The 113,457-nt window shown below is 46.4% G+C and overlaps 14 protein-coding genes and 1 long non-coding RNA gene across 20 annotated transcripts; 9 read left to right on the top strand and 6 right to left on the bottom strand.

The window, feature by feature from the left end:
- Nucleotides 1-2,013: 2,013 nt before the first annotated feature.
- Nucleotides 2,014-4,806, top strand: LOC100826261 (DNA-3-methyladenine glycosylase). Its single transcript, XM_003574632.4, has 5 exons — nucleotides 2,014-2,616; nucleotides 3,214-3,271; nucleotides 3,370-3,453; nucleotides 3,536-3,677; nucleotides 4,188-4,806. Exons 1-5 carry the CDS (start codon nucleotides 2,124-2,126, stop codon nucleotides 4,461-4,463), a joined length of 1,053 nt encoding a protein of 350 aa, XP_003574680.1. The 5' UTR covers nucleotides 2,014-2,123; the 3' UTR covers nucleotides 4,464-4,806.
- Nucleotides 4,807-5,583: 777 nt separating this feature from the next.
- Nucleotides 5,584-9,755, bottom strand: LOC100826575 (phosphatidylinositol 4-kinase gamma 6). Its single transcript, XM_003574633.4, has 2 exons — nucleotides 9,479-9,755; nucleotides 5,584-8,135 (listed from the first exon to the last, which is right to left on the bottom strand). Exon 2 carries the CDS (start codon nucleotides 7,912-7,914, stop codon nucleotides 5,998-6,000), a length of 1,917 nt encoding a protein of 638 aa, XP_003574681.1. The 5' UTR covers nucleotides 7,915-8,135; nucleotides 9,479-9,755; the 3' UTR covers nucleotides 5,584-5,997.
- A 9,437-nt stretch (nucleotides 9,756-19,192) lies between these two features.
- On the top strand, nucleotides 19,193-25,129 carry LOC100826888 (transcription factor BIM2). 2 transcript variants are annotated; one of them, XM_003574634.4, is made up of 11 exons: nucleotides 19,193-19,435; nucleotides 19,540-19,659; nucleotides 20,462-20,662; nucleotides 21,739-21,933; nucleotides 22,075-22,204; nucleotides 23,045-23,114; nucleotides 23,197-23,331; nucleotides 23,415-23,631; nucleotides 23,748-23,889; nucleotides 24,070-24,202; nucleotides 24,662-25,129. In XM_003574634.4, the coding sequence occupies exons 1-11, from the start codon at nucleotides 19,423-19,425 to the stop codon at nucleotides 24,773-24,775; spliced, it is 1,470 nt and encodes a 489-aa protein (XP_003574682.1). In that variant the 5' UTR covers nucleotides 19,193-19,422; the 3' UTR covers nucleotides 24,776-25,129. The 2 variants fall into 2 exon arrangements, with proteins under 2 accessions (XP_003574682.1, XP_010235247.1); XM_010236945.3 differs by lacking the exon at nucleotides 20,462-20,662 and having other exon boundaries at nucleotides 19,194-19,435.
- Nucleotides 25,130-27,637: 2,508 nt separating this feature from the next.
- Nucleotides 27,638-29,157, top strand: LOC100845505 (dof zinc finger protein MNB1A; the record flags this gene model as incomplete). The annotated part of the gene is made up of 1 exon (XM_014900112.2): nucleotides 27,638-29,157. A coding segment is annotated over one exon (1,026 nt), but the record flags the coding sequence as incomplete, so codon positions are not given.
- A 2,171-nt stretch (nucleotides 29,158-31,328) lies between these two features.
- LOC100827188 (cleavage and polyadenylation specificity factor subunit 6) lies at nucleotides 31,329-35,948 on the bottom strand. The gene is made up of 2 exons (XM_014900137.2): nucleotides 33,986-35,948; nucleotides 31,329-31,805 (listed from the first exon to the last, which is right to left on the bottom strand). The coding sequence occupies exon 1, from the start codon at nucleotides 35,818-35,820 to the stop codon at nucleotides 34,054-34,056; it is 1,767 nt and encodes a 588-aa protein (XP_014755623.1). The 5' UTR covers nucleotides 35,821-35,948; the 3' UTR covers nucleotides 31,329-31,805; nucleotides 33,986-34,053.
- Nucleotides 35,949-39,009: 3,061 nt separating this feature from the next.
- On the top strand, nucleotides 39,010-40,238 carry LOC100827501 (fasciclin-like arabinogalactan protein 1). The gene has a single exon (XM_003574636.4). The coding sequence runs from the start codon at nucleotides 39,227-39,229 to the stop codon at nucleotides 40,031-40,033; it is 807 nt and encodes a 268-aa protein (XP_003574684.1). The 5' UTR covers nucleotides 39,010-39,226; the 3' UTR covers nucleotides 40,034-40,238.
- A 2,516-nt stretch (nucleotides 40,239-42,754) lies between these two features.
- LOC112272029 lies at nucleotides 42,755-44,033 on the bottom strand. The gene is made up of 2 exons (XR_002965705.1): nucleotides 43,856-44,033; nucleotides 42,755-42,937 (listed from the first exon to the last, which is right to left on the bottom strand). It is a non-coding gene; the product is annotated as an uncharacterized LOC112272029 (long non-coding RNA).
- Nucleotides 44,034-54,453: 10,420 nt separating this feature from the next.
- Nucleotides 54,454-57,536, top strand: LOC100827803 (protein NRT1/ PTR FAMILY 8.3). The gene is made up of 5 exons (XM_003574637.4): nucleotides 54,454-54,740; nucleotides 54,923-55,025; nucleotides 55,102-55,319; nucleotides 55,401-55,927; nucleotides 56,439-57,536. The coding sequence occupies exons 1-5, from the start codon at nucleotides 54,687-54,689 to the stop codon at nucleotides 57,265-57,267; spliced, it is 1,731 nt and encodes a 576-aa protein (XP_003574685.1). The 5' UTR covers nucleotides 54,454-54,686; the 3' UTR covers nucleotides 57,268-57,536.
- Nucleotides 57,537-58,347: 811 nt separating this feature from the next.
- LOC100845813 (DNA (cytosine-5)-methyltransferase CMT3) lies at nucleotides 58,348-64,635 on the bottom strand. Its single transcript, XM_010238437.3, has 20 exons — nucleotides 64,105-64,635; nucleotides 63,924-64,020; nucleotides 63,505-63,612; nucleotides 63,302-63,433; nucleotides 63,118-63,223; nucleotides 62,298-62,455; nucleotides 62,140-62,205; nucleotides 61,845-62,060; nucleotides 61,671-61,729; nucleotides 61,526-61,592; nucleotides 61,111-61,440; nucleotides 60,961-61,029; nucleotides 60,803-60,889; nucleotides 60,641-60,728; nucleotides 60,382-60,503; nucleotides 60,109-60,213; nucleotides 59,232-59,275; nucleotides 59,073-59,142; nucleotides 58,863-58,966; nucleotides 58,348-58,775 (listed from the first exon to the last, which is right to left on the bottom strand). Exons 1-20 carry the CDS (start codon nucleotides 64,566-64,568, stop codon nucleotides 58,574-58,576), a joined length of 2,694 nt encoding a protein of 897 aa, XP_010236739.1. The 5' UTR covers nucleotides 64,569-64,635; the 3' UTR covers nucleotides 58,348-58,573.
- A 4,210-nt stretch (nucleotides 64,636-68,845) lies between these two features.
- On the top strand, nucleotides 68,846-76,259 carry LOC100828113. Of its 3 annotated transcripts, none has more exons than XM_003574638.4 (8): nucleotides 68,846-69,104; nucleotides 69,878-71,505; nucleotides 71,860-73,135; nucleotides 73,349-73,686; nucleotides 73,774-73,959; nucleotides 74,383-74,483; nucleotides 75,728-75,819; nucleotides 75,906-76,259. In XM_003574638.4, the coding sequence occupies exons 1-8, from the start codon at nucleotides 68,933-68,935 to the stop codon at nucleotides 75,941-75,943; spliced, it is 3,831 nt and encodes a 1,276-aa protein (XP_003574686.4). In that variant the 5' UTR covers nucleotides 68,846-68,932; the 3' UTR covers nucleotides 75,944-76,259. The 3 variants fall into 3 exon arrangements, with proteins under 3 accessions (XP_003574686.4, XP_024318320.1, XP_024318321.1); XM_024462552.1 differs by having other exon boundaries at nucleotides 69,878-71,439; XM_024462553.1 differs by lacking the exons at nucleotides 73,774-73,959; nucleotides 74,383-74,483; nucleotides 75,728-75,819; nucleotides 75,906-76,259 and having other exon boundaries at nucleotides 73,317-73,455.
- A 4,652-nt stretch (nucleotides 76,260-80,911) lies between these two features.
- On the top strand, nucleotides 80,912-84,440 carry LOC100828413 (serine/threonine-protein kinase D6PK). Of its 2 annotated transcripts, none has more exons than XM_003574639.4 (3): nucleotides 80,912-81,165; nucleotides 81,938-82,983; nucleotides 83,290-84,440. In XM_003574639.4, exons 2-3 carry the CDS (start codon nucleotides 82,058-82,060, stop codon nucleotides 84,161-84,163), a joined length of 1,800 nt encoding a protein of 599 aa, XP_003574687.1. In that variant the 5' UTR covers nucleotides 80,912-81,165; nucleotides 81,938-82,057; the 3' UTR covers nucleotides 84,164-84,440. The 2 variants fall into 2 exon arrangements, with proteins under 2 accessions (XP_003574687.1, XP_010235248.1); XM_010236946.3 differs by lacking the exon at nucleotides 80,912-81,165 and adding an exon at nucleotides 81,319-81,575.
- Nucleotides 84,441-84,496: 56 nt separating this feature from the next.
- On the bottom strand, nucleotides 84,497-90,338 carry LOC100846421 (UPF0481 protein At3g47200). Its single transcript, XM_014900813.2, has 6 exons — nucleotides 90,213-90,338; nucleotides 89,817-89,941; nucleotides 89,390-89,521; nucleotides 88,109-88,214; nucleotides 87,816-87,868; nucleotides 84,497-86,101 (listed from the first exon to the last, which is right to left on the bottom strand). The coding sequence occupies exons 2-6, from the start codon at nucleotides 89,932-89,934 to the stop codon at nucleotides 84,627-84,629; spliced, it is 1,884 nt and encodes a 627-aa protein (XP_014756299.1). The 5' UTR covers nucleotides 89,935-89,941; nucleotides 90,213-90,338; the 3' UTR covers nucleotides 84,497-84,626.
- A 4,737-nt stretch (nucleotides 90,339-95,075) lies between these two features.
- Nucleotides 95,076-98,978, top strand: LOC100820920 (oligopeptide transporter 5). The gene is made up of 4 exons (XM_003572278.4): nucleotides 95,076-95,335; nucleotides 95,541-95,980; nucleotides 96,087-97,028; nucleotides 97,120-98,978. The coding sequence occupies exons 1-4, from the start codon at nucleotides 95,254-95,256 to the stop codon at nucleotides 97,927-97,929; spliced, it is 2,274 nt and encodes a 757-aa protein (XP_003572326.1). The 5' UTR covers nucleotides 95,076-95,253; the 3' UTR covers nucleotides 97,930-98,978.
- A 967-nt stretch (nucleotides 98,979-99,945) lies between these two features.
- Nucleotides 99,946-103,820, bottom strand: LOC100828715 (heterogeneous nuclear ribonucleoprotein A0). Of its 2 annotated transcripts, none has more exons than XM_024462555.1 (6): nucleotides 103,612-103,820; nucleotides 103,470-103,510; nucleotides 102,421-102,584; nucleotides 101,517-101,622; nucleotides 101,220-101,413; nucleotides 99,946-100,982 (listed from the first exon to the last, which is right to left on the bottom strand). In XM_024462555.1, the coding sequence occupies exons 1-6, from the start codon at nucleotides 103,674-103,676 to the stop codon at nucleotides 100,449-100,451; spliced, it is 1,104 nt and encodes a 367-aa protein (XP_024318323.1). In that variant the 5' UTR covers nucleotides 103,677-103,820; the 3' UTR covers nucleotides 99,946-100,448. The 2 variants fall into 2 exon arrangements, with proteins under 2 accessions (XP_024318323.1, XP_003574688.1); XM_003574640.3 differs by having other exon boundaries at nucleotides 101,220-101,389; nucleotides 103,612-103,818.
- Nucleotides 103,821-106,870: 3,050 nt separating this feature from the next.
- Nucleotides 106,871-112,958, top strand: LOC100829019 (C2 and GRAM domain-containing protein At1g03370). Its single transcript, XM_003574641.4, has 9 exons — nucleotides 106,871-107,219; nucleotides 107,465-108,826; nucleotides 109,150-109,332; nucleotides 109,512-109,795; nucleotides 109,880-109,996; nucleotides 110,534-110,790; nucleotides 110,920-111,097; nucleotides 111,207-111,479; nucleotides 112,245-112,958. The coding sequence occupies exons 1-9, from the start codon at nucleotides 106,871-106,873 to the stop codon at nucleotides 112,437-112,439; spliced, it is 3,198 nt and encodes a 1,065-aa protein (XP_003574689.1). The 3' UTR covers nucleotides 112,440-112,958.
- The last annotated feature ends 499 nt before the right edge of the window (nucleotides 112,959-113,457 follow it).

The following is a 113,457-nucleotide window of genomic DNA, read 5'->3' on the forward strand; positions in this document are numbered from 1 at the left end:
GATAAGTGGGATAACATTGGCCATGAAACCGAGCAGATGCAGCTTTGAAGTCCAATGGAAGCAAATCTATCTTACAGTTGATGTTTGAACTATCAGTATTTTTTAGTGCATAAACTATCTAGAGGCTAGTTTTTCATGATCCATTAAACTAGGCAAGTGTTTGTTACGAGGTCCATGAAATTAACCACCTAAAAGCCGGTGGATGACAAAGAAAACCAGGATGAAATTAGCCATACATATGAAAAAGCAAATGTGTGATATGTCCTATGCTTAAACTACCTCCAATTCTTGGTGACTAAAATAACAGGGTACAATCTGTTGGAAGGGTATTGCAGTTACTCAGGATTTCCTAGCCAAGTAGAAGTACCACCGGAAAGGCGATCAATGAAAAAGAAAAGCAAAATAAAGTTAGCCACATGTAATATTTGAACGTCTGGACTGTTCACCAACCGGAGAAGAATACACATGAACTCTCAATATTCCTGGCCTGTTGTTTTTCAGAGACACCAATGTAGCTAGTTGCAAACCAATATAGTTACCCTATCATGGCCTGGGTGAAGCACAAAGATTTTCTCTGAGGACAAAATTAGTGGGTTTTTACGGTACCTCGGTACTCCAAAAGCTTACCTAGGAGTACCAAACATATCCAACCGTTGATATGGAAAGGGTAACTTAGTCATCTTGTAAAAAATAATTTGGTCTTATTCTCCTGTTCTCCTGTGGTCTTGACAGTTCGCGGCCACCAGCCCGATCTCCTCGTCTCCATCGCGCAGGAACGCTGCTCCGGCTATATCTGCCTGCTGGTGCTAGCTCCAGCAGTCCAGCTCGTTGCTGAGCGTGGAGGACCCCTTGCACTCCACCTTCTCCATGCTAGCTTTTGTTTTCAAATTGCTGTGCGCTCAGCCGGTCGTGCGTGGACTTTCGGGCTTGCCAGCGGGCGGTGGCAGCAGTGGCAAGGACGGAGGCGTGGCGTGTCCTCCGTTTATCCCCGTCCGTCATGCTGTTTATCTCGTATGGATTGGATTTGTCACGGTTTATCTTGTGTGCTCAGCCGCTGTTTGCATGCCTGCTCTGCCGTGCGCTACGTGCTCCGCTCCTCCTGCGGCCGCCCAATCGATCGGCACGGTGGACTCGTCCCTCCGCTGGCATGGCCGTCGGGCCGTGGCTTTTCGTTTTTTCAGACAACACCGGCTGGGTTAGGTCAAAGGAAGATGTTTTTTTAGTAAACCCTTAAAATAATGATTAATTGCAAACCAAATTTTGGTTGAGCACGGGAAAGACCAAACTACCCTCGCACAATTACAATTTTGCCCTCCACTCATGGTACTCCGGTTGTTTTAGACTCGGTACTCCGTGGGACTAAAAAAGAAGTACCAAATACTACTAGCCACTAGATCGGGACAAATAAACGGCCCATATTAAATTCGGGGCGCTGTAAAAGAGCTCCAAAATTAACCATATAATCCAAGAGAAAGGGGGGAACATATATATACCACAATGAATATCATGTACTTGAAGTGTTTCCAGTTTTGTATTTTAACTTGTAAAGCAACCATGCAATTACTAGTTCTGAGACACTAAAAAAACACAGTATGCAGGATATCACAGGGAAAACTAATATGAGATTAACAGTTGTAAACTAGTGAAACCTGAGTATATGAACATCTGTCATGTAAAACATAGCTACATTTGGACCATGAAGTTCTTACATCGTTATAATACCAAATGATTCAACGGTGAGTTACTGAAAAGGCTAATAATGACAATGAGGAGCAGAAGAAAACCAGCCATGGAATCCCTGGAGTGGACCAATGCAGCAAGCATGCATCCCCAAGCTCAAACCACCAACACTTCCCACTCACTAAAATATCACGGCCATATATGAGCCATTACATTTTTAATAGGATCCAGATGAAGCTTTCATGCATCTACCATTGAAGCTCATATGCCACCAAACAATCTCAAGAGGACTCAGCACCTCCCCAACCCTTCAACACCTTATAATAGACCCCCAACCACACACACATTGACGACACCAAACATTTCAAACCCCTCTCTTGCCTCCAAAAAAACACTACACTTGACTCTATCCACACCATTGTTCTTGACCAAAACTCTTAACAATGCTGAGCACCACACCACACCATAGCAGGCAGCGCCATGCATTCGAGAAGAGCCTAAGCCACCACACCGCTAGGAAGAAGAACAGCAGCAGCAGCATAGACAGGAAGCTGCAGCTGCAGGCTATGAGCCACGCGAGCAAGTACCTGCAGAGAATGCTCATCAACCCTCCCGGCGTGCAGCGGAGCGCCTCCGGGCTCTCGCTGTCGTCGCTTTCGCTTTCGCAGAACTCGAGCGACTCGTCGCTCAGCAGCTCCAACTCCAGCAGCTGCTGCTGGGAGCCCAAGGTGCCGCTGCTCTACGGCGGCACCTTCAGCCCCTGGGGCGACGTGCTCGTGTCGCTGGACAGGAGGAGGGGATGCGGCGGTGGCGGTGGCGGCGACGATGATGACAAGGTGAGTGGCCGTGATGATGATATGGAAGAGCAGGAAGAGGAGTTTGAGTGCAGTGAGCCCGGGAGCTTGCATAGGTGCAGCTGGATCACCAAGAACAGTGGTGAGGAATGCTCTTGCTTAATCGCTTCCTACTATTCTTACCCTGAAAGTGGTACGGAGTAGTAATATTTTGCCACTGTGGGGTAAACATTTTCATGAATATTTGTTTGAGCTTTAATCGAAGCCAACTTAAGAAGTTCGAAAACATTCTTTTTTCTTATAAGGGGAAAAGTGAATGGTGAAAACTACAATCAGTTAATTAGCTTTGCACCAGGTAATTTAGTACTCCGTACAATAAGTTTGGACAGAAAAAACTGATCAAGAAACAAGAAGTCAGGTCAAGGGGTGGTTAAGTCGACATCACTGGCTGATGAGAACACTTGATTTGACTAAGTTAATTTCTTTCCTGGCTTTGTTGATGTCTTTAACAACAACAAAATATATCCAGTCGACAAGTTCACCAGAAAGGGACTCTTCTCCGCAAAAAAAGAAAGGGACTCTTCTTCCGGTCCCCTCTAGTCTGTTGAACAAACATAAATCAAACCGTTAAAGACAAAAGTACAGGAATATATTCTTTTCGACAAGTTTCAACGAAACAAAGCACAAGAATTTATAGTATTGGAGGACTGATCACTTGCTGAATTAATCCACCGTGCAGATGAGGCGTACGTCCAGTTCCACGACGAGTCCTGGGGCGTCCCAGTGTACAATGACAAGTATATATATATGAACCTTCCATCTTTGTCTCTTATTTCATTCTGTTGAATGATTTCACCTTGGTTTTGTAATAAACACATTCTGTTACGATTTGCAGCCAGCTGTTCGAGCTACTGGCGCTGTCAGGGATGCTGATAGACCAAAACTGGACGGAGATACTCAAGAGGAGGGACATGTACATGTAGGCGCCGGCCTTTGATCTCTCTGAACATTTGCAGTTTTGCAGTGCAGTCGATGAATTTGCCCAAATTAATTTGATTCAGGAAAGCGTTTGCGGATTTCGACCCCAAGGTGGTGGCGAAGATGAACGAGAATGACATCGCCGCCATCAGCGCCAACAAGGAGCTCAAGCTAGCGGAGTGCCGAGTGCGGTGCGTTGTGGAGAACGCCAAGTGCATAAGGAAGGCGAGTGCACTGAGTTTTTTGTTCGACTAGAATGCAAATATTACAAACGATCAAAAATTGAATTGTGAATTAATTTTTTTCCTACTTAGTTTGAAAATAGATAATGTTCTAGGAGACACAATCAAATTTCTCTAGTTTTGATTATCGACATATAAAAGGATTATTGATATAGGTTAAACGAAACGAAAATAATAGAATCAAAATTTTCATGAAAATATTTTGTAACGCTACTACTATTTTATTTTACTAGTATCGATATTATATCCTGCAGACCATATTTATGTCTAAAACACAAACGATATATATTCTAGAATGTCAAAATAAACGATCAATAGTACATCTAACATCTTGCAGATCAGAATTCTCAAAAAAAAATCTTGCATTTTGGGATGGAGGACGTGTACCATATAAACCAAACTGAATTACACCTTGTTGTCTTTCTTTAGCTGGTAATTAAATCTTTAGAATAAAACCGGATGATGCGTGGAATTTGACGGATATATATATCAGGTGGCCAAGGAGTTCGGGTCATTCAGCGAGTACATCTGGGGCCACGTGAACCACCGGCCGATGGTGGGCAAGTACAAGCACCACAAGTACATCCCGCTCCGGACGCCCAAGTCGGAGGCAGTGAGCAAGGACCTCATCCGCCGGGGCTTCCGGCTCGTCGGCCCCGTCATCGTCCACTCCTTCATGCAGGCCTCCGGCATGGCCATCGACCACCTCGTCGGCTGCTTCCGCTTCTCCGAATGCCTCCGCCTCGCCGACGCCGACGCCGCCACGTAGATCCCCTTCGTGCTGCCTCAGATCAACTCCGACGTTTTACTCACAATGTTCAGCAACTTCCTTACTTTTCTCTCCGGGACACGGGAGAGCTGTATAACTCTTTTTTCTTTTCTTTTTTGGGGAGTTAGTTATTGCTTGGGTTGTGGAACATGTGATGTAGGGTATTAGTATTAAGTTATGTTTTTTTCTTTCGCTCCTACTTGGAAAGTGATAGTGTAACTGGTTTGAACCTTTTCAAGCATTAAGTTTTCTTCTAGTAAGTTAAGAATAACTTCTTTGTGTTTGGGCCTGACAAAGGCCATGTATGAGCATGGAGCATGAGAGCTGGTGAAGTACTGTCAAAGGAATTTCGCTGGCTGTTGCACTTACAGAAGTTTTGGCTGTAGTTTTTAGTTTTGCTGGCCAATCTCTTGTTTTGAGGATTGTCACCCTGAAGGGTTGCCAGCCTGGCGTGGTTGTGTTTCTCTCCAGCTTTGTTTTTTCAATTTTGAATATTTATCTAAGAGGCCTCTGTTTTTAGAAAAAAAATGAGCATGGAGGATGGAGCACATAATTCAGACTTCCAGAGGTCCAACAGAATAGCACAGAATAGTTCCAAAAAATGTCTGCCCATATCTGATCTTTAACTGAAGATCCTTCTTCCCCTTTAAAAAAAAAATGAAGATCCCTTCCAGTGGAGTTCTCATTTTGTATGATGTTTCTTGTTTTATAATGTCTCATCCATATAAGATGTTTGTAAACCTTTTATGTTTGCTCGAAGCTGAACTCTCCAGATGAGTTTCAAGGGTGATAATTATTCAATATAAGATCTACCCACAATGTCATTTGCCAGCAACCATACAACTTCATCTTTCTCTTCAGACAAGAAAATGTATGAAACATATCTTTAAGTTTTTGCCAGAACTCTTCCGCGACTTATCCAAGGCAACCACCAGGAAAAAGGGATTATCATTGCCGGGCAAGGTGGGACATGGAATTACATGACAGAAACAATGCAGCCTAACAAAATAGATCCTTCCGGTATCATGCAGCAAAAGGACAAGGAGAAACAACCTAACTTTTGAAAATGTTCTCTGAAGTTCTAAATAAAATCATCATTCATCAGTCAACACGCATCAGGTGGAAGGAATGAAAGAGCAACACTAATCGACAAAATTATATATGTATGTATACAATAACACCTAACTTCTTTCTTATCATGAGTTTTCCGACGATGCTTACAACGGCAATAACCAAGCACTGGCAATGCCGTTACACTCCCCCATAACAGCCCGTACCGTGCTCGATGGCCCTGGGCGTGTCTATACAGAAATGAAAAAACGCACCACCCATGTGTTAGAACTATGCACAGACACAATACAGTATCCTGCTGCAAACACATACACCAGAGATGGTTCTTATTCTCTTATACCTACCAGCGGAGAGCTACTGCAGCTGCTACCAAGGCAGACACAACCTCTGATGCATACAGCGTACCCCTGGTTTTGGACTATATTACCTTACCTTGATAGTTGGTACCTTCTCCCTAGTGCTTTTAGAACTGGCAAGAAGCACCCAGCCTCTGCGTCAGCCACGTGCCGCGGGCTGCAGTTTGCTTCCTGTCACTGAACATGGTTGGCAGCAGTTCCTGGAACTTCTTAAGGAATGCATTCCACTCGTAGGTGCTCAAGTCAGACAGCTTCACAAAATTGGAGCTAGGAGGGAGCATGTTGTTGGTGCTCCTACCTCCAGGCTGATGCTGGGTGGTGTTGCCGATGTAACCATAATTTGTTTTAGTAGTCACCCTGTTCTTTGGAACACCACTGTGGCATTTGCTGTTTCCACTGAAACTAAGCCCCTTCAGCGAGCCTGGCAGCTTTGAGGCAGAAGGAGTCCACTTAGAAACTGGACTGGTGCAGGTGCCCAGGTCATCCTTGCTCATCTCACTTTTGCTGCCCCCCTCCTTGTCCTCATTTCCCTCAACTAATCTTGACAGTGGGTTTCTGGAACTTCCCCTCGGAGGACCAAACTTATTGAAAGGTGATGCTTCAAATGCAGCTGGATCATCCTCGGAGTCAAGATTAAACTGGGCGTCGCCATCTTCTTCTTCAGAGTCAGCTTCTGGAAGGACCAACTCTCTTTCCTCAACCCACTTCCTTGCCTTCATGCACAGAAGTTCGAGCTCACTTGGCTCCTCTTCTTTCCCAGTGAACTGCCTGCTCATCATCTCTCCTATCTCAGACAAGCAAAGGCCAGAAGCCGCAGCTTCCTTGAGAAATGTTGTTGACAGGACCAAAACCCTGAGACTTGCCTCATGGATCATGGACAGCTCCGTGCGAAGCATTTCAGCATCTTTTACAGGGTCTAGGTTGGCAACGTATTGAAGCTCTTCTGCAGAGAAAGGAATAGATGCCTGCGGCCAGTGGATCCACTCAAAGTAAGGGTCCTCTAGGCTTTCTGGCAGACAAAGGCCATGATCAATAGGAATGAGTTCTGTCTGTGCCTCAAATCTGCCAGCGCCGGTATCAAGCTTCCTGACCAGAAGATTTCCCGCGTGCCTGTCTGTGTTGAAGATTCTGATATCAAGTATGCCAATCTTATGAACAGCAGAGACAGGAAAACCTGACGTTCCATGGTCACTGGCATCATAGTCATGAGGGATGAACTGCTGCAATGATGCAATCTTGCTAAGTGCCAGCGATTTGTTTTCACCCGTCTTAGTTTTACAGTCAACACCTTCATTAATATGGAATACATTGTGGGTGATCTTTACCAACATAGTAGGAGGGACATTGGCAAAATGATTGTAGTCAAGGAGGTAAGCAGCGACCTCTCGGAATCCAGTCTCACCAACACGCACTGATCTTTTGAGGCCTGGCTGTCCAAGGGATTTCCCTATGAAACCTTTAGGATTATTTGGAGCAAATGGTTCCTCGTCAGTCGGCTTAACTATTGCAACATGTTCTCCCCAGACGTCCTTGAAATAGTACGCACCACCCATCCCATCAGGAATAGGTACTGGGTCAACTCCATTATTTATTCCCTTTATAATATCCTTGACTAATTGCTTCATCCTTGAAGAAGGGCTAGAGCAACCTAGAATTTCAACGACTTTACTGCGATCACACTGCTGAGCTTCGTTTCCATTAGGTGAGAGGCAAGGTGTCGAGCAGCTTCTATGCATGTGATTCCTGGTGAGAAGCAACGGCGAGTCATTCCGAATGCAGCTGAGATCATTGTCCAAAACTTGATCACCACATGTGAGTGAACTTTCCTCAGTGGGAACATTAAGGGCTATCTGCAGCTTCCTTTTCACAGTGTGTGCATTTTCTCCTCTCTCGAGTTCAATGCCCAGGACAGAACCATTGTCAATCTGGACAAACACACGTTTCCAACTAAGCAATCTCCCTGCAAATCTGTTCTTTGAGGGGAAGTCACTGCTCAAGCTGTGATCCAGGACTGCAACAGCCATGTTTCAAAACAGGACTGAGAAACTTCTGAGGCATAGATTGCCAGAAAGGAACTGCCAGATGTACTGGTAATAAGGTGGAGAGGAAACGATTTTCCAATTTTTAATTGTCAAGGTAATGAACAGTCAACGCCTCAGGTAGCTCATGGCTTTGCCTGCCCAAGGATACAAATTAAGATGCTCTGATGTCTGAAAAGAAATGCTACAAAATTAACTGGTAAATCCTGCAAAAGAGATATAAACCACAAGAGCTCGCATTAGATGCAAGACAGTAAGAAGTTTTAACTATGCTAATCAAGATATAGTGCACCAAAACAAGGTAATACCACAGATAGGTCATAGGAAAGCAACTCTGTTCCCAGCAGAGAAAAAGGCATAATAAATGGATATGTTTTGCGGAAATTTCAGTGTGCACATCATTATAAAAACCAATGTAGAACAAAAATTCCATTCCGGTCAACAAGCAAAACTGCATACGAGAAATATCCTAAAGTGTCTAGGTACCAATTCTTTGCATTCCATTGTCTTCATGAAGCGAGAAATTCAATATTTAGCACATCTGGTCTAATCACTCGAAACAGTAAAGATGCATACACGGGTACCTATATTTGCACCCTTAAGCACAATTTCGATACTAAAATTTTAAAAGGATCACAAATTACAACTTGATATACAATTACAAGAGACAAACCTAATTCACATAAAGTATTAGAATTCAGAACTCTAAAATAACACATGATTCTAGGAATGTAGATTAAATGATTAAGCCAACATGTTTGCATCCTTCGGCACAACTGGAATACAAATATCTCAGAAGGATCTTATGTCCGTAAATCTAATCAGCATACTAGAATTTGGAACTAAAAAATACACGCGATTCAATGTACAATGGATATAGAGATTCATTAGACCTACTTGCAGCTATATTTGCATGGTTAAGCACAACTGTTGTCCCATATTGACATTCAGAAGGATCACATAACGCAACGTGACATACATATTGCATCGAATAATCCTAATTCACGTACTTACTAGAATCTAAAAATCCAAAAAGTGGAGTAACACGTAATCCAATGGATATCAGATTAATTCAGCCTATTTGCAGCTATATTTGCATCCTAACGCACGAGACACGATTGCCATACTAATGTCAGAAGGACGACACGTCGCAACTTGAATTACATGTTGCAACAAATGAAACTGATTCGCGTATTAGAATTCAAAACTCGAAGTCTTAATTTAAAAAAAAACACGAAAAATCGTCAGACGATTCAATGGATGTACATTCATTCGACCTACTTGAAGCCGGCAATTTAATGGGCTCGACAACATATCTATGGGCTATGGTTCCAAAATCCCGATGACAAATACACGTAGGATCTCTAAACTAACAATGTCAATGGAGTGCTCCCGACGAAATCCGTCAAAATTACGCCCCCAAAACATACAGCATTTCGAACCTCGCATCAAATGCTTCATCAGACAACCGGAGAACCCACTCAAATCGTTCCCGCACAAACCGGAGCAGCAGGCAGGCAGCGGCGAAGAGGGGATCGGGCTGACTCACCGGCGGGGCTGGCCGGGGCGGCGAGAAGAGGGGACGGCTTCTTCTTCCGGCAGGGGGCAGGGTGGGGAGATCGAACGGCCCGGACGGACAGACGTCGCCGTCGCCCCTGATCCGACGCTCCGTCGGCGGTGGTGGCGCGACGGGACGCGCTCCTCCTCCTTCCTTTCCCTCCCCAGTTATAGGCTTAACTCGCCCCTCGACCCAAAGGACGGGTTAAACACTAATAACCGCGGCTAGAGGGCCAGGTAAACCATGGCCGCGCCCTCTTTGTAGCTGGACCCCTTTTTCATGGCTCAAAATAGATCGCATGCAGAAAAAAAATTTAAAATTTTTTTTGGGGGGGAGTGCGTAGCTGGAGCTTTTTCCTTCGAAGCAAAGAAATTCACCCCAGGACGTGTGATATTTTGATCGTGCGAGCTATACTTTCGCAGAACTAGATCTTATCTTCCTGGACACGTAGACGGTTAGGCCACTTTTCGATTGCAATGAAGGAAAATGTACAGTGATAGATAGGACAGTCTTCTCTTTATGTCATTTCTATTGTGTGTCATTTATTGCTTTTTTTCTTTTCCTTTTCGAGAGATCTGCCCAACATGCTATCGTGATGAAATCGTATATAGTGTGACTGGCACGACACGTTTCGCATTTGCAGTACACGGCAAAAGCTCCTCGGCTCCTGCACCTCACGTCGTCTCGTGACTCTCGTCGCCCTGCGACAGAGAAAATCAGTCCCGTCTGTGTCAATGCAAAACTCTCACGCGGTGCCATTGTGTCAAGTTGGATCTTTTTTTTTTTAGGGAGTGTCAAGTTGGATCTTTGTGCAAGGTTAGGCCCGATACAGCCCACCACCTGAGTTGAGTTGGGCCAGTCAGATTGGGACGATTGTTCTGCGAGAACCAGAGAAGCAGAGACGGCCAGGGGCAGGCAGTGCGTTGGTTCACATGTCACTTTCTTTTCTGAAAACACACCCATGAATCTAGGCCTGGTAATGGTTTGAAATCCGGACCATACCCGCACCAAACCAGATAAGACAATACATAAAACCAATCCGCATCCACCCCAAACACTAGACCCTTCGATCCAGTCCAGACCAACTCGTACGCGATCTACATCCAACCCACTCCAATCCGAATCAACCAAATGGACTGGGCAAACCATTTCAGACCATTTCGGAACCACGGTACACACACTAGAAGAGCCATCGATAGTTTAGCTCACAATCCACGATGCGCATGCAGACGTGCTGGCTGTTGGATTCGGTACTTCAGCTCTTAAAGTGAAACATTAAAGGTGCAGTACAGCTTAACCCTGCTGCCCAAATGAAACAAATATTATGTAATGTGAAATGACAATTGCAAAAAAAAAAAAATCCTTCCAGGCAAACAATCGCAACTATGAAGTCCCATCAAATGTCTGCTTAATTAACGGTTAGTTACATAGATTGAATTATTACTTCATTAGACATGATTTCTAGGGAGTAACTACACAAGTAACTTTACTAGGGTCCATAGCTTCAGTGCATCTGGTCAGTGAGCAAAAGCCCCATTTTTTTACACCAATTTTGTCACCATCTTCATGGACTCCTTCCATTCAACACTTGTACAATGATTTGTGTGAACACTTCACCACCTGAAACATGGAGTGATCTGCTTATAGAAAGGAAATTATTTGCATAGCAGGGGAGGCCCATGTGATATCTATACAGGGATGAAACATCAGGAATTAGTCTCGACATAATTAAGCTTCAGTTCAATTAATTCTGAACTAACAGTAGCTACACACATATAACTTTTGAGATTTTACATACATAGTTATTCAGATAAGCTTCACTGATAAGCTTCAGATTTTTCATATATTCATACAAGCTTCACATAACTAGAAGATATACATGCAGAGACTATCATGCTCTGGCTGCATGATTGGCATTGCACATTCAGTAATTACAGACAACATCTCATGACATAACAAGAAACTCTAGTATCAACGGTTATGTTTTCCTAACGGAAAAAAAAAACCATTTGCATCAGACCATATTAAGCAGGACAAACTTGCAGTTCTACAACACAACTAAGATACACTCACAGGGCAGATGTGGAAGGTCTCGGTGACTAGGAGGAGGCAGTGGACATGTGCTGTCAATCTGGAATAACATCTTAGCAAAGGACCAACTGCCCTATCAAAATAACCATCTCTCGTGCTGTATATGTGAAATTAATATTAGTATTTAGTAGTTAATTCTCTATACATTCAAGCAATGCATTAGGGAATTCTGCATAAACATAGTGAGCAGAACAGACAATAAAAAATAAATTAGGACATGTGAATAATCACTTGTAAGCAGTACTTGAAGCCAACGGCCAAATTAAGTACATTTACTCAATCAGTACCTTCAAATAAAATAGGTATTCAATTAGTACTGCACCTACTTGAACAACAAAAACGGGAGTAAAACGAAAATTCTGGAAAGCAATCCTCGGATTCATCCAAAAACAGAATCTAACATTGCTTACCGATTTAGTGAAGGGCGGTTCGATTGAGATCGGATGGAGCAAAAGGAAGTTGCCCCGGTGGAATCTTGTGGCAGAGTAGGACCTTGGGGAACAATCGCTAGCAGGGCCAGCCAATGAGAGGATGATCTAGGCAGAGAAATCCCTGGGGGAAGGCAGCGTGAGGGACCGGATCCGCGGAATCCGGCGGCCCTAGGTATGCCGGCGGTGGAGCACCGGATGGGGGAGACGGCGGCGGCGCAACCCTAGGCCCCCAGCAAGGATCTGGGGAAGACGAAGAAGACGCTAGACACGACGCTAGCTGCTCCTTTGCCCACGGGTCGAGCCCAGAGGGAATCCACGGGTTCAGCCCATACAAAACCAAAGCGTTTGAGTCCAAAACCAAACCACTCCAAACCATTTCTACGTTAAAACCGCACCAGACCCATCCATTCGCAAAGTCAATCCATTTCCACCCACCGAAAGACGACCCAGTTGAGAGCCCGAACCATAAAAACCATTTGAATCCAACCCATTACCAGGCCTACATGAATCTCGTCTAAACGGCATGACCGACTTGTTTCACCAGAAATTTCGTCAGTACATCGTCCGTCTTCCTTCCCCGAGGCCCTTATAGACTCTCTACATGGAATTTCCAGGACTTCTGTGGTCGGCGTGCATCGCATATACAACTTGTGCATCCGCCAGGAAAAGAATAGAGCCAGCCTTCTCAATTTTTTAGGCACTTGGCTCGATCGACCGAAGGAAGCGCGTACATATAACCACGTGTAGATCCTTGTGTGTGAGTGGGCGCGTACGTGAGCGTGACAACCACCCGGGGCAGACAACTAAAGCTAGCTAGCCAGTGCTAGCAGTAGCTAGGGCGTCACACAAGTCACACAGCACGTTTTTGTCCGCCAGCTTCCTGCGTGTGTGCTTGCATGTGTGGTCACCTGAAGGAGAAAGAGAGAAGGAGCAGACAACCGCTGGCCCATGCACGTCAAATTTCCCCGGCCAAGATCGATCTCGCCGCGCGTGGGCGGTTGAGCACTGCACGCACCGCACCAAACCCTGTCTACACATCTACTGTACATGGCAAGTAACGTCGTTTTCCTAACCAAGCTCCGGTCGCTCGTGTTAGCTAGCCAGCTGAGACAGACTTAGACAGGAAGCGCATCCGGGCAAAGATCGATCGATCGGGGAAACACACGAGACGAGATAGAGTAAAAGGGGTCAGAAATACTCAGAGCAGAGAGAGTAAAAAGCCAACAGCGTAGCACCAGCACGACCCATGGCAGCATCTAGCTAGGCAGCACATTGGTTTCGTCACGGCAGGCAAGGAACAGTAAGTAGCTGCTGCATAATGCCGACGGCGGTCAGGCTTGTCCGCAGCGGCGTCAGGCAGGAGGATAGAGCGTCACTCCCGGCCGGCCGTTCGGGCCCGGACGTGATCGGGGTAGGGCCGCGGGGGCCGGATCCGAGCACCGCCCACTCGACGACTTGACGTCGCTCTGTCTGTGGTGGCCTTTGCTTCGTTCCCTAGGCACACGTGCTAGATGTCTAGCAATAATAAAGCTCGGTCCCAGCCTAACCCACTCGCAAGTCCCAAGTTCCGGCTGCTCTGATCGTTTTCTTAAATTCGCTTGGGTTGATCCGGATACAAGAAGCCTAGTTAGAACAGCATCGTTAAGCACACAGGTCGCCACTAAAGTTCCTACTCAACAACCACGCTTAAAACCCCGAATTTGTTGTGCTGCCGGTAGCGATGGAGAGGAGAGGAAAACGACAGCGTTCGTCCTGCAAAGGATTAATCCCGAAAGGCCGAAGCCAGCCCACGTGCACCCGTGCGCACCACCACCCCAGAGTCCAGACCGAGGGCACCGTCTCGAGTCCAAACGCCGTGCCGTCCCACTTCCATCTCTCGCCTGACGCCGTCCGTGGCTCCCTCCGCGACAAATGCTGCAAAGCGGCCGATCGGTCGAGGCCCACCGCACGCGGAGAGGACGAGAGCGGGCCGCACGCCGCGGCCTCCAACTCGGGGCAAATGCAATGGCTGCCCGCACGTGAGGGAGCCCAGGGCCCAGGCCACAGGCCCGGTAGGCCGGGACGTTTACTCTCTCTCTCTGGCGCGCATCGCGTCCTCCTGACGCAGACGGTACACGGCAAACGACGCGCCGGCTCGTTCCGAATGTCTTTAAAATTTGTTCATCTTTCTCGCCATTTCTATTCTTTTTTCTTTCGTTGTATTGTACGTACACTCGATGTTGCCTGTTAGTTTAGCACTTTAGACAATCCGAACGCAAGCAAACACAGGATGAACATGAGCGGTGGACACGTCAGAGAGCGCCGGGACAAGCAAAAGAGACGGCAAGAAGCCATTTCCCCTTCCCCCCTTGCCCCACCGGTGAGTTGGCCACGTGACGCGCCGAACAGACACCTCCGACCCGACGGGCGCTCACGTGATGATCCAGCCGCGCCTTTCCAGGGCACGCTCCCACGCGTCGAGCACTACGCGCCAGACCGCGCGCTTAATCTAAATCTAATCTAATCCTCCTTCTCCAGCTTAATTAATATAAGCAGTCACATGCAAGCATGGGATTAGTGGACCCAATCAACACAACCCCTCTCCCATCCCCTCTCACCATACAACAAACAGCAGGTCACGCTGTCTCATTATGACTTGTACACTAATCGCTCCCTCACATTAATTTACAGATCCCCAAGACGATTCTTCTTTAAACAAAGATCCAAAGCACTGACAGCGAGAGCTAGCGCAGGGAGAATGTCTACGGGTCTATCGAGTAGAGTAGGATCGAACCACGGTTAGTGAGAAAAGTTTACTTAATCCGACGGCCTTTCGCTTCCATCCGAATCTTCCTCTCTGTCATCGTGTCGGTACGATTACTTTACTCATTCGATCGATCGAGCTCTTCTTAATTTAATTATGGACGGAGGAGATACAATGGAGATGGCGGGATGCATGCATGGGAATGCAAGCAAGAACATGCATGCTACGGACTCCTACAAGTAATTTGTTTTCGCAAACCTTGTCTGCCTTTAGCGCGTGAGGTGAGGTGGTGTTGTTCTTTCCGTCATGTGACGATCCATGATTAGGTGCCATTGGCGTGATACAGTACTGCTGGTACAAAACACCTGGTTATTAATGCCTTTAATGATTGCGTTGCTAAAGAAATGGGGAAGGAGGGCGGCTCACACATGGGGGGAGGGGGATCGAGGGGGATGCTGCAAAGCATATGGTGGGAAGGTGCATGCATGGATTGGATCCAATCGATCCAAAGCGAAGAATGGACATAGAAAATAGTAGCAAGTTAATTAGCAACGGCCGGCTAGGGAGGTTACATGGCAGGAGTGCAAACAAGGTCACATGCTGTTTTGTCGGGATCTTTACAGAATGGTTTAGTACGTACGTAGCTGCAAGCACTTTTCTCTGACAATAGGATACTGGTGTCAGAATTGTACGGTTTTGTTAATTAAAAGATGTATCTAGGGTACTGTCCGGCCGTATGATTGTTCAAGTTACACATGGCCAGTGCTAGATGGATCGCTTGAAAGACACACAACTCGCTGGGTTTTTAATTATCTTTTAACCAGGTGGTAAATCGCGCGATTACACACAGGTGTCATAATAACTCAATAGATCGGTCTTAATTTGATTTTTTGATCGGGCACTCTTCGTTCCACCTTATCCAACAGATCGATCCATAAACCTTTAATCGGTTGGTTTACGTGTTAAACATCAGATCAACGATCATGACACAACATATGATCGGTAACATCACCACATCAGCTAGCGGTTTAATTAAGGGCCATGTAAAACTAGCAGAAAAGTTTTGTGAGCGGTGACAGATCACGGAAACACATGGGCAGGCACTAGTTTACGTTGCAGCTAGCTAGCTTAATTAGGATGGTCCCGTACCAAGCACGCGCTCCGGCATGCATGAGAGCACCGCGATCCGGTATCACACGGTACACGTACGAACACGGACAAAGGACGCTGCATATGGTGCTAGCTTTGCTGTCGCGTACCACAGGGCGTGATGTCGGCCACGAGTACGTACCCGCAAGTCGAGAGATGGCGAGGAAAGCTTAATTAATCCTCTGCTTGCTTGCGTTAATTGCATGTATGTATAGAGAGTAATGTGCGTCATGCAAAATTCTTTCGGTTAGTTCGTGACCACATAAATGGAACAACATCTTGTAAACAAAGAAAAAGGTGAGGATCGATGAAAGTCGTTGCATGCGGCACATGCATGCAGTCTGAGTCTGAGCACCGCTCGAAAGAAAGTGAGATCAGCGGGTAGGCTTGCTAGCTCATGGGCGCGGATCTGGAGCTGGATCGCCATCCTAGCGGTGACCTGATCCTCTTCTGTACATGCCGACACTGACAATGGCCGAGGAAGATAGCCGGCCGGGCGCTTCCAGGGCACGCACCGTCTCTCGTGTCTCGTTCTGCCGCCGCTTGCGCGTGCTCGGGCGGAAGCACGGGAGCTCGTCCAGTTCTTTACCCGTCTTCGGCAGTTCGCCCGCCCGATGAATGATTGAACTCCTTGAAACCAAGCGCGTGCAAACGCACTGTCTCAGGCCGGCAGGCACTGCTCTCGCTCTCGACGCTTTCGCGGTCGGCAAACCCCGGCCGCGATGGCCCAGCGTCCACTGTTGTCGCGTGTGCGCGGGGGCGTCAGGGCACGCGTGAGCGCGCGTGTGTCCTGACCGGCCGGGTGGCCTGAGACGACGGCACGCTGCGGCGGCCAGCACGTGTGCGTGCGTGGCCGGCCGCATCCGCATGCATTGCGTACGTGTGGCCTCTGCGCAACCGCACGGGGGCCTGTCCCCCCTGCCCTGCCCTGCCCTGCCCGCCTACCCGGCCGGCGCCTAAGCTTGTCAGTGCTGCTGGCAGTAATTGGCGACTTGACCACTCGTACGTCCGTACGTGGATATACGTGCCTGCATGTATGTCGTCTGACGGTCAGAGACCAATTGTTAGTGGCGACAAAAGACATACTCTCCCTCGGTTAATTCGATCGTTGATGGCACTCGCACGCAACACTGACTGCCACGTGAATCGACCGACGATCCTGTCGCAACAGCCAGCGATTTATTAGAGGAAGCTAAGCGAGGCTCGCATCAGAATCTCGCTCCCGGAGGACACCCTTCGGCGCATGCTTCCCCGATTCCGGACGGGATCAATGTGCCCGCAAAGCATCAAGCGATCCAATCGAATCGAGCAGCATAAATTACGGTTGACATGTTTCCGTCGTGCCGTTTAACCTGCCACTTCCCCCCCTCTTTACAAAAGGGAGTTCGGTCATCATTCGGTGCTAGCTTGTTCCCGCGGTCTCCGTCGATTTTTTTTACTCGACCGACACATGAATTTAATCCACGAAGCAGCAACCGATCACATCCGGGAGCAAATCACGCGAGATTCGAATCGAAAACCTCGTCTCAGGGGACAACAATTTGGTGCGCTTGCCGATTCCGCACGCCACGGCCGGACGCACAAGTCAAGTGATGGACCGATCCAGCAGCGAAAGGTGCCGCTACTACTACTGCACATGTTTCTATCGTGCCGGTTTAACCTGTTTGCTACAATTCCCCTTTCTGAAAGTAGTTCGGTCATCGTGCGCGTCATGCGGGGGGTGAGTTTCGCTACGGTCGCTATCGCGGGAAGTTAAGTGCAGGTAATAATAAGTATGGTCCATACGCGGACGTGGAAATTAAGGAGTGTATGTGATATGAATACACCACCGCATGTGTACGTACGTACGACTCTCTGAACTGCACGTTTCAAACGAGGTTTGTCCTGGTCGAGCCAAGATCGATCCCAAGAGACGTATCCAACGTCGGATGAATAAACAAGGACATGGAGCTGGAGTCTGTCTCACGAAACGTCCAATCCGTCGCACGTACGTACAGATCCGATCGAACGTGTACGTATACTACTCAGTGGTGGATTTTAGCACGGGGGATCATTGACCTCGTAGGATTAGTCAACAAGTTCAGTAAAAAATGAATGAAGGGAATCATCGTGGTGGTAGTTACTCCGTAGGACTCATCTACTGTATCGTGCTGTACTACCAGATGCATGCATCCGCCATGCATGCACGGTCCCCGACCGACACATGGACGGCGCCTGATACGGACGGATCTGCTTGTCCCCAGGGCGCGTGCGCGGGCGAGTACGTACGTACGCATTTAGCTCAACAATTTCTCTCTCTTTTTTTTTTGCGCTGGAAGCTCAACCATTCTCTATTTGCAATTTGCAATCGAGGAGCCAAGCACTGTAACCGAGCAAGCAAATCCTTGCTCGTCAGCAACTCGTTCATTACGGGTTTGTTCCTCTGCTGCGTGCGAGAAAGGCTCGTACTGAGTCGTGACGTCGCGATACCGAGCAGAAAAAAAAAATCATCGAGGTGAGCCGTGAGCTCACTGTTAGGAAAAGATTAATAAGCGGGCCGGCCGGAGACAAGTCGCTGTGTGGAATCTGGACGGAGCTAGCACATGTGTCACGAGCGAGCGAGCGAGCGATCGCGACCCTCCCCCAAGTCCCAACCCGGCCTATCGCTCTCAAAGCCGCAACACGGGTTGCCCGCGATGTGCGGCTCGAATTTATGTCATGTGCCGCCGCGGGGCCCATCTCCCGGCGCTGCAACAACGAACGTCACGTGACACATCCCCGATCTCGCCATCCGGCAGGGGCCGCAGCGCCTCCACTGTTCCGCAGTCCTGCACTGTAGAGGACGCCTTTGTTGCAGCAACCGACCGACCGGGCTGCCCCGTTTTAATTTCTGGAGTAGGATGTGCTGTAGTCGTACTGTATTTGTCATCTGCTCTGCTCGTATACGGTTCGATTCTTGTACTAGCTTGTCGTGTTTGTACCTGTGCCTAACCTGGTGTAAAAATCTGGCTTTTTTACTGTCGGGACTAGTATACTTGGCGAGAAAGTGTGCAATATTGCTTCCAGATCAACACCGTACGAGAAATCAAGAGTTTACCGAGCTCGATTCGCCTCTCTCTATCTCTCTGGGAAAAAAAAATGCTTGCTTGTCGCGTCAACGGCGCGGTCAACCCAGTGGCCAGCACGTGCTCGATCGGTCCCCGCCGAACACCCTGCTGTGCTGTGCTAACGGCCGTCGATCGGGACATAACGACGTCGTCACGGAAGGCAGGGCCTCGATCGCCGGCCGTATACTAATAGTGCGTTTCGTTCCTTCCCGTAGGAATAGGGAGGTAGTCTCGGTCGCCTTGGAGGAACTCGCAGAGATCTCTCTCTCTCTTCTTGCCCGCCTCTCACAACTCCAAGCCACACAGCCCGCTTCTCGATTCTCCGAACCCCAAGCTCTCTTGCGCGCTCTGCCGCAGCTGCTCGGCGAATTGTGCTAGCTAGCGTCCGTCCTCTCGTTCGATCGCGCGCCGGCCAGCCGTGTGTAATGCGTGGTCATGGGGCTCCAAGGTAAGCTAGCTTCTGTCGTGGATTTTGCCCTTCTTCTTCTTCGTCTTCCTCCGTGGGTCGCTTCGGCTCAGGTAGCTGACTGGCCTGGTGGGTTAATAATGCAGGGAATAAGGCGACCCACGACTTCCTCTCGCTCTACACCGCGGCGGGCAAGGACTCGCCGCTGCCGCTGCCGCAGCTCCCGGGCTCCAATTCCAAGCCGCCGCCTTCTCCTCCTGCTCAAGGTGCGCCACCGGTTCCTCCAATCTCTCTCTCCCTCCCAAATCTGTCTCTAGGAAGCATCAGGATTACTACTTGCTGAATTTTGGCAATTTTGTCGCTGTTACTTGTTGTTGCGAGTTGGTTCACGTGGGCGCGCGCGTGCGAGGCGTTGAGTGGGGTGGATAGAAGGACGGATCTTTCGACTTTTTTTTTGCCTAATAATTCGACGAACTTTTTATTGGGTGGGGGGCAGGAAATAACCACTTGCAAATTGCAATGCTACGAGCGATTTGTTCGTCTTCGAAATTACAGCGTTTGTATTCAGTTGTTGCGTCTGGTTAAAGAATACGGAGAAAGAAAGAAAAAAGAGCGATCACGTGTAGAAAGATGGGGGTACAGAGTGCCGTCCACGACCTTCCTCCGCGGCTGCCATTTCCAATTCTATTTTGTTTTGAAAGTTTCGTCGTTTTTGTATTTTAGAAGTGGTCTCGGACACTATGCACGTCATTATTCCCTTCCTTCTCGGATAACGATTCTTGCAGTTTTATCAAGGCATCATTCCTCGAGTCATTTTCAGATTCCTGCAAGTTAGGCATATTCATTTATTCATCACTGTCTTCTACCAGTACAAATCTGTTCAAACATGCATGTTTAACTCGCGTGGTGTATAAAACATGTCGTGCGTGCATCAAGTCCCTTGTCATGCACTTAATTCCTTTCGAAAAAATAAAAAATTAAGCACCGGCGTTGAATTCTTTCTGCTGTTCTGAAACCTGAACTCTGAAGCAAGGAACCTATGTCTGTCTGGTTCTGGTACGCGCGCAGGTTTCTTCCTCCGGACGCACGACTTCCTGCAGCCACTGGAGAAGCCATCTTCCCAGTCTCCGCCTCCGCCGTCCCACCCCGCCAACAACAAGGAGCTGTCCGGCGGCGTCGGCACGTTCACCATCAGCCACGCCGCCCCCGTCGTCAAGCAGGAGCCGCCCTTCGCCCTCTGGGGCGCCGCCGCCGCCGCCGACCCTCGAGGTACGCAACGTCCTTGTCGTCCCAGAGAAGCTATGGCCACCACGAATCCACGATCGATCGAGGCACGTGACAGGCCAACTGCCTCTGCTCTCTGCTACGACTTCCAGAGAAGCTATGGCATTTTCCCCGTGCGACGCGAGCGAGGCGCGTGGCGTGCCGTCGACGGCAACACCTGGGCGACGTGGACGCGAAAGGCAGCCCGTCCGTTCCCAGCCTAGAGATGCGTGCGGATCTGCCGAGGCGTCTCGTGGTAGAGCTTTTCGGGTAGCCTAGCCGCTGCCTCTGCTGGTGCGCTAGGGTGGGCGAAGCTATGCGTAGGCCTGGTCGGCACGGGAGGGATGCATCGCAGTCGTAAGCTACTCATCTCACCTCATGGGCCTACGACGGGCCGCGTGGATTGTCTGGATTGTCTGACTTTAAGTCCCATGACTTTGTGTGTCTGACTTGTGGGTCCCATGGCTGTCTGGCCCGCACGTCAGCCACACAAAGTCAGGTGACTTACTGCAGAGAATCCTTGCCGGCATCTGGGCCCCGCCATTACGGCCGGCAGGCACGTGGGCGGGTGTAACTGACAGTTGTGTTCCGTCCTCGTCACGGTTTCGTGGATAGACTTCTGGGTGCAGGAACGCTTCCCGTACCCTGCAATCTGGATCAGCATGAATACGAGCATTAATGTCCTGTCTAGGAAGTAAATTGGCTGATTATATTTACAATTACGATGAGTGAAACTTGTTGTTGACGGATGTAAGATGCTTGAACGCACGGGTGAAGCAGTAGTACGTACTATGAATGGAATTTTGACTGAACCATGCCGGTGTGAGCCCAGGATCTAGAGTTCATCGCCATTTTTGCTAAGAAAACACACACAAATCTTTTGGTATTTGTACTGGAGTAGTACTGTTGTTTTAGTTTGTCTGGTTTGAACAACTTAATCCTTCGTGTTCTTGATCCTTCCACGAAAAAGCTACTGAGCGCTGGCGTTTATTTTTTTTTCACTAAAAAACTGTTGGACAAAAACCAAAACGGCAAAGGGCTAAAGGCGTGAGCATCCTCCCCTGTTTTTGCCCACTCACCAGGTCACCAGTGGACGCTCCCCTTCGGCGCGGCGCGCAGCGTCGCCGTTGCCTCCTCCAGGCCGCAGCCGCAGTCGGAGCGGAAGGGTGCAGGCTGCGGCGGCTTCATGGACGCCGGCTCCGGATCCAGCGCCGGCGCGGGCTTCGACGACGAAGATGGCCTCGCCGCGCGCCGCGAGGTCTCCTCCTCTCTCAAAGGTAGTGCTAGCTCAATTCCGCCGAATCTGCCATGTGTGCGCGCTGCTGGAAGCCTGGAACCCGTCTGGGTGTCGGGATGGCCAAGTCGTAGTGATTCTTTTGGGATTTTGGTGCTGAATTCTGTTTCGTGTGGGGTTGCAGAACTCACGGTGAGAGTGGAGGCCAAGGGCGGGAGCTGCAGCGGCAGCGCGGGCACGGACCAGCTGCCCAACACGCCACGCTCCAAGCACTCCGCCACCGAGCAGCGCCGGCGCAGCAAGATCAATGACAGGTGTGTTCCTTCAGCTCAGACAGTTTCTTCGATTAGAGCTGCTGCTGCTGTTGGGTGCTTACTGTCAAATGTAACGTGCCAGCATGCATAATTCCGTAGTTAAATGGAGTAATAGCATGGTTTTCGAGGCTTCTTGTCAGCGCCAATGCATGTTTAGAAACTGTCGGCTTTTGGTGGGCCAATTTTTTTATCAACTTGTTGGAGTAGTTGCGTCCAACTGAATTTGCCTGGTAATTCAACTAATGTGGATGGAAGTATGCATCTGAGCTTGGAAGCATATTTGGTTTAACTCTGGGATTTATTTTTCCTTTCGAAAATGGTTTAACTGGAGGATAGGTTGTGCTTCAGATGTAATGATGATGGTGGTCATCTACTCATCTTCTCACTACCGCTACCTCTGTTCCTAAATGTAAGACGTTTTGGTAGGCTAAAAAAAATCTTACATTTAGAAACAGAGGTAGTAGTTTTCTATTGTCAGTGGAGTTAGTTTCTGAATAAATGTTGTAGTCTGTGGATGCAGTGATGCTGATGCTCATTCGTGTACAACAAGATGTCTATTGTCTGAAGAATTTGTTTTGGAGTATATCTACTTAAACGTGGTTTGGCCAGTTAACTTGTTACTCACCCACCGTGCTGCCCTTAGAATACTTGAACAAGTGAATACTCACTGAACATCACCCGATATAGAGGCCGGAGTGATCGCCGTCCCTTAAAAAAAAATCCTGACCGAATATGCTCCTCTAGTTTGGATTTGTTTCTTGGCACATTTTTTTGTCGTGTAAATAATCATTGTCTAAAGAACCAGGTTAAACCTATTTCCCCTTTCAATCTTTTTTTCAGATTTCAGTTGCTTAGAGAGATTTTGCCACATAATGATCAAAAGAGGGACAAAGCATCATTTCTCTTAGAGGTAAGACGATATAGCTATTTCTCTGTTATAAACTTTTGCCCATGGATCATCTTTCTTATATATTGGCACCTATTTAATGCAGGTTATTGAATACATAAGGTTTCTACAAGAGAAGGTACAAAAGTACGAGGTTTCATATCCCGAAGGCAACCAAGAAAATGGGAAGATTGTGCCATGGGCAAACATGTACTTCCGTTCTTTTTGGAAAAATTATCAGGTAATTTCGCTTACGGTAACACATATTATAAAAAAACGTGGTTCTACGAAACTTAGTGACAACTTCTGATATTTGCTCTGCAGAACAAGGACCAAATACCTGGAGATGTTTCGCCTGACCCTTCACAAATTATAAAGAACGGGTCCTCCCCTGACTTCCCTTTTATAGTGAAACCCGATGATAATGACAATGGGGTTGCATCAGTGGGTCCTTTAGGTGCTCTGGATCAGGCAGAAACTGATCCATTGGGTCGTATGTCACACAAATCAACTGAAACTTCCAGTCCCGATAATCTTCCAGGTACGCTCTTTTTCTTTGAAGTATGGTTTTACAACTTTCAACATGTACATTGTCCTTAATTACAATTTGAAACTCTCTGATATTAACGAAGAAAAAACTTTTTTAATTATTTGTAGATATTGTTGCAACTCTGCCTCAAGCTCATCCGACAAGATCATCACCTGCAGATGGGAGTGCAATGATAAAAGAACTTCTACATAACCCTGAATTGGCAATCGACGAGGGAACAATCAGCTTATCAAGCCAATATTCCCAAGAGTATGTACTAATGATGTCTTGCTGTTAAAGAAATCACTAGATCTATTATATTGTTCCTCAAGTCCTCCATATTATTATTCTGCTGCTTGTCCATTGTTTGCAACATGCAAACAGCAAACACATTCTTTTCTGTTTCTACAATATTCTGATACATTGGATTTTTATTTTGGTTCGCAACAGGTTGCTTAGTACATTGAATCATGCCTTGCAAAGCTCAGGTATAGATTTGTCCCAAGCTAGCATCTCAGTGCAGATCAATCTTGGCAAGCGGGCTACAAAGACATCTGATGCTGCTGCAAACGCAGCTTCTACGGTAGGATTTCTTTCATATGTAGTACTCCCTCAGATCCTAAATTGTTGTCGAAATATTACATGTATCTAGACGCGTTTTAAGAATAGATACATTCATATTTGGACAAATTTAAGACAATAATTTAGGATCGGAGGGAGTACCAATCTACACAACTAAGGACATGATATCTGCTGAAGTCAAGATGGTCTAGGCCTCCTATGAAATGACATTTTTTTATGTCTTCTGCATTTGAATTTGGAGCATTAAGTTGTGCAACGTTTCTGCATGCACATCAGCTGGTGTAGTTATAGATGGCATATTTGATTTCAGCATTGCACAATGCTGGGGTTGTTGCCTGTGACACAACTTTGTCCTCCAAGGCAGTGTTTGGAGAACACCAGGACATCCATCTTTCTTGGCATGCCATTATACTTAAACAGAATTACTGTTTCTTACACTATCGTCTCGTTTACATTACAGGAACTCGTCGACCTAGCGGCTAATAGTCAGACAGTGGACCATCAGCTGAGGTTCGGTGGTGGCGCCCAAGAACATCGACGAGCAACCAAGCGGCGCAAATCAGATAACAGCTGATGGATGTCACTACCCTTGGAAAGCCGAGACGATTCGACCAATTTTTTGCTGCCACGGAGCGCTCGAAGTTGTACCCTACATCATGTTCCCCGTGGCATCTAGACAAACAAGAACCTGGATGTATTCTTCCATCTAATCCTGTCTCTTCTTCGACATTCTAGTCCCTAGGAATGGAAGGAAAGCTTCCATCGCAGATTGCGAAGCTGCTTGCTGTCCATACGCTTCCATTCATATATGAGAAGTTTGTCCCCCCTCTCTGACAGAGCTCCCTTGTAACATATAATTCGAATGAACAATTTCCGTCTTGTCTCGTCGTCGTCAATGAACATTGCTGCAATACTATGTGTTTGTGCAGTCTGCGCCGATCCATTCCCCCTGAAGTTTACAGATCAGGGCCAACCCTTTCAGCAGATACTGAAATGTCATAGCAATGTTCTCTTTCTTTTCTGAATGGCATAAGTGTTTGTGACACGCTAGGTGATTATTCCCGTACTGACGGATTTGGACCCAACTTATTAGTTCTCTGCTCGAAATCTTGAGCAAAGATCGCGTCAGGCGTATCAATGAATCTGATGGCACCGGTGCCTGCAGAGACAGACAGCAGAGTCGTGCCTCCACGGCAGGTGGAGTCCACCACCTTCCGCGGGATCCTCCAGTGCACGGCCGACAGAATTAGCAGGCGGGGGATTCCCGTCTCGAATCCGGGCTCCTCGATCCCCTGACTGAAAGTAAAGCACGAGATTTCTCCCGAATCCCCCGGGCGCCACCACCACGACGTACTACGAGGGGTTACGAGGATTCGCACGATCGGGAAGGGAAAGTAAGTGGGGGAGGGTTTAGATTGGGCAGAGGAGGAGAAGGAGAGGAAGTACGCCGGCATCGCGCGGAGTGGCCGCCCACTACGTACGTAGGGCGATCGACGCGGGATGACGATGCCGCAAGCAAAGGAAAGGAAAAGGATTCATTCATCAAGTTGCAGGGAATAATAATGCAAGGTACAGCGCACCCGCCCCGCATGATCCGATGGGCGCTGATGGCGACCCGGGCATCGAGTGGGCTTTGACGTGGCTCCGATTCGATCGATGCAGCCGGCCGCCGGCAGCAGGGATCGTGCGGTCGCGGCAGGACGGACCCAACGGAGGCATTGGAGCCAGCCAGTACGATTCTCTTCTCCGGGTCATGGCGAATCCATGACTGGAACGGACCGCCAGCCGGAGCCGGACATCCGATTTTTCTCGGAATCGTGGCGAATGAAAAGAGCTGTCGCGAGAGGATCATCGCGTCACGTCGCAATCAAACCCAAGGTTAAGGCCATGTTTTGCATTCTTCCTTGGTGGGCGTTGCGCCACGTCGCCTGTGCTCCTGGATCGGCCAAGCCGATAGGGAAGCAAGAAGCACGATATGATAATGTCAAGGCTGGCACGACCGAATGATTAAGGCCGTCACAGCTCATCACGCCATTCGCCTAGTACGACCCGGGAAACTGGAGGGTGGGGTTTGCCTCGCATTGATTAGGCCGGCGGCGGCGCCCAAGATTTCGCACTGCCTCGTCCGTGCATAATCGCTCCAGTTTCTGAATTCGTGCAGCGAACAACAACGAAACGAACATACGGTACTGTGCATCGGTGAATCGGTCCGGACTCTGAATCCGTGTTTCAGAGATGGGCGAGGATAAAACGTTTTTTCACCTCGCAGCGTTCCATTCGTCAATCAGGCCCAGGGAATCGAATCCCATCTCCAATCAAAACCCGGCCCGTCGTTATCGCGAGATCCCGCCCATATTCAATTTACCTCCATCGATCAAACGGGAACCCGCCCCTTGCCGTCGATGCGAAGCGAGCGAACGATCGGGCGACACGGCGGCAGCCTCCGAGCCGTGCGCGTGCGAGGCGCCCGATTCGTTGCGTGGAAGGTCCGACGTCGGGCCCCACTCACAGTACCACACAACCCCCCAGCAACGCGGCGACGAGACCACCGTCCACCCCATGTGCCTTTGCTTGCCTCGGCGGACGGTGGGTCCCACGCGGCTCCGTCTCGCCCATGCGGGCATGCCTGGTCTAGCCACAGAGCACGCGGGCCCCACGCGGCGAAAAACAAGTCCTGGCCAGGTGGGCCCCGCGACCGGACTCGGGGCGGTGCGTGCATTCTCTGCTCCTGTGGGGTTTGCGTTTGCGGTGGGTCGGATTATTTCGTCGCATGTTTGTGACGACACAGGAGTCGGAGATCGCGGCAGCGTCGGCGCCAAGGTCTCCAGTTTAATTACTCTCGATCTTATCTATCTACACTGATCGCGAGAGAAGAAAAGAAGAGAGTCTGTGGTCACGATTATTAACCCGGCAGCCGGTGGAGAGAAGGACTCGATCTGGACCAGTCGACGCGCGCCGCCGGAGCGCCCGTGGAGAAGCAGCGGCGGCGGGGCGGGTGTTCATTCTGGCCTTTGCGTCAGCGGCGGAGCATTTGTCTATGGCTGACCCAACTGATCCCGTCCGACCACGTGGCGCGCCCCGGGCCACCCGCGCCCGCGATGGGTGGCCGACACGCCGCATAGTTCCGTGCCGGGGACGATAAAATTCCCCGAGGCCCACCCCGGAACTCTCGTCCCGTCACACCTCGCTGACACGCGGACCCGTCGCTGCCGTGGACGCCGCTGTCAGAGGTTACTTCGTTTTATTGTCCTGTATTTTTTTTTGGCAAGCGAACAGAGCGGTGGTAAGTGGGAGCGGGACCCACGCGGCGGGGTCGCTGTCCTGCGTGTGGGGCCCACTTGGGCGGTACGGTACGGCCTCTGCAGCGGCAGGCGTCCTCGTCTCTGTCTCCCGTCGCGGTACAAAATCTCGGGTCTTGTCATTTTTCACGTGACCACCGACAGGTGGGGCCCGGCTGGTAGTATGGTCTTACGGTCTACTGGTTAGTCGAGTACTCGAAGACTTGGCGTCGCGCGGCGGTCGCGGCCATAAAGAAACCCCAGGCGCTGAAACCGGCCTTCGTCTCCTTCGGTTGTTTTGCTCTCTCTCTATCTCTCTCTCCCGTGCCAGCGTCCTCTCTCCTCCTTGCTCTCTTCTGCGCCCCCGCGAGAGCGAGCTCACGAGCGCAGCACCCACAGCGCCACCGCGCATGGGGGAGCACGCGGCGGCCGAGCCGGGCCGGCGGCCGGCGCAGCAGCAGTTTGCGGGTGTCGACCTCCGCCGGCCCAAGGGCTATGCCGCCGCTGCGGCCGCTCCCGCGAAGACGCCTGCAGCGGCTCCTGTGGCTGCAACGGCGGCGGCGGCGGCGGCGGAGGGGGAGGCTTGCCCGCGGTGCGAGTCGCGGGACACCAAGTTCTGCTACTACAACAACTACAACACCTCCCAGCCGCGCCACTTCTGCAAGGGCTGCCGCCGCTACTGGACCAAGGGCGGCACCCTCCGCTGCGTCCCCGTCGGCGGCGGCACCCGCAAGCGCGCCTCGTCGTCAAACACCTCCGCCGCCGCTGCCACCGTCAAGCGGCAGAAGCCCTCCAAGAAGCGCCGCGTCGCGCCGCCCGAACCACCCGCCGCCGCCTCCTCTGCCGACGACGTTCCCGCCCCTGACGCCGACGCCGCTGCCAAGACGACGACGACGCCACCGACCGAGGCCGCGAGCGAGATCACGACGGAGCTGGTGGTCCCCGCGGCGGCGGCGGCAGAGGAGGACTCCTTCACCGACCTCCTCCAGGAGCAGGGCGGCGGCGACGACGCGGTGGCGCTGGACCTCGGGTTCTCCGACTACGCGTCCGCCGTCGGCAAGGCCGCCGGCCTGGGGGACCCGTACTCGTTCGAGTGGCCGCCGGCGTTCGACCTGGGCGCGTGCTGGAGCGGCGCCGGGTTCGCCGACCCCGACCCGACGGGCGTGTTCCTCAACCTCCCTTGATGCACCGCACGCATCAGCAGCACGGTTAAGCTGCTCAGGGCGGAGCCTCAGGTGTGGGTTTTTGCGAACCTGATGATCGATCGATAGTTTCGATACGCTTCGGGATTAATCAACTGAGTACTGGTATTACTGCTACTACATGAGCGCATGGATGTGGTATATGATAACGATGACCTTAATTCTAATTAGCTTTGTTGAGATTAGCGGCCGCGTTTTACTCCGAGTGCGTGCTAACTCAGAAAGCAGGCTTTGAGACGAGATGAGATGTGCTTGTTCATCATCTCTGTATAAACAAAAAAAAAACCAAGGCTTGAGGAGCTCGGGGGACCGCTTGTTCTTGCATACACGGTCCTCCCTCCGTTTCGTTGATTCCTGCCGTTCTTTCTTTTCTTGTTGTTGGAAAAAAGGGCTTTCGCATGGATGGAATGTATGGATGGATTTCCCCCCTCGGTTAATGTATGGACAGCTGCGTGGAGAATGTTTTCATGTTCCTATCTGATTTGCTTTTACGTATTCCGCTCTGTTTTTCCTTTTTTCGCCCTGTCGTGTTGTGCGTGGGTCATGATGGACTGGCGGCGGCCATGAGATTCTCGCTGATGAAGATGATGCTGGTTGCAGCATGCGGTGCCGGCTTTGCTAGGTTTGAATCAGATCGCCGGTATTGATTCTGGTGGCCTCACACGTTCGAGCAGACGCGGCAGCAAGGGCATCCGATTCTTTCAATTGGGGCATCGCATTCGCATCGTCGCGCCCTTGCAGGCTTGACGAATGGCGCGCGTCCACCGGGGGTGGCGGCGTAGGAGGAGCCGGAGCCGGAGCCGGAGGCACGCGTCCGGGGCCCGGGGGGGCGTGTTCGGTTGGACGTCGCGGTCGGGCGAGTTAACGCGGTGGGTGCCCGCCCGCCCGCTAGTCCGACGGGATGGAGGCCGACGCGCCCCGCCTGCCTGCCCCGTGACGGCACACCGTCGAACGCGACCCGTTCGTTCGGCCGCGTGCGCGTCAGGGGTCGGTGGCCCGGTCGCTCCATCCATCCAGTCGACCTCCCGTCGTCTTTTCTCTCTATGTACTCCGTAAATTTTGTTTCCTTTCCCGTGGAGTCTCAAGGCGCCGAGGCGCGGGGATCCGGTTCGGCGCCGCGCCGTGTCGAGCACTCAGAGCAGGGCACGTACGGGCGTGGCGGGGCGTGAAAGGTGGCGTGTCGCGCTCCCCGGCCAAGCGCGTGCTGTCGCCGGTAATACCGTTTGTTTTGTTCGATGCCTACACCTGCTACTTGTGGTATGAGTATCCTACTGTCGTCGTCAGTTTCAAAAAGAAAAAAAATACTACTGTCGTCGGCGGCGGTGGTGTGCGCGGGCGTGACGTGACGTGATTACTATTGTATGCGCGTGCCGGCGGGGTGGTTCGCGACTTGACGACGACGTGACCTGACTGACTGACACGCCCGAGGAGGGTGTAGCCATGGATGGGTAGGCATAGGCATAGGCGTTGGCGGTTTGGCCTGTGTGTGGAGTCCCCATTGGAGCACGGGCACGGCATTCCGTCACACACTCTTGGCTGGGTGCGAATTCCGAATTTCGAATGCTATGCGCATGCGGGGGCAGCTGTTTCCCTAGGAGAAGAATAAATGAACGTCGGCAGGTGATGCAGGAACAAAAAATATGGCGCGCTTCGTTGTGACTTGTGGCCAGTCGGCAGCGGTGGACAACTGGAGCCGTCCAAGAGAGAATTCCACATTTGCCATGAGAATTTGTCTGTATGTCAAAATGCCACTGAGAATTTTTCTGTTCCAAATATGCCACTCAAATTTTGCACGGGGTATAAATATGTCACGACCGCTAGTTGACCGTTAAGTAGAAGATGAAAAAACAATTTTGCCCCTATGCAGTATGTTGATGTTCCGTTAACAACAAATTACTCATTTTAGAAAACTTAGTTTTTCAAGGTTTTTAAGATACCCGTAATACCATTTCTGAGTAAGTTTCAGCAATAATGATTTTAGCATGAAAAATTGAAAAATTTCAAGAGCACTTTTCTTTGATTTTAATTAACATCACAAAAGTCAAAATAGATCCAGCAAATTAATAGACTAACACTCATCATAATTTGTGGAGAGAGAGGGAGAGAAAGACCGAGAGGGTGTTTTAGTTTTCTTGTTTCCTTTTGTTTTTTCTGACCTGTGGACCATGGGTATTTCGATCAATATAAAATTGACTTAACGGTCAACTAACGGTTAATTAACGACAGTGGCATATTTGTACCCCATGTAAAATTTGAGTGGCATATTTGGAACAAGTAAATTCTCAGTGACATTTGAGCATATGAGCAAATTCTCAGTGGAAAATATGGAATTCTCTCCGAAAAAAAACAGTGCGTGGCCGTGAAGGTTGCCAAGAAGGCAACCAGTGCCGCCGATCTCTGAATGCTAGCAACGTCCTCCACTTTCAGTAAAGAACGAAACTGGCCAGAGGCACACACACAGGTGGCACAGAAACACATCAGGAAGGTGCGAGAGCAAGCGATATGCTCCCCCCACGAACACACCTACAGTCCTACACTCACAGATGGAGATCGTGGCCAACCGATAACGCAGAAGGGCCCTCAGCTTTCAGACCAGGGACTATTCAACACTCGCAGAGTCCCAGATCAGGGGAGAAACAAACGAGGATTACTTTAGTAAACCATACTGTTGTAGAATATACACGGGATCTGATAAGTGATGACAGAACTGGACACCGACTAAACCTTGGAACCAGGACCGAAAATAAGCGAAGGTGCATTCCAGCCAAGAAGCTGTTGCCAAAATAACAATACTAGAGAGCAACCATGCATCCACAGCATCTCCATGGACAGACAAACCGGAAGGACGCTGGAATCATCATTTGTCCACCGTCAGCAGGCACGAGAAAAGTAAACAAAACATGGCTGTGATACAAACCAGGCGATCATCCTACTGCATAGATAGAAGTACGTGATACTAGATAAATTCCAACTGATTTGGCAAGCCACACCAGGCATTACGTACGAGGAGAAAACTTGTGTCTTTATGCTACTCGGATAATTTATGGCAAGCAAAGTGAGAGACAGCAAAAATCATCCTGAGAAGATCTTCACATAGCCGAAGACGAATTCCAACCGGACATACCTGCAAGTGGAACGAAAGCCATCAGTGAAAGATATTCCAGGTGATATGAAATGGCAGAAGGATAAAACAAGATGCACCATAGTAGTAAGCAGTTTGGCAAGAGCTGTCTTATGAGCCCAGATTAGAAACATCATACTAGCAAAAGGATAAACTTATGGACAATTTAGTTAAGCTATCAGATGCTCCAGCTGTTAAGAGACTCCAGGACATCCCGGACCTATTGACCATATATGTATTGCACATTTGCACATAGGGAAATTGAAGACCCGTATAACTAAAACATTGGCGCAACACCATCCTGAATCAAATAAATAGAAGCATCCAGTAAGCTCTATATTTTGAAGAGGAGCCCCAATCAAGTATTGTGGTGTAGTCAACTACAGGTTTGACAAAGGATCAGTTCACAGAACATACACAGTGAATCAGCTGTACACAAATTTTCAAGTGTTGAAAAAGAGACTGAGATTAGCAGTTATTAATACAAATACATACTATATGAAAATCAAACATCATCCAAATTGATAGCATTGATAACTTAAGCCGGGAGAAAAAAGTACTGAAAAACGGAATGCATTATCGGATGGCAAGAATAGGGCAAATATCCTGAGTATACAGCCAAAATTGGAACACTGATGTCTTCAAAGTATATCACCTTAAATTGATTGATAAGAATTCTTTGTGCCCAGCTAGTTATTAACATGGATGTTTTCAAAGTACATCATCTTCAATTGTTTAATAAGGATTCGTTGTGCCCAGCTAGCTATTAACATGGATGAATAAACAACCAGGATTTTATGTGCCCAGCTAGTTAATGTGGTACAAACTGGACATGACGCCATAAAGTAAATTCCTGATACAAAGCTACAATAGTATGTCATCCTAAATTGATTAGCAAGGATTTCTGGAGCAAGAAAAACAAGCATTAATGTATGAATCTTCAGTCCCTCTAGCTAAGTTGGTATTTTTCAGGGGACCGACTGCTACTCTTTTCTCAGTCCCGGATTTGCTTATTCAGATGTGCAAGACAATTAATCATGATTTTCAGATGAAGGTGGCAACAATTTGTAGTTAATGATGAGTTTGTTTAGCAACGTCAGAAATAAAGGGTTCGAAGTTACACTAATTCAGCTAGTAAGTTGTCAACATGTCAGGCATTTCAAAATGCAAGAGTATGCCAACTATGGCTTGTTATGTAACCAGATTAGCTTCTCCATAATCTAGTATTGGGCTCCATGCATAGAATTTTTATTTCAGTTATACAGTTGCAGATACTTCCCAATGGATTATTAGTCCTGTATTGATGCATTCTGATTTCAACTAAACGCTAGCATGTCTGTTTTTAAAGGCGGCGGATTCATTTACATTCTAGTGTAATCGAATCTTAAAGAGTGCATCCCTAACAGATCAAGCTTAGAACTTCATAGCAGAACGTAGCAACTATCTTCCTCGGCAGGAATATGACTCAATTTGCTGTTTTCCCACAACTCCTATCCTTGAAACATACAGCTGAACTTTACAGAGGACAGTAACATACAAAAAGAAAATGAATTTACAAACTCCATTTTCCTCTATACAAATTGAAAGGACAACTGGTTACAAGCACGGGAGCTAATTGCCACAATAACTTAATTTGTATTCAGAGGTCTAAGTAACAACAGTATGTGGTGGGAGTTCTTGGCTTAAACAATGCTGACTCAAAATTTTGTTTTTCCACAGCTCCCTCTCCATGAAATGTACAGCTGCACTTTACAGATGATAGCAATGTACAAGAAAAAAAAATGAATTTACACTCTGATTTCCTCTATACAAATTGACAGGGGAACTGATTACACGCAGGCGAGCTAATTGCTACAACAACTTAATCTGAACTCAGATGTCTAAGGAAAGTATGTGGCAGTTCTTGGCTTAAACAATGCCATAAAACCACAAAAAGAATCAACCAGGTAAAACAAAATATGTACAGGACATTTACATGAAGAATATGAATACAAACAAATGTGTTACACCACGATGTCAGTACTACCTAACAATACAACTAAATAAGAGTGTTACAGTTGAAAACAAACAAGAGATCAGATTCAGCTTAATCTACATCTCACCAATCACTACAACAGATCACCAAAAACACAAGATGTTACAATCACCGCAGCTACAAGCAGTAAAGAGTTGCTAGTGGTTACCGATCATGCGCAAAAAATGTAGTCCTGGATTGTAGTTGCCTCCAGTAGATGTACTTCAGCCAGCTACACTACTCAGGTGTCATCCGCCTACGCTTAGAATGGTCGACATCTCTCGACCTGCTGTGCATCCCAGATGACCTTCCCCTGTTCCAGTCTCCATTGCGCTCAGGATCACGGTCCCTGTGCCTGTGATGATCGCTATGACGGTCTCTGTCATCCTTGTGCCTATCCCTTTCCTTCTCTCTTTCCCGGTCTCTTTCTCTCTCCCTGTCACGATCTTTCTCCCTCTCTCTTTCATAGTCACGATCCCTTTCTCGGCCCATGTCCCGCTCATCACGGTGCCTCCTCTCAGGCTGTGCTGGGGGCATGTCCTTCTCCCTCTCCTGCCTCCTGTCTGGTGGACCAGACCAGTCCCTCTCGGGCAGTCTCTCCTTCCCATGGCTTCCCCCTTCGCCATACTGCTGATCAGATGCTGCATCATCCCCATAACTTGATTGTTCCTCCCCACCCCAACTCCCCATGTTGGGATCAGGCCACATTCCAACACTACCAGCCCCCATCCCACCCCTTCCAAAGAAAGCAGGGTTCAAATGTGGTGCGACTACTGGTGGGAATGGCTGCATCATCCCAGGAAACGCTGGACCTGGTCCCGGAAAACCAAACCCATTACCCATCCTTCCCATTGGGCCAAAAGCTGGATCAAAACCCTGCCCCATTATTCCTTGAGGCAGCATTGGTGGTGGATGTGGTGGAGCCATGCCTCCGTTTCCCATGATTCCTCGGCCGCTTGTTTGTCCCATCCGATTCCTCATACCCCCAACAGGGCCTCTGTTCCCCAACCCTGCATTACCTCTTCCCCAATTTCCTCCACCGCCAGTACCAGTGGGTCCTCCACGGCCAGCACCATAATTACCACCCGCCTGAGGGGCACTGGCATTACCGTTCCCTCTCCCGCTCTTTGGCTGCATTGGCAGGGGCTGTGGTGCCACGGGCTGCTGGTTCTTCATCTGTGACTCACCCATACGCCGCACATTGCTTGGTGAGGCGTATGCAACAACACATGGACGGCCATGAAAGAGGTGTCCGTTCATACCTTCCTTGCAGGCAGAGACGGCGACATGGTCAAAGAAGTCAACTTGGCAGTACCCCTTGGATTTCCCGCTTGCCTTCTCATCGAAAAACCTCACTTCCTTGACCAACCCGTACTTGCTGAGCTCCGCCTCAAGATCCGCATCTGTCGTCCACCAGTGGAGGTCCCCCACAAACAGCGTCATCCCGCCAGGGCCATCACCCCCGCCACCTGCACCACCGTTACCGACCACAATGGGGCCGCCACTGAAGTTGCCTCCTTGGCGATGGAACCCGTCGCCTCCTTGCTGGATCTGCTGGTGCGGAGGCGGCGGTGCAGATGCCACAGGCGGCTGCGGTGGAGGCGGGAGATTAGGAATTGGGACATGGACCTTCTGCTGCGGCGGCGGGGCCTGCCGTGGTGGGGTAGGGAGGGAGTGGGGGACCGGCATATGCTGTTGCTGCGGCTGGGGAGGCGGCGGGAGATGGTTCTGGTGCGGCTGGGGAGGTGGCGGAAGATGGTTCTGATGCGGCTGGGGAGGCGGCGGGAGCTGGTGGGGTTGGTTCTGCTGCGGCGGCGGGAGGGTATTCAGGGGCAGGGGCGGGGGCTGGTGGGAGGAGGAGTTGAAGAACCCGTCGCCGACGTTGACGTCGTTGTAGAGGTCGTCGAAGTCGTCGTCGTCGCCGTAGTACTGGTCGACGTCCTGGACGGCGGAGATGGCCTCGCTGCGGTGGAACGCCGGGTCGCCGTCGGGATCCATGGCCATTGCGCGGTGCTCTAGGGTTAGGGCTTGGTTTGTGGAGGCGGAAGCGGGGCAAACCCTAGGCGGGAGCTCGGGCCTGTTGGGCGGGGGCGGAAACAATTTGTTGGAGTCGGAGGTCGCGTGCTCGTGCCCGCCGCGAGTGAGGTTTTATTGATTAGGTGGGCTCGTGGGCCGCGCTACGCACGCTTGGACCAAGGCCCACGCTTAACTCTGTAAACAAACACTGCGTCATGCTAAGAAAAATGTCGCGAGTAAGAAAAAGTCTGAGTTCTTTTTAAATAATTAGGACGACCAGAGGAGTGTGATGCAAACGGGTTCTCCTTTGTATTCGGTTTTAGGATATCAGGGTTTCGCTGCTTTAATTTTTTTACTCAGAATTTGACTTAAATTTTACAGTGCGTGGACGCGCTCCTTGCATGACACGTGACACCCTCTGATGATTGTTTTCCTTTTCTTTTTTCATAGTAAAATCTAAAATGTCTAAATTGCAACGATTGGCGAGATTTAGAAAAAATCATATTCATGGTCTCGATCTAATTGATTTACATGAACTATCAATATCATGTCCTAAAAAAGGATCAAAATTCCAATCTTTCTTATGAAGACATGAATCACAAATTCATCAAATATTGCATGGTTCTAAATAGGAGTTGGATGTAGAACAGGAAAAAAAAACACATGTAGATACTACATGGCCTCTTCAAGACCGCATGAAATAAATTGTTTGCAGACATTGCATTTCAAATTGTTGTCATTATTTGGAATATTCTTTTAGAGCAGAAGGACCCTCGGCCTCGTTCCATTACTCGAATAAAACACCATAGGTTTTGCTTTTTTTACAGTCGAGCAACACAGGTTATGTCAATTATGCGCCTCAAACTCAAAAACTCCAACACACCGACATCACATGCACGGCGAGTACATAAGAATAAGGTAGTTGACACAAGCTCCAATCTTCTCCAGATGGTGTTTGTTCAATCATGTCCAGCACCACATGAAAGGTAGTCCTCATGAAAGTCGTTTTTAACGTTCCGCTGCTTCGCGGTACCATGTAACCATCCACGCGCTATCACGTGGCACTCACATGTCATATACCAATGAAAGTATCATATATGCCATATATCATTGATGATAGCATATACCAATGAACTTGGCCCGGCTCAGCGTCGCTTGACAGCTTCTGCATGCACAGGTATACGACAGAGCCAGTGGAATCTTCACTCTTGGTAGCCTATTCTTCTCCAAGCATAACGTCATCTCCTCAGAATCCTGACGGTTTTGTGCCAAAGTACCTACAGGCAAGACCAGGATGCTTTATGAAACAACAAATCGTTTCTGAAATCCCAAAGGGACCAAGGTATAGCCGAAGTAATCATATTATTTGGAATATTTCACTGCAACGAAAAAAAATCATACTTACCCAAATATGTACTACATCCAACATTTGTGTAAGCCCATCCACACAACTGCGAACCTGCCCGTGCATAGCCAAGCCAAAGGCGAGAGATGACTCAAACTTGGTCCAATGTTTCCAAACACGCACGATGGCGCGATCCATGCTACCCCAGATCCAACGGCAGCAGACAAACGCCCAAAAATACCCTGCTTCTCCGCCGCTTGGCGCGCCGCGCGCCACCCCCGCAGGCAGAAACGGCAGCCCTCCCTCCAAGAAAAGCCACCGTCTTCGCCGTACTTGTCTCGCCACCAAATCCGCCATGGCACCCCTGGATCTTCTCCTCCTCCTCCGTCGGAAACCTATAAAACCCCACAGACGCCATGGCACGCACGCAACCCCGGACCGGGAACCGGCCTTCCTGCGCGCACCAACAAGCCACTCACGCCATGGCGCACGCTCTCGGCCTCGTGGCCGTGCTCCTGGCCGTGTCCGCCATGGCCGTGCTCGCCGCGGAATCCCACGCCCCGGCAGCCTCCCCAAAGTCTTCGTCTTCGTCTTCCTCCTCCGGCTCCGGCTCCCCGTCCAAGGCTCCTTCCAAGTCCGCAGCGCCCGCCAAGGCTCCGTCGGGCAAGTCGTCGACGGAGACGAAGAAGACGACGCCCGCCCATGCCCCCGCGAAAGGGGGCGAATCGTCCAGCGGAGAAGAAGCCTTGCCGTCGACGTCTCCGGCCGCGGGCTCCCCGGATGGTTCTTCTTCCGAATCGGGGGCTCCGGGCAACGGCGCCGCTGCTGCCGAGGAAGAGCCGTCGGAGCCGGCCGCCGAGGTGCCGTCGGAGTCTTCGGAGGCCGCCGCCGACAGCCCGCCCGAGCCGGCCGGCACGTCGTCCGACTCGCCGGCGGGCGCGCCTGGCCCTGGCGGCGAGGCCGACGCGAGCGGCGCCAGCGCCGGCGTGAGCGGCGGCGTCGCGGCTGCCGTCGTGGCCGCCGCCGCCATGGCCGCCGTGCTTTCAGTTTAGAAGATGATGGTGTTTGTTACTTTGTTTGATTACATGTACTATACTGTACTGAAATTGTAGAGATAGGAACTTTGTTGCGAATTTGTACTCTCACGTTCGGTTATTCTTGAGGAGGCTGGTGTTTGATTAAAAAGCTTATTTTCTCCTCAAACACTAGTTCGGTACTCGGTAGTTTATTTTTGGGTATGGATCAATTCGTGTAGAGTATTTTTTTTTTGTTCGTTTGTAATCTGAACGTGGATGAGTTCCTTTATACGTAATAACGTGTGCTTGTTGATTTGAGTCTTTGTTTCCAGTTTTTGGATGAGTGGATTCAGCCAACACCATTCGAAACTTGCATCTGGCACAAAGACTACGTGCTTTGACGTGGAGGTCGCGGCTGCATGCATGTGGACGACGCTGCGAACGGAATGCGCAAGGCACGGCGTTGACACCGGCAGATAGAAATCACGTACTACTACTATCCGTCGGTTGATTGTTACACATCATCCTGAACGGCGAGCTCGGGCAGGTTGGTTACCACAGGAAATACACGATGAAATTACGGCAAGCTGGCATATGCCGATCCCATTTGGTTTTTGCCGATTTTGCTGCAGAGACATGGTGAACTACCGCTCTGGTTTCCGGTGGGTGGAGCGCACTGTACGTTTTATTGCGCGCATCCGGTGGGTGGAGCACGGGAGCCCCTCCAAAATACCGCACGCACGGCCCCGGGGGGGATTTGTCTTCAGGCCCAGGAGTCAGCGTGGGATCCGTCTGCTGTCGGTGGCATCTCCACACGCCGTAGCTTCTTTACGCCGACGAGCAAGCCCCGTAGACGATTAGGCACCAACGGCAAAGACGGCACGAGACAAGAGAGAGAGATACTCTTCCCCAAGGGCAGAAACGTCCTCTTCCAAAGCCAGCTCACCTCACACTCTTCTTCTTCTCACATCACTGCACTCCACCGCTCTGCTCCCACTCCACTCTCCCTCCCTCACTCCCAGTCCACGCCACAATGCGCCGCGTCCACCTCGCCGCCGTCCTGGTCCTTCTCCTCCCCATCGCCGTCTCCGCCGCAGGAGGAGCCAAGGCACCGGCGCCGGCGAAGGCACCACCAGCCCCGCCGAACATCACGGCGGCAATGGAGAAGGGCGGCTGCAAGGCGTTCGCGGCCCTGCTCTCCGCCTCCCCGGACGCCTCTTCCACGTTCCAATCCGCCATCGACGGCGGCGTGACGGCCTTCTGCCCGAGCGACGGCGCCGTCAAGTCCTTCCTGCCGCGGTACAAGAACCTCACCGCGGCGGGGAAGGCCGCGCTGCTGCTGTCCCACGCGGTGCCCGTGTACTACACGCGGCGCGCGCTCAAGTCCAACAACGGCGTCATGAACACGCTGGCCACGGACGGCGGCGCCGGCAACTTCAACCTCACCGTGCAGAACGTCGGCGACCAGGTGAGCGTCAAGACGGCCGGCAAGGGAAAGGGCGCTGCGAGGGTCGAGTCCACGGTGTATGATAAGGAGCCCGTTGCGGTGTACGGCGTGGACGCGGTGCTCGAGCCGGTGGAGTTGTTTGAGCCGGCTGAGGTGGAGTCTCCGGCTCCGGCGCCGGCCGCGCACAAGAAGGCGGCGCCCAAGAAGGCGCGGCACGGCGATGATGTGGCTGACGCGCCTAGCCCGGACGCGGATGATGACGATGAGGAGGACGACGCGCCGCCAGCCGACCAGAGGAAGAGCTCCAAGAATAATGCCGCAGCGCCGCCGGGGGGGCAGTGTCTGCGGTGGCTTGCCGTCGTCGCCGTGGCCGCGGCCGCCGTCCTGGCCTAAACTTAACTGCCCGAGAGGGGCCCAATTCCTTGCTTCGTTTCACGGTGGATCTGTCGGTGGCTTGTGTCGTCTGTCGGTCAGTGCGTCGTGTGCGGTGAAATTTTCCCCTTTCGAGCTTTCTTTACCCCGTTGATGTACGTTGTTAGTAGCATCGGATTGATGAATGTGATGTCAAATATATACAGTTTTGATTTGAGTCGAGTGAGTCAGATGCCTAAGATTAGAGCAGGAAATCCGAGCTAATCGGCATTGGTGGTGCAGTGCACGCTCCGACTGTCTGAATGCAAAATTCAGTTCCTTTGCTAAGGGCGACGCTTAAGAATGTAGCAGCTAGCAGTTCTTCTTATTTTGTCCCGTCGTTCTTGGTAAATTGGTTAGATATCTCGGAATAACGTTTTACAGCGGGGAAAAAAAACACAAGTGGTTGATTCGAAGGACCATATATGACAGGGCAGAATCGACATGTGGGTGTACGTAGCACGAAGAAGATGGCATTATGGCAGGACCGCAAGGAAGATGCGCCCCAGATCGACCCAGCATCCATTTTTCTTGTGCACGCCTGCACGGAGAGCAGAGCAACTCTGTGGTGTTGCTTCACTGTACGTATCGCGTTATCATGGAAAATCGGTACTAGGCGTCCCATGATGTACACCAGACACCGGACAGTGCATGTACCCCACCAGTAATTGAGCGTAACTCCAAATTTTTTTATGATACATAATTTGTTTTGTTTAGACAAGCCTTTGCCGACAATTACTCCATAAAATTATGGCTTACGTGATATATGTATTTCTGATGAGTGTAATGGTGTTAATTTTACGTTGCATAAATTGTATACTAATTATCTATTTGACGGTGCAAAATTGGTTTTCATGCATTCTTGATTTTTTTTTGCTTTTCATAAAATAAAACACACCTTGTAGAAAGAAATTAAGGGAAAAAGTATTGGAATATGGAGTTTTTTGTTTTAGAGGTAACAAAGATGAAAAAATACTCGCACCATCCTAAAATAACTGACATTGATTTATATAAGAATCTATACAGATTCATGTCACTTATTTTAGGACAGAGGAAGTATATTAAATATAACGGCTTAAAATGAACAAGCGACTGAAACAAGAGACTATAGAAGAACTAGAGAGGGCTCCAGCCTAGTCTTGACACGCCAAATTTAGGCACACTATAGCTTTTATGCGAGTCTTTGGTAGGTTGTGATATACACCTATGTGATTTACCGCATTTTATTATATATCCTTTTAGTCTATTTTTGTTTGTACATAAAGTTTTTTACGGACAAAATAAGCTAAGGAGATAACATGCTACTTAGCTTATTTACATTTCTATGCGATTGACCTGTATAACCAGTAATTCAATCTTCCACCAATCTATCCTCATCTCTGCCTCCCCCTAACCTAAGGACAGTCATGATGGTCCATGATGTATATAAAACATGCCATCTCAGCAAAAATCTAATTGGCCACCGTATTTAATGAAAAACGAAAGGGGCACCATATTCTAATCTAGATACAACTCTTAGTGCATAAGCATAAGCCAAGTCAATCCACGAATTCTCTCTCAGAAACACATTGAATGAGTGTTTACTTATGTACATCATTAAGATACAAGTCAATGGAGTAGTTGTGTCTAATTATACGTTTAATGCATATAATACGGCTAATATGCGATGCATTGGGAGTGTCCTGACATGACGTAACGCTAAAACTGCTTGTATATGAAAATCAAGAATACGATGAGCAGTTAGGTTTTGGGATCTAAATGTTAAGAAAACTTACAAGGAATACATGTGCAAGCAAAATGAAACAGATGTACCGTAGTATTAACATGACGAGTAAATTACACAAAGACACATGTCTAGCAGCTCACGAACCCAAAGGCTTTGAAACTAATACCCTAGTCCTAGACTAACGAGTAACAAGAAACCCGAAAATCACATGTTTTCACCAAGTTAATGATTCGGACCCACACGTCATACTCAGGAGTCTACCTTTTGTATCTATTCTTCTAACCAATCGGCTTTAGCCGAGTTGCGAGCCCAGCCATGAAGGCGGGCCTAGAGCAATTTCGTCGACGTTCATGGCGGGCTCGACCTCGCCGACTCGCTCGTGGGTGAGACTAGCTCCCAGTGCATGAGATACGTGAGAGCGCGGACTCGACCTCGCCGACTAATAGAGAAATTTGACAAAATGCCACACCTTTCTTTAGTCTTTGCTCCAAATGCACACCTTTCCTTTTGTTAGACAAAATGACACATTTTTCTTTGAAACTTTGACAAAATAGCATTTTTTGTTTTTTAATAACTTTTCCATCATGGCCCACATGTCAGATTTTTCACGACGAATTGCGCGTGCCCATTCTGTGCTTGATCGATCTCATTTCCTGATTGATCGATCCATCTTCTCAAACCCCCATTGGAACCAGCGATGTAGCATGTTGATCAATCTGCTCCGCTGCCTGCTGTAGCATGTAGCCTGTAGTGCTGTAGGTTGTTGCTGCTGATTGTTTACCATGGCCTACTATAAAGCGCAGCAGCGGCGGCGGCGGCCGGTCCGACGACGCGGTCGCGGAGAGCGTCACGCGGTCACGGTGGATGGGGAGTATGTGAGCGGCAGCGGCGGAAAAGAACAAGGCAGCGCGACCTAGGAAACACAGATACACGGATACGTATCTGATACGTGATACGGGGATACCGCGATACGTCAATTTTTGAAAAACATAGATACGGGGATACGTTTCTATATATATGTTAAATAATTTTTTTTACAAAGAGTAAAGATTTTTATATGAGAAGCAGCCAAAAATTGTACTGCATTGCGAGATTCTTGCCTAGTTCCTACGGTGCTGTGGCTCCCAATTGAAGCTGGCACTCTTCTTGCCGTGGCTGACCTGGACAGAGAAGGGAACCAGAGAAGAGAAGTCAAGAAATAAATAAGCAATTCCATTTGAACAGAGAAGGGAGATGGGTGTAGGATAGACCGATGGCCAATGGGCTTCTTTTGGTGTTTAGTTTCCCGTATCCCACAAGTATCGGAAAGTATCCCTCGCATATCGAATATTTTTAAAAAAATTTAAATCGAAAAATTATCCGGTACGGGCAAAATACGTATCAGGGAGTATCCGGGCGTATCCCGTATCCATGCAGTATCCGTGTTTCCTAGGCGGCGACGAAGTCTCTGTTTGTATCGATCTCAGGTATGAGACGATCAATCGGCTCGATCAGGAGATTAGAATCGATCAGCAGTTCACCACTGAAGGAGCAAGGACAATTTCGTCCTAAAAAATATCTGCCACGTGGGCACGATGAAAAAAGTGATTAAAAAATAGAAAATGCTATTTTGTCAAAATACCAAATGGCATTTTGTCAAATTTCTCGGACTAACAGTAGCTTGGGGAGAGGGTCTTGGGGTCTTGGGGAAGACGAAGTGCTCGGGGAGTTGTGCTGGTGCCGGAGTTGGGGAAGAAAAGCTTGAGGGGCCGGCTGTGGGAGGGGGAGGCGGCGGCGGTAGGGGCAGGGGCAGCGGAGACGGCGGCAAGGGCAGCCCGTGTCCGCGGAGGCGGCAGGGACAGGCCGCAGGCGGCGGCGGGGGAAGCTTCGCCTCGCGTGAGAGGCCGCCGAAATTCCGGCCGCCCGCGCCCAGCCGCCGCCGCAATTCCAGCCGGCCACGCCGAGCGTCCGCGGGTTGAGTATAGCTTGCTAACTGCATGTGGGTGGTGCGCTTGTGGAGCAAACGAGGACTAGCCGCCTGCCGGCATGCATGGTCGTTACGAGTGGTGGACTTGGGGATGGATGAGGCCGGAGGTTACCTGAGGCATGGATTTGGAGAATTTTTTTTGAGACCCATGGATTTGGGGATCTTCTTGCGGGAGTAGGGATGATTGGTGTCCAGAGGTTGAAGATGAGGGTCGGCTCAAGACGATGGCCAACAGACTTGAGCAAGAAAAATGGATTGTGAGGATGACATGTGGGCCTGAGTCACTTACTTGGCTAACTATGTGATTTTTGGTTTTTTTTGTTACTCATTAATGTTTGAATCAGTTAAAATTACTTGTGTTCATGATTTTTTGTTACAAGAACGTCAAACATGTGTTTCTGTGTAATTTACTCTTAACATGACCCACGCGTCACACATGGACGGATGTTTTTCTAATGTGTAACACTTATGTATCTTTTATCGTGACATCATAACCAAGATTTAATTGCGAAAAAAAGATAGCGCTCTTAGCGATAGAAACAATTTTAGTTCTGAGCTAAACTTTGTTTTAGGGGAGCTTTGAGCTACACTATTGCATTTTTTTTCTAGAGGAGCTCTGAACGGCCATGGCCTTTTTGTTTTTATTTTGAGAATCACCTGGCTTTTTTTTCTTTTAACTACCATTGCACGATAATGGGCCGGCCCAGACGGGGTACGCTGAAGGGGGGTAGAGTTTGCAGCCCCACGATGGCCCGTGGGATGTAGCGACACGCGTCGAATCGGCCGGGCAGCGAGCGCCACCACCCACTCGTCGATCGGTCGTCCTCGTCCGGTCCGACCACCGCGCGCCACCGCCGGCGCACCGCGCGTTCCTTCCCCTAACAATAGCCGGCTCGTCCTGCATATAAACGCCACGGCCCTCACAGCTTCAGACACAAGCAATCAAAGCAAGCAGCAAGCACATCTCTCGCATCTTCGCAAGCTTTCAGCCTTCAGCCACACACTCTCTCTCGCCGCCCTCCTCCGGGAATAACCAAGCCACACCAGAAGCAATGGCCCGCGCCATGTTCGTCCTCGCGCTCCTCCTGGCCGCCGTCGCGGTGGCGCCGTTCGCGCAGGCGCGGAACGTCGTCACGGAGAAGAAGGGCGACTCCGAATCGTCCGAGGCGCCCGCGCCGGCCGCCGACGCGCCCGCCGAGGGGCCCGAGGGCCCGGCCTCCTCACCGGAGCCCTCCGCCGCCGACGCCCCCGAGCCGTCCGCCTCCGACTGAGCTGCCCCCGCACCGGACGCCCGCCCGGACAGAGATCGCTCCCACGAGTGGATCCGTCCAGGGGGGGACGACGGCGCAACGGAGCTCTTTCTTTTTCTTTCGTCGGAATAACTAATGCGTGCATATTTGAGCTTTTCTTTTTCTTCATGCCGGTTCTTTTTGTTTGGTTGAGATTTTATTTTCCTGCTTTTGGATTGACCGATGCCATGTATACTTTCTCATGGAGCGATATTCTGAATGAAGCATGACATTGGCTGTTGCTCGAATAATTAATCAGTTATAGATATGTTTCTAAGCATGATTCAGATATGTAAATGTGGCATTTTGGCATGAATTAATTATCGGTTTTGCTATTTCTAAGACGACTGAGAAATAACTATTTCTAAGGTGACACTAACAACTATCCGGCACAATCACTGAAATTCGTGCAAGATTCATATAAGTATAAAATGATAATAAAATTTTAATTAGATGGCTATGATTGTCGACTGAAAAATAGACACTCTAATTAATTATCATCTGCGAATTTCATTTTTCCCCAAGTTACGCTCACACCGGCTAATTAAGTTGCTTGTGGCTCAAGTTCAAAAAAAAAAGAGTCGCAAGTTATTCCGTGTCCGCCTACAACTAGAACTCATGGCGACATTCAGAAAAGATACCCGTGAGTTACGTACTCTTTGAAGAAAATGACACTTTGAAAATATATTTAGTCAGATTTTGGAACTTTGACCGTCGATGTTGTTTTAAATATTTGGAGTAGGAACTTGAAATATCATATGCATACAGCTGGCTCAAAGAGTAATTGTGTCACCTTTTTTCCGTCCGGTATTACAAATATACAATGATAGGAACACTAATGTGATGAAAGTTACAACCTAAATGACGCTTTCATGATAGAAACTATATTCCGTTGTACTTTCTTAATGTAGGCTAATGTAGGGTCACTAACATGTGGCGTCACTTGTCACTACTGGAAAAACGGGCGTTGCCGGAGGCCCAAAACCTCTGGCAAAAGCTTATTTGCCTTCGGCAAAGGTTTTGCCGACGGCTTTCTGTCGGGGCCTCCGGCAAAGGTCGTCGGTACCAAGACCTGCCGGTAAAGGCTTCTTTGCCGGAGGCTTTTTCACGGGCCCTTCAGCAAAGCCTTTGTCGGAGGCTTTTTACAGCTCCCGGCAAAGAAACGTATCTGACGGCAAGAAACGGCACGGCATGGCTTTGCCGACGGCCAACCTTCAGCAAAGAAACTCCAAACAAAAAAAAAAAGAAATACCAGACTCAACAATTTCTTTGCCGTAGAATACAGCCGTCGGCAAAGAAAATAAAATGTACTAAAAAAAATGAATGCTGCCAGTTGGCCGCTGCTGCAGATTGCGCTTGCAGGCCGCTGCTGCTGCTTGCCGGCCGTCGCTGTTGCGCTGCTTGCCGGCCGCCACCACTGCTCCTCACCCCGCATCCCCCGAGCCACTCCTCCTCGCCATTCCTCCTCGTGCCGCCACAGCTTCTGGCAGAAGAAAGAGAGGAGGTAACAAGAGGGAGGGAGAGCGGAGGGAACTGGCTGCACGCGCTGCTCCTGCCCAGCCCGTCGCACACCGCCAAGCCTCACCAGACGCCGCGTACTGCTGCCCTCGCCGCGCGCCGTCGCGTCCCGCTGCTGCCGCTCGGCCTGGTGGCTCGCCTGCCGCCTCCGGCTACCTGTGCCTCATCCCGCCGCGCGCCGCACCTGGAGGAAGAACGGAGGAGGGAGAGAGAGAGAGATAGAGAGAGAGAGAGGCGGAGGACCGGCTGTGCTGCAGAGGTCGCCGGTGTGGGGATTAATGCGGACAGAGAGGAGATAAGAGAGAAAGCAAAGAGATAAGGTTGTGGGAGATAAGTCAGGAAGATAAGAGGAGAGGAGAGAGATGAGCGGCTCAGATCAAGCAATGTCACCGATCCGTGGCGCGGTTACGCGGATCGGTGACATGGCAAATATGCCTTTTCCGGAGGCTAGGCTAGGCCTCCGGCAAAGGCATATTTTTGGGGGGTTTTCGTTTGTATACTTAGCAAATATTTTTTCTAGTTTAATTTTATTATTTTCACTTGTAATTTTTATTCCATGTTTACATACCAATGAACTGACACCACGCCAAAAATCATTAATTGTCGATAAAGTTTAGGTATTATTTCATTTTTCTTTATTAAACGGTTTTAGTAAATGATAAATATTTTTTTTACATATAATGTGGTGATTTTAATTCACATTACTCATAATTAATGTCAAATTAAACCATGGGAAAATTTTCAACTCAAAACGTGGACAAATCTTTAGGAAATTTGGTTTGGGATTCAAATTTGGAGATTTACTTTCAAGATCGTGCAATTTGTGAAGAAAAAAGCCTTTCAGTTCTGTGTATTGATTTGTAATTTTGATCCCAACCTTATATACACATAATATGACTCCACTACAAAAATTGCTATTTTTTTACAAAGTTTTAGTATTGTTGAATTTGTTCTATAAAACGGCTCTAAAAAATGATAAATAATTATTTTTACATAAATGTTGGTGGATTTAATTCACATTACTCATCATTAAAACTAAATGAAACCATACTAAAATAATCAACTCAAAAAGTGAAAAATATATTGCAAAACTTAGTTCGGGTCTCAAATTAGACGTTTGAGCGCTAAGTTCGAGAACTTATACGAAGATGTTGCAATTTGTGAAGCATGTACCATTTTGTTTTTGCATATGAACCTTTATTTTTTATCCCAAGTTTGTATACCCACAAAACGACACCATACCAAAATTTGTTCTTTTTTGACCATGTTTTAGTATTATTTCAAGTTTTCCTATTAAACGGCTCTAAAAAATGATAAGTAATTATATTTACATAAAATGTGGTGATTTTAATTCATATTACTAGTCATTAATGAAAAATGAAATCACAATAAAAGTTTCAACTCAAGAACGGGTCAAATTAATGCAATGCCTTGTTCGGGATTCAAATTTGGAGCTTCATTCTCGAGATCATGTATTTTGTGAAGTATGTACTATTTTAGTTTTGTGTATCAACTTGAAATTTTTATCCCAGTGTTATAAACCTATAACGTGGTACCATGCCAAAAATTGTGAATTTTTGACAAATTTTTAGTATTTCTTCATTTTCTCTATTAAACGGCTCTACAAAATGATAAATAATTTTTTTTACATAAAAAGTTATGATTTTATTTCACATTACTGGTCATTAATGCCAAATAAAAGTACAGTAAAAATTTCAACTCAAAAAGTGATGGTTTAAATTATAATTTGAAACAAGAGAGAAATGAACACAAAAGGGAAAAAAACAGACAAAATTCTTTGCCGGAGGCTTTTTTTGCGTGGCCTTCAGCACAGGGCCCTCCGCTCACGGCGCCGTTAGCCACCGTCGGCAAGTCCACGTGCTCACCTTTTTTGCCGGGGGCTTTTTTTATTCTTTGCCGAAGGCTTTTCTTTGCTGGAGGCTTTTGGTATTCTTTGTCGGAGGCCTTTTTATTTTGCTTCTTTGCCGGAGGCCCGAGAAAAAGCCTCCAGCAAAGGCCCATGCCTCCGGCAAAGTGAGTTTTTCCCGTAGTGTGTCAGGGACTCCACATTAACACGTAGAACGTCAAAGGATCGCAATTTGAAAGTTGGATGATCAGAATGGGAACAAATATTGTCACATTGCCTTGTGTGACCTGAGGGTATAGTGGTAATGTTGCTACGCGTGGAGCCAAATTCATGCTAAACCGCAAAGATCATCGGTCATCGCACGTTGTCTCCCCCAAATGCGGAGAGAGTGTGGATTGATACAAGTTTTTGTTGCATTGCGCTTAATTTGGTGATGGTGATTACAATCGGGACTAATCCGAATTGAAGAAAATAGTTACACACAAAAAAAGTACCTAGCTAGGTAATTAGTTACTCCATCCGTTTCTAAATATAATAAGTTCTAACTTTGTTCGAAGTAAAATTTCTTCAAGTTTGACCAAGTTTATAGAAAATATAATAAAATCAACTTATCAAATAAGTATATTATGAAAAAAATATAACGAAAAATTTAATAAAATTAATTTGAAGTTCTAGATGTTGGTGATTTTTCTATAAACTTTATCAAACTAAGAAAATAATGGATTTAAGACAAAGTTAGGACTTTTTATATGTAGCAACAGAAGGACTAACTGATGGAAGGGTGCTGGAAACAAACATCGGTGATACAGATAATCCATATCCCTGCAATGAGATCCAGTGCTTATACTCTGTTTAGAACGGCCATAGTTCGTAAAAGGCGATTTTTCCAAGAAACAAAGTGCTTGCCAGAAGAAACATAAGTCAAGCGTAACCATGTAACCAGGCATGCATGATGTTCTTATTCTGTCCCATGTCCAATCTATGAAGACACCAAAAAATAGCCTCTCAACGCGCATAGCCAAGAACCATACCAACCTTATTAGCTCTACACACGTCCATCAATTTCTCGCCTCCTTCCCTCCTCCAATTCCAAACTCTATATAAATCACCACCTCCATCACCGCCGACCACCAAATCGATCCCTGCATCACGTACGGCTCACCGCAAATCGAACAGCAATTACTCACAAAACCAGGCAGAAACAAAGAAATGGCTCGAGGCCTCGGCGTCGCGACGCTGCTGCTGCTGCTCGGCGCTTTGGCATTCGCCTCGGCGATAGAGCTCAAGGCCGACGACGGGGACGCTTACAAAGACGCTCCCGCTCCGGCCCCCGCGGAGGGCCCCGGCGGGGTCGAGATGGTGGAGTTTGTCATCAAGCACCCCTTCCCGGCTTCCAGCCTGCAGGCCGGCGGCTACAAGAAGTCCGGCCGCGACGACGGGCTCCCCGTCGACCCCACGCCCGACGGCCTCCCCGTCGATCCCACGCCGGACGGCCAGCTGTGATTTGCCCCGTAGAATATGTGGCAATAATAAGCTTACTTCCCGTCCAACAAAAGATATTTAGATGTATGTAGACATGACTTAGTATATAAATGCATTCAAATTTAGTCAAAGTTGAGACATCATTTGTTGGACGGAGGAATATTTAATTTTGGATTGATTGCACGTACTTCTCTTCCAGTGTAATGGATTCATGGAGTATATAAGCTTAGTTAATTTGGTTGGGTCCATGTGAAAGAGAAAAGAAAGTGAAGAACTGTACATGGATGGATAGATTCCAGCTGCTAAACTTCGGGGCATAAATGATCACGTAAATGCCACCCGGAAAGTTTTCTTATAAAAAAATTACAACGTTGATGCACCATGCGTTTACCATGTCTTAAAATTTTCAGACCTAAGTAAGATTCACAGATCAAGAAACAAGATTGGCGAGTTAGGCTGTGAAAAATGTCAATATATACTCTTCGATTTCATATATATTTTTTTGAGAAAAAACTCTTCGATTTCATAGGTGATTAGCAAATTAGGCCGCGCCCATGCCGTGCTGGCTGCGGCCCATCATTTCTGTGCCGTGCGTGCCACGCCGGCCCACATGTATCTAAGGAGAAAAAGCCCAACCCACTAGATGTCTCGTTTCTGGCCTAGCCATGCCGGGTCGGCAAGAAATATCCAGCCCGATGGGAGCAGGCAAGCGGCAAAGCCCCGTCCGTCCCTCGGTTTCCAGCTCCCGCCATGTTGGCTCTTCCGATCAAAATTGCCTTCCGATCAAAATCATAAGACCCAAACATTTCACTGGATAACCGCCCTCTAGCCCACGCCCGCCCTCTAGCCGTCCAGCAGCAAATTTTTCATAAACCCCCGCAGCCGAACGTATCTCTTCCAACACGCCCGTCCTATATTTATTTTTTCAAGAAAATATAGTCGATTGGCATTTGATTAGGAATAAGAGTTTAAATAATTACAAGCGGTGACAACACAAAAAGAGTCAAGGGGCAACAATTCGCAGCAGCAACAACAGCCTGTACTAATCGCCTCGCACAACACCTAGTCGCCACTAGCACCGTCGCTTAGCTGGGAAATACGTCTCCGACATCATTTCACGTGTGTCTGCGAGTGGGCCCGACCTATTAGAATGGTGTCAAAATCTTAAATGGGGTAAAATATGAAAATTTTGGTGCTAAATGGGGTAAAATTAGAGAATTTTCATTAAATGGGGTAATTGCTGTCAAGAATTTTAAAGTTAGGGGTAAAAATTGGAATTTACACTCAGATAAGTAAGATGCAGTTTAAGGAACATAAATTAGAACGTAACCTTATCATTGTGGAAAACTCAGATTTAAAATTAAATCTTACATAGATGGAGCTTTTTTTTTTACATCGATCCTAATTGATAGAGTATAAATTAGACCGAACCAGAAGGTTGACGTTCGTCTAGGGACAGAATTAATGACGGCATCCGAGATACCTACTGTGCTAAAATTAATATGTCGATGCATCTCTGCAGACGATCTCAACGGAAGATTAGCACTTCTCTGCACCAACTACCGAGACAGACAGACAGACATGGCCACTGGATCAGAGCACACCTTTATGTACCTATATTGCCTTCTAAGAGAACTAGGTTTAATAATGGTTTATACCTAATGAAAAAGCTGAAGTAGCACTTTCAAGAATTGATAGACCTCAGAATTAATGGTTCACCTAATGATCTGCAAAGCTTCTTACTTTTTTCTCCAACTGAACAATTTCCTTTCAAGCCAATTCTGCTAAGGCGCGACCGTGCGTGCGACCGCAAAGCTGCGCGTACGGCTGAGTGGCATAGCAGTGCATCCATGCTAACTAGTACGTAGAGTATTTGTAGGAATTGAAACTTTGAAAAGTTGTAACTTTTAAACCGTGTACTCGATTTATGATCCGTTTCTAGGGTTAGATTTATCTCGACGAGATCTTCAAAATTAGATCTCATATTAATAGATTTTGATAACTTTTTTTCTACCGTAAAAGTTACCATGTGATAAGATACGAAGTTGTCACCCCATCAGTAATAAGTTACCGCTTGACAGCTTCATAGAAAATAGGGTGGTAACTTGTGCATTAAAGCTACCATCCAATAATATATAAAGTTACCACCACACTAATAATAAGTTACCATGGCAACTTCGTTCGCTGTAGGTGGCAATTTGTGCATCAAATTTACCATCAAAAAAATACATGAAGTTACCACCGGGCACTAATAATAAGTGACCATGGCAACTTCGAGCAGAATAGGATGGTAACTTGTCGTGTGGTAACAAAAGGTTCGAAAATAAGATGTCCGAGGGGGATGTAGTTTTGAAGCCCTCGGCGATATGAAGCTAACGGTGAAAATGGATTATGAATCGTACAAATGATTTGTGCTACAAAACATTTTGAAACTACAAAAATTAACTAGTATAAAAATAACAAGTACATGCCTAGATGCCTACCGATATCTCTAATCACACAATGTCTAATTGCTATGCATCTAATTTATGCATGCATGCATGCATTGTCTTTGTGTCCAGCACACCCATGCACATGTTGGCTAATCAAAACCGGTCGCGCTGGGGAACAAAATAAAGAACGGTCACGCATTATGTTTTAGGTTTGTGTTATTATAATACTCCGGGAGTGGCAATTTCTTAACCAACATAGAAATAGTTATTTCTAAGTAATGCATGTTTTTATAGCAGTAATGCTAATAATCCATTGACTTTTGATGTACTAAAACACATCTGCTTTCGATGGCATGCATATTTTTCAAATTAATTTCCACCTGGACACTAGAAATATTTGCATTTTACTTGCATCATCAAGTGAGTTGTGCTTCTCCAATAGGTAACGGGGCTGGTTACAGTTTGTTGGTCTACTGGTTTTACAATCAAACATATATTGATACCTACAAGATTTTCCTCTCTACGGATTTCCGTAGCAGCGCATGGGTTTCTTCGGGTATTTTCGACAGCCTTAGCAAGGGGTAAGAAACTAAGAATAACCAATAAAGTTGCTGAGTAGCCTTCGTCAATTATATGACTTATGGGCCTTATGGCAGTACCAAAAGGATTACTAGTGGAGTAGTACAACTTATTAGGCAGACATTGCACCTAGAAGGAACAATCAGTTAACCTAAAACAGATGTTTTCTTGGTGTATCCATGCCAAAAAATATTCGATAGCGAAACGCTACCATACAATATCGACCTATATAGACAGGTAGCTCATAGATAACCAATATAGACATATGCATGCACTTCTATGCTAATAAATTGGAGTCCACGTGTGCCCTTTGGGCTATCATTACTTTCCCTTTCCTTTTTCAATTGATGACCAAGCCTTCAGCTTTTCTCTTTGTTTTCGTCAGTTCACCATCATTATTAATCTATTTTTATGCAAATTATTTTGTTGGCTGCATTCAGCAAACACTCTTCAAAGAGTACTTACGCTCTTTCATCTCAAGCGGCAAATTATTGCACCGTCTGATTAGAGACTGATTAGAGCAAATACCTGATCCACTAATCAGCAAAAAATATAATTTATCAATGCAGCATATAAATTAATTAATCGCTAGGCAGATGGACTCGACCTTCCATGTTTTATCACATCTCTTTGTGTTAAGCAGAACCTCTTTCCTACGCAACTAATCCTTTCCTTAACGGTAATTGGATTCCCAGATCGCCAGCAGCACCGTTGATTGTCTTAGCAACAGTTTTTACCTGCTCCGTGATTCCAAGAGTATCTATGAGCTAGTACCTGTCAAGAGACGTTTTGACAAAGTAAGAATGTCAGGTCCACATATATACTGGTGGACAAGATAAAAAATAATCCACTATCATGCAATGCAAATGGAGGGATCGAGGTCTCCCGAAGATGGCAGACCAACTGTGAAAGAGACTGTTGCTTTGTAGAGACAAAGAGAGACGTGCTGTGGACCCCGGTTTGGATTTAGCGAATAAAGACAGCTCTTGCCTCTTTGGATATATGTGTGTACGTATATTATATAAATATATCACTTTGTTTTTTTACTTCATTAGTTATCATATCATACTCAAAGTGAATTGCACCAAAAAGATTCAACGTAGTACACTCTTTTTTGTTATATACAACACTTCTATTCCATTTTTACGTGTGCAAAAAGGTATATTGCAAAAAAACAGCAAATAAAAATGAGTTTTTTGCGCAACTCGTTCTGTAGTTCTTTGTGATTAGTATTAGAGTATGTGAAAAATGATGAAGCATAATACATGCGTCCAAAGGTGGGAGTACATATGCGAAAGTGGTTGGTTTCTTGTGGTGGAATCAGCCCACCCAGGTTCAAGTCTCCGACTTGACATGGGTGCTCACATTTTTTTGAATTTATTTCAGGACCTAACCGGCGTCTCAAGATGATGTGCCGGACCAGTCTCTCGGAGCAGGACCTAACCGGCGTCTCAAGATGATGTGTGCGTGGTTGCGAGCGTCTACGTCTGTACTGTGTTTCTTCAAAGAAAAAAAAAAGGTGGGAGTAGTGTGCGTGTGAGCGCGCGCGAGAGAGATATCCATCGTCTGTTCTAGCTAAAAACCTGGACTCAAAGAGTTCAGCCAACAGAAATGCAGCCACACAGTCTCTCTCTTGCTTAGAACTCTGTGCGTCTCTCTTTTAAAACACTTAGACATCAAGCAAAGAACAGAACATCAAACTAACTTTTTAGGTGCTTGCCTGCAAATTCCGGTGCTGCTGAGTAGCCCTCCTTCGGTTTCATCTTCCAGGCAGGCATGGAAGCAGCAGATGAGGAAAGGCCCCTGCTTCATGTCCAACCTTATCCTCAGGTATTATCTTCTCTTCTTTTCTCTTATGTCTTGATGACTGCATGATCATATGAGAGGGACAAAGAGAGGGCAGATATGCTGTCAAATAAGAACATAAGAGAGTAATTTTCAGTTCTTCTCAACTCCCTGCAAAAATTTACAGTCCCACATTCCAAACTTGATATTCTCGAATTGTACTGTAGGATGTAGGTTCAGAATATACCAGCGATGGGTCGGTTGATATCAACAAACAGCCTGCTCTGAAGCGAAACACAGGCAATTGGAGGGCATGCTCCATGATTTTAGGTACAACACAATTCATGTGAAGTGCCCCTGTTTTGCTCTTGTTTTCTGACAGGCTAAATACCCGAACACATCATAGGTGTTGAGTTCTGCGAATGCATGGCCTTCTTCGCTATCGCAAGGAATTTAGTAAGCTATCTCACCACTGTGCTCCACGAAAGCAAGGTCACTGCTGCGCGGAATGTCTCTGCCTGGGCCGGCACATGCTTCCTCACACCACTTATTGGAGCCTTCTTAGCAGACACTTATCTGGGAAGATACTTGACAATGGTTGTTTCGCTCCCTGTCTACTTCGTTGTAAGTACAACACAGCTAACCAGTCTGATTTGTATTGTCTGATACCTGCAACTCCGAAGTCTGAACACTTCCTTTTGTCAGGGAATGCTCGTTCTCACAGTTTCAGCATCAGTCCCAACATCTTACTACACTGGTGATGTTCACCGCACCGTCATCTACCTAGGAATCTATATTGCTGCACTTGGCAGCGGCGGTATCAAACCCTGTGCGTCAGCATTTGGGGCTGACCAATTTGATAGCGCTGACCCGATGGAGCTAGCGAAGAAGGCCTCATTCTTCAACTGGTACTACTTCTTGATCACCTTCAGCTCCCTTCTGTCAAGCACGGTGCTTGTTTGGTTGCAGGACAATGTTGGGTGGGGGATCAGCTTTGCAATCCCAGCAGTGCTCATGGCCTTGGGCCTCACAGTACTTGTTAGCGGCTCAAGGGTGTACAGGTTTAGGAAACTGAGAGTAAGCCCATTCACGAGTATTTGTCAGGTGGTCGTTGCAGCTGTCAGGAAGTGGCATGTGCAATTGCCGGATGATATCTCACTGTTGTATGAGCTAGCGAGTTCCTCGTTAACACCTGAAGCAAGTCACAAAATTCAACATACGAATCAATTCAGGTACTTCAATTATTGAAAATGAAAGTTGAGTTACAGTCTAAATTTGACATTTGAAAGCAGTTGACTTGCATTGAGCTTTTGTTAGCTAAATAAGCAGTTGTGTGCGTTGTCTTTCCATAGCTGTTAGGAATCGGTCTTCATGTGATCCGGTTTTTCCGTTTTTCTGTTTAGCACGAAGCCAGCGTCGTTGTACTGTGCCGTGCGTGTAGATCGCTCGGTCGTGGGATGGCACGATCACGTAGGGGAGTCTTTTCCGGAGCAGTTTCTTTCCGTTGAGAATAAATAGAACAAACGAAAAGCAGCAAGGAGTTGCGCTGCACAAAAATCTCCCGAGTCTCTCTGTGTGTTCGATCGTCTTCTGAATTTCATAGAGAGTTTAGCACTTGAGAGAAGTGAGAGCCACCATAGTCTACAGCTATGACATTTTACAACTGAAAAGTACAACGATGAACATGAAATGAACTATTGTATAAAATACTACCTCTTATAATTATGTAATTGTATTCTTCAGGTTCCTTGACAAGGCTGCCATTGTGCTGCCCCCGTCAGCCAAGACATTAATGGTGCCGCCAATGTGTCCGTGGAGGCTCTGCACAGTGACACAAGTTGAGGAGCTGAAGATACTGCTACGAATGTTCCCCGTCTGGGCATCCTTCGTGATCTTCTATGCAGTCGCTGGGCAGACGACATCGACATTTATCGAGCAGGGGATGGTCATGGACAACCGTGTTGGTCCTTTTGCAATCCCACCTGCCTCCCTCTCTATCATTAGTGTGTTCAGTGTACTTATCTGGGTCCCCGTCTACGAAACTGTGTTAGTGCCACTCGCACGGCGTTACACTGGCAAGGAAAAGGGATTCTCGCAGGCGCAGCGCCTTGGAATTGGCTTTGCACTGTCCACGCTGACCATGGTCTACTCAGCAGTGCTCGAGATGAAGAGGCTGGCAATGGCACAAGCCAGCGGCCTTGCCAACGAGAATGTGCCCACGAGAATGAGCATTCTGTGGCAAGGGCCATCATATGTTATGCTTGGTGCAGCTGAGGTTTTTGCCAGTATCGGCATGACGGAGTTCTTCTACGATCAGGCCCCATACTCCATGAAGAGCCTCTGTGCAGCGCTCGCGCAGCTTGCGATAGCGTCCGGAGCATACTTCAATACGATCATGTTTGCTGCTGTCGCAGTGGCCACGACACAGGGCGGGGCACCTGGGTGGATCCCAGACAACCTGAACGAAGGCCATTTGGACTATTTCTTCTGGATGATGGCCACTCTTAGCTTATTGAATCTGGCGCAATTTGTGCACAACTCCTTGCGGTTTAGAGTGAAGACAGCTTCTTGACCCGAAACAGGGGAGACTAGATAGTACCTTATATTTTTTTTATTGCAGTACTGTTGCTGCTTAACATATGTCATAATGACAGATAATAAGGTTTCTAAATTGACATGTTATCAATACATCGTCAAACTTGCATAGAAAAGTATTGTAGGTAAGGTGTCCAACAAAATGATAAGGGCAAAATGGATTTGAGGATAGCCTGGAACTGAAATTGCCCAAAGAGCTGGGTTCCAAAACTATGATTAACAATAGCAGCAGCAGCTTCAGAATTATTCATTTTCTAAAGAAGCTTCAGAAATATACATACGGGCTTATAAGAATCCTCCAGTTACCTGAGCATCAGATGCGACTTCCTCTGCCCATATTTCCTTGCATGGGCAAATCGCCGAACAGGTACCGTGCGTTCCATGGGAAGCGCAAACAACACCAGCAGATCGAAGAGCAACGCGGCAAGGGCCGCTACATCTGCGTCCCCGATTCAACGGCGACGCGACGACAGCTTGTGGCGGCGGCGGTGAAGGCCGTGGCAACCTGCACTCCTCCACGCGGTGGCAGCAGCGGGCTCGTGCAGCAAGGAAGGCGGCAGAGCCGTGCAGCCCTGTGCGCGTCTAACGTCTCGATCGCTAGGCAGGATTTTGGGAGCTTAGCTGTATCTCCCGGCCTCTATATCAAGATTCCAAGATCAGTAAAATTTGTCAAGAGAAGCAAAAGCAAATCCATGAATTTAATGGAAGAGCGATGATGAGACACTTTACCTCTTCCCCGGTGGCTGATGTCAACTTGTCCAGCCGAAGGAGCATTTGGAACGAGAGAAACCGCAGTATCTTCTCTCTGCATTGAAAACTGTCAAGGAGATCGCTCTCATTGTGTACTCCCTCCGTCTAAAAAAATTGACGAAATTTGGGCAAATTTGAGTCACTTAAAATGAAGAGGGAGTAGTTGTTTAGGCTTTGCGTCAGCCTCATGAGTCCAACAAGTGCAATGAATCCTACACAGTACCACCGGACTAATCTGAATGATAAGCAGCAGCAAGGATGTCCAACTGGAGCACAATCCCAACATCTATCAATAGAAGATCAACTATTGTAGCAACGAATCATTACAAGCTTTATTTATAGAATTAAGGTTCATGATCGACCAGCAATTGAATGTTTGGAAACATCGCAACTACAATACAATAAGCACTCGACTTGTATGCCCTAAACAATGTTACAACATTCATCTCCCCTCACCAATCCTAACTCAAGAGTGATAATCACCGCATGGACTCGAATTGAATCCAACAGCACAAGGGAACTCTCACTCAATGCTATTGCTCTACCACCTCTCCTACAGGGATTCCGACAGATGAAGCTCTCGCCAGCTCCTCGGTCTGTCCCACATTGGTAAAGCTGGCAGGCAATGTGAACAGCGGCCCAGTGCTTTCCATCTCGCCCTGGTACGCCTGACCAAGAGAGTAACCCAGTGCTCGGGCAACAGGAACCGCCACCGCATTGCCAACTTGTATGTACCTGTTAGAATTAGGATTCAGAAAGAGGAAATGTTCAGTTAAGGATTTCTAATTTACACGAGACTAGAGGAACAATTGAGGTACATACTTCTCCTTGATGGGCCCGTTCATTCGGTAGTAATCAGGAAATCCCTGCAACCTTGCATTCTCACGGACAGACAAAACCCGTGCCTGATTTGGGTGCAATATAATCTGCAGGTAGTACCAATCAAACACATTTAGAAAAACAGAAGTAAAGTCACATCAATCTTGGACCTATATTGGATAGAACATGAGAACAGATTATGATGACACTGACCTGGTTGTGTGGCTCTGCTCTGGTCACGACCGTAGAAACTGTCTCGTCCCACCACAAGCGACCAAACGGCCTAAAGTAGCAGCGTAACATGTGTGTAAGAACAGCTTCGATAACCCAGTACAGTTCCAGAAAAGAAACCATGGAACAAAGGACACTTACTTCAGTGATCTGCCCTTAATGAAGGACATTGCATAGTCCGGAACCTGGCCACATCAAAAATACCTTAGAAACTCAGTACAAGAAAAACAGAGGATAATAATCATGGACTGTTGATGATTATTGTTATTTCCCATGCTACTATTATGGATCATATGGTTTAACTAATATTTTTGTCTGGACAGTGCTTCATCAAAAGATCCTTAAGGTGGAAAATCTTGCGGCTAAAGTTTGGGACCATGAGACTTATTGTATGATCTGCTCCTCGACTCAGGAAGCTTCATCAAAATGGTGAGGTTTTGGAATGGCAAGTTCTCTAGAATTGATGACTTCCTCGCCATTGAAGATTTGCGGATAGGGCAAGGATCTCCCTGTTAATGGCACATTCGGGTGCCACCCTCTCGCATGACGGGTGTCACCCTCGCACATTTGGGAGCCACCCTCACATACCCTTAACACTCCCAGCAAGGATAAAAGACATGAACAGCCTTTCTACACTATATGGAGCTTTCAAAAAGAGACTGCGAGTGCAGAGCCGAAAATGTTATGTTATGATTTCCCATGAGACTATTATTGTTATTTGCCAACATAACATGGCCATCTTTTCTGCTGAGTTGCATGGGAAATCAAAACATAACACTAACAGTTCAAGAAAAAGTAAAGGATAATAATCGTGGGCAGTTGCTTATTATTGTTATTCCCACGCTGCTATTATTGATCATATCGTTTAAGTAATATTTTCAGTCTTACAATACTGATGTCATCTTAGTTTGGCAACATAAAACGTTTTTTTTTTCACTGGCATGGAATCATCCAAGTTGTAATTTTTAGAAGAGACTCCAACAGTAATCATCCAAGAATTGAGAAGTAGAACTCATACCAAGGGTTTGCCAGATTTCAGATAAACCCGCGGAACTTCTGGGTCCCACTCCACAATATTATTTGCTCCAACCTTGATGCCTGGTAGGTCGCGGAAGTTGGCTCCCTAAAAACAACATTGATTCACCATAATTGCACAAAGGAAAAAGGAGAGAACCAAAACTGAACCCATTTTTTTATTTTTTTGTAAGCTGATGTGTTCAACTGTTCATCCAAGGATGTAGAGGCCAGGAGGTTTTGCCTTTAAAAAAATTGATGCCATTTGGCCACTAACCTTCTTTACTGGGATTTGTTGCACACGATCATAATCATCTTGGTTTAACCTCAAAGGTTGGTGATCCAAGAGCTTGCCTTCTTCAGGACAAGTGTTATCACCAAATGAATGGTCCAACATGTCTGGAGAATTGAAACAGCAAGAAATAAACTCACTATACCAGCATAAAACTGAAATTACAAACTGAAATGAACAAGAAGGTCTCTTCACAACCAAAATATGGACATATTCATCATATTAGCAGAGCTACATGTATTACCTTTACGACCAAGTCGGATATAGCGCTGAAATTCTGTTTTGGGCTTCGTACCATATTCCATCACCTCGTGAAGCTGATAGTTATCTACCTGCATAAGAGGTGTAAGATTGGATGTACAGGGTAATTTTAAAATCAAAATGTGTAAGATAAGTAAACACTTGCCTCCGGCAAGTCTGAAATAGCATCGCCAAGAAGCAGAGCCTTCTTCAAAGTTGGTTTTTGTGTTTCGTCATAGGCAACAACGCTTTGCTGCAAACGCAATCAAGCTGGTCAGCAGATAAACCCTTCTTTGCGGACACTAAATTTATAACTGGACTTACAGAGAAAGCATTTGGGACAATGCCACGCACAACCACATCATATGTAGGGAGAGGATACTTTGGGAGCACCTGCATGACCAAATACACCAGACTAATCATCTAGGATATATGTTTCTAGTAATCATTTATAGTGACAAAAACAAAACGAACCATGTCAGGAAGAGCTCCCCAAAGGAACACACGCATTCGGAACTGGGGCAGCCCATAGCAACCAGCTACCATCATCCCTAGCCGTGCTTGATAATTCAGAGCAACCAGGCGACTCAATGCATATCTACCAAGATATCCATCAGCAAACTTAAGAATGTCCACGACATTCTCCATAAGGACAAACTTAGGTTTGAGATATGACACAATGTCCATAAATGTGACCATTTGCTGGTTTTTCTCATCTTTCAGTGGCTCCTTACGGTTTCTGAAACGATTGAATCCACTGATTCCTTGGCAAGGTGGGCCACCACAAATGACATCAACATCACCCTTTGGAATTTAACAACAGAAGTAAATTGCATCAGCCAATCTGGTGTGGAGTTAAAAATGTAGCGAAAAGAATGTAAGTACTCACAGGCAATGGTAAAATTTTCCGCTTGTGCCCTTCTTGTACAAATTCTTTGATTTTCAGTTGGCAGTCACTAGGTTATGAAACAAGAATCAGTGCACTGCAAACACAAATTGCCATGAAATTAGCATATAACAAACAAGATACAAACCTGAGGTTTCCAATGGGCTCCCAGGTATCCTCCTCTGGACCATAGCCTTTCCATTGAACCTGTAATAAAAATACATTACAGTACTGTGGCCTATACAGAATCACTAGAATAATTAATAAGTGATGGTACTACTGCATGAACCAGAAGACATAAGACAAATTGACAAGTAGCCACCTTGAAATATATGCCCTTTCCCCTCCCACTGCCACCATAGCAGATTTCAAGCAGCTTCTCTACCACAAACTCATCCTTTGCAAGAGGCTCATCATCTTCCTCCTCATCCTCTATGGGACTATCAGATTCAGAATTATTCACATGGACATATGTGTCGCATAGAATGGCCCATTCCTTAAGGAGAGCAAGAAATTCTTCAGCTTTCTCATTTCGAACCTGCATTCAGAGATCAAAAGACATTTTATACCAGCTATATGGAACAAAAGGTATACCAGATGCAGTTTAGAAGTAAAACCTCAGTTCCTGGGTGATTGTACTTCAGGCTCTTGCATGCAAAGCTGTTCAGGTCAACAGCCCATCGCTATAAAGATTAAATAAATCATATAGTTAGTTCTGACTTCTGAGAGAGATAAAAAAAGATATCTGTCGAACAAGTATAGGGCAGAGTTATACCGTTTCGAGTTTCAGGCCAGCAAGTGCGGCACCCAAGCATAGCCCTGTAGACATACCACCACAGCCAGAATAAAGGTCAAGGAGAGCTGCTGTTCTCACTGGTGGCGTGCCAGCCTCCAGGTCAGCATCAGAAGAAATCCCAGAGTTTTCATTGGTATCTACAGATAATGCAAGTCACATCTTGAATTCTAATCATAAACCGGAACAAGAATTAAATTAAGTTACTCCCTCCGATCCATATTAATTATCACTGATTCAGTACTAAATCAGCGACAATTAATATGGATCAGAGGGGGTACCAAACACATCATACATTACGTGTTGTACTTGGTCATGTCCTAACATGTACCACTTAGGCATTTAAATCAAATAAGCAATTCAACTCAAAGATAGACAAGTTATAATCTTTCATCCATACTCCATCACACCCCATTATCTACAAAAAGGGGTTAGTTTGATATCCCTCACACCATAATAGATGTAGATTCTTGGTCTCTTATTGCCCCTAAGCTAATTCTATCTCTTTCCACCAAAATCTACTTACACTGTTTAAATACATAAAATTGTATGCTTCTAAAATAAGTAGAACCTCTCAATAAAAGTTACATTTTGAACAATACAAGTAATAAAATTGTATGTTCATGTATCAGCATGGAAAGGTGGTTTATTTTCAGGGCCCTGAAGTAATTTTGAAAAGTAAATAATTATTATCTACTTTCAAATAATTCAGAGTTGAAAACAATTCTCAAAAAGTATAAAAAATTAGTTCGATTACAACACCCTATGTAAACAAGAAATGAAGTATTGCAGCAACAATAACCTGATGGGATATTAGCGAATGTAGAATATGCAACCGCATATGACATGTCATAATATAGCTCAGCCTCACTGTCAGCCACCAGTTGAGCCTTGCCTTCTGGATCCATCTGAAATAAAAGGTAAATTACATTAACAAATAGGAGTACTATATAATTTACAACAGAGTTCTGAACAAGGGCACTTACATTTGGATCAACATGAATTATCTTAACCTTTTTTATGATGCAATCAAGCACATTATCATTTGTTTCTTCAGAGAGGAAGACTCGCTTTGGGTCATGCGTGTGATCATCAACAAACTTGGCCGTAGAGATCACCTAAAAATTAGTATTAGTTCTATACACTCTGAGCATACATAACAAAACTATTACAGTCCTCGGTCACACACCGTGTCCTCTGGACGGAAGAACCATCGACAAGCAAAATAGCAGTGCCGATCGGTGCCCTCAAAAAATTCAGTTATTCGGCCAATGTAATCAGCCTCATTTTCCGCAGCCTGTGAGTAGCCAAAAGGAATCACAATTGAGAAATACAGAAATAACTATTAGAGCATGATAACAAATATGAGAGGACCACCATCTGGTTGTTACACGTTGTTGACAGCGTGTAAGCCATGCGAAAAATGCGAGCATTCAATTCAGTTAGTGAGTTCTAAGCAGGGAAAGAAAAGCAGGGAATTTCATAGAGATCAGAACATTCCAAATTTCGCTGAATTGAAGCAGTTTCGTGCAAGCTTTAAGCTTGTTTTCACAGAATGCAAGTTTGATGGTGGGAATATGATGTAAAATGAGCTGTCGAAAAGCGTACCTTGACATAGACATCATCGCCAAGAGCGTAGACAGTTCCATCAACGTTGGCGGAGCGGTAGTGGCACCGAGCCTTGAGTTCGGGCTCCTCATCCGGCCTGCACAACAGAAGGCCGCATATGCTCAAGTGTTCAACACAAAACGAACCAGAGACCAACAGATCCATCTATAGGATACGCTACCTCCTAGGCGCGGCGCGCTGGTACCGCTGCGACCACTTGCTGCGTGCCTCGTCGGCGGGGAAAGGCTCGCCGACGAACTCCGGCTCCTTGTCCCCGGCGGCGAGGTTCCTTTCCCTGGTGGGCTGCGCCACACGCCTCCTCGCCGTCGCTTGCCCCTGCTCCCCCGAGGCGGCCGACTCGTCCTCCTCCCCCAGCTCGAGCTCCTCCTCGTCAGGCTCCTCCGCGCAAACCTCATCCTCCGACAGCTTCTCCTCCGCCGCCGCCACCTCCTTCTTCTTCCTCGGCGCCTTCAACGCCTTCGCCTTGGGATCGGCCGTCTTCTTCTTCGCCGACGACGACGCGGCCCCCTTGCGCGGGCGCTTGGTGGCCGCGGACGGCTCCTGGTCGGGCGCGGCCTTGGCGGAGGCCGTCCGCTTGCGCGAGGACGCCCGCAGCGCGGCGGAGGGCGGCGAGCTCGGGGCCATGGAGTCCGGGAGGGAGGAGAGCAGATTGGTTTTGGGAAGCGAGGGACGGACAGGCAGAGGCAGAGGGGAAAGGGGAAGAAGGGGTTTTGAGGGCAAGAGGAAAGGGTTTGGGAGGGAAGACGCCGGGGTCCACGGGACGGGAGGAGGCAAGCTGGGCAGCGGAAAGGGGTTTGAAATTCGGGCTTCCATGACAGGTGGGTCCAACAGGAAACGCAGGATGGTAGGAATTTTCGGGCTTCCATGACAGGGCGGGGCGGTTTGAATTTTCGGGCAGCGGGTGGTTTGGTGGGGGATTGCATTCCATGTTTTGATTTTTACCGTTGGCATGGGGCTCTCTGCCCTGCGGGCCCTACGATGCAGCTTTCGTGATTTTTCGCTTTGACCGCCTCCCGGTCTCATTTTCCTTGGCTGGCTCGGCGCCGCGCCCGCGGCATGTGGATCAAGTCAAGAAAGCGAATTACAGGCATGGGCATTCTGTTTAGAAAATACTCACTCCGTTTCATAATTCTTATCGAACGGGCTTTCAGAAATTTCGGTTCTTAGAAAATACTCTTTAATTTGAGACAAGAATTATGGAACGGAGGGAGTACCTCGCAAAAAAATAATTTTCCTAGGAAAGGAAAAAAGAAAATATTGCTTCCACTCTTAAATATAAGAAGTTAAACTTTTTTGAATTTGATCAGATTTATAGAAAAAGAAATATCAACATCTAGAACTCCAGATTAGTTTCTTAAATTTTACATTATATATTGTACTCCCTCCGTCCCATATTAAGCGACTTTCTATTACATGTATATTGATGCTTTTTAGGTACACATACATTCATATTTGGACAAATTTGAGTCACTTAGTATGGGACGGAGGGAGTAGATCTTAACATTGTTTTTATAAAGTTGGTAAATTTTAAAGAGCTTGACTTAGGATAAACCTAAAACTTGAACGGATAGAGTAATAACTTATCGGTTCTTCGAAGAGCTGATGCTGGGTTTTTTTTAAAAAAAAAAGTCTAAAACCGAATTAGGCAACGAGATCATTGACTTTGGTCTAACCGGGCTCGAAAGTTCTTTTATATTTTGCGGAATCTTATTTGCGCCTGCGCACTGCCTGGTCGCGCGTGGTGCGCACGCGCACGCTTCTTGCGATTAAATCGTGCGGCTGTTGTTCTCTCCGAGCACTTATACTTGCCTTTTTCTGTCTTTATCTTTCTCTCTCCTCTCTCACAGACACACGCGCGCCTGCTCTCCTCCACGCACACACGCTCTCCCACGAATCCCTCTCTCGCCTCGCCCCATGCCGCCGCACACATCGGGATCCCGCGTCCATCCTGCGATGGCCTCCGCACTGGGCTTGCCGCCGCCATGTCCCTCCTTCGCGTGATCCACCGCCACTTTGACGAGAAGATCCACGGTCGGAGGAGAGGAGACGGACGGCGTCAGCGTTGAGGTTCTCTGCTGGGGATTCCGCTACGAAGCCCGGCACAGCTTTGGAGGCCAAGAGCACCAGGTGGGCGGTGGCGGGGAGTCCATGAACAACAGGAGCAGCTGAGGATTTGGGGATTTGGGGATCTGCGTTTTTTCTATGGGAGGGAGGGAAGAAGGCGGCATGGGGATTTGCTGATCGGGTTGCCACGCGTGGCTTGGATGGGTAGGTCGCCGTCTAGATTCTGGTCGCTCTCTATGAACTTGATTACAAGGTTCGCTTTATTCTCTGTAATCATCAGTCCCCCGCCTTACCTCACCGTGCCATTTCCATTCTTTGGATCTGAATTTGATGTAATTTCCGGGTTAGGAGTTACTTCATGATTTTGCTGGATGTAGTTTTAGTATGTGAAATTTACTTTTATGAGTTAAAAGGTGTAGTTTTAATGTTAAGAGGTACTTTTCGTATTTTTTAAAGTAGTTTTAATGTTAAGAGTTACATTTCGTAGGGGATGTTAAAATTAGTTTGAAGTAGCATCTGCTCGTGAATGTTTTTGTGTACCATTGTGGCATCTACTGGATGTAAATTTTGTAGTGAAATACTACTACTATAAGTTGATTTACTTTGAACATAACATTATGTTGACAGATTCAACTACCCAAGGAAAAATAAAGCATACTGGATGTAACTACAAGTTACACTAGGCCACCATGCACACTATTGGATGTAACTACAATTTACATTAGATGTGACTAAATTATTGGATGTAACGATGTATCTACTGGATGTAGTATTGTATTTGCAGTAGAGGTAGCTTAACATTGGATGTAATAATGTCTTGCAATATGGGCCACCATCACTATTGGATGTAACTACAATTTACATTAGATGTGACTAAATTATATTGGATGTAACTACAATTTACATTAGATGTGACTAAATTATATTGGATGTAACTATGTATCTACTGGATGTAGTATTGTATTTGTAACAGGGGTAGCTATAGTTTACATTGGATGTAGTAATGTTTTGAAGTATAGGCCACCATCATTATTGGATGAAACTAAAGTTTACGCTAGATGTGACTATGTATAGATCATATTGGATGTAACTACATATGTACATTCATGATGGGTATATGTTTCCTACTAAGCTATTGCCGTATGTTTCACATGACAGTGATAAGTTTGATCAAGGATTAGCTATGCATATTGGTTCTAAGAATTGTTTTTGTACACTTATTCTACTGCGATGTAATCATATATTTGAAGTTACATGTAACTATTAAGTATTTTTGATCTTCTATAACTATTTATTTTTGTTCTAGTTCCTGCGATATATGCCACCAGTTATAATTTTATATTGTTCTTATTTGCAGGGGCTACGCAGATTACTTCCAAGCACATGTTTTGCGACAGCAAGTGATCGAACATACCCAAACAACCGACATTATAAGTTTTTCTGAGTTAAAGTGCTTGTTTTTCTAGTCTGATGTAGAGCAGCAATACACTCTTTTTCATTTAAGCCAACATATAACAATCGTTCTATCCAAAAAGATTCTTCCGGTGTAATGCTGATGTTTCATGTTTTAAATATCTATCAACAAATTACAAGTTGCATCATGTTTGGGGACAGTTCTGGGGAGGGCTAATCTACATGTCCATAGGTATAAGCAAGATCTCATAAGCAAGATGGTGAAGTTTTAACTCGCCGGTTGTCCATACAGACGAGGTGTCCTGCAAATTTTTTTCAGGCTTTGATCCTGTTTTTTTTTTTTTGCTGGAAGTAATTTTTGGAGGACTGCAAATATTACGGCTTGTTGGTGAAAGGAAGAGACGGCCTAGTAGGAGGGAGGTTCATTACACGGACAGGCTACATAAAACAACAAAACCAAAGGCCTGTCGGGTGCAGAATGTTCAATTTTACTACGGAGTACTCCGTATCCAATAATCGCTGAGCCGTCGGAGCAGTGGGTCATCGGAAGAGGCGGTCTCGTACTCCTACAAGAGCAGTAGGACTGTAGGAGAGAGGTGCACTCTACAGCAAACGACAAAAGCAAAGGCCCCGCATAGCAAGGAGAACGTTTAATTTTACTAATCGAGTAATCATTGAGCTGTCGGAATCGGCGCACCGTATAGCGCAAATAGTGCGCGCGCGCACCGCGTAGCCTTCCCCTTATATATTTTTTTTTTGTTAAAATGTCTCTTCGGGAGGACACAATGTATGCACAAATGTCGTGTTCCGAAGATACTCGAGTTTCGGAGGATAAAATGTAAACTGCTCACTCCTTTGTCCCGTATTAACTAATTCAAATTTTACCAAATATGAATGTATCTATAATTCGACATCCAAAACGTCTACACACATGTAATACTTCGTCACTCAATATGGGATGGAGGGAGTACCAGTTGTTAGTTTAGTTTTGTACTCCAATATGATCTTATCTCGAAATAAAATGTCATGCGTTGGATACTAGGATCCTAAGAGAGTTTGAAACACATGAATATGCAACTTAAGTTGTTTGATCGCACCACGAAAAAATTATAAAATTCTATATGTAAAATTAGGTGCTAGCGATAGTTGTTATACAAACAAAGGAAAAAATTTCATTAGTTTTTTTTTCAGAATCTATTTTTCATTAGGTTAGACTTCATGAATTTGTTTCTTTTAAATTATACGTACATGCAAAGTTTGGCTTTTCGAGGTCATGAATTCTGAGAGGTCTCCCCTCCCCTGGGCCGTAGCCCGTAGCCCATCCAGTCGTGAGCCGCACCCCTTCTCTCTTTCCGGCCCATCTCGCTGCCGAGCGCCGCCACTCCCGACCGTTTCTCCTATCACCCCACGAACTGAGCTCCCCGTTTCAAATCCTACCCAGTTCGTAACTGAGTCCAAACCCTTGCCCTACCGGCTCCTCCGCCCTTGATCACTCCCATCCTCCGTCCGCAATGGAGGCCTTGTTCATGCAGGCTTTCGAACGCCGGGACTGGGTGGAGGGGCAGATGCGGCAGCAGGTCGCGTCCTTCTCCGAGTACGTCGCCTGCACCCTCCTCGCCGCCGGCAGCCGACCCCCGCCGTGGCTCCTGCCGCACTCCGCCGCCGCCACAAGAACGCGGCAAGGTGCGTTGATTTACCCCTCGGGCGGTTGCGTTCTACTAGTTGCTCTGTTGCTGGCTTGGGGTAGTGGACAGTATCGAGGGTTTGGTCCCGATTCCGCCGCTGGATGCCGTGGACGCGGAGCATCCATTTCGATTTGGATTTCTGTGTGTTGAGCGCTCAAATCGATCAGGGTCCATTATGATAAGTTCGCGTATGTATATAAATCTCAGAGAACTAGTGTCACGCTGAATTCGGAATCGTTGGAATTTAACCTGCATGTGGGAGTGCAAACTGTAACTTTCTAATGATGTGATTATTTGCGGAGGACGAGGTGGAGCCTAGTTCGGTAGTTCCCACACAAAGTCTTCACTCGTTTTTGTTGAACATTGCCATCATGTGCACGATGGATAGAGTGCACACACACAGTGATGATATTGTTGGTGCCTTCGGTTTTTGCACCTGCAGATGCTGAAGTTGATCTGCCATGGGGCCATTAGGAAAACAACTAATAATTAGAAAAGAATAAACACTGCAATAAACATACATGTAAATTGCCTTCCCTGTATTGCATAGGATAAACAACCAGCTGAATTGTGCTTTACCTGAACATGATAATTTAAGTAGTGAGAAAAAGGTGTTGTGGTTTCTTTCTCATATGCAGTATTAGTTTGAAGGTTTGCATGCAGGCAGTCCAAAACATCTATTGTGCCTTCACTTGCATCTTTCCTTTCTACTTTTCCTGTACGTCTTAGTGTTTAGGAAACAGGAATATTGAATGGAATCTTTTTTTGCAGGAAATACTCTAAGAAAGCCATCTCTAGATCTTGCTAATCTAGAAAGGGCAGATGGTGTTCATCTTGCACTGCCTAAAATCCATCAACTGTCCGAACCAGAAACAGCTGAATTTGATGGTGTCAAGCCAGGTAGTGGTAATAGCACCGGTTGTTCTGAAGTAGATAAGGAGTGCAAGAATTGTGATTCTGATACTACCCTTACCGAGCTTGCTCCCGTGGACCCTTTGAATGAAGACCCATCTTCTACTAATTCTCTTGAAGCACCAACTTCTGTGGCCAGTCCATTGCTTGAGAATGATTCGTTGCAGTCTGTTAAACCTAATTTTCTGGAAGGAATTGTCTCCGTGCCCGAACCGCTGCCTGAAAAGGATGCAGTACAAGTACACACTACTGAAACTGATTATCCTGAAGGACCACATTCCACAGCCAGTCTCCTGCTTGAGAAGGAAGCCATATGCTCTAATGAAGTTAATTTTCTGGACGGACCCCCTTCTATCTGTCTATTGCTTGCTAAGGAACCAGAGCACACATCTGAACTTGATTCTCCTGAAGAACTGCATGAAAATGCTATATCACACGATGTTAGAACTAGTTCTCTTGAAGGACCTCATCCTATGGCCAGTCTATCTTGTGAAAAGGAAACAGTGCATACTTCCGAAGCCTCTTTTCTTGAAGGTCCTCAATGTGTGGCCAGTCCACTGCTTGAAAGCGAGCAATTATACACAGTTGAGCATACTGAACAATTAAAGAACAGCTATTTGAATAGAAGCATCGATCGATGTCCCACCAGTCATGAACAAGAGAGCTCAGAATTTATACTTCCTCCTTCGTGCTATGTATCTTCTTCGCGACCTGCTGCTCAGCTAGCCGACACTACTTCTGGGGATCAAGAAAGGTTGGGAATGCTGCAAAATAATATGTTAGATGATGGCTATGGGTGCTCCCCTCATCCCAAGGAAAATGCTATGGAAGATGGCGGTGGACACTACTCACATTCAGAGTTAGATGGGGCATTAAGCACATGCTCCTTGCAAAAGTCTGGCGATGATAACGTTTATCAGAACAAAGTTGTTTCTTCAGGAACAATTAGCGACAATGATTCCAATAGTGCCAATGCTTTAGATGCCTTGATATCCCCGCAGAATGAATTGTGTCAGATGCAATCTTCAGTTCATAAACTATCTTCTCGATATTGTAGGACAGGTACAGTTGCGGATACATGCATTGTGTTTTCTCCTCTGTCCACATCAAATAAGAGACCTGGAAGAGAACCAGCAATAGATTCAACCAACTGCCACCTAAAACAGTCTGGTCCTGCTGAGGGAAAACTTTTTGTTCAGAGTGAAGAATGTGATAACATGGACAAATCCGTGACACCAGTAGTAGCACAGGAAGTTCATTTAAGTGCCAATTCTTCCCCTGGAAGGTGTTCTGCTAGCCCCTCAGATGTTATTTGCTCTAACTCTCGAAGTATGAAAGCTTCATTGTGTATTGGCAGCACTCCTAGTTCTAACTTATCATTAGTTCCTCAATCAGATTCTTTGGAAAACAACCTCGATGCAGTAAGCAATTCTTCGCCTAGCTGCTCTGATGCTTTACCTGATGTTGTTGCATGCTGCATAAGGAAGGTACATCTTTAGCAAACACATATTACCTTTTTCCATCAAAAGTATCTGGCATATAGCATATTCCTGATAGACTATTGCATTGAAAACCAGTTGAAAATATGTCAAGTTTACATAGATATGTATGCAGTTCTATGTTTGTATTCAAAATTTAACTTGAAAACATAAATTTGGTTATAACTAATTAGATGCCAATATGCCATTGGAAACATGGTTCTAATTCATATGTTATTACACTTTGGTATTTAGTTTTTTGCATGTTATTTTTGTCTGTTCCTGTGGTGGTGTTTGGAGCTGTAAAGTGCTAATGTGTATGAAAACTTGTGAACTGTAACAAGATTTGTTCTTCGTTTACAGGCAATTTCTTGCTTCAAATATCCTGACGCGGATGTAAGAATAGCCACAGTACAAGACAAGGTGGTGACTGAGATAGATTATCTTGCTTACGAAAGTGGAGTATTGAAACCAGAAAATTATCCCATCACCACTTCGCCAACTACTTTCACAAGCTGTGCTTTATTTCAGCAGAATCAACAGGCCCGTGCTTCAAATGAATCAGTTCTGGAGAAACTTAATTATGACTCCAATCTTGTAATTGATGAGAAAGATATTGATGAAGGACTGCAAGTGTCTGATGGTGCTATTCCTCGGGAAAACGATGATAATTATGTTGACTATGATGAAACTATGCAAAGCTTTAGCATCACTGTTCCGTCGAAAGCCAGGAGTCCAACTATCAAAGAAAGGGCATTTGCAGGACTTTGTGATTCTACAAAATTGATTAACCTGAGCACCAGTCTCTCTGCGAAGTATAAGATGGACAATAAAATGAGTGGTCATTATCAAGCATTGTCAGCTAGGTTCAAGAAACTTATTGACCCGTCCTCAATCAATTCTGTTGACACTAAATGGCATGATCCAAGTTACGATGTCAACAAATTGGGAGTTTCTGGTAAATATAGTTTGGAACTCGATGGTTCTTTTCGGATGTCCAATGTCCTTAGTTTTGATACAGCAAATTCTATTAGTGTTCAAGAGGATTGCGAAATTCCTTTGACCCCATCAGTTGAAAAGTATAGCCTGGAAAAGCTGTCAGGAAGAACCAGATCTAACTCAGGGTGTATGGGTTCTATACCAGGACTTGCATGCTTCAAAATTGATGAAGCTAGCAGCATGGCAGAAGAAAATGAAAACAGAGAGATATTACCTAGATGTCCTGGTAGAAATTATTCAAGCCAAGGCCTGACTGGAAGAAAACCACTTGAGCATGTTAGTAGCTTCTATCAAAGCAGAGAAAATTCTGCCTCTTTGTCCACAAGATATGTGGATGTAGGCAGGCTAGGCTTGACAACCACAAAAGTTTACACTAGGAACCCTGATTATCATTTGCATCTCAGCATTAATGAAGCCATCAAAAACCCAAAGGAGAACTGTGCTCCTTCAATTAAGAAAGGAAAAGCACCACATCCCCTCTATGATAGAGCAAGTCGGACAGGACTTCTGAGCAGCAAAAATATAAGACACAGAAGTGAGGAAAATCTTGAGAAAGGATGGAAACCTAGTAATATTATCAATAACATGAAATCATTTGTACCACTGGTAAAACAGCAGCAAAAATCTACAATGACATGTGGTAAGTCTCATATCTTTGCAGTCATTTTTAGGTCAATTGTACGTTATATCTGTTGCACTAATGCCATCTTTCAATAACTTTCTGTTATACACCCTCTACAAGAAAGTCACTAACTTAGCTTCGAAATGAATGTTTCTTACCCCACTTTCACTTTTCACATATTCTGGACGTTTGTCATCAGTGACAGTAACTAAGAGAACTTCTGGCTCGTAGTGAAAAAAGATGTTAGAGTGAAGGCACTTGAGGCAGCAGAAGCTGCAAAGCGTCGTCAACAGAAGAAGCAAAATGAGCGTCACATGCGCAAAGCAGCTGCCGAACTAGAGCGTGTAAGACTAAAGCAAGAGAGAGAACAAAGACAAAAACAAAAGGAGGTGGAACAGAAGAAGAAAATAGATGCAGATGATGTTACTAGGAAGAGGCTAAGAGAAGATGATGAGAAGAAAGAGAAGGAGAGGAAAAAGAAACGCGCTGAAGAGGCATGGAAGCCAGAGCAGCGGATGGAATGGATTCATGCTGCAAATGGCGAAAAAGACGATTGTTGGAAGAGTTCTGTGAGTACCCACTACATAACTTCTATTGCCTTTTCAGATTGCATAACATCTAGTTTTGGTTTCTGGATGACATAGTTTTGGTTTCAGGATGACAATGAGCCAAGAAATGATTGTGTTGGAGTGAAACATGAATCAATACCTGATGGAAGGACAGAATCTGTTTATAATTTTATAGCATCTGAAAACCACAACCTGAAGTCTGTGGTTGCAGATGGGAGGTCTGAAAGTTCTATACTTCAGGTGCAAGAAAGCTTCTCAGGTGATATTGATGAGGTAATGCTATTACAATCTTGTGTGCATGTGTGCCGTAATGGTGATCATGCACATAAAAGTTTTGACCTGGTTAGTTGCTAATATAGCTTTCAACCTTTCAGCAGTTGTACAAACATGGTATTTTAGAGTAGTTGAACAATTCTGAAATTTGTTTAGTCTAACCCAAGGGTAGATTGTATATACATACTAGTGCACTGTGAACCATGATCACTAGAATTTGAATATTTTCCAATTATGGTCACATATCATTTGTTAACTTGGAGAGATTCTCACCTGCAACCATTAGTTACTTCCTTACAGCCGGGACAAACTACATACAACTGTGTTATGGGTTGCTTTGATTGTTTTCATTTGGCAGAATATTTTATACATCATAATGGTTTGAGAGTACTGCTTACCATTATTTCTGTGGAACTGTTGCAGTCCTATGAAATGTCACCTTATAAAGATTCTGATGAAGAGGATGACGATGACCCGGATCAAGAAGAAGTAAGGCGAAGGAAGTTCATTCCTTCATGGTCTCAGTGAGTGCTCTAACCTTACAGATAGTTTTTTTATGTCATGGGTCCTGTTCACTTCGCTCATGTGGCAAACTAGCTGCTACAACAGCTTGGGCTCAGCATGTATGTGCGATAGGAGCCTCATATTTACACATCTGTGCAGCAATAGGATAGAGCATCCATAGAGATAGAAAGAGTCTTGGGTGAAGTATTGGTGTTGGATACGGCCGGGTCTTTCAAACTAGGAAGAGTCCAATTAAATTAGGGAGATAGAGTTACAGATCGGTCAAGATTTTGTGTAACTCTAATCAACCAATGAGTTGCAGATAGTTCAACTAAGCCTTACTACCTCTCTACCATGACAGGGATTAGGCCCTGCAACAGATAGACGAGGAAAGTGTGTTTTCCCTGGTCTTCGGACCTTACCTAGGCCAAACCATAACAGTGGTAGATACCAATCCTATTCCCAAAACAATATACTCCCTCCATTCAGGTTTACAAGGCCCCTCTTGAAAAGTGGTGTAACCAAGACATAGTGAAAAGAGAGAGAGAATAAATGCCGATTAATGTTGAAAAGCACTAGTATCAAGATGAAATGCTGATACCAAGGGAAAGCACTAGTACCAAGGCAAAAATGGCTCAATGCATGCAAGGGAATGAATATTGAAGTAGAAACCAAGTGAACTAATGCATGTAATTAAGAGGGGGACATGGGAAAGGGCCTTCTAATCTTGAATATCTATAATTTTGAGAATGACCTTGTAAACCCGAACTGAGGGAGTAAGTACTCTTGGGACGTTTTACATTATATCATGGTATAACCTGTCCTGGCCAACAGTGTCCTTGTTCAAGTTAGTGGCATCTGTTTTACTTCTGAATTTCAACATAACGCAAGTAATTTTTTTAATCAACATAACACAAGTACTTATGGGACTTGGTGCACAATTAAACTTGTCATGTCCAGCAGTGTCCTGGTTCAAGTTAGTTGCATCTGTTTTGCCTTTTGGATTTCAACATAATGCAAATCTCCTACAGTTTCCGGTCAGAACATAATGCAAATCTCCTTACATATCTGAACCTTCTATTTGACGTATACACCACTTCTATATCAACTTCAATTTGTCATTGGTGACCGTTATTGAAAATTCCCAATCTTGCCAATATAACAAATAAGAGGTTCGGATCTGCTGCTAACTTGCTACTGTACGTTTCACTCTGATGGTTCTCCTTGAGCCTGCTAATTGCGTTGTGCCCATGCTTACTTTTAGGGATGAAAATTTGGATAAAATCTTATTGTCCAATCTGCCTTTGGACCCCGCAGAAATCTTTGCGCGCAAATGCTCTTTCAAATTATCTGATGGTAAGCTCATCCACACGTCTTTACTGTGATCATATTCTTTTAGTTATTTCTCTGACTAAAATTGTAGTTTCCTACCTTCTCTGCAGTCCTTGCACACCACATTCCTCAACGGCAATTCAGTTAGTCACCTGTTTTGCATCCACTGTACAAATGATAATCATGGTTGCTCCTTCTGCAATGATGCCTGCTGTAAGCCTGTAATGTACTTGTGAGTTTTATCAAAATTTTGTACAGTTCCCTATATCTTACAAATTGCAGAACTACTCAAGGTATGTCGGGAACTATATTACCCAAGATCCAAAGAGACAAGTTTCTGCATACGCAACCTGTTAGCCTAGTTGCTGGGATCCAGATGGATCTGGGACTGGTGGTTTTAGCCTTTAGCTTCTCTTGTAGAACGACTTCCCTAAATAAAATTTTCTTGCGCAGTTATCAACAAATCAAGCTGTTCTGTTCTACGATGCCCAAAGTTAGGCAGACCATCTTTCAAAACAAATCTGAACTGCATGTTGCAACCTTCTCAGCACATGCGATGCCTATGGAGATGACAAGTAGAAAAAGGGTCATGCCTGAACGACAAAGCTGCTGGCAGAGTATCATGTTAACTATACATCCATCATGTATCAACCGCATATCTTCTTGCCCTCCACCTAATTGCTATTTTTAATCTACAATTACCTTAATATTGCCACTCCCGATCGATCGTTCTTGATTAGTGTGTGCTGTGTACTGCTGCCCAAGTGTGCATCACACACTGCTGGCTTCCTGGCTCCACAACATTGCTGCAGTTCTGCATGATTTGTAAGTTGCAAGTTTGCAACACTACCATTTCTTTTCTTTACACAAGTACGAGAGAAGAAGCCAAACTTGTTTTGGATCCATCCTAAATCCTGCTCTTCCAATTTGACTAGATTAGGTAGCACCTTTTGCACTTACGATCCTGTTTTATCCCTCATCAGTATCCCGAGGGAAAAAAAATCCCAACCCCAGCATGGACTCTGCAATGCACATGTGGCCTCCAGGATTAGAACAAGTGTGATACTTGGAAGTTTTCTCCGGTACAGACGCTCCATGTGCTCATGGCTCCAAACCTAGCATTTCTTGCATCAAACCTAAAAATGAAAAACCTTCATTTGTCTATTCCCTTCTAACCATCTCCATTGGTCATTAATTGATTTGGACTCAATGGGCTACAGATTTAGCCCAATGGCACAGCTTGAACAGTCAGCATGCTTGAAAAAGCCAACATAGGCGATAGGCCTGAATCACCTAATATCAAACCCTTGAAAGATTCCTTGATGTAGATCCATGGACCACTTCATGTTCGTATGTAATAGCCGAAAACTTCATGTTCGTAGGGAGAAGACCAAGTGAGCAGAGAAAGTAAACATATCAAGCGATATGTCCTGGCACAAACGAGATGGTACAGTACTTATTTAATCATAGGCAGGGAATGCCACTTCTCTTGGCCCCTAGTCAATTGATGCCCTCCGGGTCCGGGACACTCCCTGATCACAGTCGCTCGTAATTTTTCCTAATCCCTACAGGAATTGCACAGTTTCTTAAGAAATTCTCGTGTTTGACGTGCAGCCATCATATATTTCTTTCTTTTGACTTAATCAGGCCATCTTTATTAGTACTTCAAATGATCGTTGCATCGTATAGTGTCAGAGACTGAATAAAAACTGGCTTATCATGCAGCCAAACACTCGGCTGGTGCTACACTAAGCTCAGCATACATCCTTGGAGGATAGCCACCGCCTGTCTGTAGAAATTACCGTAGTTGCGTGCATCGATAGCTTGGGAGCAGCCTTCAGGTTTAATATGCTTTCTTACAATTTCCTATTTTTACACATGCAATCTTTTGCATTTTCTCGTGGAAAACAGAGAAGCTCATTTACTCCACTTGGCGTGTCCAAAGGAAACAGGAGCATGATTGTAGAAGCAAGTACGCCTGAATATACTATATTTAGGATCTTTCAGAACTTTAGATGTTGATGGGTGCCAGCGCTCTGTGCTGCTCGCTGATGGCGCAACATGGCAGCTACAAAGATTCTTCAGTCCTGCCCCACCAAATATCCGTCTGTCGAAACTGCCGTCCTTGTGGATTTCTCGTTTTTCAGATTTAGGGTGGAGTGTTAATTTTACAGAAATATAGCAATCGACCCATTGCAAAGTTCATTTTTTTTTTTGAGGAATTTCAAAGTTCAGTTGGGTTCAACGGGAAAGGGCGTGATCTCTGTCGGATCAAATCTCCGACTGAACTGGCCCATCGGAAGCCCATCTCGATCATCGTAGCCGCCATTCCAAGGCCCGTCGGCCCTCGGTTAGTTAATTTTCTAACCGCGCTTCGAGATCCGTGCTCGCAAACCAAGATTAACCCACTAAACTGCTGCACTGGGCCCAGCTTCCGAGGCTTGGCAATGGTGCTTTGCGCCTCGAGATTAGCGACAAAATAGCATTATTCAGACGGTAGGTACACTGCTATCCAGAGGCAAAGCCGCATGGAGCCTCGTGCGGGGGACACGGAGTGATTGAAGGCTGCGAAGGTTGTTCCCCCTTGCAGAAATACTCCATCCATCTACTGTTTGTTGCAACGATCTCTCGAAACAAAAACGAAAATATATGAAAATTATTGTTACAAATTGGACAATATTAAAAATCTCAGATACTGAGAGAAACAAATTTCTATAATACTAAGATATTATACTTCTTCCATTCCACAAAACAACTCATATACAATAATTTTTTCTCACTTGTTCCACAATACACACCACTTCTCTCTTGGCTCCCGCACTTAGCCAATAACTACTCATATTCATTTAATTTTGATCCAATAGGATTGGCGAGTCACTAAAAACGAGAACATCTTTGATCCGAAGGCGGTGTATTATGAAACGGCGGACTCTATATATAAAAAGGAACTCTCCAAAATTGGCCTACATAAAGCCACATATTCCCCCTCTCTCTTTCCAGGTTAACTCATTCTACATCACATTTCTCGCTTGTTTTTATTGCGTACTCCCTCCACTCCACAAAACAACTCATATAGATTTTTCTCGTTTGTTCCATAATACATCTCATTTTTCTCTTGGTGCCGCACCCGGCCAACAACTACTCCCTCCGTCCCATAATATGAGGCACACATGTATTCCTAAATCATCAATTTGATTAATTAATTAATTAATTATGTATTTTTCTTAACAAAAAGTACATCACTAGATTCATTATTGAAAGAACTTTCTAATGATATAATTTTTTTTAATTATTTAATTTAAATTTAGTTAGCTAAATTGACGATCTAGAAATGTGTGTGTGCCTCATATTACGTGGCAGATGGAGTACTCACATTCATTTACTATTAATCCAATATGAGTGGTCAGCCACTAAAACGAGAGCTGGCTTGCTCTGACCAACAAACCATTGTATGCACCACGTCCTAGAAGCCTGCACCATGATATAGTACAAGATTACTTGTGATTTAATAAGCATCAGACTCCTCATTCACAAGATTATTGAAAGAGATCTTGCATATCTATGATAAAGTACCTAAATATAAGAGTGGTTCGATGAGGAAAAATTGTCACAATTTAGTTTTGAGTAAATTTCACAAAACCACAGTTTTTGTGCCAGTCGTGTTGTTGAACCACGGTTAACGAAAAATCGTTCACAGAACCACACATTTTGAGTCAAGTTATCTCAGTCAGGCCGAAAGCGAGTGGTTTGGCGGTTTTGTTTGATTTCTTACAGGTGGGCCCACATGTTGTATGCCACGTCGGCCTCAACCCGAGCTGACCCTTTAGCCCGTGATTAAAACCGCAGCCCCCTTCTCACACCCGCAAGTTTTCGGGGCCGAAGTGGCGTCCGACAGGTGGGCTCCACCGGTAAATCAAGCAAAACCGCGAAACCACCCGGTTTCGGGCTGACTGAGACAACTTGACTCAAAAAGTGTGGTTCTGCGAATGGTTTTTCGTTAACTGTGGTTCAGCGACACGACTATCCCAAAAACTATGGTTTTGCGAAATTTACTCTTTAGTTTTTTGGGTCAATTTTTAATATGAAAGCAAGAATTGGCTTGGCTGTCTTGAAAAGTTCATATGAATCTATATAACCTATAAAGTTGATCCTTACTAATTATAATTAATGTTTGCAAGTTTGACATGCAAGATATCCACATCATCATCCACATCGTGAGCATTCAAAGGGTCCACATCACCATCCACTTCATGTGTTGTTGTACATTAGGAATCCATTTTGGTGGTCCATTCGAATTTAATATTTTGATATCTAAGATTTTTCATCTTCACGTTGCATATAAATCTTTCACCAAACACACATATTTTCATGATATGCATGTCAATTTTTCTAATGTCTGCAAATATTCAGGTTGACGAAGCTTCACTTTTCGGTTTCTTCGAAATTGTTAATGTTCGTGCACATCAAAATTACACCTATTGTATTGTTGCATAGGTGTTATGAATGATAAAATCGTTTTGTCATACAATATTCATATTTATTTTACACTAAATCATGCTATTTGCATTTGTTTCTAAATTCATATTCATATAGAATTTTCTGCGTCAACGCCCGGAGAATCACCTGATTTTCAACGAAAGTTCTACCTTCCGAAATGACCCTTCCACAGGGTGGCATCGTTGTGCCATTCTTTTTTTCAACCTGCATGTCCGAAATCAGTCAATAATAGGATAGGCTACTTCTCAAAAAATAAAATAGATAGGCTACTAGCACTAGTAGTCCGAACTGTCCTAGTTTTGGCATCAGACTGACTTGGCATCGGAATGAATTGGTGAATCAAGCAACGAGGGGCACACTTGTAGGCTGGCCCACCCAAAAGTGACGTTTGGGTGTGTCAAAAATGGATTTATTGCAGGCACTGTTGTTGTCTGGGGAAGGTAACATGCCCGAGAGTAAAAGAGAGAAAGAAAAAGGGGCACACACACAGGTCTCCCGGAAGCACAAGAGAAACAAAGAAAGAGAGAGAGAGACCACACATCCCAGTTTAAATGTTTAATGACATTTGTTTTGTTTAAGCGCCCCAAAAGCCTTGCCTTTAACCTCCTTTGACTCTTCTCTTCTTTACACAGCCAAGCCAGCCTTTGTTCAGTTGTTTGTCGTCCCACAGGAGCCTCCAACTCAGCCCAGGCAAGCAGCAGCGAGGAGAGCATGCCGCTGCGCCCCACTTTTGCTTTCCTCCGTCTCCAACCCCAATCCATTGCCTCCATTATACTAGTAGCAGTAGCATCAGCCAGTCCTGTCCTCTGCGCCCTCGAGTTCGTCGTCTCGCAACCAGCCCGCAGCGTGCGCCATGGCCTGCGCCTCGCAAAGGTACCGCCTTGGCTTGATTTCCCTCCCTCCAATGCCGCCGGCTGGCTGACTGACTGACTGACTGATTTGACTGGGGGAGGGGTAGGCGGCGGCCATCCCCTCCCTGGATGCTGGGTTTCCTTTCTTTTTTCCTTGATCTGTTGCTGCAATGCCTCTCAGCGCTTTCTAGATTTGGTCTCTTTCCTTTCTTTTTCCTCTTCTTCCCCCCGTCTCCTCGCCGCATTTAATTTCCACACGAGTCAGTGCCTCCAGCGGTTCCAGCCCAAACGGCCCATGCTTGGCGGCGGCGCCTTGACGCGGACTGATGTGCTGCCCCCCCGTATGATTCCGCTGTGCTCACTCAATCATAGATGCGGATGCCCATGCCCGTCCCTTCTCTTCGATTTGTGATGATCTTGCAGCTGTTCCAGGTTGCGACGCCCGCCTCTCTCTTTCCCTCCCCCCCTTGTATCTGTGGATACTTTGAAGATCCCCTTTTGATTTTCGATCTGTTCGTTCTAGCCCATGTGCCGCGCCCTCGTTTCACGGGAAATGGTGGGGATTCTCTCTAGTTTTATTTTTAGGCCCTGTTTGTAGCGTTGTGCCGTTTACTGATTCTTGGTGCGATGAACTGGGTGTTGGATCCCCTGCAAAAAAGAAAAACTGGGTGTTGGATCTCTGCAGTGCTCCATTGCGCCTATACGTCTTGTTTGTTGCGGATTTCTCCCTTCATCTTACTATTAAATACTCACTTGGTATGCTAATGCTGTTGTTCTCTCTTCACTAATTTCAGATGTGGAGTTGGGCGTAGACTCGATTGACCAATCTTCCAAATCCTTGGGGGAAAGTGGAGTGAGCTTTGCTTGTTCACTCATCTGCCTGATTTGCATTTCTGCAATTATTTGTGATCATCATGTCTCTGGAGGTCGAGAAGCAAAATGTGCCTGGGCACCAGGCCAAGCTGCCTGCAGATCACACAGCTGATCCGGTTCCTACCAAGGCGAACAAGCCAGCTACCGATGGTGGCACGCCAGACCTTACTGCTAAGGACATTTTGGAGGAGCAAAAGCCATCACATCGGCGGCAAGAGTCTTCTGCGTCTATGTTGGACAAGGGTCCTTCTAGCATTGACTCGGACTGTGGTGTCCTGGACGTGCCATTAATGGCAACACCACGAGGAGATTTTGGGGAGCTGAAAGAGATCCAGAGCTTGGATTGCAGCGGGAACCCGGCAAAGAAGTCGTCACAGAAGAGCAGCACAAGTGAGACCTTTGCTTCTGCTAAAGTAAGCGACGGGACAAACAGTCTGAGGAAGACCAGTAGCAGTGCTAAGATGAATGACCGAGCTGATTTAACTGAGAGTGGGAAAAGCAGCATGTGTCGCCCGAGCACAAGCAGTAACGTTAGCGACGAGAGCTCATGCAGTGTCATGAGCAGTGGTACGACGAAGCCACACAAAGGGAGTGATTCAAGGTGGGAATCAATCCGAGTGATCAGAGCTAGGGATGGTATTCTTGGTTTGAGCCATTTTAGGCTGCTTAAGAAACTGGGTTCTGGTGATATTGGAAGTGTGTACCTATCCGAACTTAATGGTACAAAGAGTTACTTTGCAATGAAGGTCATGGACAAGGGGTCTTTAGCTGGTCGGAAGAAGCTACTTCGAGCGCAGACAGAGCGGGAGATACTGCAATCTCTCGATCATCCGTTCCTACCCACACTCTATACCCACTTCGAGACTGATAAATTCTCATGTTTGGTGATGGAGTTCTGTCCGGGAGGTGACTTGCACACTCTTCGACAAAGGCAGCCTGGAAAATATTTTTCAGAACAAGCAGCAAAGTATGTGACAATTACTAAATTTATATTTATCCTGCAAAATAATTTTTCTTTTCGAGCTTTGGAGTCCCATGTCTATGATGTGCATCCCTGCTTTATTTCTGTGTATATTGGCATTGTCGGGTAGCTTATGTCATATTTATGCGTGAATGCTTTCTTATGCATGAGTCTCTCTGCTATCTTTAGTTGTATACATATGTACAACCCTGCAATCCATAGTCCAATGCTTTATAATAGTTCATAAGTTCCCATGAAGCTTTGAAAGGAATCATCTCACTGAAACCTGTTGCAACTCCCTTGGTGTTTCAGGTTCTATGTAGCAGAGGTTCTCCTTGCAATGGAATACCTGCATATGCTTGGGATTATATACCGTGATCTGAAGCCAGAAAACGTTCTTGTTCGGGAGGATGGGCACATAATGCTGTCTGATTTTGATCTCTCCCTTCGCTGCTCCGTAAGCCCCAGTATTGTTAAGTCTGCCAACCCTGGACCAGATGCATTGCAGAGGAACAACCAGGCGTACTGCGTTCAGCCTGCTTGTGTACAGCCATCTTGTATCCAGCCATCGTGTGTCGCTCCAACCACTTGCTTTGGTCCCCGACTTTTCTTCTCCAAGTCTAAATCCAAGAAGGAGAAGAAGTCGAAGCCTGAGACTGGGAACCAGGTTAGTGCATTGCCTGAGCTTATAGCGGAGCCGACTGACGCTCGATCCATGTCCTTTGTTGGAACCCATGAGTACTTGGCACCAGAAATCATCAAGGGAGAGGGTCATGGAAGTGCTGTGGATTGGTGGACCTTTGGTATATTCCTCTACGAACTCTTATTCGGTAAGACCCCATTCAAGGGTTCAGGAAACCGTGCTACGCTCTTCAACGTCGTCGGTCAGCCCCTGCGGTTCCCGGAGTCCCCGATCGTGAGTTTCTCCGGGAGGGACCTCATAAGAGGATTGCTGGTCAAGGACCCGCAGCATCGCCTCGGCTACAAGCGTGGGGCTACTGAGATAAAGCAGCACCCCTTCTTCGAGGGCGTGAACTGGGCACTTATACGATGTGCGACCCCACCAGACGTACCAAAGCCTGTCGAGCTGGAGCGAGCGACGAAGCCAGCGCCGTCCAGCGAGAAGGCCGTCCCACCTGCCGGTCAGAAGGGCTCAGATAATTATCTGGAGTTTGAGTTCTTCTAGGTTCGTAATTCTTTCTCTTTCTTGGGTCGTAATTCTTTCTCTTTCTTGGGCCTACAAGCTGGTGGTGATGTATGGAAGAGGCGATACTGATCTGCTGGATTGTTAGCTGTATTTCTGAGCAGACCCTGTTTTTTAACAAACTTCTTAAGATCGAATGTCTTGGTCCTTAGAGTGATGCAGGGTGTAGTTTGCCCGCCCTGGCATTGTAATTCTTGTCAGTTCGGCTTACATTTTTTAACATGTCTTGTACTACTGCCGAAGCAGAAGCACTTGCCAATGTGATGCGGGTTCAGGTTTATCTTTATTTTTTGATTTGGAGGAATGTTAGCTGTATTTCTGAGCAGACCCTGTTTTTTCTTCTTCTTCTTCTTTCCAAACAAACTTATTAAGATACACAACCATATGGACCTAGGGACCAAAAAGACCAAACAATTCATGGAAAATATATAGTTGCAGTCCTGAGCTAGCTAGCGGGAGCGGGTGGCTTGAAGTAGGCGTAGGCAGCGAAGAATGCCTGCACGACGGTGAGGAAGAGCAAGACGGCCGCGGCGACCACCGACGTGGTCACCCACGGGTTGCGGAAGTAGTTGCGCACCAAGGAGGCGCGCCACCGCGGCCACCGTCCCCTCTGGTACTTGACCACCTCCTCCATCAGGTCGCCGAGGTAGTTGAGGCTGCCGGCAGAGGTGTGCGCCCGCGAGCAGATGCGGCTGAAGAAGCGGGTGGCGTCCCCCCTGTCGCCGCTGCTCATCTGGTTCACCAGCACCCCGCGCTTGTGCAGCAGCCGCATGTCCTCGTGGGTGGTGACGAGGCACGCCATGAAGATGGCGTAGGCGGTGACGTCGCCCCGCGTGCCCGGGTACGTCTGCTCGAACGCGATCAGGTTCCGGAACACCGGCTCGCTGTAGTCGTACAGCCGCAGCGGCGGGATCTCCAGCACGCCGCCACGGAATTGCACGTCCAGGAAGCTCTTGGCGCCGCGCTTCCGTGCTCTGAGCTTCACCCCGGCTTCCTCCAGCTCCTTGGCGCACGGCACCCACAGCGGGAGCTCCGTCGACGGCAGCAGGTGCCGGCCACGGCTCGACGCCCTGAGCTCGCCGGCCGTGGGCGCCGTCGTCGGGAAGCCGATGGAGAGGTAGAAGAGGTGCAGGAGGTGGTGCACATCGCGGCAGAGGATGCGCGAGCCGTGCTGCTGGCTGTGGGGATGTAGCGGGCGGAAGAGCTCGAGGGCGCCGGTGACGAGGACATCGTCGCCATCGTCTGGCCGGGTCTTGAGGACATGGTGGAGCGCCCGGAGGACGAAGAAAGGGATCTGGTTCTCCAGCAGCAAGAGGTCGTAGGTTATGAATCCCCACACCCAGCACCGGCCGAACACCAGCGTCCAGTCGTCGTCGTCGTCGTCGTCGCCGCCGCCGGACTTGCCTTGTACTTCAGGCCTCCTAGTAGTCCGGGGTGCGCGCCCGTACTTGAGCAGGCGGTGCAGCACGAAGCATCCATCGAGCAGCATCTGGGCGACGACCTCGTCGTCGTTGTCCCATTTGAGGTCGTAGGAGGCCCGGATTCGCGGCAGCAGGCGCTTCAGCGTGGCCAGGCAGGTACGCAGCCGCTGCCGTTCCGCGTCTGTCCAGGCGGCCGGATCTTCCGAACCACCAAGCTGGAGGTGGCGGCCGGCGATGAGCCTGCGGACACAGCACCGCTTGTACCTGTGCACTGCCTCCTGGGCTTCGTCCCTCCGCGAGACTTTGGAGCTGACGAGGGGGCCAATGCAGGCAGCCACGGGAGCGTAGGCTCGAGCGTTGTCCTCGGCTAGCTCGCGGGGGACGCTGTAGATGGTCGGTGGTTGCGTCCACAACCCGGCAGACGAGGTGCTGCTGTAGTACTGTCGAGGAACTGCCGTTCTCACCTCCGACTCCACAACGTGGAGGAACTCATCGGTTACTGTCAAATGGTAGCAAATCTGGGATTAGTGAAAACAGAAAACAGCCTGCCTTGCTTACCTGGACAAGCCTATTTTTTTTACCCTCTTTATATATCAAGGAAAACAAACACATACAAATTACGAGAACAACATGTGAAGGACATGGATGGAACGGCAGCCTCCACCAAGAAATAGAGAAACCCTTCAGAAACTAAAAATAGAACTAAATTCAGAGTCTTCTCTGCAACTTCTAACGCCAGCGAAATCTGATCCCCTTCGCCGTTGCCAGAGTCGTGGAAGAGGGCATGAGCACCCGTAGACCACACACCAGGCACTAGAGAAGTCCCTCGCTCAAAAACTCTTGAACCGCAGTAGACACCTACTCCAACGAGTAGGATAAACTCCTGTCAAACGCATCGGCAAGAGGCGTTCTTCGAACCCCTCCATGGCCGGATCTGGGGACAAAACCAGACCGCCCTTCAGTAAGCGACCAAATCCACGAGCCACCACCATGAACCCAAGACGGCAGAAGAATTCTTTTCTTCCCCGGGCAGCAAACCGCCCCCGCTCAAAACCTCACGGACAAACACGGAGACACCAAATCGAGGGCGCCAAGGAGCATAACACACATATCCTGATCACCCCACCCTCACCAGCCCGCCAACACCACCGTAGTTGAAGATGCTAGCACAAGAAAGGAGCCGGAGGACGACTTATTCCAAAACAACGGCGGCATCCTTGCCTCGCCACCGCCGCCGGAAAACAAAGAACTAGAAAGAACTGATGATAAAAACACCAACCAAACAGAAGACCGGGTTCCCCTACACCTACCGGCACCGAAACGACGCACGAAGGCGACGGGAACCGTGGCCTTGCCGCCGGCAGGCACCAACTCCCCTCCACCTAGGCAGTTCTGCGAGCGACTCTTTTGCGTGAGGGAGTGGCGGCGTTTTTTATCTGGTTGTTGACCGCAGAAGGCTATTTATGCTTCTACTTGACGTGGCAAGAATAGGAGCAGCATGGAGTGTCTGTTTAATAACGGATTGCATTTTTCCTAGTTAATGATCATATTTTCGAGCCTACTGTATCCTGTAAACGGTCATAAAAAGATGAAACAGTTTTACAAACATGAGATAGTTCTTTAGAAAATGAAACAATTATTTTATAAATTTGACAAAAAATTATGAATCTTCTTTTCATTTCCGAACATTTTTCATACAATAAGAGCATTGTTTTCATTCATTTTTTTTCTAGTTTCGAAAATCGATCAGGCGAGGACAAAACTTTTTTTTAGACCGTGAAATGAAATGGAACAATTAGGAAACAAGGAACAATTTTTGAAGACACATTTTGGAAAGACCAAGACGAAACAAAAATCATATGCTAAAAAATTTGGTCGTTGGCAATGGAAAATCTATAAATTAAACCTTCAAATTACACTTTTCATTTTTTATCCCCAATTTTATCATCTGTAATGAGTATCTCCAATTTATGATAGAATTTATCCCCAAACTTACCAGGCACAAATTGAAACTTATCGGTAAATGCTGGCACAAAAACGTGGGTTTAATCAAAGGATAAAATTTATTACAAGTGACAAATTAAAGATAAAAGGTTGAGTTAACTATGAATCAACAATACTAGGCCCACATTCAATCCAAAGGTACGCATCTAATCAAAATAAAACGAATACGAGTGGGAACAAAATATTAAACAATGAAATAACCGACATACTTGCATTGTCGCTGGTGTCAATTACTCCCTCCGTCCAGGTATCAAAGGTCTCTCTTGAAAAAGGGTATACACAAGGCATAGTAAAGAAAGAAAAAAGATTAAATATAAATTTAATGTTGAAAACATAAGTACAATAATCCAACAATTATACCAAAATAAAATGACTCAAGGCTTGCAAAGAAATTAATGTTTAAGTAGAAACCAAGTAAATTGATGCATGAAGTTAAGAGGAAGACATGTGAGAGGGGCTTTGGATTTGTGAATGATATGTTAGGGAAATAGGTCCTTGATACCTGGATGGAGGGAGTACACCTTTATCTTCATCTTCATCAGGTTTCCCTCGATGCCTGGGCAGAGGGGTTGCATCTTTATCTTCAGCTTCATCAGGTGTCCCTCCACCTACATCTCAGCCAAAAAACAAAAGACGGACATAAAATTACTTCTTTTTTAAGAAACTGAGTGCATGAAACACTTGAGGTATTCTGTAATTATTTTTGTTTTTTTATGCTTTGTTATTCAGGTTTGAAATTTCCTTTAGCGTTTGCCTCCGTTGTAACAAAGGGCTCCTCCTGAAGTATAAACTCATTTAGACAAATTTCAAAGATTTGGATTTGCTCATCAATGTTAAGAAAAATTATTGCTACATTAATTAGGGACTATTTAAAATTCCAATGTAATAAAAATAGAAATTGTAAGCTGCTTGTTGTGTGGGAAATTATATCGTGTCATTACAAAAGATTACTATTACCTACGAAGTATGTGGAGAAATCATGCGATAATGTGTTCCATATCAAAAAGAAACCAAAATTCAACGAACAAGTCCATTCAAAAGGAAAATTCACACGCCCATTAGTCTGAGAAATAATTTGCAGCCTAATTAATTTGACTGCCACATAAATAATTCACACACCCAAATTAATTTATGGGTTTGCCATAAGTCATACTATCTTTAGAAAGTTAATAATATTTATGACATCAAGTTAGTATCATTACGTCATGACAATTTTTTTTTCATAATGTACTTGTTTGATGTTGTGGATGTCGATTCAATTTTCCAGAAGTTTGGTCAAACTTAATATGAAAAATGGACTTATTATGGAACCGAGGAAGTAATGTTAAAGTGCACTTGCAAATCATGCACCCATGTACAAAACAAATTTCATGCACCACATAGTTTTCTAATTTAGTAAAAAGCCGACCACATTGAAGTGAACATAGGGTCAACAACAATGGGAATTCATGTTCTCTTACGGATTGATAGTTGGCAGGTTGACAAAGTTGTACTAAATTAGTGACAATTAACATGGAACGGAGTGAGCAACAGATATGCAAGAAGAAATTCATGCAGCAACCGGTTTGCTAATTACTAGGAGGATTAAGCAGTTTCGTAACTTCTCCATCAGAAATGGTTTTTTAAGGATAATGAAACCCCGCCTCTGCATCAAAATGTTGCGCGCATTTTATTTTATTAGTAAATTATCTAACAAAACCGATCAATCTAAAGCCACCCTACATTAATATGCTTTTCTTATAAAAGAAACTTTTGTTATCTTGCATTAGGAGCTGGGACATACCAGGACCGGCCCGGGTAGTTGCGGGAGGCATAATTTTATCTCTTATCATGACCATTGATTCTCTGAATCTACGAACACACCCCCAATCATTATTCTTGGCTGTCCCATGTCCGTGCTCTGAATTTGGTTTCCCTGAAACATTAGCAGGAGAACTTCAAATTAGTTTACAAGAGTGCCCATCAATACATCAGCGTACATGGAGAAATTTGCAATAAATGGAAATATGAAGTGCACAAAAAAACATGTCTTTACTCCCAGAAACGTGAAAACCACATACTATTACGAAAAATCTATACATATATACTTTCTCCATTCTGAAACAAGTGACGTGAATTTGCATAAGATTCTATACAAATCTACGTCACTTATTTTGGGACGGAGGGAGTACAACATAACTTGGCTTTATAGTGGCAACTGTCCAACTAACCCCATTTTTTTGTGAGACCGAACAGATTCATATAATTACGGGGTGGCCGGGCTCTTTCTATGCGGAAGGCAGCTTCGTCTATCTCATCATGACGATGAAACGCAGTATTCCTTGCCATTTGGCTTCTGAAAACAGAGGCAAGAGACCTTCTAAATTAGTTCAGAAGAATGCCCAGCGTACAGGAAGAACTTTGCAGGGCAATTAATACCATCATTGCACTACGAAATGCAGCATGAAGCGCACATATAATATGCGTATCATACGACATGCATGGCTTGTATGAAAATCATATGTGTAGATTTATCACACCATGGCTTGTACAGAAAAAGAAGGTTAAAACTTCTGAACTCACTCCTGAACCAAAAAATCATATGGATGGCAGAACAGATAGCTTACTTGATAGAAAGCTCAAACCGTCGGCAGACACGAGAGGATTGAGATTGTATTGCTGAACGGGCAATGCGGTATGAATGCAGGGGTTTAATGCACACGACTCGCTCTTGTGGAGTAGATACTTTGCTTGTGTGGATAACAAGAGGACAAAGTCAAGAAAGGAATTTGTAGAGCAGATACTTTGCTTGTGTGGATAACAAGAGGACAAAGTCAAGAAAGGAATTTGTAGAGCAGTAACCTTGTCACGCAAAGGAAGAACATACTTGAGAGACATAATACTCCTGATCAATTCCTAGCAGACAAATGCATCTTCTTCCTTACCCAGGGCAGGATTTTGTTTTTACCAAGGGATGAATGCTGGGACCAAAACTGGAGAAATTTGCTACCTATTGCGGCGAACAAGAGATCATGTTGGCAGGACTCACAAATGTTGTCTATCTCGGTCCAAAGGGTGGCCACATACTTTTTTTTAGAGCAACGATCTGGATTTATCGATTCAAGAGACAAAGTATAAAAAGTCTTGGTGGCTAAGGCTTACGCGATGCGACTGTCCCCTATTGCGCACAAAATCATTCATCCTAACCAGACTGCCTTCATTCGTGGTCGTAACATTCTCGACAGTGCCCTCTCCATGCATGAGATCGTCCATGAGCTTAAGGCTTCCAAGGCACAAGGGGTGCTGTTCAAGCTTGACTTTGAAAAAGCCTATGACCGGGTAAATTGGGACTTCCTTCGGGAGGTCCTGTGCCGAAAGGGTTTCGACTCCGGTTGGGTGCACAAGATCATGCAGCTGGTCTCGGGGGGCCAGGCTGCGATCCGCATCAATGGGGAGGTTGGTCCGTTCTTCCGTAATGCGCGTGGGGTGCGTCAGGGCGACCCCATCTCTCCGCTGTTGTTTAATTTCGTGGCTGACACTCTCGCTGCTATGCTTGATGCGGCTAAGGCCGCCGGCCATATCGAAGGGGTCGTTCCTAATTTGATTCCGAGGGGTATCACTCACCTTCAGTACGCTGACGATACCATGATCATGGTACGCCCCGATTTGACCCAGTTGGCGAACCTTAAGTTCCTCCTGCTCTGCTTCGAAGCCATGTCGGGTCTGAAAATTAACTTTGACAAGTGCGAGTTATTGTGATGGGTACTAGCCGGGGGGTGGCGGCCAATGTGGCGAGGGCGCTTAACTGTAAGTTGGGTGGTTTCCCCTTTACTTATCTTGGCCTGCCGATCAGCGACAAGACGATCTCTATTGGCCTGCCGATCAGCGACAAGACAATCTCTATTGCCGAGTGGAAATCCCTTACGTCCAAGGTGGCTAACAGGGTGGCGCCGTGGAAAGGAAAGTTCCTCTGTTCGGGGGGCAGGCTGGTTCTTACCAATGCCTGCCTCTCCAGCCTTCCCATTTATGCGATGAGCATGTTCCTCTTGCCAGACGGGGTCCATGCTTCGATGGATTCCTCCCGCGCTCGCTTCTTCTGGGATGGGGTTGATGGTAAAAGGAAGTATCACATGATCAAGTGGGAGGAGGTTTGTAAACCCAAGGACCGGGGTGGACTGGGTGTGTCTAACTCCCGTATGCTTAACCTGGCACTTATGGGTAAGTGGGTGTCGAAAATCTTTCATAATAGTGATCCCGGTCTGTGGCTCAAAATCATTAACGCCAAGTATCTCAGGAATGGTTCCTTATTGTCCAACCAGGGGGGGCTCGCAATTTTAGAGGGCTATCCAGAAGATCAAGAACGTTCTGTCTTTGGGGTCGGCTTTTTCGGTTGGCGACGGCACGCGGGTGCGGTTCTGGACTGACCGCTGGCTGGGCCCTGATCCGATTCGTGATAAGCTCCCGGGGCTCTTCGCTATCGCTGCGGATGCCAACGCTACCGTCTAGTCTGCGTCGAAGGATCGGGCGCAGCTTTGTCGTCGCTCCTTGAGTCCTTCCGATGCGCTGGATTGGGCCAATTTGGACGATGCCCTGGTTGCCGTGTCCCTCTCCCCGGGCCCAGACTTGATCAAGTGGAGATTGGAGAGCTCGGGGGAGTTCTCCACCTCCTCGCTCTACGACCAATTGATGGCCGGTCCTTCTGTTTGTTTCCTCAAGGATGTCTGGAGCATGAAGGTTCCTCTTAAAATCAAGGTGTTCGTTTGGCAGCTTTGTCCGGGCAGGCTGCCGTCCAATTCTAACATCCACCACAGGCACGGCCCCTCTGATGGACTTTGTGTAATCTGCGGGAAGGCTGAGACTGCTGATCACATCTTTTTTGAGTGTTCCCTCGCTCAGTTGACGTGGGCTTGCGTGCGGGAGCTTCTCAATTGCCATAGGAATCCTTTATGCTTTGGGGACTTCCTTGCTAGGGTGCAAGGGCTCTCTAGATTGTCACGGAAAACCGTTTGGGCCTCTTTTGCTGCTCAGTGCTGGGTTATGTGGGGGATTAGAAATAAGTACACCATTGAGCACTCGTTCCCGTCTGACCCTACTAGCTGCATCTTTAAAACGGCTATCTTTTTGCAGCTCTGGTCTCAGGTGGCGTGGCACAAGACCTCCCAGGCGTTTCTGTCGGCGGCGCTGATTTTAGGCGGATCTTCGCCCTGCTGAAGCCCCCCTCGCGCACGACTTAGTTTCTTTTCATGTTGGGGTGGCTCCTTTTGTTGTGCCTATATTTGTTGTTTGCTCAATTTGTAAGCTGGTGTTCCCAGCATAACCTGTGACCTTGTCTTGGCCGGTTGGCTTTATATATAAAGCCGGGCACGCGGTGCCTTTCATCTAAAAAAGTACAAAAAGTCGATACACGGACGAACACAAATAATAAAGATACTCGACAAAACTAAAAACTTCATTGTAGTCCTTGTGAATGGGGCCCGGCTGGGTCCGTTTTTGGACGCGGACGCCCCCAAATTTGGTTTGAAGGGCCTTTAGGGCCGCCGGCTGGAGATGCTCTTGCTGCTGTTGTTTAAGATCTAAGTTGGTTGCTTAATTACATCGTCTGAAAAAACGAGAGGTGCTTGTCAATACCATTTACTAGTTTAGCACCATGTTGGTATCCGAGTTGTACTGTTGTAGGGATCGATCTCTTTGTTTCTCCCCTATCTGATTGAACTGATTCGTCAGTGCCCTGCAGGCTCTCGGCACTAAATATCTCCTCGTGAGTTTGAGCTGATTACGCATCTACTAGTACTGTACAGCAGACAGTTTACTACTGACAAACAAGGCTCAGTTTACAACCCTCAGTTGCTGACAGGCCGGCACACATCTCAACTGCACAACTTGGCATTCCTAAGCCGTGCTTTATGTAAGACAAGTGGACTGATAATAGGCAGCAAGTTAAGGAAAGTTTAAAACGAGCCACATGTTGAACAGTACTTGGACTGGTCGTCTTCAATTCGATTCAAAAGGCTGTACCTGGAAATTATCGTCCCAGTACATTGTTCTTCAAGTATTGGTTCAGAAGATCACGTGACTTGGCCTGTTGGCCATGTTGCCATCTCAAAAACCATTCAGACCCCGGGGCACCTAGAAAAGTTGCTGTAGGGCAGTAGCAGTAGACGGGGCAATAGCTTTTGTCATTCTTAATGCTCGTAGATTCACCTTCATTGTGGCATCTGTCGAGCTTTATTCTTGCATTGCCACTGGCAAACCTGTCGAGCTTTGTTCTGCATTCTGGAGCGTCCTTACATGCTACCTACAGTGTCTAGCTAGCTTCCTATTGTTTTGCAGCAAAACGAATGTGTTGATACACATATCTCCTTGCACATGCCATATGATTCTGATCCAGTTCTGGAGTTTCTTAACACAGTGAAGAACTTGACCACCGACCCTATCTTCAATTTCGGTGCATGATTCAGTGCTAAGAGTACTTTGGCATGGCTACTTGACCTAAGCATTCCTTAATTACCTAGCAGGCTCCAAGCCGGACGTTCTCTGCATTGCAAATCTACATATCTTTGTGGGTAGCTGACTTGAAGTGCACTCCCCAGTTGCTAAGAACAGCTCGCTCTTGATCAGCTTCTTATTGGCGCCTCTCACAGTCTCATTCCAGACTCCAGTAGGCCACCACGCAAAGTTCGTCAGTTCCTTTCCAGATTACCTTTTTGGCTCATAATGAACCACAGGTTTCTCCTACAAACCTGCCAACAGATTTTATTTTTCCTGAGGGATGCTAACCACCCACAAAAGTACGCTAATTAATCTCCTACTGTCTCTGATGGACCACATCAATTATTAACTAAATCATGCTGAATCTTGGTCAGAGAAAAGATGCAAGGGGGAAAAAAAGGACTAAGATTCTTCTGGCACAAGGGACAATGCAGCACGATCGATCCAGCAAAATGATGGATTAGCAATATCTAAGTAGTGCCGATCGTTCTCGTGCAAATTGGGGGTGCCTCAGCGAGGATTTTCGATAAGCTTATCCCATGTTTTTTCTTTTATTTTAGTGGCATAAATGATGCACCGTTTTGTTGGGTCAGTAAGGAAGCATATTCTTATATGTACTGATTTTGTAGATATACAATGATGATGATATGCATACTGCTGACAGTCTCTTAATTTGGTGGTATGGAGTTGGCAGCAAAAAATATGGTCAACTTGGTGCTCCATGATATTTTCTTGATATTTAGCTAGTTCAGATTTTATTTAAATAATGGAACCGACATACTTCAGTTTTGCTGAGTATACTGGTCTAGCAGTGTAAATAATTGCACCAAAAACGTTGGGATCCTACGAATCTATGATCATGGGGGCTTAGACCTGGATATGCAGTTCTTGATTGTACTCAAATGTTAACATCAGCCAAAAAAAACTGGCTGTACGTGAAAGGGAACCAAAGAACTGAAGCAGAAGCTTTGTTAGGTGAGCACCCTGTTGTGTGCCATCCACATTTATTTGCAGCATAAGAAGATGAAAAACAGCTGCTTAAAGTTTTTCAAGTGGTTGTCATTTGGCAGGAACTACTAGCTACCAACACAGGCGCACGCTAATCTACACAAGGAAGAGGCTTATAAAAGAACCAACCTTGGGTGTGGTAGGTTGGCAATTAAGGAGAGTGCTGCTGCAATGGAGGAGCCACCACAAGTTGAGCTCAGAAACTTGGAGATTCAGAATGCAGGGGCAGTAGACACCAGTGATGGAAAAACAGGTGAGTTTTCCTGCTATAGCTGTTGGCAATAATCTGACCAATTCTTTTTCTTTTTTGAAAGTATAATCTGATCTATTCTTAATTGCAAAGCTGCAAAACAAGAAGGATTTCTTTCTTTCTTTCAGTCCTGAGAATGAATCCCTCTCTTCTTTCCAGTCTGGATTGATTGCTTTGTGTTCACTGCGAATGATTGCGCTTGTTGCAGATGAGGTGGACGACTGTCCGATCGAGGAGGTCCGGCTCACCGTGCCGATCACCGACGACCCGGCATTGCCGGCACTGACGTTCAGGACATGGTTCCTGGGGCTCATCTCATGCGCGCTCCTGGCATTCTCCAACCAGTTCTTCGGCTACCGGCAGAACCCTCTCTACATCTCCTCCCTGTCCGTGCAGATCGTCGTCCTGCCGCTCGGCAGGCTGATGGCCGCCTGCCTCCCTCCGGCCATCATCGGGGTCAAAGGCACACGGTGGTCCTTCTCGCTGAACCCCGGTCCGTTCAACCTCAAGGAGCACGTCCTTATCACCATCTTCGCCAACACCGGCTCCAACTCCGTCTACGCCGTCGGCATCATCACCATCGTCAAGGCCTTCTACCACCGCGACATCCACCCGCTCGCCGCCATGCTGCTCACTCAGACCACCCAGGTGAGGAATCAGGATTGTCTGTCAAGCTCAAGCTCCAACCTGAATCTGAATTCTTCCATCCCTTGGTGATAATGTGATTCCCAACTGATGATGCTTCTTCTTCTAGCTGATGGGATATGGATGGGCTGGGCTCTTCAGGAAGTTCCTGGTGGAGTCCCCCTACATGTGGTGGCCGGCAAACCTGGTGCAGGTGTCCCTCTTCAGGGCGCTGCATGAGAAGGAGCAGAAGAGGCCCAAGGGAGGCACCACGAGGCTGCAGTTCTTCCTGACCGTGCTGGCCACCAGCTTCGCCTACTACATCGTGCCCAACTACCTCTTCCCGACCATCTCCACCATCTCCGTGGCCTGCCTCATATGGCGCAACTCCATCACGGCGCAGCAGATCGGCTCCGGCGCGCACGGGCTCGGCGTCGGGTCCTTCGGGCTCGACTGGGCCACCGTGGCCGGGTTCCTCGGCACGCCGCTGTCGACGCCGGCATTCGCCATCGCCAACGTCATGGCCGGCTTCTTCCTGGTCGTCTACGTCATCCTGCCCGTGGCTTACTGGAGCAACGCCTACAACGCCAGGCGCTTCCCCATCATCTCCTCCCACGTGTTCATGGCCAACGGTACCCGGTACGACGTGGCCCGGGTCCTCGACCCGGCGACATTCCGGTTCAGCAGTGCCGGGTACGCCGAAGCCGGCCAGATCAACCTCAGCGTCTTCTTCGCCTTCGCCTACGGCCTCAGCTTCGCCACGCTGGCCGCCACGCTGTCGCACGTCGCGCTGTTCCACGGGAGGTCGATATGGCAGCAGACCAAGGCCACGGTGGCGCGTGGGCACGCCGGTGGCGGCGACGTGCACGCCAGGCTGATGAAGAGGAACTACGCCGCCGTGCCGCAGTGGTGGTTCCAGGTGTTGCTGGTGGTCGTGCTGGCGCTCTCCATATTCACCTGCGAGGGGTTCGGACAGCAGCTGCAGCTTCCTTACTGGGGAGTGATGTTAGCCGCTGGCCTGGCTTTCTTCTTCACCCTCCCCATCGGCATCATCACTGCCACCACCAATCAAGTAATCAGAATGCCTAATAGATTTTGCAGTGCTCGAAAGATAGCCAGATTAATTAAACGTGACAACATTTTTGTGCATTTTGAGCAAGCAGCAACCGGGGCTGAACGTGATGACGGAGCTGATCATCGGGTACCTGTACCCGGGGAGGCCGCTGGCGAACGTGGCATTCAAGACGTACGGCTACATCAGCATGTCGCAGGCCATCATGTTCCTGCAGGACTTCAAGCTGGGCCACTACATGAAGATCCCGCCAAGGTCCATGTTCGCCGTGCAGCTCGTCGGGACGGTGCTGGCGTCGTCGGTCTACTTCGGCACGTCGTGGTGGCTGCTGGAGACGGTGTCAGGTGTCTGTGACCCGGCGAGGCTGCCAGCGGGGTCGCCATGGACGTGCCCCGGCGACGACGTCTTCTACAACGCGTCCGTCATCTGGGGCGTCGTCGGCCCGCTGCGCATGTTCGGCCGCCTGGGACGCTACGCCGGCATGAACTGGTTCTTCCTGGCGGGGGCGCTGGCGCCGGTGCCGGGGTGGGCGATGGCGAGGGCGTTCCCGGGGAAGGCGTGGGCGTTCCGGCTGGTGAACACGCCCGTGTTGCTGGGCGCCACGGGGATGATGCCGCCGGCGAGGGCCGTGAACTACCTCATGTGGGGCGCCGTCGGGCTGCTCTTCAACCACGTCGTGTACCGGCGGTACAAGGCATGGTGGGCGCGGCACAACTATGTCATGTCCGCCGCGCTTGATGCCGGCGTGGCGTTCATGGGCATCGCGTCCTACGCCGTGCTGCAGGCCGGGGGTGTCAATGGGGTGGACTGGTGGGGGCTGCAGGTGGACGACCACTGCCCCTTGGCTCGGTGCCCGACGGCGCCCGGAGTTAGCGTCCCAGGTTGCCCCGCCGTAGAGTAACCTGCTCTGGCTGGCATCATCTGATCATCCAGGCCATTAATTAGTGATATAACTCTTACAAATGTCAAGTTGTGAACATGTTGCACGTCGGTAGGATCGAGTAGCATGTACAGTTCAGTCAGATTATGATTCCTCAGACGCCAAATCTTTTCTGCGCCCGCGCACTTTATGGCCGCATGCGGTGCTCATTGTGTGACCCTCTGAAACCTTATCCAGTCACTCGGTCTCCTGCTCACCCCATGCCCCTGTGGAGACGAGCTCCTCCTCCCCTCGAGCACCCCTCCTTCCTCTTTTCTCCTGCTCCTCACCCCGCCCGCCCGCCCGCCCATCCCGTCCCCCCACCCCATCCCCGGCTTAGATCTCGAGCGCCAACGGCGCGGGGGCTGGTCCGCTCGTCGGCACGCCCCAAGAGCTCGAGCGCCGCCGGCCTGGTCCGCTCGTCAGCGCGGCCACGTGCCGCCGGATCTGCGGCACGGATACGCTGGTGCCCCTCCTTCCTCCACTCTCCACCCCTTCCAGCCTTCCCCCTCCCCCCGCGTTGAGAGCTCGAACGCCGCTGCCGGGGCATGGTTTGCTCGTCGGCACGGCCACGGTGGAAGCCGGAGGGCTCGTCTCCACCAGACGGAGCGCCGGCTCCCCTTCCAGCCGCAGAGAGCAGCAGGCCCCATGCCTTCACCGTCGAGGGGGCGACCCCTGAAGCGGCGACGGTGGCATCCTTCTCCGACTGTGTTCTGCTATGTCTAAGTTGCTTTTTCAAGGAGAAGATTTTGGAGATTGTCTGTGTTCTGCTATGTCTAAGTTGCTTTTTCAAGGAGAAGATTTTGGAGATTGGGGTTGGTGCTGGGCACGGGTACAATGATTCATAGAGTTTTTCATGTTTCTTCTGCGAATTTGCTGCTCTGTACTGTCTATCGTCTATTATGAGATGATCAATGTTTTGTTATTCTTCCTACTCATAATCGTTATTGTCTTTTCGAATGTAAATTTGAGGTAAAGCGTTACTTTTAAATTCTGTTGGATGTAGTTTCAACATAGGTGAGTTACTTTTAGATTCCGTTGGATGTAGTTTTAATTTTTAGAATTACTTTTATGATATTTTAGATGTAACTATGAAAGTACGATGAAACTTTCGGATAATGTCTCCTTAGACAAAGTAATTTTAAGATGATTAGTTCTTTACACAAAGTAACTTTTGGATCCTTACTCTTTAGACAAAGTAACTTTTGGTACAGCATCATTCAAAGCATGCTGGATTTTAGAAAAAAAATTACATCCAAAGTTGAGGTAGACAGGAGCTAAACGGAGAATCTTGTTTTTCTCGACTCTAAGTCGATCTGCTTGGAACTGATGTTTTTTTCTTGGGTCAGTTGCTATCTCTAGTTTAACATAATTTCTACTCTTTTTTTCCTAGAGATAGATTTGAGTTCTTCTGTGTTTTCATGGCGGAGGCTGGAGGTAGGAGGAAGATGCATGTAGAAGAAGGAAGAAATGAGGTTAGGGGGTCCAGTGATGGGAAACAGGAGGGTCACGAGATGGGAGACGAAAAATAGAAACAGCCTGGAACGTACCGGTCTGCTGTCGCTTTCATACATGGGGACCACGAGTTTTTATTGCGTGCGATCACTCTAGCCGCGTCCTTAGGAAACTTGGGACCATTCGGGCATGCTCTGTCGGGAGGCACTCCATATGCCAAAAAATGCACGCGCGCCCCTAGCAGCCCCCTTCCTCCGAAATGCTGCTGTGGATATCGTCGACCGTGAGGGAGGGATGTGACTTTCACAAGAATTCCATGAAGAACTTTCACAAAGATTTTGTTCAACACGTGAAATGAAAGTGCACATTTCCAATTGTATCGACTTTGTATCAAAAAACAATCATGGAGGTCATTGGCAAGTCAAACCTTGCAAAACATGTATATATTTCAGAAACGAGGGAGTACATTTTAACCAAAGTGTAAAATGATCCCCCAAACTTAATTCCATGGTCTGTGGTATGTTACAGTGAAGAACAAGAAAATACCGCCCAAACATGCTTGTTATCAACCGGAATACACTCGACCATTTACAGGTGAAAGACAATGTTTGAGCTGTCCAAATAACTGAAAAATTCAGCTCACCATTACAAACGCTAAAACTGCAATACAGCGCTGAGAGCAAGTCTCAAGGGCTTGGAGTTGGACACCCTAGGACCTAATGTGCTACACGATTGGTACCCCAGAAATACATCGTAACTACAATATAATCTGCAGTCACATTTTATAAGCTATCACAACCACCATAGTTCTATATCATCCAAAAAACAAAACCATCAATACAATGTCTATGTCTTGACTCAGGGCCACTACATGATATATATATCTAATAAAAGCTAAAGTTCAGACCAACTAGCAGTAACTTACAGAACAATAACGTGTGTTCGTCCATCACAGGGTTCTAGCATGCCAAGCGCTACAATCGCAAGATAGAATAGCAGCCTTGTAGAGGATATTATGCTGGACTGATCCTTAAGGACTCTTGCTATCAGCCATATGGGTGGTATCGGCCTGAAGCACCGCCAAAGCTTCCCCTATTCATGTCAGGTGTGCTGCCAGGTCCATAACCACCTAGTGCAGGATCATATGGCCCACCATACATGCCGCCACCAAAGCTAGAACTACCAGGGCCACCAAAGCTCTCGTCACCACCACGCCTGTAGCCACTAAAGTTCCCTCCAGCATAAGGTCCATCAAAACCTCCTCCATATGGTGCAAAGCGGCTAGGATAACCAAAGGAAGACATGCCTTCGTAGCCTCCTAATCCTGCATAGTAACGACCGTATCGACCATGGTAATCACCTACCCCACCATGACCACCAAGACTACCACCAAAAGCTCCAAGGTTTCTATAAGGACCAAATCCACCACCGTTGAAGCTGTTATAACCACCAGCCAGTCCACCATGGTCATTCCCAGAAGGACGGTCCCTAGAATCCCTAGAATATGCTGATCTAGAATCACTACCACCTGATGGTGGTGGGTTTGAGGATTTCTTTGGTTCTGCTTTCTTGATCTCCACCTACAAACAAAGCAAATGACCTAAGTACTGACAAATATAACCTATAGGTCCTTGCTATCAACGATCTGTAAAGCATGATGGTCGATCAGATAAGCACAGTTGTATATGATTATTTTTCTTTTGGCACACATTAACATTAATTTGATATGAAATTTCTTTACACGTTTTGCACTGCAAGTATACAGTGGAGGTGCGAACAATTGGTGACATTTCTGCTATGAAATGCACAAAACTCACCTTTGAACCAGCAAGATCAATCATATTCCCATTTGCTAACAAATCATCTACAACTTGCTCAGAACAAAAAACTACAAATCCGAAGCCTCGGGAGCGTCTTGTTTGATGATCACGCATAATTTGGTGGTCAACCACAGTTCCATATTTTTCGAAGAAATCCTTAAAATCATCTGAACAATAGAACATATAGAAGACTGATCATAACGAAATCAATGTATAAGGAAGCAGCCCCACAAAAAAACAGTATAAGGAAGTAGACAATTAGATTCCATTATAATAATGTATAATGTATAATACCTTCTGTTAGTGTTGAGGGAAGGCCACCAACAAATATCTTTTTGGTTTTGAAATCCCTGGGGTTGGACTGCATGGAATCTTTTGGAATGGTTCTCTTAATCTCGACCTGGAAACAGAACAAGGCAAAGTGATTTTCACTTATAAACATGTGGGGACTGGGAAGGTGTAACACGAGTGAGGAACAAGGAACAACCGACAGTACTCAAGACAGACAGTATAAGAAGAACAAAAAGGAAAGATTAAAAGGCGACAACAAATCTAACATGCATCTAAAAATACCAACATAAGACTTCAACGGAAAGAATAGTTGTGGAATGGTGACACATATTTGCAGACTTCATTAAAACGAGCAAACTAATAAACTGACAACAGGTATATTAAATAGGTAGAATTAGAACACCAGCGTTTAGAAAAAAGTCAAGAAAACTAAAAGACTCTGAAAAGTACTCTCTCCATCCTGAATTAACTGACATAGATTTCTATAGATTCTTATACAAATCCACGTCAGTTAATTCGGGACGGAGGGAGTAATATTGAAACTTGAAAGGAACCAAAAAACGTCAACTATCTACAAACCCAGCTGTGAGAAACATCAAATAAGCATGCCAGGTGCTTAAATCCTTGCAGTATGCAGAAATCAAGTAATTAATAGACTACTTTGGATGTGAAACTCATGGGCAGTTAAAAAAATTCCACATCAAGGTAACAAGAAATATCTGTGCACAGTTTTGCAAGATCCCAAAACCATCAAAATGAGAACTAAGGAACCTATGCAAAGTTGCAAATGCAGGCAGCATCAAGGGGTCTACATACAGCAGATGTTATCAGACAACCAATATATATAATCAACAAGTAACAGACAGGACTACTAGAGCATATGTGGTGTATTGAGAACAAAACTTACTTGCTTTCCATTGATGACATGGCTGTCCTCCATCACATGATCAACAACAGCAGGGTCAGCATAAGTAATAAAGCCAAAACCCCTTGGTTGAGATGTGTGCTTATTCTTCATTATCACTGAATCAATTATCTCTCCATACTGTCCAAAATGCTTCTGAAATACGGCTGTCATCAGAAATTGTGGCAAACAAATTAGTATTACAAATATATAACTCAGAGAATCTATTAATCAAGTGATTGGGTAGTACTCCTAATATAACCCAATTTATCAGATTTTTTTTGAATAAAGGGATTCCCCCAGTTTCATTAAGGAAATCATAATTAGTTCTACAAAGAGTTCTGAATAAACATAAGGGTAAAACTACTGCAAACACGCAGCGAACTGGAGACAAGCAACTAGCAGCTACTTGTGAGCCAACACAGATCCCAATTTATCAGATAGAGAGTACAGAACATAATTGATTCAATCACAATTCTGGAGGGGCTAAGCCATCATGCCCTTTTCTAGGAATTAACCACCATGGAACCCACATTATGTACAAACAACGTTCCCTTTGCTGTGAAGGAGACTGAGCAGAGTAATTTACAGAAGTTGTTTAATCTAATGAACGAAAAGATGGTTTGCTTGAATAATACAAACATGTATAGTCGCGTGTCATAGATTGTCAACGCTCAAGGATACAACCACAAAGACCTGCAATACTAAGCAAATTTATGCCGCCATGCTTAACAGTATCTGCTAGAATTTATTACACGCATCACAGAGGATAACCATCGAATTTCACACGATCCACCGACCGCAAAAATCTCGGCTGATAAAATTGGTCACAAGACAACCCATGCTTCGTACCAAGCATCAAATTTATCGGGGAAAACTAACATACCAACGCAACGAACCGCGCATATTCGAGTAAACATATATGCATATCTAAATACTAGGGGATGTCAAAACCATGCGACGGAATAGGGATAAGGTCACCAGATCCAACGCAGATGCACCACGAGCATCGCACACCAGCAAAATAAAAGCAAGGAAATCGAGCGAAAAACCTGGTGTGGTGTCGCGCGGGAGCCCTCCGACGAAGATTTTCCTGCAAAAACCGAAACCGAATCCACCAAACAAATCAGGCAGCTGGATCGAGGTCGGCCCGAGAGAACACGGGAGGCGAGATGGGGGCGAGGGTTCTCTTACCCGGGGCTTCCGTTGCCGCCGCCGCCACTGCCGTGCTCCCTGGGTCTCGCGTCAGCCTTCCCCATGGCCACGGAAACGAGCTGGCTGGCTAGGGTTCCGGTGCGTCCTGTGGTCTCGCTCGCCGAAACGCGCTTGTGCTCGAGCTCGATCGGTGACGAGGAGGGGTTGCGTGCGTGCCGCGTGGGCGCGTGGGATGGCTTATTTGGCCCAGCGCCTTCGGCTGCTTATATCATAATGGCCACCCGAAAAGTGAGCACTATGAGAACCTAGTGGGCCGGCCCATGTAGGCCTTAATTTGGTCTTGTACCTTAATTTTCAGCCCATGTCTTACCTTTTTTTTTTCTTGAAAGTTTCCAAGATTTCCAGAACAGCCTATCTACAGAAAAGGCCCTAAGAGCATGTGTCTCGCGGCCACGTAGGGAGTGGACACGTGCTCGTCCAAGCTACGGCACCACCGTCCAGTACCTCTCCACCATGAAGCAACATTAGCAAGGGGCTGACGAGACAATCACGCCGCCGCATGCCGGAGATTAAGCCTTTGGGCCGACGGTGTCCTAAAGTAGGACGAAGACAACACTTCGTCTCACAGCCAGTGGATCAGGGAGGAATCTTCCTGCCAAACCATATGATGCAGATATCTTCATACAAGAAAGGGGGGGAAACCTTAAATGGGCAATGGCTTCCTTGTTGACGGTAAACTGTCGTCGAAGGGAACGGGTGAAAAGTAGCCAGCTCCAAATCCATCAGGTTGGATCTCCATAGGAGGTTGAGAAAGAGTCCGACCACTTCATCCCCATGGCTCCAAACATCCCCATCTTTCCCAAAAAAACAAGACTGAAGACTATATGTGTCGAATACACAGTAACAGATTCGCTGCTGGCAACCAATTAAAGGGGGAAATTATGGCAGAGAAAGAAAAAAAAAGGAAAAATATAGGAGGGTGTTTCAGATCGAAGAAAGTTCTTCATCTTTTCGATCTCTTCACCCCATCTAACCGTCGGGTCAGGCTAGCATAAGGGAAAGAGGACTCGTCTTTCTAATATAAAAACCCATGAGGCTTATTGATGGAGCAGATGTCTTCACCACCACCTGCTCTTCAAAGGGGGACAACTAGAGGTGCAGATCTGGAAAACCGATGCTGAATTTGGCCGAAAAACGCCGGCGAGGGTCTCTATGGATGGTAGGACAACAACATGACGCCACTCACCCCTCAAGGCCCCTCTATCTCACCATTCAGGCAGACACCAATGGAGAAGGAGAGGGGAGCCTGGCAAATATAGTTGGAGACTCTCCAGTGGAATGAAGGAGGAGGGAGAAAAAGAAAGGCCAAATGATGGCCCCCGCCCATAGGATTTGTGAACAACTGAAATAGGGAGTACGACATCCCGTGTCCTCTACTCGCATGCATTAGGTGCGATGATCCATCTCATACTTGACGTGTATCGCGTGTGAAAGGTCCACGACGTGATATATGTCGCACGATGAATAAATATCAACAGTATGATAATTAAAAAAAAATCCATAACATACGAACTTATATTAAGTTATACTTTCATAGAATAAAAACATCCACATTTGGTTGTCTCGTTGAAAAATTATCACAATTAAACCTGATGAAGTTGTCCCGTGGACTCGTTGGATGCTCGCCGCGCGCCCACAGTTTATTGATGCCTCTCCTCCTTTTTTTTCTCTTTGTTCCGCGTCTATTTCCCGTTCACGTTCACAACCTTTTAAGTTCTTGACTTCTTGTATTTTCCCGATGAATCACGAGGTAGGGAGCTGGTTGTGATCTGTGGTGTGTGTCCTCTAGCCGAAGGCCTACTCCGATCTCAGCTAGGCTCATCACGGGAAGCTTCCTTTACCTTGGTATAGTTGGTACGTACATACAACATCATCACAATCATAAACAAAAGCGTGAAACAATGTGAGTACGTACAACAGGGAACGGCAGTGATAGTCACGTCTGCGTAGGAAAGTCTAGGACATTGAAGTTTTCCATGCATGTCAGTTATCCATAACAAAGAGAGGGACAAGAGTTATGCTCATGGAATATATGGGAAACTAAAGTCAAGGAGCGAATTTATCCTTTCGCAGTGATGCGTGTGCATGGAATACCATTATGCGCAATCCGATCTTGGGAATATTTAAGTGTCGGGATGGAAACGGCTGCTGATTAAGAGTTTCCCTCGAAGAGAAAATTCGTTACGCATCATGCTAGAATTAAGGCTTCAAATCTCAATTTTGACCCAGATTTTATTCAAGTTGGAAGTTACAGCACAAAGATTTACTACTCCATTAAAGTGCCAATGGAGAGAGAACCGTCCGGTCCGGATCACACGATCTAGAGCAGACAAAGCAAAACCCTTTTCGGGTCCGATCGATCGCACACAAACTCTTGCCTTGCTCCATATAGCTACAGAAAAATCTCACGGCCACAGCGACGCCGCGGGAGAAGAAGAGGACCGGAGACCGGAGCGAGACAAGACGAAGAAGAAACCCCGAGACGGGAGGCAACACCAAAAGGGGCGGGCGCCGCCAATTTTAATAGGCCGCCACGCCCACGAAGAACACGATGCCTTTTTTCCCCCCTTTTCCTCCCAAATCAACTCCTTCCTCGCCGCTTTCCTCTCATTTCGCTCCCGTGTCTCTCGTTGACGAAAATCCCGCGTCCATGTGGTTGGGCTTCGTCTCCTTTGACTTGATCCAACCAAACTAACAAGACGGCGACTTGGAGCCGTGCGGGGCTGGTGGTACTACTAGTACAATTTGGGGGAGCTTTGCTCGCGGTCTGCTGCTGGTTTGGTTGCCTCCACCATTTGGTCTCCCTCCTGTTCTTGCCGTTCTTCGCGGGCAAGCGCGTCTCTTTGCTTCTTCGTCTTCTTCTCGCGCTTTTCTGTCTCGGCGCGGGTAAATCCGATCCAGGCTTGTGTGTGTGTCCACATCAGTGGGGATCTCTGGATTGGGAAAGGAGATTGGCACCTGAAGCGGAAAGTGGCCGATGTGCCTGTCAGTCTTGTTGTTTTGCTGAGTGGCATGGGCACCAACGAAGTGACGAGAGATTGATTTGCCACTCTGATCTCGGGGTTGGTTGGGGAGTACCGGTAGTGTGGCCCGATTCTTGAAGGGGTCGTTCTTCCGGTGCGGAGCTTTGTTTGGGATCGGGAAAACAGCGAGCTTTGATCGGTTCCTGCCATTTCTCGGCGATTCTTATTGGGGAATTTGTGTGAAGTCGAAGCAGGATTGTCGGTGGAGGGCAGAGATGAGGCTGAATGTGCGTGTGATCGGAGCCCGCAACCTGCGGGCCATGGATTTCAACGGCTTCAGCGATCCGTACGTGAAGCTGCAGGTCGGGAAGCAGAGGTTCAAGACCAAGGTGGTCAAGATGAACCTGAACCCGGAGTGGGATCAGGAGTTCAGTTTTGTTGTCTCCGATGTCCGGGAAGTGCTCAAGTTCTGTGTCTACGACGAAGACATGATTGGGATCGATGACTTCCTGGGGCAGGTGAAGGTGCCACTGGAGGACCTGCTGGCTGCGGAGAACTTCTCGCTTGGTACACAATGGTACCAGCTTCTTCCAAAGAGCAAGAGCGACAAGGCAGTCGATTGCGGTAATTATTTGAAACTTTTCTAGCCAGCTTTGTTCATGATTGTTCGTATGTTAAATCACGCTTCTTGTTTTTTAATATGGATTCAGTATTTGAATTTGTGAAGTTGCAACATGCATTCATCTTTACTAGTTACTTGCTTAATACTATGAAGTAAGATCTAGAAGAGATAAATTTTACTTGATGTAATCGTGCATAAATGACAATAGTCGCTTTTCTGTTATTTATTATTTTGTGGCAACCTGCAGGGGAGATTTGTCTCGCAATATCTTTAGAAACAGCTGGGGCCACACGATCATGGTCTGATGATCTTGCAACTGAATTAACTGGCATACATAGCGACTATTCATTATCATCAAGTCAAAGCACTGGAACATCACTTGCATTAGCTTATCAAGAAAATGAAGCTTCGAAAGAAGATAATATCAATGAGTATTCTGATGGATCTGAAATCCATGAAGAGGACAAATGTAGCATTGGTAGAGAGCAAACAACTGCAGAGGCCAAACCTAATGGGATTTCTAGTGGAGCAGAAACTTCTAAAGCAGAGAAGCTTGATAAGACCTCGCTTGTTGATCGTGTCTGTCAAATGTTTGTCAGGAAAAATGATGATGCTGTACCAACAACATCTTTAGCAAAGACTGAGGCTTCAGAAGAAGTTCAAGAAGCACCAGCAGGATTTGAGGCTTCTGTAAGCCAAAGTGATGATATGTGTTCAGAGGCTCCATTTGATGAGCTACTGAGATCTTTTGAATCAAGGCATGAAGGAGTTGAAATGCCTGTAAATTTACAAGGAATTCTTATAAACCAGTCATATTTTACGTCGCCTAATGATTTGAATAACCTTCTCTTCTCACCGGATTCGGATTTTCGGCGAACACTGGTCCAGCTTCAGGGTTGTACTGATTTCACAAGTGAACCCTGGATAATTGGTAATGGTGGGGAGACCCTTAAGAGAGTGATAACTTATACAACTGCACCATCCAAATTGGTTAAAGCTGTTAGAGCAACAGAGGAACAATCTTATTTGAAGGCTGATGGAAAAGAGTATTCAGTTTTATTGAGTGCTAGCACCCCAGATGTTCCTTGTGGTACTTATTTTCGCACAGAAGTTCTTTTCCGTATTATGCCAGGTCCTGAACTTGATTCTGAGCAACAGACTTCACATTTGGTAATTTCTTGGCGCATGAATTTTCTTCAGAGTACTATGATGAAAGGTATTATAGAAAATGGCGCAAGACAAGGCTTGGAGCAAAATTATGCACAGTTTTTGGATTTACTGTCAGAGAAGGTAAAGCCAATTGATGTAGAAGATGCTGGGTCAGACAAAGAACAGGTCTTATCTTCGTTGCAAGGGGGTCAGGAGTCTGATTGGAAGATAGCATTCCTATACTTCTGCAACTTTGGTGTCCTGTCCTCTCTTTTTGTAGCCCTGTACATTGTTGTGCATGTTTCACTTGTGAATTCAGGTGCAGTTCAGGGGCTTGAGTTTCCTGGATTAGATCTGCCAGATTCTCTCAGTGAGATTGTGATGGGTGGGCTGTTGTTTCTTCAGGTGCAAAACATGTATAAGAAACTCATGTGCTTTTTTCAGGCAAGGGAACAAAAAGGTACCCCCTGCCCCGCCCCATCTCCATTTCTTCGGGAATGCAACATTCTCATGATTAATAACCACGACTATATTTCCAGTTAAGAAAGTTCAGCTGCAATTGCTGTTTTAACATGAAATTCATAAAACAAAATATTGGATATTCTCCATTCCCCTGACATCAACATGCTATAATGTTTTGGAAAGATATATGAAACTTCAGCACTGACAGTTTTTCTCTCAATAAACCTATGGATATTTGGATAAATACCACATTAATTTGACACTACTGAATTTTATACACATGAATGTGTCTGTGTTATGCTAATATTTTTCCTCATGCAGTTGGTGATCATGGTGTGAAAGCACAAGGTGACGGATGGTTGTTGACAGTCGCCTTAATTGAGGGAACCAAATTGGCACCAGTTGATGCTACTGGTTTCTCTGATCCTTATGTGGTGTTTACTTGTAATGGTAAAACAAAAACAAGTTCAATCAAGTTCCAAACTCTGGAACCTCAGTGGAATGGTATGTGCTTTGCTTCAGAGACTCAGAGCTTTTGATTTTCCCTTCTAAATCTTTGTGTTTTCTTCCATAAGACCATAACTAACTGAGAAAACATGACTTTGGAATTCCCTGTTTTAGTAGAAAAGGAAGGGACATGATCATGCGTCAGGCAACTTAATATGTTTCCCTAAATCTTGCAGATATCTTTGAGTTTGATGCCATGGATGATCCTCCATCAGTGATGAATGTACATGTATATGATTTTGATGGACCATTTGACGAAGTTACCTCTCTTGGACATGCTGAAATAAACTTTGTCAAATCAAACTTGTCAGAGCTAGCCGATGTATGGATTCCTCTTCAAGGCAACCTGGCTCAGTCCAGGCAGTCTAAGTTACACCTAAGAATTTTTTTGAACAACTCAAAGGGCACTGGTATGGTGACCGAGTATCTGAGCAAAATGGAGAAAGAAGTTGGTAAGAAGGTGAGTAATTTCCTTCACATCTTCTTTGAACCATACTGTAACTATGTGATTTCCCCCTAATCTGTTCCGGGTTATTGCTGACAGATGACGTTGCGGTCTCCTCGAACTAATACTGCATTCCAGGAGCTCTTCTCTCTCCCAGCAGAAGAATTTCTCATCAGCAGTTTTACTTGCTACTTGAAGAGGAAATTGCATACACAGGTACTTATTGAATTGTGACTAAAGACACCTATCCTATAGAGGAAGGTCAAATGGCATGACTTGAAGGAGAACTGGAATATTTGGAGGGGGCGCTAGAACATAGATTGGGATGATAGGAATATCAGGGAGACAATATATTGTATTCTTTCCTTGATATCATAATCTCGAGTGCATAGCATTTTATACACCCTGACTTGATTTGTCCACTGAGATTCAAACTCACGTCACTAACTCTGAACTTACCAACTAGTCGACAAACACATATGCTTAACTTTTATTTTTTTGAACGAGGACTGTAGGAGAGGCTCCGACAGTATTATTGATCAATAGGAAGTACTCTTTATTCAGTTGTTCTTATAAAAGGAGGCTAGACTGATACGAAAATTCATTGGTTTAGTTGTTGCTAAACCAATAGAGTTCAGAAAAAAAATCATGCAACTACTACATGTGTGATTTGAAATATTAAATGAACATGAATGAATAGCTTGCTAGGTGTTCAGAGTTAGTTAACAAGATCATTTGTGCTTTTCATTTCAGGGCCACCTTTTCTTGTCTCCAAGAATAATTGGGTTTTATTCAAGCATGTTTGGCCGAAAAACAAAGTTTTTCTTTCTATGGGAGGATATTGAAGATATACAGGCAATTCCTCCATCGCTATCGTCATGGAGTCCATCCCTTGCAATAATTCTTCACAAAGGTAGAGGAATGGATGCAAAGCATGGTGCCAAGAGCGTGGAGAATGGAAAGCTAAAGTTTTCTCTGCAGTCATTTGCATCATTTAGTGTGGCCAATAGGTAATCTCTACAAATACTTAAATGGTTTTCCTGTGACAATTACAGCTGCCAGGTCAGACCATATAGAAATATCTGCATTGATCTGTATAGTGCATTGAAATTGTTTTTGCATGTCATTATGGTTTACAGGACAATAATGGCGTTATGGAAAGCAAGATCTTTGAGCTCTGAGACTAAAGTACAGATTGCTGAGGAACAATCCCATAATAATACCCTTCAGAGTGAGGACAGTGGAATTTTTGCTGGTGTTGAGGATTCCAAGAGCCTTCAGATGAGCGAAGTTTTCTCCTCAGTCATTTCTGCTAATGTAATTGTGCTTAAGTTTTACAGGACATATCAATTCATATTTGCATGTACGAGTTTATTAACTACCTAGTTATCACAAGTTGAACTGAAATACATGTGCCTCTTGCCAGATGGCTTCACTTATGGAGGTGTTTGGAGGAGGTTCGTTGGAGATGAAAGTCATGGAGAAGGTCGGATGTCTCAAATACTCGGCTACACAATGGGAACCAGATAAACCTGATGAATATCAACGACAAATTCATTACAAGTTTAGCAGGAAATTGTCTCCTGTTGGAGGAGAAGTTACTGGAACACAGCTGAAATCTCCTATGCCCAACAACAAAGGCTGGATTATTGAAGAGGTGATGGAACTCCAAGGAGTCCTTCTTGGCGACTTCTTCACGGTATGTGCATATACTCAAAACTTGTTTTTATGGCTCTCGGAAAAATAAAATCAAACTCATGCTAGTGCAAATTGACTTGAGCATAGCACGAACAAAATATGACACCACCAACAGTCCTAGAAAACCAACTCTAGTAGAGCTTCTGTCATTGAAAACTTGTGCCATTCTTCACTTACATGATATTTGTTCTTTGTATTGAAGTTGGTTATTGTACTAGAAGTACATCCTTTTAGTTAAAGGATTTGTTTATTCAGAAGTTAGTACTAAATGAAAAATTGACTTCTAATATAGATGAACCCTCTGCTGATTTGGAAGATGAAACAGTTTCAGTACACGATCCAAACTGCAGTATTACTATAATCGATTTGAATTTAGGTTTACCATATCCAGATATTATTTAGCTTGTCCCTTTCTCCGTTTCCTGATTAAAGAGCAAACCGTGCATCCCCGGGCCTGGCGGTCTCTACCTCCATCTGAAGCAGAAAAACTTAGTCCAGAGACCATACAAGGTTGAATAGGGAAAGTAAACTAAAGCTAAGAAACCAAGAGCGGGTGCAGACGCCTCAAAATGCCAGAAAATAAAAGAAGCCCGGTCCAAAGCAGTAGGCTAAGCAGATGCGTCAAGTACCCCTTCATATTAATGTACCCATTGTGCCAATTTGTTCCTTTGTCTATTCCTAGGAAACCAAATATGTTCTGATGAATTTCTGCATAAAACCAGAGTAAACACGGTATATAATCTGTGCACCTAACTTGCGCATGCAGCTTCATATAAAGTATCAAGTCGAAGACCTGGCTCCTAAACAAAAGGCGTGCAGTGTCCAAGTCTATCTTGGAATTGAATGGTCAAAGACCACCAGGCATCAGAAGAGAATCGAGAAGAATGTTCTTTCCAGTTCATCTGCTCGCCTGAAAGAGATGTTCAGCCTTGCATCAAAGCAGCTCTCACACGCCAGATAGGATCATACACCTGTGGCAATCCCTGTGCATAATACTGAGATGACTGAACATTTCTGACCGCCGCTACGACCCCCTGTACATACATTGCTTGATTGAAGATACACACGGGCGACTGATTCATTTGTTAGACGAGTTTACAGTCAGCTTTGCAGATCCTGCAGTAGTTGAGCCATTGCTTTGGCTGAAATCACGATTATACCCAATAGCTTTCTTTGTTGTACTGTATCTGACAAGATGTTGAACCAGTTTGCACACCATGATACCAGCATCGTCAAGCTGCAGTGATGAATTACGACGAGGGCCTTGGGTTTGTTTCTCCGTAGGTATGTTTTAGTGTACATAGGATGCCGTTATTTACCTATGTGTGCATCTTTTCTTTTGTTCATGGAATCGGGTCAGCTCAACTCTTTTTCTTAACGATCACATGTTGAACTCTTCTTTTTAGATCATCACATGTTGAATTGTACAGAAGGAGGAAATAAATTGTTCAAATAAAATTCTGATATTACCGACAGTCAAGACACTGAACCACATTTGGTTGTGTTCATTGTCGTATATCCTTTTCTTGTCTCCTACTATTCGGTATGATCTACAGAATCATGCCTTCATGGGATGGCGAAAGTTGTACTACCTCCCGTTCGTAAATTTTTGTCGTGATTTTAGTTCAAATTTGTACTAAAATCACGACGAGAATTAGGAACGGGGGAGTAGATATCATCGGAATCCCGACATCGAATTCGCTGCACTCCAGGGCCTGAAAAAGACCAGTGCTGTTCTTATCCCATGTGAGCCAAGCAAAGTTGGGCTCCCGAGTCTCCTGCATGTTTCAGTCAAGGTTCAAACGTTGCCGGTCTGCGGGAATCTGGTCACGTATTTATCTCCGTATAACGGTATAAGTAGAACATGCCTGGTCGTTCCTGACCAGGTAGATCGCTTCCAGGTTTGTATTTCCCTTCAGTTTTCTACGGATATACGGGGGGAAATGAACAGTACTTGTGAAAATCAACATGAAATTATT

Source organism: Brachypodium distachyon, chromosome 3 (assembly GCF_000005505.3).
Source record: "Brachypodium distachyon strain Bd21 chromosome 3, Brachypodium_distachyon_v3.0, whole genome shotgun sequence".
NCBI lineage: Eukaryota > Viridiplantae > Streptophyta > Magnoliopsida > Poales > Poaceae > Brachypodium > Brachypodium distachyon.

Coding starts and splice junctions, on each gene's coding strand:
- LOC100829019 (XM_003574641.4), top strand. CDS start 106,871: ATGAGGCTGAATGTGCGTGTGATCGGAGCCCGCAACCTGCGGGCCATG. Junction 107,220..107,464: donor CGACAAGGCAGTCGATTGCG/GTAATTATTTGA, acceptor GGCAACCTGCAG/GGGAGATTTGTCTCGCAATA. Junction 111,480..112,244: donor TTCTTGGCGACTTCTTCACG/GTATGTGCATAT, acceptor TTGCGCATGCAG/CTTCATATAAAGTATCAAGT.
- LOC100827188 (XM_014900137.2), bottom strand. CDS start 35,820: ATGGCCATGGATCCCGACGGCGACCCGGCGTTCCACCGCAGCGAGGCC.
- LOC100846421 (XM_014900813.2), bottom strand. CDS start 89,934: ATGGCAAGGAATACTGCGTTTCATCGTCATGATGAGATAGACGAAGCT. Junction 89,522..89,816: donor CGGTCTCACAAAAAAATGGG/GTTAGTTGGACA, acceptor CTAATGTTTCAG/GGAAACCAAATTCAGAGCAC. Junction 88,215..89,389: donor AACTACCCGGGCCGGTCCTG/GTATGTCCCAGC, acceptor GCTGAGATGTAG/GTGGAGGGACACCTGATGAA.
- LOC100828715 (XM_024462555.1), bottom strand. CDS start 103,676: ATGGGGAAGGCTGACGCGAGACCCAGGGAGCACGGCAGTGGCGGCGGC. Junction 103,511..103,611: donor GGCGGCAACGGAAGCCCCGG/GTAAGAGAACCC, acceptor CGGTTTTTGCAG/GAAAATCTTCGTCGGAGGGC. Junction 102,585..103,469: donor CCCGCGCGACACCACACCAG/GTTTTTCGCTCG, acceptor TTCTGATGACAG/CCGTATTTCAGAAGCATTTT.
- LOC100827803 (XM_003574637.4), top strand. CDS start 54,687: ATGGAAGCAGCAGATGAGGAAAGGCCCCTGCTTCATGTCCAACCTTAT. Junction 54,741..54,922: donor ATGTCCAACCTTATCCTCAG/GTATTATCTTCT, acceptor ATTGTACTGTAG/GATGTAGGTTCAGAATATAC. Junction 55,928..56,438: donor CAACATACGAATCAATTCAG/GTACTTCAATTA, acceptor TGTATTCTTCAG/GTTCCTTGACAAGGCTGCCA.
- LOC100826261 (XM_003574632.4), top strand. CDS start 2,124: ATGCTGAGCACCACACCACACCATAGCAGGCAGCGCCATGCATTCGAG. Junction 3,272..3,369: donor GTCCCAGTGTACAATGACAA/GTATATATATAT, acceptor TACGATTTGCAG/CCAGCTGTTCGAGCTACTGG. Junction 3,454..3,535: donor AAGAGGAGGGACATGTACAT/GTAGGCGCCGGC, acceptor AATTTGATTCAG/GAAAGCGTTTGCGGATTTCG.
- LOC100827501 (XM_003574636.4), top strand. CDS start 39,227: ATGCGCCGCGTCCACCTCGCCGCCGTCCTGGTCCTTCTCCTCCCCATC.
- LOC100828413 (XM_003574639.4), top strand. CDS start 82,058: ATGTCTCTGGAGGTCGAGAAGCAAAATGTGCCTGGGCACCAGGCCAAG. Junction 82,984..83,289: donor TTTTCAGAACAAGCAGCAAA/GTATGTGACAAT, acceptor TTGGTGTTTCAG/GTTCTATGTAGCAGAGGTTC.
- LOC100826888 (XM_003574634.4), top strand. Junction 20,663..21,738: donor CGCCGCCGCCGACCCTCGAG/GTACGCAACGTC, acceptor CCCACTCACCAG/GTCACCAGTGGACGCTCCCC. Junction 23,115..23,196: donor AAGCATCATTTCTCTTAGAG/GTAAGACGATAT, acceptor TATTTAATGCAG/GTTATTGAATACATAAGGTT.
- LOC100828113 (XM_003574638.4), top strand. CDS start 68,933: ATGGAGGCCTTGTTCATGCAGGCTTTCGAACGCCGGGACTGGGTGGAG. Junction 69,105..69,877: donor CGCCACAAGAACGCGGCAAG/GTGCGTTGATTT, acceptor CTTTTTTTGCAG/GAAATACTCTAAGAAAGCCA. Junction 73,687..73,773: donor ACGATTGTTGGAAGAGTTCT/GTGAGTACCCAC, acceptor TTTTGGTTTCAG/GATGACAATGAGCCAAGAAA.
- LOC100820920 (XM_003572278.4), top strand. CDS start 95,254: ATGGAGGAGCCACCACAAGTTGAGCTCAGAAACTTGGAGATTCAGAAT. Junction 95,981..96,086: donor TGCTCACTCAGACCACCCAG/GTGAGGAATCAG, acceptor TTCTTCTTCTAG/CTGATGGGATATGGATGGGC. Junction 97,029..97,119: donor TCACTGCCACCACCAATCAA/GTAATCAGAATG, acceptor TTGAGCAAGCAG/CAACCGGGGCTGAACGTGAT.
- LOC100826575 (XM_003574633.4), bottom strand. CDS start 7,914: ATGGCTGTTGCAGTCCTGGATCACAGCTTGAGCAGTGACTTCCCCTCA.
- LOC100845813 (XM_010238437.3), bottom strand. CDS start 64,568: ATGGCCCCGAGCTCGCCGCCCTCCGCCGCGCTGCGGGCGTCCTCGCGC. Junction 63,434..63,504: donor TCTTCCGTCCAGAGGACACG/GTGTGTGACCGA, acceptor ACTAATTTTTAG/GTGATCTCTACGGCCAAGTT. Junction 61,593..61,670: donor GAGCCCATTGGAAACCTCAG/GTTTGTATCTTG, acceptor TTCATAACCTAG/TGACTGCCAACTGAAAATCA.